The following is a 103,308-nucleotide window of genomic DNA, read 5'->3' as shown; positions in this document are numbered from 1 at the left end:
TCCCCCCCCCAAAAAAGTTCCAGGAGTACCTTGTGATCATCCTCACTGAAAATGCAGAGCTTCTGAATCTCTCCCCCATGAAAACACTGTTTTGTAATTGACTGTAGTGTATTTTTTTTAAATGCGGCACTAGTCCCCCTGCCAGCCCCGCAGCGGGATTCTTTCATTTGATCTGAACCAAGAGGGCATTTTACAGCCAAAACAGAGAAGGGCCTGGACAACCCCCACCCCAACCAATTTGTTTCTGACTATCTCAACTCTCCCAATGTTCGCAGGGATTGCCAGGCAAGGGCTAGCAGGCAAATTAAACCAAATCCTTTACCCTGCTTGGCCAATTAGTACAGGCAAACAGGTAAAGAGACCAAGCTCAAAACTGCCCCCTCTAATATCCTACATAAAATCTCCCTCCTCTATCATGCTGTTATGAAATCTTAGAATAGCTGTGCTAGAGGGTTACAGTAACACTGACACCATCTCCTGAGCTGCTCCCTGTATTCTTTTTTGTATTACGTATGAATTTTACATAATTACATCTCACTTGTGCTTCCTGCATTTCATGGGAGAAGGATTGCCAACTCCAGGTTGGGAAATTCCTGGAGATTTGGGGGCAGACCCTGGGAAGGGCAGAGATTGTCAAGGGGAGGGAGATTAGCAGGGATGTGATGCCTAGGGTTGCCATTTCCAGGTTGGGAAATACCTGGAGATCTTGGGGGTGGAGCCTGAGAAGGACAAGGTTTGGGGAGGGGAGGGACTAAAATGGTATAATGCCATAAAGTCCGCCTTCTAAAGCGGCCATTTTCTCCAGGTGAACTCTCCAGATCTCTGTCACTTGGAGATTAGTTGTAATCTCAGGTACTCTCTTGGAGGTTGGCGACCCTATATGATGCCATAGATTCTATGGCATAAAGTCTAACTTCTGAAGGGCAACAGATCTCTGTAGTCTGGAGATCAGTTGTAATTCCGGGAGAGCTCCAGACCCCAGTTGAAGATTGGCAACTCTATGGAGGCACAGGGGGTAGGAGACCTGGTGACTGGCATTGTGCCAATGCTGCAACATCCCTTCTGGCACAAAACCAGAGGTGACATCACCAGGGGCAACATTCTAGGATTAATCCAAAACTCTGTGGTTTTAACCATAGAGTTTCTGTTGAATCTTAGACTGTCATCCTGACATGGTGATTTCACTTACAAGTTCACACCAGAAGTGATATGGGGGTGTTGGCACAACACCAACTCCCCCCAATTTTGTTCCCACTGCACGATTGAGAGGGAACAATGAGGCCTGGGGTGGAAGGTCTCCAACTCTAACTCTAGTCTGAAAAAGCTTTCATTAGAATAATTATTTAGTTTTAAGGGGCCACACGACTCCTTATTTTTACTGTTTTTGTAATCGTACTGTTAAACAAACACAACTATCTGACAATCTCAGAAAAATGCATATTCCCTCCAGGTTCCAGCACGTTAGAGCGCTTTGGTATGAAGCCATTACCGAAAAACTAACACCCCAATTAACACCAACTAGGGTCCAGTCAAACCAGATACATTTCAAATAAAATGGTATCCTTTCATTACCGGCATGAACAGGGATTTGAGTGTCTCGAGGTCTCCCCAGAGCCCAAACTCCTTTTGGTTAGACTAGATTACCAGACGATTATATGACTGGCGGTTTTCTTTTGTGCGTCACCTTGTAATGATAAACTCTGGAACAACTTTGCATGACTCTCTCTTTCTCTCTCTCTGTCTTTCTGCAGCTATGGTTTTGCTTCCATATGCCATGTTTCAATGCCACCTTTATTTTCTGGCTGTTGCTCAGAAAATCCAAAGGAAAAATACACACAGAAAGAAAGGAAGTCAAGATATTGTTCAGATTTGCAAAATCCTCCAGCACCCAAATCATAATGTTAGTGCCTAGGGTTGCCAACTCTGGGTTGGCAAATTCCTGGAGATTTGGGAGTGGAGTTTGGGGAGAGGAGGGTCCTCAGCAGGGATGTGATCCCACAGAGTCCACCCTACAAAGCTGCCATTTCCTCCAGGGGAACTGATCTCTATCGTCCGGTTGTAATTTGGGGAGAACTCCAGTGTATGTGTGTTAAGTGCCGTCAAGTCGCTTCCGACTCATGGTGACCCTATGCATCAGTGTCCTCCAAAACGTCCTATCTTTAACACCCTTGCTCAGGCCTTGCAAACTGAGGGCCGTGGCTTCCTTTATTGAGTCAATCCATCTCTTGTTGGGTCTTCCTCTTTTCCTGCTGCCCTCAACTTTTCCTAGCATGACTGTCTTTTCCTAGCATGACTGACTTTTCTAGTGACTGTCTTTTCTAGTGTCTTCTCATAATGTGACCAAGATACAATAGCCTCAGTTTAGTCATTTTAACTTCTAGGATCAGTTCAGGCTTGATTTGATCTAGAACCCATTGATTTGGGTTTTTTTTGGCAGTCCACGGTATCCGTAACACTCTCCTCCAACACCACATTTCAAAGGAGTCTACTTTCTTCATTGTCCAGCTTTCACGGCCATACACAGTAATAGGGAATATGATGGCATGAATTAACTTGATCTTGGTGGCCAGTGACACATCCTTACACTTCAGAATCTTTTCTAACTCCTTCATAGCTGCCCTTCCCAGTCTCAATCTCCTTCTGATTTCCAGACCTCACCTGAAGGTTGGCAACCCTTGTGCCTTGAGCTTTCGTGAGCCACAGCTCACCTCTTCAGAAAGCTCATACCCTGCCAGAAATCTTTAAGGTGCTACTGGACTCTTGCTCTTTTCCACCTTTCTGCAAGAAAGAGAGGCGATATTGTCTCCTTAGTGCTTCTCATTCTGCAGTACAGCCGAACCGCTAAGAATTAGAAGCAGTCACCGTCTGCCTCTCATCAAAGCAATCACCTTGGCCTGCTTGGTCTCTGCTGATCTCTGCTGGATGCTAGGGGAGGGAGAGAGAGGTATTGAGGGGCAGGCTGCCAAACACAGTAACAAACCAGGGGCAAAGAGGACCACCCCCCTCCATCAAGCACACGATGAAGGCACCTGTCAGGTAGGCTGATGTTCCCTTTCGTCCGAGCAAATACATTAAGGCCCTTCCCACAAACTCTGGCAAAGGCCTTTCTGTCTTGTCATGCCAAAGAAAGTGTCTTTGAATGTAGCTGAAAACTGAGAACCATGGAGGAAATGGGGCGGAGGATCCGGAGCTGCGGAGCCGACTCCAGGGGGACCGCGTCTCGGCGGCCTTTCGAGGAGACAGCATTGGCTCTTCAAAGCAGCGGGCCCTGATAAGGGAGAGTGGGAAAGTTCGGCCTCTGAGGGGAGGGGATCACCTGTCCGAAAGGTAGCTTTGAGGATCCTCGGCGTCCACTTTCAGCCCACGTGGGAGATAGCGGCAGGGTGGTTTGGCTAACAATGGCATGGCTTGACATAAGCGACTCTGTTCCTCAGCAGGGTTTGTAGTGACCTGGTTACATTTCAATGAGATAATTTTGGCTTTTCCTGTTTTGTTTCAGAGTTTCCCTGCTCCCTGCGTTCCACCAAACCATCGGCCTTATCTTGGGCCGTCCAGAATGAGTAGCCACGAAATGTAGAACAGCAGCGAACGCAAGGGAGCAACACAATGCTGGCCCTCATCCGTCGGCTGCTACTCTGCTGCTCTTTCAAAATGGCTGCCCAGTCTCCCTGTCGGTCCAGCCTTCCAGGCAAATCTGTCTTTCTACTTCCTTGCCATGTTGTTTTCTGAGAAGAGGGAACTGTAAGAGGCCGAGATTCTTGCATTGCAAAAGGAGAAGAAAAAGAAGGAGGAGGAGAAGAAGAAGAGGAGTTGGTTTTTATATGCCAACTTTCTCTACCACTTAAGAGAGAATCAAACCGGCTTACAATCACCTTCCATTCCCCTCCCCACAACAGACACATTGTGAAGTAGGTGGGGCTGAGAGAGTTCAAAGAGGGCTGTGACTAGCCCAAGGTCACCCAGCTGGCTTCATGTGTAGCAGTGGGGAAACAAACCCAGTTCACCCGATTAGCCTCCGCCGTTCATGTGGAGGAGTGGGGAATCAAACCTGGTTCTCCAGATCAGACTCCACCGCTCCAAACCACTACACCATGGTGGCTCTCAAACCCATCATGGCTCAACAGCCCACAGTTTACCTGGGATTATTATTATCATTATTAATGATAATAATAACAATAACAATAAATTTTATTTATACCCCGCCCTCCCCCAGCAAACCAGGCTCAGGGTGGCTAACATGCATAGTAAGTACAGTTAAAACCATCTAAAAGCAACATAAACATACTAAATTTGCAATAGACTAATGTCTTTTATGCATGGTTGTGTCACTCGCCTTACCCCTCTGAGGACTTAGGGTCTTTATTTGGATTATGCATGTCGTTTCCAACCATCAGAGGTCAACTTGCTTCCCCCCCCACCCCGCGTTTTGAGGGCAAGTTTTCTCTAGATTTTGAAAACGCGGGGAATTGCTGGGGGAGAGCGAGGTGACCTCTGACGGTCCGAAATGGCATGCGTAATCCAAACAAAGACCCAAAGTCGGGGGGGGGGAGGAGGGGGTTGATGGCAAGTGAAACAGCCATGCATAAAAAAACAAAAACCCTACTTACAAAATGCTGGGGTTTCCTACCCTCCCAAAAAAGAGGATATGTGTTTCAGAAGATTAAAGCCAAAGGTTTTCCAAGTTGCACTGGATGGAACAGACTCTAGTCTGACGGTCTGACACAGTAAATGTGACAGAACAGACAAAAAGTCTCCCGGTCCCTTGAAGACAAGCACTTTATTTACAACATCGCTCAGCCGCTATTCTTGTGGGAATGCTCACAAGCCAGGCACGATAGTTCTAGCTTCCCCTTTTTGTTTTTCACCAGCATCTGGTCATCGGAGGTAGACCAAAGATCTGTCTTCTTGCCTAGCGTCTGCTCTGGGCTGAACGAGCTGTGACATTTGTCAAGTGTTCTCCACTGGGACTGGCAGCCATATGCTAGCTTCCAGTCCCTGTGAAGATCTCCTTCTAAAAGAGCCATAGGATAGGGCCCTGATTTTGGCTGTGACAAGAGGAGAGGAGAAGGACTCCAGCCCCCCCTGTACTATTTTGCCAACCCAAAATGGCATTGGGGAGGCGTTTTTTTGTCCCACTGGGCAGCTGCATGTACACTGATGCTTGTATGTGCGGCTGCCCAGTGGGGAAAATAATGCACTCTATTCTGTTTTGGGTTGGGAAAATGGGGAACAGGAGCCCCTCCTCCCCCCATGCCATGGTACCAAACACAATTGGAGCCCCAAGGTACTATTTTTAGCAAGAGTTCTCCTTGGGGACCAGCAACCCGCATGTGGCTGCCCGTTAGGGTGGCCAACCTGGAGATCTCCTGCTATTTCAACTGATCTCCAGCCGATCGAGATCAGCTCCCCTGGAGAAAAATGGCCACTTTGGCCATTGGACTCTATGGCATTGAAGTCCCTCCCCAACCCCACCCTCCTCAGGCTCCGCCCCCAAAACCTCCTGCCGGTGGGGAAGAGGGACCTGGCCAACCCTACTGCCAGTCCCTGTGGAGAAGATGCGACAAACGTCATGTCTAGTTCAGCCCTTAGCTTTGAGGAGTGTGGAGGAGGGAGCCACAGGTCTGTACCAAAGGGAGCCAAGCTGGTGAAACTGGAAAATGAGACTTCATTGTGCCCTAACGACAAAAGCAGTCAGGGATGAGTATCTCCGTCCCCCAATGCCAGAAGACAACGCATGCTGGCTTCCATGAGATTAGGAGTGGCCCAGAATTAGGCAGGGTTATATATTTAAAATGTTTGTATCCTGCACTCTCAGTTTTTTACTAAAAGCAAACCAACCTCACGGCTAATTCCAGCTTCTTGTCAAGCACTCTTAACTTGCTCCAGTACCTGGCCAGCAATATTCAATCATTTTCAGAAATTAGCCCCACTCGCAGTCCCACTGAAGTTCTTGGGGGATGAGTAGGGCAGTATTTATTTTACTTATTATTTTGTTCAATTTATACCCCAGCCCTCACCACATAAATCCAGAAGCTGCCATGAAGAAGAAGAGGAAGAGTTGGTTTTCATACCCCGCTTTTCTCTACCGAAAGGCGTCTCAAAGCAGCTTACAATCACCTTCCCCCGCCCCCCCAGGGCTGCCAACCTTCAGGTACTCACAAGAAAAAACAGAAAGTAGCCCAAATCTCAAAGTGGCCATTTTCTCCAGGTGAACTGATCTCTGTCGGCTGAAGATCAGTTCTAATAGCAGGAGATCTTTTGCTATTACCTGGAGGTTGGCAACCCTATCCCTTATAAAGTCCAAAAGAAATTGCAAGCCAATTTTAGCTGCACTAAAGGAGCACAGTCCTCAATAACAAGGTGAGAAAATATCTTCTGCTATTACAACTGATCTCCGGCCAACAGAGATCAGTGCACCTGGAGAAAATGGCCGCTTTGGCAATTGGACTCTATGGCATTGAAGCCCCTCCCCTCCCCAAACCCCGCCCTCCTCAGGCTCCGCCCCAAAAACCTCCCACCAGTGGCAAAGAGGGACCAAGCAACCCTACATCCCCCCCAACAAGCCCCTTGTGAGGTAGGTGGGGCTGAGAGAGTTCTGAGAGAACTGTGACTGGCTCAAGGTCACCCAGAAGGTTTCATGTGGAGGGGTGAGGAACCAAACCCAGTTCTCCAGATTAGAGTCTGTCGCTCTTAACCAGGTAAGGAAATGCCAGCCCCAGGTAAGGAAATACCTGGAGATTTTGGGGGTGGAGCCTGAGGAGGGTGGGGTTTGGAGAGGGGAGGGACTTCAATGCCATAGAGGCCAATTGCCAAAGCAGCCATTTTCTCCAGGGGAACTTATCTCTGTTACCTGGAGATCAGTTGTAATAGCAGGAGATCTCCAGCCACCACCTGGAGGTTGGCAACCCTATAGTAGATTGTGACCACTGAGGAAGGCCTCCTTGGCCAAAATGCATTTGATCCATGTATATTATGTTACTGGATTAATTTGTGTTCCATACAGGAACCGCAATAGGTGTAAATTGTACTACACAGTTTGTGACTTGTATGACCTAGAAGCCTGCTTTGGTTTTAATGTAATTTTTAGTGCATCGCTGGATTAAAGATATATTTTGTTTAATTCCTTTTTATAGTGTTACCCTTAACCTCTTAGGTTTCCAGTTCAGTTTTGAGTTGGGTTTGCCCCCTTTTTCGCTAACAAGTGCCAGATAGCACAGCCACAACTTTCCCCAGGTCTTCTGCTAGACTTGCAGATTCAAGATTTCTGCATTTCCCATCTCTGAGAGTAAAAGATCCTGCCCATAGATAAACCAATGCAAAAGTCTCGCGTTAAAAATCACTCAAGAGAGTGATTTACGCAAGTTCTGCTCTGTGTTGCCGTTCTTCTAACACACTGAAATCCCACGTCAGGGGAACACGGATTGCAGGAGACAAACCTGATCTGTTCTCACAGTGGGAGAGAAAATGGAGCGACAAAGGCAGCCCTCTGGGGGACTGGACTGGCATGCATCTGAGCAAAAAGGACGGCTTTCTTTTTGGGTTGCTGTTGATCATTTCCCCCGGTGGCAGATACAAACTGTGAGGAAGTGAACACAGCGTCATACAGCTTTGACAGTGCTCCATTTTGCAGAACACAGAAAATAATTGACAGCACTGCAGAAGGGAGATTGATTTCCCTTCTGGCCTTTTTCTGCCCGATGGAGTTTTTCACAAAGTTTTGAGCTGCCGCTCTTCAGCCCTTTGTTCCCCAAACCTATAGAACAGAGGGGTCCTAATGTGTAACTCTGCCTCACAACCAAGCTACAGGGGAGATGAGAAAATACTTCCAGGGGAGATGGGAAGGGCTGAATGCCATTAGTGGGCATTTCACAACCTGCAATTTCCTTGGCTGCAAGTCTGTTAGGTATCCCATCCTCCTGCCGACCCCTCTGTGTCAGTACGAGGCAGACATCCAAACTCCTTGAAAGCATCTCAGAAGCAACGATTGATTCCAAAAAATTTATAAGCACCCATGGTGCGACAAACAAAAAGATCCAATGAATCTGGGCCTCTTCAACTTCTCGCACAGGGTCCTCAGTTGATAGCAAATTCACCTTTTAGGGCGAGGATCCCCATGGTACCCATCTTGATGCCAACCAAATGTTTTAGAAAGTGGACAGGGTTGCCTGGATATCAGTTATAGTAGCAGGAGATCTCCAGCTAGTACCTTAGGGTTGCCAACCTCCAGGTACTAGCCGGAAATCTCCTGCTATTACAACTGATCTCCAGCGGATAGAGATCAGTCCACCTGGAGAAAATGGCTGCTTTGGCCATTGGACTCTATGGCATTGAAGTCCCACCCCGCCCTTCTCAAGCTCCGCCCCAAAAACCTCCCACCGGTGGCGAAGAGGGACCTGGCAGCCCTATAGTACCTGGAGGTTGGCAACCCTAGGGCAGGGCCATGTGGAGCACATGCCCAGCGCAGCTTCTGATTGGCCACTGGAGACCCAATTGGCTGGGCACATTAAAAGAACGTTGTTCCTCTTTCCCAGTATATTTTTAAATATCATCCCTCTTCTCCCCTGCACTTAGTCTCCCTCGGAGGGTGTGGCCTGTGCCTCCTGCAGCAGTCCTTTTTTGGTTGTTCCCACCACCGTTTCAGATGTCCAAAGGTACCCTCAGGCTCAAAGTGATTGGGGACCCTCCCCTCTCCAAACCCCGCCCTCCTCAGGCTCCGCCCCCAAAATCTCCAGGTATTTCCCAACCCGGAGCTGGCAACCCTATGGAAGGCAGAACACTTGTTTTGGAGTGTAGAGTAGGGTGGCCAGGTCCCTCTTTGCCACCGGTGGGAGGTTTTGGGAGCGGAGCCTGGGGAGGGTGGGGTTTGGGGAGGGGAGGGACTTCAATCCCATAGAGTCCAATTGCCAAAGCGGCCATTTTCTCCAGGGGAACTGATCTCTACTGGCTGGAGATCAGTTGTAATAGCAGGAGATCTCCAGCTAGTATCTGGAGGCTGGCCACCCTTGTGTAGAGGTGTCCTTTGAATGTTTATGGGCTCTTTATTGAACAAGAAACTGGGAACCAGGAGAAACCAGCTTCAGTTTCCTCTGGGAGAAAGCCAAGTGGGTGGCAAGCTTTGGGGCCAGCTCAGGAGCCAATTCAAGTGTTTCCAGTCGAACGAAAACAAAACAGACGAACCCCTTAGGAGGCCTACAACCACACCAGAAAAAAACACAGCTACCTATTTTGTGGGGTTTTGTAAGAACAAAAACAAAGCACCCCACAGAACCGCTTAAATGAAAAATTCAAGATTTGTGTGCAACATTGTCCTCCCTGCATTTATTCTAATGCTAGTTACATTACTGGTGCATTCAATGAGCGCTTCCCATCTTCCTTCTCAGGAAGAAACACTAGAGACCCAATTTCCTGAGGATAATATGAAGTCAAGCACAGCAAACATGTATTTTCTGGGTGGGCGAGGGGGCTGACATTGAAATCTTGGACTCGCACAATCCCTCTCCCCCAGAACTAAACCCTCCGGACCTAAAACTACCAAACGAAAACCCTGCAATCCTAATTTTGAACGTCAGAGGATTTTGGAGATGGAGGAGAAGCCGGCACAAAATCGGAGAATGTGAAACCCTGAATAATTTGGCTTCGATTTTGCTTTCTTAAGCTCTCTCTCTCTCTGCGTGGAGGGGACTGTGGGCACATTTTGCAGGGAAAATCTATTCTTGTTTGTTATGAAGTCGCGTTGGCAAATGCCCCTGTTTGAGGGCGCTCTTCGCAAGGCCAAGTTGTGCTCCAGAGTAATTTGGCACATTGAGAGGCAGGCGGGATGGGAATCACCTCCCCAGAGGTCTCTGTCATCCCCCTGACTCGCAACAGAAGGTTCTCCTCCTGCCATCCCCACCAGGGACTCACCTGTCCACTCCACGGAAGCACTGCCTGCGTCTTTTAGAAAAGCCCTTTCATGGCACTCCGGAGAGTACCCATCGGCTCCCCTCCGGGACTGCGCTCAGCTATGAGAGCGGAGGGAATGTTTTGTTGAGCTGAGAGGGTGGGAGGAGGCATGGAGGGAAGCTTAAAGGCACAGGGAGGCAGGGCAAAACGCACCTGGAAAAAGCTCCGACATCTATCCAGGAAGAAACCGCAGCAAGTGGGATCAGGGGGGGGAGGCCTGAGAACAGGGGGGCAGCCTGTTCTGGAGAAACCAGTACCTTTGGCATGCAATGGCTAGGCCAGACAATGGGGTTGCCAACCTCCAGGTACTGAGAAACACTAGCACAAGGCTCAAAGATTGCGAATTCTATATTACAAAATTAACTATACAAAAGACATAGTGAATAATGTGTCCATACACCAAAGGTGACAGTGCCATGATGACAATACAAACAAATAACAGTCACACTCAATATGATTTCTATGTACAATGACAATTCACGTGCGCAAAGCAGCGCTAGATGACAAAAGTTCTGATTTACTTATACCAGCCACGAAGGCTATATACACAGAAATAAAGCTTCAAAAGAAGTCTCTGCAGCCAGAGGGGGAAGTTGGAACGCTTCCCAGGTTGTTGTTCGCGTTTTCGCCACTAGGGGCTTCATCAGCGTCTTTTCGGCACAATAGGCTCCTTGAAGCCCCGTAGGGCTTATCTTTTTTGCTCTGCCTCCCTGGGCTGATAAGATTCACAAGTCAAGATATTACAACTGATCTCCAACCAACAGAGATCAGTTCCCCTGGAGAAAATGGCCGCTTTAGCCATTGGACTCTATGGCATTGAAGTCCCTCCTCAGGCTCCACCCAAAAACCTCCCGCCGGTGGCGAAGAGGGACCTGGCAACCCTACCAGGCAAAGTTTTTCCAGCAAGCCGTTTGGGTCTACCTTTGAAACAAACCTAACACACATGTTCTCCCACGCTCACTTCTGTGGATAGGCCCAAATGTGGCCCAGAAACACCCGTGGCATGCTGGACCTCTGGGGACCAGGATGCTTCTACCGCTCCATCTGGAATCGTCTCGGACGTACCCAGATTGCTGCCCCTCCTCCTCCCGGCTCTGTTGGGAAGAGGCCCGATTCTTCTGGCGCTCCTACCAAAAGAGCAAAGGAGGGAGGAAAATCTCCCAGGCATCAGCTGGAATCCTGTGCATGCTTACTTGGGAGTAAGCCCCATCAAATGGGATGCGGTTTACTTTGAATAAACATGCACGGGATTAGGTGGCATGCTGCTCTTCTTTCTCTGGGCAACCAAATTCTCCAAACTGTGGTCCAGGGAATTTGGGTTTACCTGCCGACATTTCGCAGTCAGAAAAACCTGGGGGTGGGCCTGATGCTAATCCAGCTCTGACTACTCGTGTCAAAAGCAGGATCCAAACCAAACCCATATCTATGTGTGAGATTTATTTAACTAGTTACACCCTGATTTTCTCCTCAGTGGAGACCAAAAGTACCACTCCCCTCCTCTCTTTTATCATTACAATTACCCTGTGAGGTAACATTCGAATCCAGTAGCACCTTAAGGCCAACAAGATTTCCAGGGTATTCACTTTCACATGAACACATGAAGCTGCCTTATACTGAATCAGACCCTTGGTCCATCCAAGTCAGTATTGTCCACTCAGACCGGCAGCAGTTCTCCAGGGTCTCAGGCAGAGGTCTTTCACGTCACCTATGTGCCTAGTCCCTTTAACTGGAGATGCTAGGGATTGAACCTGGGACCTTCTGTATGCCAAGCAGATGCTCTAAGAAGAGTTGATTTTGATATGCCCACTTTCTCTACCACTTAAGGGAGAATCAAACTGGCTTACAATCATCTTCCCTTTCCCTCCCCAGAACAGACACCCTGTGAGGTAGGTGGGGCTGAGAGAGCTCTAAGAGAGCATGTGACTTGCCCAAGGTCACCCAGCTGGCTTTGTGTGGAGGAGTAGGGAAACCAACCCAGTTCACCAGATTAGCGTCCAACGCTCATGTGGAGGAGTGGGGGAATCAAACTCGGTTCTCCAGATTAGAGTCCATCGCTACAAACCACCGCTCATAACCACTACACCACGCTGGCTCTACCACTGAGCCACAGCCCCTTCACAAAAGTCAAAGCTCCCTTGGTCAGGTACAAAGTACGAAGGTAAGTAAGCAGGGTTGCCAGCCTCCAAGTGGTGGTTGGAGATCTCCCGCTATTACAACGGATCTCCAGCTAATAGAGATCAGTTCACCTAGAGAAAAGGGATGCTTTGGCAATTGGACTCTATGGCATTGAAGTCCCTCCCCTCTCCAAACCCCACCCTCCTCAGGCTCTGCCCCCAATATTTCCAGGTATTTCCCAACCTGGAGGTGGCAACCCTAGTGGGCCCTCAGGCACCTTAGCGGTCTCCTCCCATATGTACAAGCTCAAGGAAGTTTCACATCGCAAAACAAAGCAGGCTTCGCTGCTGTTGTATTTTTTAGCAAGAGCTCCAAGCAAGGCTGCCCAACAGAGCCATTCCCGGTCTGGCAGCAGCACAAATATGTAATGGGAATGCAGATGTTGCATTCACCAGGGGTAGAGTTGCCTGCTTCAGGTTGGGAAACACCTGGAGATTTTTAAGGCGGAGCCTGAGGAGGGCGGGATTTGGAGAAGGGAAGGACTTCAATGCCATAGAGTCCAATTGCCAAAGCAGCCATTTTCTCCAGGTGCACGGATCTCTATTGGCTGGAGATCAGTTGTAATAGCAGGAGATCTCCATCTAGTACCTGGAGGTTGGCAACACTAACTATCCAAGAGGGCCTAAAGGAACCTCCATGTTCAGAAGCATGCTATCAGTACTGGTTGCCGGAAGAAGAGAATGGCAGGAATGCTGACATTTCTCTATGAAAACATCTACTTGAAGAATCTGGCTCTTACAAGGTCAAATTAATATTTAGAGCTTGTCAGGCTTCGGTGCTAAACATACATCAAGATCCTATCATTGCTTTTGGCAGCAATTTTGCAATACTAAATCATTCAACGGAGAATGCAAACTAGGATACACTCCAACTGTCCTTATTTACTAGCTCCTGTCCCTCTTTAGCACTTACGATGGGGGGGGGGGTTAGAAAATGCCTGTTCAAAGCTAGTTTGCATGAGAATGCCTGCGGCTCCAGACATTCTGCAAACTTTAGCTCCCTCCTCAGAGCCTCTTAAATTTAACTCTCCGATTTGCGTCGATGCCGGATGCATCTTGCCTTTCGATGCATATATGGGAATATACATGCATGCCCATAAACAACTACTACTACTACTACTTAGGTTGCCAACCTCCAGGTAATAGCTGGAGATCTCCTGCTATTACAACTGATCTCCCGCCAATAGAGATCAGTTCCCCTGGAGAAAATGGCCTCCTCAGGCTCCACCCCAAAAACCTCCCGCTGGTGGCGGAGAGGGATTCTGCAACTCTACTACTACTACTACTGCTGCTGCTGCTGTTGTGCCTAGAAAAACATTACCCCAGGTAGATCTGATCAAGGATAACGCACTGGAGATCAGGAATTACTTTTTACAGCTTTTACTATTTAAAGGTACCAGTTTAACAGTACAAGCTGGGTTCAAATTTCTCCAGCCGAGACCAAAAGACAGTCACACTGCAGAAAGAATCACATTGCTGTTCAGCATTCATCAAACCTTTATACACTTTCTCTTCAATACCTTCAATAATGATACGTTTCTGTTTTTCCCATGGTGTCATTCTTGGCTATCAAAATTAACAACTCAGCAACTTTGGCAGCGAGCGATTCTCTAATTGCGCATGCGTTAGGTCCGAACAGAAAGTTTCTTACAGGGAACATCAGAGTCCCTTTAACTAGATAACAACTAGCGAAGCCCAAGGAAGCCGGCAATGTTCTGAGGGGGTATACCAGGAGAGGCGGTCCATGCATAGGATTGCCAACCTCCAGGTGGAAGCTGGAGATCTCCCGCTATTACAACTGATCTCCAGGCGGCAGGGATTGGTTCCCCTGGAGAAAATGGCCGCTTTGACCAATGGACTCTATTGCATTGAAGTCCCGCCCTTCTCCAAACCCTGCCCTCCTCAGGCTCCACCCCCAAAATCTCCAGGTATTTCCTAACCTGGAACTGGCAACCCTATCCATGCACCAAGCAGCTCCCCCTCACTGGCAGTCTTCAAGCAGCAGCTGGACGAACGAACATTTGTCAGAGATGCTCTCTAGGCTGATCCTGCATTGAGCAGGGGGATGGACTAGATGGCCCCTATGGCCCCTTCCAACTCGATGATTCTATGACCACCTACCATTTTAATACACTGCAAGGGCACATCAGGTCTGGAGCATCATCGTAACATGGGGCATGTATGCAGTGCTTAGTATTTCACATACGTTATGTTGTAAGCCTCACAACAACCCTGTGAGGAAGGTCAGAGAGAGACTGGCCTAAGGCCACACATCAAGTTTTATGGCGAAGTGGGGCTTTGAACTAGGCTTTCAAATGCTAACCTGGCGTTCTCACCACTAAACTATACTACTACTAAACTATACATTTTAACCACGAAACTACATGACGTTTCCAGTTTGCTAAAGGTAAGCATTTCTGGGTCCAGTCGATGTCTTTGTCTAGGAGAAAAACACTTTTGGATTTTCAAACATATCTGTAACCGAAAGACGAACCCCGATCTTTTAAATCAACAGAGGACAGTTGGATGAAGAGGATAAAAATTCAGCATACAGCAGAGAGCAGTGCTTTTTTTTTTTAAGTATATTTTGAAAATTAATATTACCTTGCCCTTGGCTGGTACAGGCTCACAAGGTGACTTACAAAACATCATCTGCAATAAAATATATATAAAATGCCTACAAATAATTCAACGGCTATTTTTAAAAAATCAGTAATACTCCACAGCTAAGCACAAATTAAAAAGTCTCTGAAGAGTACTAAAAAACCAGGAGCAGCAATAAAACACTATGAAACCATATAAACCTCAGCAAACTAATTAAAAACAGCAACCGTAGCCAGATGGTATGAGACCTTGTTATGAGAACAGGAGGGTTGTGAGCATGTCCCGATTGTCACCGGTGAAATGTTAGATGGTGCGCAACACTGCTCTAGCCTTACAGAAGGGGGGGCACTGGTTCTAGGAACAGAGGAGCAGAAAAAGCATGAACCAAAGAGAGGAAGTTGAGGAAACAGAACAAGTGGGAAGAATGAAGGGAAACGGGAGAGACCGGAGGCCTGGGACAGTTCTCCAGTTAAGCCACATGAGCATCTGCTTGGGGCAGCAATATGAAGATGGTTCTGATGCACTGCGGAGGCTGAGATTGCTCCCAGTGGTCAGCGGACGGAAGGGGACCAGAATCACGGAATCATAGAATCATAGAGTTGGAAGGGTCATCTAGTCCAACCCCCTGCACAATGCAGGAAATTCACAACTACCTCCCCCACCACACTCCCAGTGCCCAGAAGATGGCCAAGATGCCTTCCCTCTCATCATCTCCTTAAGGTCTAGGGTTGCTAACCTGATCTGTATCGGCTAGAGATCAGTTGAAATAGCAGGAGATCTCCAGCTAGTACCTGGAGGTTGGCAACCCTACCTAGAGATCAATTGTAATTCCAGGAAATACCCGGGCCCCACCTGGAGGTGAAGTCTGCCTGATAACTCCTTCTGACTGGCATAAGGAAAATTTATCCTCGCGTCATTGTTTCTAGCCCACCTGACTCCTGAGGCTTAGGCTGGGCGCAGCTCTAAGAACAGTTAATATGCACCAAACCTTTGCCGATCGATTTCCGTTTTAAAAGATTAGCATTGACAGCAGGTGCCGCTGGGAGCGGAGAGGGGCCAGGGAGGCTGCTGCCGCCAAAGGCCAGACAGAGCCGGGCTGTGTTACGCGGCCCCTCTTATCATTCGGGATGAGCACAACAGATCATTGTAATTATCCCAGCTTTTGATTCCCTTCTGCGATGAATCATAATCAGGTTACCCAAGTGGAGCCTTTGAAATGACTGGGAAACGGAGACCTGGCCGGCTGTTCTCAGCCAGAGGGCATCTGGCCAGCCCGGCTATTACCCACCTGTCCATCTGTATTTCACTACCTGTGCCCTGAGAAGCCCCCTCAGAGAAGAAGCCCCCTCAGTAGAGTTGCCAACCTCCAGGTACTAGCTGGAGATCTCCTATTACAACTGATCTCCAGCCGATAGAAATCAGTTCACCTGGAGACAATGGCCGCTTTGGCAATTGGACCCTATGGCATTGAAGTCCCTCCCCTCCCCAAACCCCGCCCTCCTCAGGCTCTACCCCAAAAACCTCCCGGCGGTGGTGAAGCGGGACATGGCAACCCTACCCCTCCGGTCTGCTAAGGAGTCTTCCAAATGAATGTTTCCCTAAGGAGGTTGAAGTTGGTTCCCAGTCCCCAATTCGTTCCCAGATCCCAGTTCGCATTTTATGATATGTGGTGGTCCAGCCTTTGTTTTGGGGTGCAGAGCTTTTAAATTGTCCTCAATATCATTCAGGAACTAGGAAATGCGAATAAGGAATTGGGAACGAACTGGGAACCGGGAACCAACTTCAGCCTCCTGTTTCCCTAGCAAGGGGAGAGCCAGAAAATAGCAGATGGCTTCCCTTCCTCCTTTCCCGCCAGAGGATATTGGTGCAACTGCAGTAACAAAGGGGATGACCACTTTGGCCCCTAACAGAAGTCAGCTACAGCTCACCAAAAAAGACAAGAGCCTTAAAACAAAAGACAAAAAAATGGACAAAAGGTAGGGTTGCCAGGAGCCCCGGGAAGCAGAGTGGCAAGCTGAAGTACTGCAGTCCAAGCTCTGCTCACGACCCGAGTTCGATCCCGACGGGAGTCGGTTTCAGGTAGCTCAAGGTCGACTCAGCCTTCCATCCTTCCAAGGTCGGTAAAATAAGTACCCAGCTTGCTGGGGGTAAAGTGTAAATGGCTGGGGAAGGCACTGGCAAACCACCCCGTAAACATAGTCTGCCTAGGAAACGTCGGGATGTGACGTCACCCCATGGGTCAAGAATGACCCGGTGCTTGCACAGGGGACTACCTTTACCTTTAGGGTTGCCAACCTCCAGATGGTGGCTGGCAATCTCCTGCTATTACAACTGATCTCCAGGCAATAGAAATCAGTTCCCCTGGAGAAAATGGCTGCTTTGGCAATCGGACTCTATGGCATTGAAGTCCCTCCCCTCTCTAAACCCCACCCTCCTCAGGCTCCAACCCTCAGAATCTCCAGGTATTTCCTACCCTGGAGCTGGCAACCCTAACAAAAGGACAAAAAAAAAAGGAACAAAATGTGCGACATGCGTGCACTAATGGTTAGGGTGTTGGGCTGGCATCTTGGAGACTGAGGTTCAAATCCCCACTCGTCCAGGGAAGCTTGCCTGGGTGACCCGGGGTCTGTCACATCTTCTCAGCCTAACCTACCTGGCAGGGTTTTGTTGTTCATAGGGTTGCCAGCTCTGGGTTGGGAAATTCCTGGAGAATTTGGGGATGGAGCCTGGGGAAGGTGGGATTTGGGGAGGGGAGGGACCGCAGCAGGGGATAATGCCACAGAGTTCATCTAGTTTTCTCCAGGAGAACTGATCTCTGTGGTCTGGAGATCAGTTGTAATTCCAGGAGATCTTCTGGCATCAGCTGGAGGTTGGCAACCCTATGTTGCAGTGAGGAGAAACTAGAGGAGAGAATGATATTGACATCGGAAGCTGCTTTGGGTCCCCATTGGGCAGAAATGGGGGTATAAATGTCTGAAATAAAATAGTAACTTATATTCAGAGATGCAAATGGACACAATTCCCATCGTTTAAAGAGAAATACAAATCGGCCTCTAGCACCAGCTCCACCGGCTTGCTATCCAGGTGCTGAGTGGGAATGGGGAATTTTCCAAGACCCCTCCTCCTTCTCCGGAATTCAGCCTGGTTACCTTCTGGAATCTTTGCCAACCGCGGGGAGTTCTTCTCAGGCTTCTGTATCCAGCCTCCATTGTAGGTTTGCCAGCTTCCGGTTGGAAAATACCTGGAGATTTTGGGGGTGGAGCCTGAGGAGAGTGGGGTTTGAGGAGGGGAGGGGACTTCAATGCCATAGAATCCAATTGCCAAAGTGGCCATTTTCTCCAGGGGAACTGATCTCTGTCAGCTGGAGATCAGTTGTAACAGCAGGAGATCTCCAGCTAGCAAAAAATAGTTAGGCTCTGGTGGAAATTACAGGCAAGATGGATGCTGCTTTGACAGAGGATGAGATACGTGTAGCTGATGAAGCCATGTGCGAAACGTGTGCATGATCTAGACGACACGTCCGGGCACCTCTTCTTGGCACCTTCTCGCTGTGGTCCTTGGTTTTGACATCTTGTGTCCAGCTACTGAGAAGCACAGGAAAGTCTTTTTTATGGACAGCTATAGTATTTTTATGTGATTCAATGGACAATTTCCCTTGCTATATTGCATATTTTGCTGGACTATTCATGCTAATTGTATAGAAAAACTTTGTGTTTTCCCTTAATTCTTGTATATATGTTCACTTCTTGCCCTTACCTGCACTTTTATAAATTTATCCTTTGTTAATATTACCTTGTAGTGCTGTTTGGATCTTTTCCATTATCTATACAGCACTGAGCCTTTATTCTTTCCAGGAGTGCCTGGAGGTTGGCAACCTTAATGGAGAGACAAGGCCCAACCTCCCGAGCAGGAGCGCCTTTGCCCCGCTGCAGGCAAATCAGTTTCCTCCAGTCCGCCCTCAGGGCACCGTTATTTTCACACATTGCTCTCCTTTGCACACCCACGTGGGCCTTTCTGGTTCCCAGCACCCTCTTCCCCTCGGTGGGAGAAGCGTCCTTTCTGTATCCCCCATAGCAACAGGCTCCGCAAAGCCTCCTTTTCTAAAGCTCGTAACCCAAGAACATTCCTCAGTGGCAGAGCGGCTGCCTTTTTTTTGCGCGGCCTTTGTGAAGCGAAAGCACAGAGTGTACCGGCGCGCCAAAGGGGAGAGTGGGAGCACGTAAAAAGCCACTCCCAAAATGGTCGCACAATAGGGTTGCCAACCTCCAGGTTAGGGTTGCCAGGTCCTCCTTTGCCACCGGCGGGAGGTTTTTGGGGCAGAGCTGAGGAGGGCGGGGTTTGGGGAGGAGAGGGACTTCAATGCCATAGAGCCCAAATGCCAAAGGGGCCATTTTCTCCAGGGGAACTGAACTCTATCGGCTGGAGAAAGGGTTGCCAGGTTCCCCCTCTCCTCCGGCAGGAGGCTTTTGGGGCAGAGCTCAAAGGGTCATGTGCGCACAACAACGCGCACGCTAGGGTTGCCAGGTCCCTCTTTGCCACCAGTGGGAGGTTTGGATGGAGGAAAAAATAACTGCAGCAAAAACAAAATTAGCATTTTGTCAAGACTGTTTTTGGGTATGGCTGATGTAGACACTTCCAAGACTCTTGGGGGCGGGGTAAATTTCCCCAAAACATTAGGAAAATTCATGGGGGAAGGAGAAACCCAGGGACGGAACCGTGACCCTAAAGAAATAGTAGTTGAAAGGAGGCTTAGCTGTTGCAAATGTAATTTTGAACTATTAGCCAGTCAGCTGTCCTGAGGCTAATAAGAACATAAGAAAAGCCCTGCTGGATCAGACCAAGGCCCGTCAAGTCCAGCAGTCTGTTCACACAGTGGCCAACTAGGGGCCTCTAGGAAGCCCACAGACAACTGCAGCAGCACCATCCTGCCTGTGTTCCACAGCACCTAATATATTCGGGATGCTCCTCTGATCCTGGAGAGAATAGGTTTGCATCACGACTAGTATCCATTTTAACTAGTAGCCACAAATACCCCCTCTCCTCCATGAACACGTCCACTCCCCTCTTAAAGCCTTCCAAGTTGGCAGCCATCACCACATCCTGGGGCAGGGAGTTCCACAATTTAACTATGCGTTGTGTGAAGAAATACTTCCTTTTATCAGTTTTTAATCTCTCACCCTCCAGCTTCAGCAGACGACCCCACGTTCTAGTATTATGAGAAAGGGAGAAAAGCTTCACCCTATCCACTCTCTCCAAACCATGCATAATTTTATAGACTTCTATCATGTCTCCTTTGAAATGTGGTGTTGGAGTACTCCTTTGAAATGTGGTGTTGAAGGAGTGTTACAGATACCGTGGATTGCCAAAAAAACAAATCAGTGGGTTATAGATCAAATCAAGCCTGAACTGACCCTAGAAGCTAAAATGACTAAACTGAGGCTATCGTATTTTGGTCACATTATGAGAAGGCAAGTCACCAGAAAAGACAGTAATGCTAGGAAAAGTTGAGGGCAGCAGGAAAAAAGGAAGACCCAACAAGAGATGGATGGACTCAATAAAGGAAGTCACAGCCCTCAATTTGCAAGACCTGAGCAAGGCTGTCAAAGATAGGACATTTTGGAGGACATTGATTCATAGGGTCGCCATGAGTTGGAAGCGACTTGATGGCACAACACACACACACAGAGGCACCTGGTTAGCCACTGTGTGAATAGACAGCTGGACTTGATGGACCTTGGTCTGATCCTGCATGGCCATTCTTATCTTCCTGAGTCAGAGGCAGCTGTTTCAGAATGAGTGCTCCTTGCAGAAACAAAGGTGCCACATCTCCTGGTCTCTTCTGAAATACCGCCTGGTGCTGTGAGGCAGAAGAAAACCAGTACTGGCTCTTTGTTTCGAGGAAGAAGCAAACAGGCATCTCATTTGGGGTTCATGGGCCTAGCCTATTTGACAGAGCTTGTGCAAGGATCAATGGAGAGAGGGCATGTGGAAGCGGAAAACATGCAGTAGGAACAATGTGTTGAATTTGGGCCAACCTTCCAATGTAGCCAGTTATGTCAAAATCCATGCAACATCTGATTTGGCTCTTGGCAACCTTGCCAGACTGAAGTTTCTTGGTTGCGAACATTTGGCTTCCTCGCTGGCAGGAAACCCACGGTGACCTTGGGAACATAAAAGGAGATTGCTCTCAAAAGGTAAGGATAGGTCAATACTGGTGTCGGGGACATAGAACCAACCTTCAAATGCCACACAAATCACAGTGTTGGGATTTCTGAAACATATGGTACAAGAACTGTATTTTCTGTCCTTTGGGTCACTGTAGAAAAGCCCAAAGTACACAGCCCAAGATAGTTAAGTTATTCAACAGTAGAGTTAGCATTTTATATAACTACTGAAAAGACTTGAGATTGGTGGTGCCTCATCTATTTTTCCCTCCCCACATGTGATGGTTTGTAGCCAGATTGGGAAAAAAGAAGAATGAAACCCACAACAGACTTTGATTAGCAGTGCTCCCTTATTCTGGGATGCCCAAACGCACACCTTCAGCTGCGTAGAACAACTCTTCATGAACCCCCCTCCCCCAGAAGTCTGAGATTTGAGCCCCCAGATAGAAAGAGGTTCCAGGAGAAACAGAACGAAGACAAAAAGACCAATTTCAAAACCACAATGTCAGCCTCAAAGTCTGAACAACCTGGATTTTGTCAAGTTTATTGTTTAACCTATTTTTGTAAAATGAAAGTTTCATATACAGTATTTATAAAATGGCTTAAATTAAGGCATAAATCCTGTAGTGTCTACGACAAGTGTCCGTCATTCTGCTCAAGCGACAGCTGGTTCCATTTACCATCCACCGTGTCCCACCCAGGAGCAAGGCCGTGCCCCCCCTCAAAGGGTTTGCTTTTCTTCCGGGCCAAAGCCTGGGAAAAACACCTCCCCAGACAAGCCCCCCACCCCCCAGTTCGGCTCAAAGCCAAGGCGACCCGGCAGACGGGAGTTGGTAGCGTCACCAGAAAAAGTCGGAAGCTGGTGAACCTTTATACATAGATTACAGTGCTACAGTCTGGAAAACAAAATACGAGAGTACGTGGACACACAACACAATAATGAAGAGGGACGCACAAAGACCCATGGTGGTGGCAGCCTCGGGACAAGTTCTACAGAGATCTGGGAGAACTTGCACCCCCCGCCACCCTGATCTATCTTGAGGGGGGATCCCTCACTTCCCTGACGTTGAAGGCCAAACTAGACGTGAGAACAATCCACGGGTTGGACCCACGGGTGCCTGCATGTCGTAAAGCAATTTAAAAATGCCGCTAGGGCCCAGATGGGCCGGCGGTGCGGCAGGCCGAGGCATCCTCATGCCCCGCCTTTTCAAGTCCGGAAACAGCCGCCGGGGCGGCATTAGCCCTGCTGCTCTTTTCAGAAAAAGTATTAACTGAGCAGGAAAGCCCTTCCCTGCCTCCACCCCACCCACCCCTGCTCGCAACATTCAAGATCAGCCCATTTTTCATAAATTGCTGAAGCACCTTGTCAAAATACGCATTTCAAGGTCGCAAACTGCTGTTTGGTTTCTTTTTCAAGTGACTGGGGGGGGGGGGACTCAAACCAAAACGTCCTGAATTTCAGTAGACTTCAACGCAAGGCATTTGGTCCAGGCTTACCAAGGAACCAGGAAAGAGGGTTTAAAGTCAAAGCAACTTGCTTCTTGGTGGGACGGACATGGACGCACAGGAAGAACCCAGGTGGTGGAGATGCGGCACAAAAAAAAAAGCCCTTCCCCTCCCATCACTCAAGTTATGAGTGGCTCCTCCAAGAAAGGCTTGGTCGAGAACTCAAGAGCTTGCCGGGGTTTCGGGGGCTCCTGAGCGACAGCCCCTCGGCTTTTAATCCGCAGGGGCTGCGAGCGCCACTTCATTCACAGTGGCATCCGTCATCGTCCCTCCCACCTTCCTCGCTTGCCAAAGAGAAGATGTCAGGCGCACCAGCTCACTGAAACGGGCCGGGCAAAGGAAACAAACCTCTCTTTTGCTCTCTCCTATTGCCCAGTTCAAAAAGGAGAGGGTCCCCTAACACGCCATCTTGAGAAAGGGTTCCTAAGAACTTTACCATCGTCCACTTTCTGACTCAGTAGAGGGGAGGGGAGGGAAGCCGGCCTTCTAAAGCAGAACAGATCGCTCTGCTAAATGCCATGATCACAAGGGGGCCTTCTGACACCACCCCTCGTGTATCTCCACCTCCCAATCCAAACACCGAGACGACAGGGCACGGAGCCCCCTCGCCTCGATCAAATTCTTTCCAGAAGCCGGCTCATGCCCCAGTTCGTTTGTGCTTAATCCGGGGAAAGGGGGACACGCAGACACATTAAACTAAACCTCCCCCGAAGAAGAGGGGGGAAAGAGTTATTTTTAAAGAACAGGAAACACCTACGGGTCAGAGACACATGACACTTTCTTCCTGCACGGCCCTAACCTATGCTAAAGCAATATCACAGCCACGCAAGCGCAAAATACTGTCTACATTTTTTTAAAGTATGTTATAATACTACCCCAGCATTATGAAATGGGGAAAGGAAAAACAAAGGCATCTGTTAATCGCTGTGCTCTAAGCGACTGCTGAAATTCTACCAGAACCTTTCTTCATTAAGCACCATATTCAGGGGGAGGAGCAGGGGCAGGCGGTTGCAGAATTAGTGTGAGAGATTATCTGTGTCCTGAACTCTGAAACAGAGAATTCCTGGCGCTGGATGATCAGATGGGGGGGGGGGTGATGTGCTCCTGTGCCAAATGCCAATGCGACCAAACCAATCCTTGGTTTTAGTCCAAGTTAGTCTGTGATGGAGGGAAGAGGGGGAAACGAGTGGAAGAGAACGGGCGGGGAGGACGAGACATTCCTAGTCGGACTGACTCTGTTCTGCCGAGAGGTCCTTGCTTTTGGGAGTACCGTCTTTCTGAGGAGTCTGTTCTTCTATACACGGCGTGGGGGGGACCGGCTGGCCCGCCTGTCCGCTGGACTCAGTCTGCTCCTCTGTCCCCGGGGAGGAGGCCGGCAGCTCCCCGCTGCATGATGGGGCACTGTCTGGTTCTTCGGTGTGGAGGGTGGGGTTGGTCGTTTTCTCGTCTGCTTCGGGCCGAGACACCAGTGGGCTCACCTCCTTCGGGGGCTTGGGGCAGCTGACAGGGGAGATCACCAAGGGAGGATGAGGTAGCTCTTTCTGCATGTGTAAGAACAAACCGCATTAGGATGGAGGCAGCTGCAGTCGCTTCGAACTCACGCTACTTTTTAGGATCCCCCGGTTCTACCTTGGGAGGGGCGTAAAACCCAAATCGGCCTTGGAGCGGGAAGGGGACAGAGGGAGGGAGGGTGTTTTCTCTGTGGTATCCACATAACCAATTGAGCTGTGCAATTTCAATAGTCAGTGGATTGCTGCCCACACCCTGCTCCTAGATGCTGCACCCCCTTCCCCTAGAGCAGGGGCCCCAATGTGGCGCCCGTGGGTGCAATGGCTGACACCTTTTCTGGTGCCCATCAAATGTTTTTGGGAAGTGGGTAGGGCCAGGTAGGGCTTTTGCCCAGCAAGGCTTCTGATTGGCTGTACAGATCAAATCTCCAATAGTCTATGTTGCTTTAGCAGCAGCTGCCACCACAACACAAGGAGCTACACCGTGTTACTGAACACATGAACACGTGAAGCTGCCTTATACTGAATCAGACCCTTGGTCCATCAAAGTCAGTATTGTCTGCTCAGACTGGCAGCGGCTCTCCAGGGTCTCAGGTAGGGGTCTTTCACGTCACCTACTCGCCTAGTCCTTTTAACTGGAGATGCCGGGGATTGAACTTGGGACCTTCTGCATGCCAAGCAAATGCTCTACCACTGAACCACGGCCCCTCCCCAGCTGTGGCAATCCTTTTGTGGCTGGCTGCGCCTCCTGTGGCAGCCGCTTTGTGGCAGCAAACCAAAAAAAAGGGGGGGGGAGATGCCAGGTGACTGGTAACAGCTTTATTGTCATGTACATCCCCTATGCACTTCGCTGTTTAAGCTTCACCAGGGGATTAGAGGTGTTGCTTCATGTCACCCTAGTTTCCCTCTCTTTTGGCCATTTTGCGGCAGCCATCTTGTCACTGACACATGCCGTGTCGCAGAATCCCAAATGAGCCCGCGGGCTCAACGAGGTCGGGGACCCCAGCCCTAGAGAAACGCCAGACCTCCCCTGCTGGGCGCGGCCTGCCTCTCTGCTCACTCTCCACCCTGGCACAAGGCCTGAAGAACCTTCTGCGGCAGCCAACGCAGTGCTGCTGCTGCTGTCCCTGGGTTAGGGAAATACAGCACGGTGTATTACTTACTTTAATGATACTGTTCATATGGCCAATTCGGCCCTCAACAATGTCACGCTGAGACCAAAATAAAAGGGAGGGGGAAGAACTATCGAAATAACCCATAAGGAAATTAGTATTTTTTTAATCTTAATTGACTGGGAAAGAAATTTGGCGACTGCCAATGTAGTATTAAAATCCACCCCCGCTAAGAGAACCCTCAGATTATCCAGTTTAGAGACAGATTCCCCAATATAAGGCTTTATCCATCTGTCTCTAGCCTCGTTGAGCAAGTCACAGCTAAACAAGGAATGCTGAAGAGTGTCTATTTGGCCAGAACCACACTGACATTCTCACACTACAGTACCCTATTCAAACGACCCATTAACTCCCCTGATGGAGCACTGTATATTAAGGGCAACTGGCAGATAACACACACCTTTCAGCCCCTCGACAACCCAGGAGAGAAAGGCGGGGAAAAGTGCTCTGTATTCGCCTAGGCCAGGAAACACTCACCGGAGTACAGCGGCTACAGAATGTGTCCCTAAGACGCATGCCGCAGCTGCTGTTCTACTCTGGTGAATGCCGGGTAGACCAAGTATCTATTCTCCCCCTCCCCAAACAATTTCAGCTATTTGTGGGGCGAGGTAACTATTTCATTCCCTCCAGTACATTTTTCATATTTAAGAGAGCAGCGATTCGTTGTTGCGATTCATATGCCAGGGAGCCTCAAAGGTTGAGCTGGAAATTATAAAGTCTTATAAAAGAATTGTATTTATTAAGCGTGCCCAATAGATATGATAAAAACTCTTGGCCTGGAACACAGGCTACATATAAAATCACCAGTGTAAACTGTTACAGAAATATTCAACACAGTTGATGATACAGGTTGAGTATCCCTTACCCGGACAACCGCTATCCGGATTGATCTGAAAACCAGAGCTTTTGAGTCGGCACGCAGGCATTAGAGGCCCTCAGCAGCGCTGATGATGGTTCAATGCACACAAAATTATTAAAAATATTTTTAAAAATCATATTCAGGCTATGTGTATAAAGTATATATAAAACATAAATGAATTCTGTGTTTAGACTTGGGTCCCATCCCCAAAATATCTCATTATGTATATGCAAAAATTCAAAATACGGAAAGATCCCAGATACGGACCACCTCTGGTCCAAAGCAGTCCGGATAAGGGATACTTTTCATAACCTAGTCTTTTAAGAATAGGTTATCGCTCAGCTGTTATTAAGGTTGTTAATATACGGTTCCCTTTGGAAGGCTAGATACACTGTATGTATGGGTTTGTAAGTATGGATATTTTTTCTTTTAATAAAAATTTATGGGAGGGGGGAATTTGGTGCGATACATACCCAGAAACAATGATAATTTTACAACAGATGCTTGTGTGAGCAAGTTACCATGCTTAAAGGCCTATGACTGGCGCTACTACTTTTAATAATTTCCAGCTCAACCTTTGAGGCTCCCTGTACTTTTATGGTTGAGTCCCCCCCCCCCCGCTTTTTTCTTGTTGGCAATTCATATGCAGTAAATGCAAAACTCCAAGGGGAGAGGAGATTGATTTCCCCAAAGATTAGGAAAATGAGCACTTCGGGGCGGGGCGCTAAGGAACGAGCAGCACAGACGTTTCCTTTTTTTAAAAAACAAAGAATTGCTGACAATAGTATTTACTCAACTGTGATTCTAGTTACGGGTTTCTAACATTAGCATTTTCTCGAAGACACTCATAGCAAACTGGTATTCACCGCAAAGCCACTGCCCGTCCAGAACATGCCCAGCTCCTTGCGCCACAGGGCCACGACGAAGCTGGTGAGCAGCGTGCACGGCACGAGGTAGAGGAGCGCCGGCTGGCCTTTCTGCATCAGCGCCAGGGCCACGAAGGTCACCAGGAGGCCGATACCGTAGGCTGCCGCAAAGGAAAAGGAGACACACTGAGCTGAGGAAGCTCGGGGCCTTCTCTAGATTGGGGAAGGGCATCAACCCACCACCCGACCCTGTCCATAAACCAGGCTTCTTCCGGACGGCTGGCCGAGGACAGTTTTTGCGCATTGGGGCACTGGCGGTTATCCCGATTTCTGGGCGTTGGCAGGAGCGTGCTAGAGCAGAAGCGGCAAAATACTACTGCCCTGTCTTATTCTCGGGCAGCAGATGCTCACGCCAGAGCTCTGCTTCTCCAGGCTTTCCTGCTTGTCTCTGTATTTTGTTATATTTTGGGACTCTTTGGCTATACTGTATGATATATTTGTTATTTCAATATATTTGAATTGATGCCATCAGTGTTTGTTCTTTGTTTGTAAACCACCTGGAGACTGGCAACCCTACCAATGGGGAAGACGACAGAGGAGGGGCACACCTCTGCATTACCCTCAGCTGCAAGACAGCAGACTGGGAAATGCAGCCAGGGATTAGCCAGACGGCATCGGGTGCTCCCAAGCAATTTTGCAGTTTTATCATCGTGCTCCTCTTTCATGTTTTGTCTTAATTATCAACCACAACTTTAATCAGCAAGGTTATCAGTTTTGAGGCCTCCTATGATTGTCAAGGGCTTTGAGAGCCGTTATTGTCCAAAAAAGGTTTACTGTAAAACAAATGAAAAGCCCACTTTATGCCCAAAACAACCACAGAAAGCAGTGAAGTGGGGAGGTGGTACACGACAGGATTATTGCAAAGCAAAATCCAACTGAGCGACTCAGAGCATTACTGCTAAAATCTCAACCCTATATAATCACTGAATCATAGAGTTGGATTGGACCACCAGGGTCATCTAGTCCAACACAATGCAGGAAATTCACAACTACCTCTCCCCCACACCCCCAGTGACCCCTACTCCATGCCCAGAAGATGGCCAAGATGCCCTCCCTCTCATCATCTGCTTAAGGTCATAGAATCAGCATTGCTGACAGATGGCCATCTAACTTCTTCTTAAAAACCTCCAGGGAAGGAGAGCTTACCACCTCCCGAGGAAGCCTGCTCCACTGAGGAACCACTGTTAGAAAATTCTTCCTGATGTCTAGACAGAATGTCAGGACGGAACCTCTCCTAACTTTTTGGGCCCAAGGTGCAACCTCTGCATTTTTCAGACTGCGGAGGGATGGAATTATTCAGATCGCGTTTGGGGGCAACCTTAAAATGGGACGTGACCTTGGGATGGGACGCGAGGAGGGGACACGTGTTTTACAGGTTTTCATGCCACTTCCTAATGCAACCGCTCACAAAAATGGTCCCTGCAAAACTGTGAAAAATATGTGAAAACCCACCACCAGAAGCAGTTTTTAAAAAACAATAAAAGGAAGGCTCAGGACTCTTTTCTTTGTTAGTGCAGCCCCTTCTTCCAGGTTTCTCTGACTGCAAAAATTTCTCTGCTCTGAAAAGAAGTAGGAAACTTTCTAAGACATCACGTGCCCACAAACTTTTGCAAGTCTGTCTACTGCTTGTTGAATGCTAAAGCCGGGATTTGTGGGGGTTTAAAAAAAGAATTTTCCTGTATGGTTTGAGTCTGAATATTTGATTCTTGGGGGAGGGGGTTGCTATCTTTTCTGCATTGGGGAAGGTAGGGGTGTCATTTATACTATGGTGCAATGTTTATGAAATATTGTGCCTTATGGGGTTTTTTTTAGAGGGAGGTAAGCATACTTAAAGGCAGTACATGTTTTTAAAATGCTGCCTCTTGCTGTGATTTGTAACTGACACAAATGACATTTTGTCAGCTTGTCACAGTGCAGACCCAGGTATATCATAAAATTTCATATATCATAAAATTTATTGTGGTCTTTGACCAGTATAACAAAAGGTGCAGACCCAGGTATTGTTAGGTGGACCTTGCTTGGGTCAACATAATAACTTGAACCAGAGGTTTTACCAGGCCTGTCACACTCCATCGTATATAAACACACAAGTGAAGGACCTGCAAGGACTCACGGGGGAATGGGAATCTCATTTCCCCATTCCCTCTCCCCTTCCCCCTAGCAATGCCTGCGGCCCCTCCGCTTCCTTCTCTTCCACCCATGAACTTTTTCTTTTTCTGTTTTTTCTACTGCCCCTCTTACTCACCCACCTTTTCCAGTTCCCCTCCCTCAAGCTTTCCTTTTTTTAACCTTTCTTTGCTCCTCTCTCTGTCAGATTTACCTTCCTTTCCTCATATCCTTTACCTTTTTAAATCTGTCTCTTCCCCCGCCCTGCTTCCCCTGTGCTGATACTGAGGCTTGGAATCTCCCCCAATGTTGATTTCATCCCCCTAAATGGTTGCTGAGATCTCACAATGCAAGTTCTCAGTAGCACACTTTTCTTAAAAGAAACAGGCATTGCTTCTATAATCTGGGTTTTTTTCTAATGCCCAACACATTATTGTATTGTACATTTTCCTGCGAACTATGGTTTTCCCCTAGGCTTGTAGAAACATCCCCCCCCCCGCCTGTCTTTGGCCCCACTATGTGGATTTTTTAATCTACGTTATAGAGGCCCATTCAGAATTAAATATGACATTAATAAGGAAGGGCCCACGCACCTATTACTGCACCAATACAAGTTCGCTGTAATTCAATCTGTGTTCAAAGAGCTCTCATTTTTTGGCTCAGAGAAGCAAGGAGCTTGCTAAGCAAGATACAATTAGGGAAAGTGGGAGGGAGAGAAACTGCTTTTCATTGCATGATGGTTGAAAAGGCACTAAGAGCCAAAAGGGAACTGATGTGATAGGATTGGATCTTTTTCAGAGAGCTGGACAACGTGCCAGAAGGAACAAAACATACCTGTGGTGCAGGCAACAAAGTACACTCTGGATGACTGGACTTGGATGTCGAACCGGTGGCAGTATGCTACCAAGAGTCCTAAGGGAGGAGAGCAACCAGAGACGAAATTGTTAAACACACACACACCCCACGCCATCCCAAGTTCTCCCTGATAGTAAGGTGGTGAAACGGGGGGGGGGGGGGAAAGACCCAACCTCAAAACGAAGTCGGGTACCCAAAAGGTTGGGTGAAACAAGACCTAAATAAAACAATGACATATATTTATTACAAAGCGCTTATGCATATGTTAAAAACAAGCCCATGTGGCAACAGATACAGCGTTTATAGTCTAAAACCACACGCCAAATGTGTTTCGGCCCTCAGGCCTTCTTCAGTGATCTAATACAATATAATTCAGAGGAGATCGATCCTTTGGATTGTTTACTGCTCCCACACCTACCTGCCCGTCTGGTTGAGTTCCTTGCTGGAGTTCTTCCACGGAACATATTGCATCTGGTGGACTTTTCTCTGTTTTTCCTCACTGTGAGGTTAGGTTTTTGTATGGTGTTTCTATATAATTACTCTGGGAAACCTTGCCGCTTAACATTGTTTATGTTTATTCTTCCGGATGGTTCCCAGTTAACATTCCTATAAATCGTCTTATCTCTTTAGCCTGGTGTTGTTTCTTTTGTAGTGCATTGCTTATACAACACCACTGTTTTTTTCCCCTAAAAGCAGAGGAACATCACTGCAAATGTTTGCATATACGAAGCTGTTCGATGCAGAGTCAAGGGCTTTGGTCCATTCTGTGTAGTGTTGCCTCATCTCCTCTGACCAGCAGTGGCTCTTCAGTTTCTCAGGCACGGAAAACCCTTCTTCCAAAACCTGCTACTGGAGAGCATTTGAATGGAGACTGTACGTGAAGGACTGTATGGGGAAGGGCTGTAGCTCAGGGGTATGCAGAAGGTCCCTGGTTCAATCCCTGGCATCTCCAGTTAAAGGGACTAGGCAAGCAGGTGATGTGAAAGACCTCTACCTGAGACCCTGGAGAGCCGCTGCCGTTCTAAGTAGATAATACTGACTTTGAGGGACCAAGGGTCTGGTTCAGTATAAGGCAGCTTCATGTGTTTATGTGACCTGCTCCACCAGCAAGCTATAGCACTACTGGTGAAAAGCAGAAGACCACAGCTGTAGATTTTTGCCTTGACCTCAGCCACACCACTGGTCTCTGCAACTAGTATCCCCCAGACAGACAGGCTTTCCCCAGCCCTGCCACGAGAGGTCCTTTTTATAATTTTCAAAATTACAACAAAAGAGATCAGATTCTTAACATCTGAGATTTCCAAATTTAAAGGGGAAAAGCCCTTAGTTGTAAACCTCAATCTGCAAGTTAAGAACAGATTCCCAAAGCTGTATGAAAGGTCCCCAAGCAAACAGCAGATTTAGACTACTTTCCATCCTTTAAATGTACATATACTGTTAATTTAGCCAACGTCACCAAACTAGTTAAATCCACTCCTTTAATAGAAAGATTTCTGGCAACATGCCCGTTTTTACCTATGACAGTTTTGTGGCTGTTAATAAGTCAGCAATCCTAGGAGGTCTTAGTTTAGAAGGGACCTTTTGAGCCAGCTGGTGTAGAGGTTAAGAGCAGTGGACTCTAATCTGGAGAAGCGGGTTTGAATCCCCACTCCTCCACATGAGCGGCGGACTCTAGTCTGGTGAACAGGGTTGGCTTCCCCACTCCTCCACATGAAGCCAGCTGGGTGACTTTGGGCTAGTTGCAGTTCTCTTAGAGCTCTCTCAGCCCCACCTGCCTCACAAGGTGCCTGTTGTGGGGAGGGGAAGGTGACTGTAAGCTGCTTTGACTCCTTAAAGGTAGAGAAGAGAGGGGTATAAAAACCAATTCCTCTTCTTCTAAGTCCCAACAACACCTTTTTGAGATTTTTAGGTATTGATATTCCGATCAGTCCTTCAATTTTACTTAGAACTCTTGTCCAGAAGATAGAAAAAAAACTGGACATGACAGCCACATGTGTAGGTAATCTGCTGACTTCTGCCCACATTTTCAACACAGATGCATTTTACAGATTTTGTCTAACTTGTGTGGTGTTAGGTACCACACAAGTACAGAACTTTATAAAAATTCTCTTTAGATCAGTACAACTTACACTGGCAGAATGCGAGTCAGAGACAGATTTCCATTCATTATCTATCATGTTTATCATTTTAGAATTTTACTCCAGTTGAGGGGGAAAAAAGGCGGAATGTGGCTTTTTTAAAAGGTGTTTTGACAAATGGCACAGAGCAAGCCTCTAGTATTAGTTTTCCTAAATCGTTCCTTTCTAAGTGGAGATACTGAAAACTGACCCCGGGACCTTCTGCAAGCACAGCAGTTACCCCCTACAACTGAGTGATTGCCCCTTTCCTTCTCAGATGGCACCAGGATGACCTTTGCAGCCAGAAGGGTTAATAAGTGTAAAATACTTGCAGCTCTGAGAAACAGCAGGAAATAAAAGCCAAGAGCAGGTGCCAGATGTGAGAAACCAGAGATGAGGCACGAATCCCAACAGCGGTTAAGTCCTGAAGCAAGGTCAGAAGAAGAGAATGTACCTGGAACTAGAATGTCCCCGAATCCGAGAAGCGAGAACGGCCTGTCGCAGAGCGCCAGTGGCGAGAAATTGAGCCTCGGGACCTTCAACACCATGGGGAGCTTGGAAAGATAAAAGATAAAATAAGTATTCCTTAGGGAAGTTACATGCCTTGGCAGTTATTTTTATTTACTGTTATTTCCCATAGTGGAGGGTCAGCTGTCTTCAGGAAATCACATGAACACATGAAGCTGCCTTCTACTGAATCAGACCCTTGGTCCATCAAAGTCAGTACTGTCTACTCAGACCGGAAGCGGCTCTCCAGGGTCTCAGGCAAGGGTCTTTCACATCACCTACTTGCCTGGTGCCTTTAACTGGAGATGCCAGGGACTGAACCAGGGACCTTCTGCATGCCAAGCAGATGCTCCACCACTGAGCCACGGCCCCTCCCAATCCACAAGCAGGGCCCGAAGATAATGGGTTGGACCCATGGGATCCACCATAAAAGCACTCTCTGGTTTACCCTGTCTCCTTGGCTAATGGCATTCAGAGAGAGGTTGCTCCTGAACTTGGAGATTCCACTGAGCTACTAGGCAGCTGGGATGGCCCTGGCTAACCCAATCTCATCAGAAGCTTAGAAGGGTTGGCCCTGGTTAGTACTTGGATGGAAGACTGCCAAGGAAGTCCAGGGTCTCTACGTAGAGGCAGACAATGGCTAACCATCTCTGTTCGCCTCCAGCTCTGAAAACGCTAAAGGGTTGCCGTAAGCCAGCTGCAATTTGACAGCATTTTCTACCACCACTATGTAGAGCCAGCATGGTGTAGTGGTTAAGAGCAGTGGTTTGGAGGGCTGGACTCTGATCTGGAGAACAGGGTTTGACTCCCCACTCCTCCACATGAGCGGCGGAGGCTAATCTGATGAACTGGATTTGTTTCCCAACTCCTACACTTGAAGCCAGCTGGGTGACCTTGGGCCAGTCACAGCTCTTATAGAGCTCTCTCAGCCCCAGCTACCTCACCGGGTGTCTGTTGCGGGGAGGGGAAGGGAAGGCGATTGTAAGCCGGTTTGATTCTCCCTTCAGTGGTAGAGAAAGCTGGCATATAAAAACCAACTCTTCTTCACTTCAAGAATGAGTCTGATCTCATTTTAACCAGAATGTAACAGCCCTACTAGATCAGACCCTGGGGTAAGGGGTCCAGCTGTTCCCACATTCTGTTACCTACAGATGTCTCCAGGAAGCCCCCAAGCACTTCCCAGAAGTCACCTGATAAAGCAGACCTCCCCCTCCACCACTGCCTGCAGCGGCACTGCCCGAGAGAGCCAGTCTGGTTTTTGGTTACAGTATCAGACGGAAACCTGGGAGATCCAGGTTCGAATCCCCTCTCGGTCACGGAAGCTCAACCGGGCAACCGCGAGCAAGTTCCACGTTCTCGGCCTAACCTACCACATGGGTTTGCTGTGAGGATAAAACGGAGGAGAGGAGAAAGGCAGAGGGCCATGTTGGGTCCTCACTGGGGAGAACGGTGTGTGTGTGTGGGTGAAATAAAAAGGGAGGTTCACTGTACAAGTGAGACCGGAGGAGGAGGAGGAGGAGGAGGAGGAGGAGGAAGAGAAAAGAAGAGTTGGTTTTTATATGCCGACTTTCTCTACCACTTAAAGGAGACTCAAACCGGCTTACAATCACCTTCCCTTCCCCTCCTCACCAGACACCCTGTGAGGTAGGTGGGGCTAAGAGACTGTGACTAGCCCAAGGTCACCCAGCTGGCTTTGTGTGCAGGAGTGGGGAATCAAACCCGGTTCTCCAGATCAGACTCCACTACTCTAAACCACCGCTCTTAACCACTACACCATGCTGGCTCTCAAGACCTGGCTCTTCAATGGAAGGTGCTGTAAAGAAGTAAAAGGGATTGCTTTGGACTCCCAATAGAGACCGGTAACCTGCCCCACCCACACACCCATCAGTCCTTGGGGCCCCTCTTCAAAACCTCCAAGCCCCCAGCCTCACCTTTTCGTGAGTGGCTGAATCAGTTGGACCGGCAGCCACCTCCACCATGATGCTCTCCCCGGTCTGAAAGAAAAGAAGGGGAAAGAGTCCGGTCAGTTCATTAAAAAAATATATATTTTTTTCAGCCTCCCACCCTTTAGAGCAGAGTTTCCCAAACTTTTTGAGTCACGGAGCGCTTTTCAGGAGAGAAATTCACGGCATGCTAATTTTCACCTTGCACCTATATACTAAACCGAATGACGGTAGTATTTTTCTTTCCAATCTCTTCACGGAGCACTAGGAGATGTTCCACAGAGCACCATGTGCTCCGTGGAGCACAGTTTGGGAACCGCTGGTTTAGAGGACCAGGGACAAACGGTAGGATGATGAGGCAAGAAGGAGCGCTCCTTTCCCAGAAGCTTTGGAAGTTAAATCAATAAGAGAGCTTTGGGGGAAGAGAGGAGATGCTCAGACCATCAGCCCTGGAAATAAAACTCAGGCATTCCATGTGAACACATGAAGCTGCCTTATCCTGAATCAGATCCTTGGTCCATCAAGGTCAGTATTGTCTACTTGGTCTGGGAGGGGCTCTCCCAAGTCTACAGGTGAAGTTCTTTCACATCACCGACTACCTGATCATTTTAACTGGAGATGCCAGGGATTGAACTGGGGTAGAGCAGATGCTGTACCAAGCAGGTGCCTTATACCGAATCAGACGTTTGGTCCATCAAAGTCAGTATTGTCTAGTCACACTGGCAGCGGCTCTCCAGGGTCTCAGGCAGAGGTCGTTCACATCACCTACTTGCCTAGTCCCTTTAACTGGAGATGCGGGGGATTGATCCTGGGACCTTCTGCATGTCAAGCAGAGGCTCTCCCACTGAGCCACAGCTCCCTTGCATGCAATGCTCCACAGTGCCGAGAACTCCTCCTGCCTTGGGATTCTAACCCCCCCTCCCCAACTTTTTCATTCCACCCCCTAAGTTACCCTCCTTTTCTTCCCTGGAGGACAAGTACAGCAGCCTCTACTTCCCTAGCGATTGAGTGGGCTACCAGGAAAAGAAGACTCAGCTCGTCTGCAATGAAGCACCCTTCCCCCCTTCTCTTACACAGCGCATTCCACCCTGCAACGTCCTTACATTAATAAAGATCACTTTGGGCAAAGTGAGCGTAATTGAAACTGTCATCAAGGGATCAAGGATAATGGGATAAAATGTGCGTCTGGGCACGCACAAGGTATTTTTGGGGCCTGCCACAATTCAGGTCAACAAAGGGAGTATCGTTCAAAGGCTGAGGGAGCCGCGAGGCCAGATCTCAAAGGGGGGGGGGAGAATCAAAGTGTGACATTTCCTTTCCTTTGAGTCTGACCTGCTGCCCTCCTGCCTGCGTTATGTTGCCCGAAGGCACTTGCAAAGTACGTCACGGTAACATTTGGACATTGATATAGAGTTTATGGAGACAGCAAAATCATCTGGGCCTCGTGATGCTTTTGGGATCATCATCCTGCCCCAGCTCTCCCCTCCGACAGCTATGAATACAGAAACCTGCCCATTTTCTCACACTTGGCCGGACTGCGCAACTGGCAGTCCCATCTTTCTCCCATTTGCAAGAAAGGAATCGGACACACTGCCAACCCTTGTGCACACAGGAAGGAAAAGAGAAACCCTTCCCTCATTTGGACACAAACAACCACGCTCGGAATGAAGACTGGTAACGCAAGGACGTGGAACTGGTACACCTTGCACAGTCCAGAGCATACATCCCAAAAGCCAAGGGACTCCCAGGGCAAACACCACATACCTCGGTGAAATATGGCGTAATGAACACAAAGAAGACATCGTACACAAACAGGACTAAGAGGAGCAGAGTACAGCCCTAGAGGGAGAGAGAAAAGAATTACTTTGCGTTTCTTAATCACCAGATCTCCAGAAATTATAGGACACCCAGAAGCCATACATCTATACCACTGCCCCATGCCTGACTGTGAATGAGTGTTAGAAAGTGATAAATTTTAGACCGGCACCATTTAGAAACATAGAGCTGGAAGGTACCTCAAAGATCATCTAGACTTGAACAACTCAGGAAATTAGCAACTACCTTCCACCCCCACTCCCCAGTGATCCTTGCTCTATGTCCAGAGGAAGGCAAAATACCTCCAGGATCCCTGACTAATCTGGCCTGGAGGAAAATTTCTTCCTGACTCCAAAGGGGCGATCGGGGCATTACCCTGGGCCACGAGAGCTGAGAATGGACTCATCAATTGAAAAAACTTCTGATCAACTGGGGAAAAAGCACCCCCAATTAATCAGGCAGTGGACATTTTAAAAAGAGTTAAGTGTTTTTAACTCAGGCACTTGTTAAAAAAAGCCTGCAAGTGGCAAATGCCAGCTTCAGAGAACCACAAACACAAGAGGGAATACCTCTAATGATAGCCCTGACCTCCAGGGGAGATACCTTTCCCTTCTCTCTCTCTCATACCAGAGGGAATGCTTCTTCCAAGAAGCAGCCTGCTGCCCAAGGAAGAGGCATTCTTCCGGCTCACACACCTGAAAGTTTTTTCTAATACCGCTGAGCGGTACAATTTGCAGACAGAATGCCTCCTCCTGAACTATTGTTTTTATGCAGGAAAATATTTATATTGGTCTCGCCAACCCAAAAATAAAAATAAGGCCAAGGCCAATGGTGCAAAATACGCAAAAAGATTTTTATTACATTATTAGTGCAGTAGTGCTTATGAGCATAAATTCACATAAGGCTCAGAGTTGAAAGGGACCACCGGGGTCATCTAGTCCAACCCCCTGCACAATGCAGGAAATTCATAACTACCCCCTACACCCCCAGTGACCCCTACGCCATGCCCAGAAGATAGCCAAGATGCCCTCCCTCTCATGATCTGCCTAAGGTCATAGAATCAGCATTGCTGACAGATGGCCATCGAACCTCTGCTTAAAAATCTCCAGGGAAGGAACGCTTACCACCTCCCGAGAAGCCTGTTCCACTGAGGAACCGCTCTAATTGTTAGAAAATTCTTCCTAATGTCTAGAGGGAAACTCTTTTGATTTAATTTCAACCCATTGGTTCTGGTCCGACTTGTTGGTTCTGGACTACTGCAATAACAACAGATTCCCCTGAAGAAGCCCTGGCCGAAACGCGCTGGGAATTTTACTCCAACAGGAGTGCCACTTGATTTATGCCTTTCAAACCTTGATCCCTAAAGGTCTGAACAATGAACTCAATCTGTCTTGTTTCATATAAGTGCCGCCCAATTCAGCCTATCTCTTTAAAACTTCTGACGTTCCCTTTACTATCTCCTAAATGCTGATTGGTTGGTTACATTATAAAACCCTCCCCCCATCCCCCCTTTCCCTCACCGCAGACATGAAAGATTATGCGCTACAGAATTTCTTTAAGATGCATTTATTCTTGGTGAGCATGTTATATTCCTGGCACAGTTAGCCTTTTTGTAATAGTTGTATTGTTGTGATATGTATATACATTGTTTATGTTTTTTTCCACAGCTGACGGTCAAATGAACAACCGGCTTTCCTCCAATGCGACATAAAAGCTTCGGTTGTCTTTTTATTTGGAGCTGATGAAAGCCCTTGAAACGTGCATCAAAGACTAGCCACACGTTCTCCTTTTCCTTTCCTTTTTTGTTTGTCAAGGACACCCTGGACCGTGGTTGATTATTGCAACGAATTGGACTACTATTACTTTGAGACTGTTGATTTGCAATTTCGGGATGGGAGTCTCCTGCCCCTTTTCGGAGCGATTTTGGATTTATATTTTGACTTGTATGATAGTCGGGATTGACTATATGCTGATTTATACTTGGAGAATTGCATGAATGAATGCTTATATATTATTATATGGTTTATTGTTGAATTCCAGTGTGGTTTGATATTTTTGAGCCTTCGTGCCGTCACTTACCTTGAATGTCGGCAAGCGGATGGTTTTCAGCATGTAAAGGCAGAAGGCGATCCCCAGGGCATCTTGGAGGACCCAGGCCCACCTGGAGCGAGAAGAGCGACGTTGGAGGGGAGGGCAGGGCGGTGGCCGCACAGAAGCCCCAGAGCCTCAGTCTGAGAACCGATCCCTGGCCCGGAGAATCTCCCCCCACCCACCCTGCATTGCGGTGACCTCAAAGGGTGACCCATTGAACCTTTGCAGGTCTTGCTCTCTGGCCCAGAGGGCATCTCAGTCCACGCCTCCCCTCTGCCCTCTTTGGTTCTCCTCTCCATGGTCACCTGGGTGCTCCCTTTGTTGGTCAAGGTCCTTTCTGCCTGTGTGACGCCTGCCTGTCCACCCGCTGTCATTGTTCCTTAAACTTTTCAAGGACAGAACCACCTCTTCCTGTCCCCCATCTGTTCAGTCGACATAATTCTAACCTACTGCTAAGCACTTGGGTAGTGCTTTCGCTGATTTAACACCCCTGCGAGGCAGGCCAGTCTTATCACTACTGTTCTTCAGAGGGGGGTGGGAAGAATGCCAAAGGTCCAGGAAGCTGTTCTTGCCTTAGAGGCAGCTGATTGACAGCTAAAAGGAAGTATGGGAGTGGCTAGCAAAAGTGTGACATTCGGCTCTCAGAGAGAGAGAGAGAGAGAGAGAGTCAGTTCAGCCCCAGAGTTCAGGATGGACAGAGCTCTGAGAAGCTAGTGGCAGCTGAGTGCTGTGTGAGGATTAGTCCTCAGGAGTGAAACATAAAAGAACACAATTTTAAGTCATTTGATTAGTACCGAATCAGCAACTGGGTCATAAGGATGTTAACTCTGAGTGAACAGAGTGTGTCATAGTCATGGGATGACTAAACTTCATAGTCATGGGATAGAGGACAAGTCCTCTTATGGATTGAGAGCTGGCTAAAAAATAGGAAGCAGAGAGTAGGAATCAATAGTCAGTTCTCCCAATGGAGGGATGTGAGCAGTGGGGTCCCTCAGGGATCTGTGTTGGGACCGGTGCTTTTCAACCTGTTCATCAATGACCAGGAGTTGGGATTGAACAGCGAAGTAGCCAAGTTTGCAGATGACACCAAATTATTTAGAGTGGTTAAAACAAAATTGGACTGTGAAGAGCTCCAAAAGGATCTCTACAAACTGGAAGAATGGGCATTAAAATGGCAATCAATGTGAACTGTAAAGTGATGCATATTGGGGCAAAAAATCCCAACTTCACATATGCACTGATGGGATCTGTGCTGGCAGCGACAGACCAAGAAAGGGATCTTGGGGTGGTAGTGGATAGCTCAATGAAGATGTCAACCCAGTGTGCGGCTGCTGTAAAAAAGGCAAATTCCATGCTGGCCATAATTAGATGAGGAATAGAGAATAAAACTGCTGATATCATACTGCCCTTGTACAAATCTATGGTGAGACCACACTTGGAATACTGTGTACAGTTCTGGTCACCGCACCTAAAAAAGGATATTACAGAGCTTGTGAAGGTGCAGAAAAGAGCAACCAAAATGATTAGGGGACTAGAGCAACTGCCCTATGAGGAGCGGTTAAAACGCTTAGGGCTGTTTAGCTTGGAAAGAAGGCGGCTGAGGGGAGACATGATAGAAGTCTATAAAATTATGCATGGTTTGGAGAGAGTGGACAGGGAGAAGTTTTTCTCCCTCTCCCATAATACTAGAACGTGGGGTCGTCTGCTGAAGCTGGAGGGTGAGAGATTCAAAACAGATAAAAGGAAGTATTTTTTCACACGATGCATAGTTAAATTATGGAACTCCCTGCCCCAAAATGTGGTGATGGCTGCCAACTTGGAGGGCTTTCAGAGGGGAATGGACATGTTCATGGAGGAAAGGGGTATTCATGACTACTAGTTAAAATGGATGCTAGTCATGATGCATCCCTATTCTCTCTAGGATTAGAGGAGCATGCCTATTATATCAGGTGCTGGGGAACACAGGCAGGATGCTGCCATAGTCGTCTTGTTTGTGGGCTTCCTAGAGGCACTTGGTCGGCCACTGTGTGAACAGACTGCTGGACTTGATGGGCCTTGGTTTGATCCAGCAGAGTTTTTCTTATGTTCTTATGTCTGGGTTTTGGACATTGGGATTTAACTCTGAGGAAAAAAGAGAGTTCTCAAAAACCAGGGAGAGGAAAGTCATCTCAGGTATATCGAGTGATCCCTAAGTAAGGTTGAGGAGAATGAGTCTCTACAGTCCTGAGTTATCCCAGTCCAGTTTAGATGTTAAACTGGTGAAGAGTGCTGTGTAGTTTCTTACTCCAGAAACTGGAGTGTGTTTTAAAGTCAACTCATGTGAAATCTAAACCAGAAACTGACAAACAAAAACAAACCTTTCAGTGAAACAAAGATCTAGCATCCTGAAGTGAATTTAACCACACCATCTAGAAAACCAAACCTCTCTTGTGTGTGTGTGTGTGTGTGTGTGTGTGTGTGTGTATTATTGTGAAGGGCCTACTCTCTGTTTGTTTTTGGAATATCTGAATAATACATTTCTGAAATCCAAGCTTAGCTGCCTAAACCCTCATCCCACCTTTCTGTTCTAAATAAATTCCTGTTGAACTTTTACCACAAGCCTCTGTGTGCCATCCAATTTCTGACAGTCCTAATTTTCCCGAGAGAGTTCCCTTTGATCCGTCACGGGGGGAACCATGGCTGAGAAAGGAACCTTGCCCTAAGGAAGCCAGTGCGGCAGCGTGGTCAGGCTAGGGCCAAGGAAGCCTGGGTTCTAGTCCCTACACGGCCACAAAGCTCTGCACATGACCTTGGGCCGGTCTCACCCTTTCTCAGCCTAACCTACCTTATAGGGTTGTTGTGAAGATACAATCGAGGAGAGAACTATGCGTGTCAACCCCTGAGCTCTTTGGAAGAAGGGTAGGATAAAAACGGGGTTAGACAGAAAGACAGATTAGAATCATGAGACAGATGACAGAGAAGGTCTGTCCATGCGAACTTGGAGAAGTCGAGACTAGGGAGCATATTTTCTTTAAATGTCCTATTTATAATCAGCTTCGACTTGCCATATTATCCCCACTATTGGAAAATCTAACTGGTTATTCTAACAAATATAAACTTGGAAAACTATTGGTGGACGAAAACCTTTCGACCACAAGACAGGTTGCCAAATTTTGCACTGCGGAGATTAACATACGTAGTAAATTAAAAAGCAAAGATGCAGATAAAATTGAGCTTAAACTACTGGATTTCAAAAATGGAGAAACCTGATGGTTATTTTGTTTATAGGAAAGAGATAATTGTCAGATTACTATGCAGCAATCTGATTTACCATGGGGTAATCTGATTTTAATTTTGATAAGTTTTTATATCCTATTTTATTTGAAATGCTGTAAGATTAATACATATAAAAAGGTAAAAGGTAAAGGTCCCCTGTGCAAGCACCGGGTCATTCCTGACCCATGGGGTGACGTCACATCCCGACGTTTTCTAGGCAGACTTTGTTTGCGGGGTGGTTTGCCAGTGCCTTCCCCAGTCATCTTCCCTTTATCCCCAGCAAGCTGGGTACTCATTTTACTGACCTTGGAAGGATGGAACGCTGAGTCAACCTCGAGCCGGCTACCTGAAACCAACTTCCACTGGGATCGAACTCAGGTTGTGAGCAGAGTTTTGGACTGCAGTACTGCAGCTTACCACTCTGCGCCACGGGGGTCTTACATGTTACATATAGTGTGTATTTATTGGTCTTTGACTGCAAATAAAATTCAATTTAATTCTAACAGAGAAGGTCACCAAGCGAGTTTGCGGCCAAGATGAGGCTCGGACGGCAGCTATCTCCCAGATAAGCTAGCTCATCTGCTTTGCCACTAACCTACACCAGCTCGCTGTGATATATGGTGTAAATCCTATCCCCTCTTACCTGGGAGATAAGGCTCATTGAATACCCAGCCTTCTAGAAACCACAGCCCTGGTAATCGATAACATTTATTGGTATCCCACTCTTTACGATATCGTTTGCTCAGATCGGCCAGTGACAAAGCCAAACTTCAAAATAACTGCTTAGGCTCCTGTGGAACCGCCCTTTTGGAGGCAGTGCTTCCCACAAAGCTCCTTGCAACCGAGGAAAGTGCCCCCAAGTGCCCCCGGCTCATCAAACAGCTCTATGGGGATCCAACCCCTAACATAATATCAGCATAATAAAAACCCATGCCGAAACCTCCTTACCACAGCAGTCAATACTAATGAAACAAAGAAAAAGAACACAGCGGGCAAAAGAATCAATGAAAGCCAGGTTGGAATAAGAAGATCTTTGGGCAGCACCTAAAGCCATCATGGCGCAGTGTTTAGAGTGTTGGAGGAGACCCAGGTTTGAATCCTTATTCTACTATAGAGGTTTGCTGAATGCCCTTGGGTCTCACACATTCCACCTAACCTACCTCGCAGGGTTTTTGTGAGAATTAAATGGAGATGAGAACGATGTACACTTCTTTGTGTCCCCGTTGGGGAGAAAAGCACAGTACACATGAAGTAAATAAATACAGGTTGATTATCCCTTATCTGGACTGCTTAGGACCAGAAGTGGTCCATATTTCGGATCTTTCCATATTTTGGAATACTTTGGAATTTTTGGATATACATAATATCTTGGGGATGGGACCCAAGTCTAAACACGAAATTCATGTTTGCTTTATATAATCTTTATACACATAACCTGAATGTAATTAAAACACTATTTTAAATAATTTTGTGTACATTGAACCATCAACGGCGCTGCTGAGGGCCTGTGAGTAATGCCTGCGTGACGGCTCAAAATGTCCGGTTTTCAGATCAGTCAGGATATTGGATGTCCAGATAAGGGATATTCAACCTGTAATAAGTAAGTGCCAAAAAGGCACCAGGTGAAACTCACCGGGGAGGGGGTTTTCCATATTACCACACCTCAAAAGTTCTTTGTGTACAACAGCAGCAGTAATGTGTATATACACACATTCCATCACTCATAGATCTTCCTTGTTTCAGGAAATGGTCTTGAGTACCAACTCCAGGGTCACCAATGGAGAGAGAAGCCCAGGGGCATGGGGAATGCTGGAAGGCCTGCCAGCAAGCACAGCTAGCTTAAATAAACAAGTGAATAGTGAGCCATGCTTTGGAGAATGTGTAATAAGCAGCAGACTCCTCCTTCCAGGATCCATCAGTTTCTCAGTCTGGACTTAATAATAATTCATAGAATCAAAGAGCTGGAAGGGGCCAAACAGGCCATCTAGTCCAACCCCCTGCTTCATGCAGGATCAGCCTAAAGCATCTCTGACAAGTGCTTGTCCAGCCTCAGCTTAAAGACTGCCAGTGAGGGGGAGCTCACCACCTCCCTAGGTAGCTGATTCCACTGTTGAACAACTCTTATTGTAAAAAATGTTTTCCTAATATCCAGCCAGTACCTTTCCGCCTGCAATTTGAACCCATTACTGGGAATCCTATCCTCTGCTGCCAACAGGAACAGCTCCCTGCCCTCCTCTAAGTGACAGCCCTTCAAAGACTTAAAGAGAGCAATCATGTCCCCCCTCAACCTCCTTTTCCCTAGACAAAACATTCCCAACTCCTTCAGCCTTTCCTTGTAGGGCTTGGTTTCCAGGCCCCTGTTAATTAAGTGCCTTTAAGTTGCAACCGACTCGTGGCGACGCTTCATGGGGTTTTCAAGGCGGGAGACGAACAGAGGTGGTTTGTCATTGCCTGCCTCTGCGTAGCAACCCTGGACTTCCTTGGTGGTCTCCCATCTGAATACAAACCATTGCTGGCCCTGCTTAGCTACCAACTTCGGACGAGCTCGCGCTAGCCTGGGCTATTCAGGCTGCTAGCGTTAACTTAGCCTCCTTTAAAAAAAAAAAAAAGGCCGCTTCCCCCAATCAGCTGCAAGTCAGCTCCAAGTTTGATTCTCCACTGAAATTTTCCTGCAAGGCTAGGACACAGGGAGGTGCTCAAATATCAGAACCTGACTCCCAGACGTTCCCCCAATCAGCTGAGAGTCAACTTCTGACCAGCAGAGCAGCTTCTAAAGGGATACAGGCAAAAACTGGAGCGTCAAAAGTTTGAGGACTGAGTGGAAAATGCGTCTCGGACTTACTGGTCCTCGTTTCGGAAGACGACCCAGACCACGCTGACGCCGATGCAGAAGAGGGCCAAGAGCAGCATTCGGACCTGCGGGCGCTTGTGAAAGTATGGCAGGTTGTTATCGGGAATCCTGAAAAACGAGATGGGCAGAATCAGGGGGTGCACAAATCGCTATTGCCTTGTGCGCATGGAGGGGGAGAGGCACACGACAACAAAGTAACTGGAACAGCCACATACCTGCATTTCCCCCAAGGGAACCGCCGGACAAATGGACAGAGGCAGCTGTAGAGGCCGACTGAAGCGGCCAGGCAGAAGATTCCGATAATGCCATAAACTGAAAGGGGAAGTAGAAACGACAGCTCAGAAGACAGGTGGGAGAAGGAAAGTCGTCTCCCGGCCCCCACTGCCTTAGGCAATGAAGGCCAACAACGCTCTAAAGCGGAGGAGGAGAAGGAGAAGAGTTGATTTTTACATGCTGACTACCTCTACCACTTAAGGAGGAATCAAACCGGCTTATAATTGCCTCCCCTTCCTCTCTCCACAACAGACACCATGTGAGGTGGGGAGAGGAAGGGCAAGAGATTGTAAGCCGGTTTGATTCTCCTTAAAAGGTAGAGAAAGTTGGCATATAAAAACAAACTCTTCTTCTAAAGCCCCCCCCCCCCGAGTGCTAGTCTTATAGGAGAGAGGGAGATGTTAATTTCTGAACAGAAAAAAATCCAAAAAGAGTGGAGGGGAGGAAAATGAGGGGTTTTGATATCTACTCATGTAAGACAACAGAAACTGAACATGCAGATTTGGATGTTCACCACAAGGGGTCAGTGCTTGTCTGCAATCCTCTCGATAGAGTCGACCCTTTTGATAGAGGCAACCGAGGTTTCACTGCTCAGACGCTAGCCTCTGCTAAATGCTGAAAAAAGAGACGGGCGTATTGACCGAACAAAGGACTCCTGGCAAAAAACACCCCCTGTTATACAGTTTCCTGGAATAGCATTAGGGATGCTCGAACACCCCCTGGCTCAGCTCACCTCCCCGATCATTTGAAGGGCTGTTTGATTGTTTGTGCAACAGAGAGGAGGGAGAGAACATAAACATTCAGCTTCTCCCCACTAGGGGTGAGCAGATGACAAGCTGATTGCTTTTGGCCCTCCCCTCCCAAAGCTCAGTAGGGAACAGAATGGATTGGCCTCTTATCTTCCTGCTTGCAAGCAGGGAGTTAAGATGCTGATTGAGGGATCGCTTCTCTCTGCCTCTGCTTCAAGCTGTGTGGGGGGGGTGAGTTTCTGATTCTCCGCTGAAATTTTCCTGCAAGGTTAGTACACAGGGAAGTGCTCAAATATCAGAACCTGAATCCCAGACATTCCCCCAATCAGCTGAGAGTCGGCTCCAAGTTTGATTCTCCACTGAAATTTTCCTGCAAGGCTAGGACACAGGGGTGTGGCTCAAATATCAGAACCTGACTCCCAGATGGTCCCCCAATCAGCTGAGAGTCGGCTCCGAATTTGATTCTCCGCTGATATTTTCCTGCAAGGCTAGGACACGGGGGTGGCTCAAATATCAGAACCTGACTCCCAGACGTTACCCCAATCAGCTGAGAGTCAGCTCCAAGTTTGATTCTCCACTGAAATTTTCCTGCAAGGCTAGGACACAGGGGGGTGGCTCAAATATCAGAACCTGACTCCCAGACGTTACCCCAATCAGCTGAGCGTCGACTTCTGACCAGCAGAGCAGCCGCAAATCCATTCAGCAGCTGTTATATTGTTTTCTGCAAGACTAATGCAACCTTGATCGGCTCACGGTCTGAGCGCAAGTGCCGAACGGGGGGGCGTTCAACTGCAGAACAGGTTAGCTGGGAAATTCACAGCATTATAGCCTGTTTGTGAGCGGTAAAATTTCCTAATGCTGAGGTTCAGGGATGCTCTAAGCTGATCCTACACTGAGCAGGGGTTTGGACTAGATCAGGGGTGTCAAACTCATTTGTTGCATTATATGACATAAATGTCACCTGTTCGGGATGGGCCATGCCTCGCCAGCCAAGATCGAGAGTAAGGGGGGTGGCTGCCTTGTGGGCCTGATCCAGCCTACAGGCCGTATGTTTGACACCCCTAGACCAGATGGCCTGTATGGCCCCTTCCAACTCTATGGTTCTGTTCTATGGTTCCAGGTTTGTTATTTTTGATATGCTGCAAACTCAGCTCTTAGCCTGCAAATAAGTTTGAAATATAGCTTGTGGAAATACCTTGGCCTGGATCTTGTGGGTCTATTCGTCTGGCAGTGGGACTTGCCTCCAGTTTTGGAAGCTTTCCCCTGATGGTAGAGGCCCGTATGTTCGGGAAAGCCTTCTTACACCAGAGGAAAGTGCTATCATGAATGGGATCTGACCCCCACAACCTCTAAGCCAGTATCCACATGAAGGGCCAGGTTGCAGGACCACCAATCCGGGCAACCCGCCTTCCTTCCACTTGGCTTGATAACCCACCTGGGTGGCGTGACACCCTCAATCTACTCAGATGTCAGGCAGCACAGAGCATTACCATAGTTCTCTCTTGAATGACGACCCCTTTGTTAGCTCTTACGATGTGAAACTCCTGTTTACCTAATCTAGGGAAACTGGGTAGGGGTCTGAGTTCAGTTACCCATTTGCCATACCCGTGCTTTAATGTGTATCATTTATATGGGATGAACGAAAAAGAAGAAGGGACTTTTATCCTCCCCACCGTACAATTCCAGTGCAGGACTGCCATTTCAGCTTGATTTTGTAAATGCAAATGGCAGAAAGCACATCTGCGCTTGCATTGGTTGCACAAGCCCCTTAAAAGGGGATCCTTACTTACTTTAATTGTACTGTTCATATGGCCGATTTGGCCCTGAACAGTGTCACACTAAGATACAAATTAAGGAAAAAGTACTAATTTTCTTATTGGTTATCTTAATCTTGGTTAGGGGGAAAAACTTGGCAACTGCCAATGTAGTATTAAAATCCACCCCTGCTAAAAGAAACCTCAAATTATCCAATTCACAGGCAGATTCCCAGATAAAAGGCTTTATCCATCTGTCTCTAGCTTCGTTTGAGCAGGTCGCAGCTAAACAAGAAATGCTGAAGAGTGTCTATTTGGCCAGAACCACATTGGCATACTCTTGCACAATACGGTACCTTATTTAAATGACCCATTCACTCCCCTGATGGAATGGCATTCAGTCTAGCCAACATAAATAGTCGTCAGTATCATGGGATTGTCAGACAGAAAGGCAAAATACATCGGGAGAGATTGCGGCTAGTTTAGACGTAGGTATAGAGGTGAACATACTCTAGGTCAGTGGTTCTCAATCTTTTTTGCTCCATTCCCCCCTTTCACCATTGTTCAGAATATAATTCCCCCCTTCCCACTCTAACTCAAAATTAAAAACAAACTACAATTTTACAGATCGTACATAATCTACAGGACATCACACTTTGCTGAATAGTGGTCCCAATTCCCCTGGCCAGAACCCTAAAATTCCCCCTCCCAGGGGGGAATTCCCCCCTTGTTGAGAACCCCTGCTCTAGGTGATCCATTACTTTCAGCTCCACAAGCCAGTATGGGCAGGCTAAGGGAGACCTGGATAAATCCGTCCTGCAAGATTTTGGCTTACCCAGATACAGAATGCTGGGTTTACACTTGCTGGCATTCAAGCCGCTGGCCCTGGCGACCACCACTAAATACCTAGATCATCGTAGAAGTAATACAGGAGGACGAGCATCGAGCAACACATGACCACGAACACGCAGATCATGACCGGGCTGACGTCCACCGTCTCGTCTTCATGCTTCTCAGCCCCGTCATCTCGTTTGTGCTTCATGTACCGCCTGGTAGAGAAGAAGCAACAGCCGTCAAGCCTTTACCATGACAGACACATGAGCACATGAAGCTGCCTTCTACTGAATCAGACCCTTAGTCCATCAAAGTCAGTATTGTCTACTCAGACTGGCCGTGGCTCTCCAGGGTGTCAAGGCAAGGTCTTTCACATCACCTACTTGCCTAATTCCTTTAACTGGAGATGCCGGGGATTGAACCTGGGATTTTCTGCATGCCAAGAAGATGCTCTACCACTGAGCCACAGCCCCACTCCAGTGTGGGCTGCTAATTGGAGTTGTGGATTCTGATTTGGAGAACCGGGTTTGATTCTCCACTCCTCCACATGAGCGGCGGAGGCGAATCTGGTGAACTGGATTTGTTTCCCCACTCCTACACACAAAGCCAGCTGGGTGACCTTGGGCAAGTTACAGCTCTGTTAGAGCTCTCTCAGCCCCACCTACCTCACAGGGTGTCTGTTGTGGGGAGGGGAAGGGAAGGTGATTGTAAGCCAGTTTGAGTCTCCCTTAAGTGGTAGAGAAAGTCAGCATATAAAAACCAACTCTTCTTCTTCTTAATTCCAAACCACTGGTCCACAGGCCCACAGCAAAAAGCTCAAGGGACCCATAGCCAGGGGCGTATCAAGACAACCTCTGGAGCTGCTGGAGAGTTGACAGCAAAGTGGCTGGTAGGCACACAACTAGAGGATCCGTCTGCAATTGCCTAGCAATCACAAAACAATGCCGGTTCCCTCAGCTGACCGAGGACATGGCCGCAACTCAGCAGCAGAACAGAATGCTGACGGTCCCTTGAGCCAGTTCAAGGCAGCAGAAGGCTTCTCTCTGCCTGAGACTCTGGAAAGTCGCTGCCTGGAGACAAAATACTGAACTAGTCTACAGCACTGACTCAACATGAGGCAGCTTCATACCTTCATGAGCAAAAAATCTACAGCTCCGAGAAGCCGTAATTCACTGGCCGAGCTTACTCTCTTCATACAGTGCATAGTTAAATTGTGGAACTCCCCGACCCAGGATGTGGTGATGGCTGCCAACTTGGAAGGCTTGAAGAGGGGAGTGGACATGTTCATGGAGGAGAGGGCTATTCATGGCTACTAGAAAAAATGAATGCTAGTCATGATGCATCTCCAGGATCAGAGGAGCATGCCTAATATATGAGGTGCTGTGGAACACAGGCAACGTGGCTTTTCTCATGTTCTGATCCAGCATGGCTTTTCTTATGTTCTTAACACTGATAATCCCTTGAGCCAGTTCAAGGCAGTAGAAGCTTTTTCTCTGCCCAAGACTCTGGAGTGTCACTGCCTGGAGGCAAAATACTGAACTAGACAGTCTACAGCACTGAACATAAGAACATAACACAGGAACATAAGAAAGGCCTTGCTGGATCAGACCAAAGCCCATCAAGTCCAGCAGTATGTTCACATAGTGGCTAAACAGGTGCTTCTAGGAAGCCCCCAAACAAGACGACTCCAGCAGCACCATCCTGCCTGTGTTCCAAAGCACCTAATATAATATGTATGCTCACCTGATCCTGGAGAGGATAGGTATGCATCATGACTAGTATCCATTTTGACTAGTAGCCATGAATAGCCCTCTCCTCCATGAACATGCCCACTCCCCGCTTAAAACCTTCCAAGTTGGCAGCCATCATCACATCCTGGGGCAGGGAATTCCACAATTTAACTATGTGTTGTGTGAAGAAATACTTCCTTTTATCTGTTTTGAATCTCTCACTCTCCAGCATCAGCAGACGACCCCACGTTCTGGTATTGTGAGAGAGGGAGAAAAGCTTCTCCATGTCCACTCTCTCCATACCACTCTCTCCATACTGACTCAACACGAGGCAGCTTCATACCCTCGTGAGCAAAAAATCTACAGCTCTAAGAGGCCGTAACTCACTGGCTGAGCTTACTCTCTGCAAACAGAAGCCCCCCATGTTCACTCACTGGAAGCTTCTTCAGTTAAAGGCTATCAGTAAACAGTTACTGGAAAGTCTGCTGGGAGTGTTGGGAGAGCTGATGCCAGGGAGAGGAGAGGGTACCGGGGCTTAAACGGACCAGGGGGTCTGGCTCAGATTGAGGCAGCCTTGCACATTCGCCCACCTCCAAGCCATGCCAGCCAGCCAGCCGGGGCTAAACCACCACCACAGAGAACCGGCCCAACCACAAATGCAACATGCTGTGACACAGATGAGCAGGGAAAGCATTTGTAATCAGATTGCCCAGCCTCAGAAGCGAGGTGGTGCAGGTCACAGAAAAAGCACAGGTGTCATCAGAGGCGCAAAAGGAGGGAGAACGGCAGAGCGTTCCGCAGGACGGGCAGGATCCTGGAGAAACCGATGCACAGAGCTGACGAAGGAGGCAGAGATTTGAGCGATCGACGGATCAGCGGCCTCCTGGCTGGATCAGCAACCAGCCAGGTCCGATCGCGCTTTACAAAATGGAAGCTCTGACGTGTCAGGCATCCAGAGGGCAGTGATTTCGCTAAGGAGGGTGCACTGTTAACGGCCGGAGTGTCCCCCCACCCCCACCACTCACTTCTTCACATCTCTGCTTCCGGCCCAGTAGCCACCAACCGCCACCGTGCCCACGGCCATGATGAAGATGATCACCATGTTGTAATCCAAGACGGGCTCGCTGGGAGCGTACATGGCCACCTTCACGGAGAGGCCAAAACTCTGCAGCGGCAGAGAGAAGAGGAAAGGAAGGAGACAAGATTTGTTGACCAGCAACAGCAGGCTGTCCTTTGCTCACGGCTCCCGTCATTGCTGGGACCCGTACGGAGCTCCAGCAAACTCTCCCAGGCTCAAAAAGCATCTTATCCAGGGAAGGAGATGTCATCCATAGCCTGCAATTCTGTCAGTACTTATAACAGAGGTCCCCAACGTGGTGGCCATGACAACTGCTGACACCTTTTCTGGTACCCGCTAAGCAGGGTGAATAAAAATCAAGGATTTTTTAAAAATCAAAAATATCAGATTTTTAAAATCAAGGATTTTTTAAAATAAAAAACTTGATTTTTAAAATTTAAATCAGAATTTTTTTTATTTAAATTGAATTTAAAAAAAATAAAATGCTTTTTGAGGAAAATTCTGTCTAAAGATAGTTTTCTATTTAAGATACATTATTGCCCAAAGGTTATCCATCATGCAAATAAAGGATTACTTTTTAATTATGTAGCATGAGGCTGGATATTCATGCAATGTTTACATTTTTTGGTAAATGAATTCCATTAATCCATTCACAATGTCATGTTCTTTCAGAGGTTTCTCTAAGATTATTTTGAGCAATTTTTCTACCTAGAAAGACATTATCACAGATGCTTGATTTTGCAGTTAATAAGTGAATAAATAAAAACTAGTTACTGGCCAGAGATATACATGTCAAGGGAGTTCTCTATGGCCAGGAGAGCCCATGACGGAAGCATGTTCTACCCCTCTCCCCACCCCACGGTTAGGCACAACGACTTTCCAGATCCCCTGAAGGCTTGCTGCTGACGCAATGTGCAGCTAACTATTCCAAAGCAACAGTAACATGGACCGTGGAATGGACTGAGCACTTACCCTACCAATATCCAGCATGTCAGTGTAGCTCAAAAGCGCCACCGGAATGTCGATCTCTTCATACTGACTCCGGTTGCCAGCAGGGGGGACCTGGAGGAAGCAGAACAGAAAGGGGTGAGGGGGCAGACCGGGAGGAAAGAGCTGAATGGCTGCACAGACACAACACGGCTGTTCACAGACCGCTCCAGATCCATGCTCCAGGCCAAAAACCTAAAATTGAATGGGGGAAAGTGTGCAACTCAGAACCAATGATTCAAATAGCCTCTCTTCTCTACCAGCAGCTGGCTACATTTACTCCATCCTGAGGAGGAGAGTTGGTTTTTATATGCCGACTTTCTCTACCACTTAGGAAGAATCAAACTGGCTTACAATCTCCTTCTCTTCCCCTCCCCACAACAGACACCCTGTGAGGTTGGTGGGGCTGAGAGAGCTCTAAGAGAGCTGTGACTAGCCCAAGGTCATCCAGCTGGCTTCATGTGGAGGAGTGGGGAAACCACCAGATTAAAGTCCACCGCTTCAAACCACTGCTTTTAACCACTACACCAAGCCGGCGTATTTCCAACTGTTCCAGAATGATCACCAGGTTGGAGCACGTTCCCTGCAAGGAAAAGCGAAAGAGTTTGGGGCTTTTTAAGTCAGGGAAAAAATTGAAGGAGGGGGGAGAGGCTTGGAGTGAGAAAAATTGGCCCCTACTTGAATTAGAGGCTGCTGATGGGCAGTAGATTCAAGACTGACAAAAGAAAGCGCTTCTTTAGACAATGTTGAACTAACTTGCGGAGCTCACTTAGCTGGCTCTTAAAAGGAGAATAAGTTTGGGAGGATGGGACTATCAATGGCTGTTAGAGCCTTCATGCTCAGAAGCAGTGTGCTGAAGAGGCCACAGCAGAGGAAGGCCTTCATGCCTTAGACTTGCATGCTTCATCTGGCTGGCCACGAAGGGAAACAGAATGCTGGACTGGAGGGATGCTGGGCCTGATCCAGCGGGGCTGCTCGTCACATCCTTGCAAGAGAAGAGAGTTGGATGAGCAAGGAGCTGGCTGGAGGCCCAGAGGGAGGGGGGCAGGCGGCTAAGCAAGAGCGTACACGTCCCAGCCTCAGAGCAAACAGTGGGGCTTTTTGGCAGGCTGCTGGCACGCATCCAGAAGGAAAAGCGATATCCCGTAGGGGACCCTGGAAGCAGGGCAGAATCACAGAAGATTAATAACTTCCAAAGAATTTCAATAACTCAGAAAGGGGCTAGGGAAAGGAACGTTAGCAACTTGGGAAGAGAAGTCATGCAGAAAGTAACGCGCGTCCAGGAGGCAGCAGGTTAAAAAGAGATGTTACAGAAGTGGAGAGCGGTAGCTTCACGTCCTAGATAAAACCAGCCCGAGGGATTTGAAGCCCCATTAAAAATGAGCTCCCCTCGCCACAGATGATACAGACCCTGCACAGAAGATGGTTTTCATTAGATTTGGGAAGAGGGTCAGATAAGCAGTAAGGACAGACTGGAGAATCATCACCATCGAGTTTGGGAATCAGAGGGATGGATTATGTTCAATGCAGAAACGGGAAGCAGAAAGGGAGGGAAATTGGTTTATTTAACCCAGGGATCCCCAACTCATCGGCTCATGGGTGCCATGGCACCCACCAACACCTTTCCTGGTGCCCACCAAGTGTGGGTGGGGCTTTTAAGAATGGGTGGGGCTTTTGTCCAGAAGGCTTCTGATAAGCTGCGTGTATGCAAGAAAATATTTTAAAAACAGTACGTTCATTTCAAAAGGCATCCTGTTAAGCAGAGCATCTGCCTGAATTATTGAACAGTCACTCTTAGAGGTACGCATCACCTCACTCCCTGGAATTTTGTAGTTGACTCCGCCTCCTGCAGCAGCCATTTTGTGGCTGCGCCCACCGCCCTGTGTCAGAATTTTAAAAATGCAGCCTGGAAAAGCTTGGGGAACCCCTGATATAAACATTTATATCTCATCTTTCCACAGTGCCCAAGGCGGTTAAAAGCCCCCTCCCCAACCCTTCTGAAGCCTGATTTTGAAAACTTGGAAATTTTAGGAAGAATAGCACTTGATGGAAGAAAAGTATCTTATATAATGCAGAAAGACTGGGTGTGTTTGTGTGTGTGTGTGTCACACCTCGGTCCAAGAGTGCAATCTACGAAGCTGGTGAGCAGATCGCTCCACAAGGAAACGCAAAGCTTAGCTCCCCAAATCCTCTCGCTTCCGATCTGTTTCATGCGGAAGGAGCAGCTCAAAGTCTGCACATAGACAGGCCCAAAACCAAGACTCCTACTGCAATTTGCAAACACCACAAACACCAATTTATGGCGACCTCGAGGGATCTTCAAGGCAAGAGACGAACAGAGGTAGTTTGCCATTGCATTTCTCTGCAAAGAAATCCTGGCATTCCCTGGGGGGCTCCCACCCAAATATTAACCAGGGCCAACCCTGCTTAGCTTTTGAGATCTGACAAGATCTAGCTAACCAGGGTGTATGTGCAGAAGACTCTGAACTTTCTCCTAGGCTAATCTGCATCATAGTAAACTGATAAGAGCTACAGGAACCATAGTCTGAACTCCTGATCCTGAACTGGGATAAGGTATCCTGTGCTGTAGCCCTATATTCTTCAAGAGGGTCTCAGAAGTCCAGGGGCTTTAATGCCAAACATTCACCTTGGATCACCAGTTTGTGCTGGTGTTGTGGTTAAAAGCAGTGGTTTGGAGCGGTGGAGTCTGATCTGGAGAACTGGGTTTGATTCCCCACTCCTCCACGTGAGTGGCGGAGGCTAATTGGGTGAACCGAGTTGGTTTCCCCGCTCCTACACACGAAGCCAGCTGGGTGACCTTGGGCTAGTCACAGTTCTATTAGAGCTCTCTCAGCCCCACCTACCTCACAGGGTGTCTGTTGTCGGGAAGGGAACGTGATTGTAAGCTAGTATAATTCTTCCTTAAGTGGTAGAGAAAGTCGGCATATAAAAAACCAACTCTTCTTCTTCTTCTCTCCCTGCATACCAAGGCAGCAAACCACAAAATATATAGGACTCTGGCATGCAGGGAAAACATAGGCCACCCGAGCTGGCTAGGAAGCAAAAGTAAACAATGTGTCCTGAAAATGCAAGTCACACCGTCTGCAAGGAGAAGGGATCACATAAGCCAGCTTCCCGTGGTCTCAAATTCCAGGTGGGTGGACATGCTAATCTCCTGCAGAAGGCCCCCCCCAAAGGAATCTTTCAACACCGGAATGCCAATCCATTGTCAATCTTTAAAGAGCCAAATGACTCATTTCGTTATGTACAGGGTTGGGAGGCAGCCCTCCCCTTGGCTGAGTCCCTGTATTAACAGCCTCTCTTCCCAATCCAACCTAACAAGGAGAATGTTATTTTAATCTGAGGTTTTTAGCTAATTTATTTATCTATTTAAGAATTATATAGCTCATAGTTTTAGATACTGCATCTTTTAATTCTATCTTGTAATCGATATATTTTAATGGTTTGGCCATATCTATTGGTTTGTTGTTACCCGCCCTGAGCCCGGCTGGGAATTGAGGGAGGGATGCAAGTCCAAATAAACAAACAAACAAACACATAATGATCTTGCCAATAGGAAAGCTCGTTTGAACTTATGAATTTGTAACCAGTGGAAATAGTCTGGCAAGGAGAAAGTCCTGTAGAAGGGTATCTGGAAGAAGCGAGGTGAACAATTATGATTTGCGTCCTTAAACATTAAGGACCAATCCTCATTTAAGATCTTATTTTGCAATTGTTTACAGCTTGCTTTCCGAGTACTATTCCTTGCAGCTTTCAGTTGCTTTTATCTAACCTACTAGTCCAGGTAGACACAGAGATATTTGAAATTAACAACTGAAACATGTCAGGAGCTGTTGATGGCTCAAAGAAGGAGTACCAAAATTTAATGATAGGTTTGGGAGCCCCAGGTCTAACCGTATAGTGGAGGAGATACATCGTGGAATAATGATATTATAATCAACATTTCTTTTATTTTATAAAGACGCAAAACCACCAGCTTGCGGGAGAGCCGCTTAGCACCCATCGTCCATGATGCATTCCAAAGCAGCGGCCAAAGCACAGATTACACACACATTTGCTTCCCGCCAAATTCCTGCCCGATTCTAAAAACAACACGAGACTTTTTAATTGCTTCAAAACATTTGCAAACAGGGGATCTTAAAGAGGGGGTGTCAGGAAAGGCAACATGGAAGACGGAGAGATCGTGGGGAGCTGCCGTGCTCCTGCAGACGCACACCTCCTGCCACCCATGACAGTTCGAGAACGTTCCTCCACAACTCACCAGCCTCTCTCTGCTGACTATCAGCAGCCCCCGAGCGCCATTGATCTGCGCCAGCCTCACTTTCTCGTAGAAGGTGCAGTTGCCCCGCATGACCATGGGGATCGTGTTGCTGAACCCTCCTTCGGGCACGTCGGAAGGTGAGCATAAGACTGACACCGTCTGGTTCTGCAGCTGCAGGAGAGACTGGGGGTGGGGGGGAGAAGCGCAAGGAGAAAAGACATTTTACTAACGCGTTATGGCCAGGACGAGCCCGCCAGAGGGGCCCGCCCGTGGGTAGGGTAAAATACGTGGCGGTTGGAAGAAACTCACGGCTTTGCCCAAGTCGTGGGGTAGGGGAGCCCACAGGGAATTGAAGAGGATGCAGTAATCCTTGCCTTTGGCGCTCCCCTTCTCCGAGAAGGCATGGACCATGCCATATTCACAGGATACCTGGGGGCGGGGGGAGATGCCATGTAATGAGGTTGAAGAAGTTCAGTGCATCCGTTCCCACGTGCTTGCAAAACCAAAACAATCCCTCCCCCCCTTATCCTCCTGGTTAATATGCCTTAAGCAACAGAGATCTGCGGAACAGCAAGGTTTTAAGTATTGAAATTATAAATAAGAGAAAGTTTAACATGTGCTAAAAATATTTTCATACTCCGATAACATACATAAAAGGTGCGCTTGCTATATTTTATATTATTCTCTATTACAGTGGCTCTCAACCTTTTTTGCTCCATTCCCCCCTTTCACCATTGTTCAGAATATAATTCCCCCCTTCCCAAGATAGTCTAACTAAAAAAAAAAAACTACAATTTTACAGATTGTACATAATCTACAGGACATCACACTTTGCTGAATAGTGGTTCCAATTCCCCCTCTGTAACCCTAAAATCCCCCCGGGGGGAGAATTCCCCCCTTGTTGAGAACCCATGCTCTATTATATATTTTATATTATCCTCTATTATATTATATTTCTTTCTCCTCTGAAATGTCTTGCTATTTGAACTAGTCAAATAATCACTCTAGCGGTAGAATTCTACTTCAGTGTGTACAGGTGTTATATAATGTTAAAGTCCCATCAGGCTCCTGAGGAGCAAATTGCAGAGGCCCCGTTATTGTTCCCCAGTTATCTACTACTAAAAGACAGCTTGCTGGGGGTAAAAGGAAGATGACTGGGGAAGGCACTGGCAAACCACCCCGTAAACAAAAGCCTGCCTAGTAAACGTCGGGATGTGACGTCATCCCATGGGTGACCTGGTGCTTGCACAGGGGACCTTTACCTTTACCTTAAAAGACACTTGGAAATGAAGTGCAAACCTAGCATGAAAGAAATTATCTTCATCTTAGATGGAGGTCTTGAAGCACTTTGTAGTTCTCTATTGCCAACAAATTTAAACGTTTTAGGCGTTGCCAACTCTTGCAGCTGTGGTACTAAAGTGTGCCAGTGGTTGCAAATCTTTTTTTAAAAAAGATGCCATTCCCTTGACAACCAGGACGAAGGAAAATACAGGTGGGGCAATCTGAATGGGAGTGGAAGAGGGCCATGGAAAGAAGAAGAGTTGGTTTTTATATGCCGACTTTCTCTACCGCTTAAGGGAGACTCAAACCGGCTTACAACCACCTTCCCTTCCCCACAGCAGACACCCTGTGCGGCAGGTGGTCCCCCATCCAAGTACCAGCCAGGACCAACCCTGCTTCCTTCTGAGATCTGATGAGATCAAGATAGCCTGGGCCATCCCCGTCAGGGCATGGTTCAAATTTAGGTTCATTAAAACAAAAACAAAAAGTAACTACTGTTCTCTCAAAATGTTTCAAATGCTTATCGTTCTTCGTTGTTGCAACAGGCATACGCTTGAAAACTATGGCTGCAAGAGAGCCTGCTCTTTAGAGGGCTGCTTCGGTCCCACGTTTGGACCCCGCCCAAGCACAGTACTACTGTGAAGCAAAAGCCACAAGAGAGAGAGAAATGAATCCCGCCGGCACTTAGGAGGCCAGCCAGAAAACTGCAAACTGTGCCAGACACGTCTTTAATGCTTTGCCAATAGAGAGGAATGTGTGATACGCAGAGGAGCAGATACACACTGAGTTTTCTCTACAGGGCACGTCTACCCCCATCCTAAAGGCATGGGACTGGTTCAAATGGCTTAAAACAACAATGGCAAAATTGGGGATGGGGTTAGGGTTGCCAACCACCAGGTACCAGCTGGAGATCTCCTGCTATTACAACTGATCTCCAGCTGATAGAGACCAGTTCACCTGGAGAAAATGGCTGCTTTTACAATTAGACTCTATAGAAAGACTTTACAAAGATAGCAGCCCGGGGTGGGAGATTTACATGCGATTTATGAGTTGTATTTTCAAGCCTTTATGGTAAGAATTTCTATAACATTATAATATACATTGTTTATAGTCCTTTTATTGAGGTTAAATACTTTTATTGTAATCACACTTATAATCAGGTTGATGAAGCTACTTATTAGTAGCAAAAACGCTGGAGAATATCCGGAGCCGCGTTTCCATCGTCTTCTCCACCTGAAATGAAATTGACCAGCAACAAGCCAAGCTTATTATATGAACAGTTTGCTCTCTAAAACTTGTGAATTATAGCATTTCTGGCTGTTAGCTGTGTATCACATTTGTACTTGTTCAACTTCTCAGTTGTTCCTTGTCGCTTTGTAACCCTTGTTACTTAGCTTTGTTTTGCAACTTTATGTCCTTGTTACAGTTGCAATACATTTATAGTCCCTTGACTTGTGTATCATTACATTTTTGTTGCATATGTTTTTTGTACCCTACTACTATTTGTTTGGTTGTAACCTCCAGGTACTAGCTGGAGATCTCCTGATAGTACAACTGATCTCCAGCCGATCGAGTTCCCCTGGAGAAAATGGTCGCTTTGGCAATTGGGCTCTATGGCATTTGTCCTCTCCCAAATCCCGCCCTCCTCAGACTCCGCCCCAAAAACCTCCCACCGGTGGTGAAGAGGGACCTGGCAACCCTACTCACAGGGTGTCTGTTGGGGGTAGGGGAAGGGAAGGTGATTGTAAGCCGGTTCGATTCTCCCTTAAGTGGTAGAGAAAGTCGGCATATAAAAAACCAACTCTTCTTCTCTATTTCCCGCCCAAACAAGATGGCAGACATCCAATTAAACGGATACATTCCCCCAGAGGATTTGGACCCGGGCTTACTCGTGGCTATGTCACAACCCCCAAGACAAGCCCTCCTGCGGCGGAGCAAGGAAGGGGGAACTGGTGCCACTAAAAGAAAGAGAGCCAGCTGGACTCATTAAAAAGTCAGGAAAAAGGGGCAACAGCCTCCAGCCACTTCTCGGACCCTTCCATCCACCAGCTCCTCCTCAGAGCAAGAATACTGCTTCTTTGGGCCTAACCGGCACCAGGCTCGAGCCTGCTTACCCCCCCCCCCCCCACCGCCAATATGTAATGAGAGGAAGCCAAGCTGCCTTCTACTGAATCAGACCCTCGGTCCATCAAAGTCAGTATTGTCTACTCAGACCGGCAGCGCCTCTCAGGGGTCTCAGGCAGGGGTCTTTCACATCACCTACTTGCCCAGTCCCTTTAACTGGAGGTGCCGGGGATTGAACCTGGGACCTTCTGCACGCCAAACAGATGATCTACCACTGAGCCACGGCCCCTCCCCAAGCCTGGGGCAGATCCTCCCCAGCCCACATGAAGGGTAAGGCAGGCTGTGGCTCAGTGGTAGAACATCTGCCTGGCAGGCCCCCAGGTTCGATCCCTAGCATTTCCAGTTAAAGAGGATCAGGTAGCAGGTGACGTGAAAGACCTCTGCCTGAGACCCTGGAAAGCTGCTGCCAGTCTGAGTAGGCAATACTGATGTAGATGGTCTCAGTACAAGAAGAAGAAGAGTTGGTTTTTATATGCCAACTTTCTCTACCCAACAAGAGATGGATTGACTCTATAAAGGAAGCCACGGCCCTCAGTTTGCAAGATCCGAGCAAGGCTGTTAAGGATAGGACTTTTTGGAGGACATTGATTCATAGGGTCACTGTAAGTCAGGTCAGAGAGAGAGAGAGAGTGAACAACCCAAGGTCAGCCAGTGAGCTCACACAGGAAGTGAGGATTCAAACCTCCCCAATCCTAGCCTGGCACTCTAACCACTACACCACGCTGCCTCTAGCATCAGGTTTAGGGCGTCAGCTCCAACACTATCCTGCAAGGAGCTGACCACTTGTGGGACAAAGAAATGCATGCCGGTGGCACCTGTGCAGATGGCTGGATGGCAGTGAAGAGCTGGAGCTATGAGCCATGCAGCCCTGCCCCAGCTACAAAGGGATGCAGGCTTGCCTGTAGAGATTACCGAGCTGCCATGCATGAAGGACTTTGATCACTTAAGATAAACACCACATACCCACTTGGCAGCCACCCCAGCAGCTATTAAGATAAAATTAAAAGGGTGACCAAGGTAGGCCGCCGATGACGCAGAACTGCTGGGATCTGGGTATGCACCATTTCCCGTTCTTTGTATGCAGTTTCTTTTTCTGTTATACACAAAACAAATGTTACAATCCGCAGGATTCCTTCCCCAGCAATCAGCTTCCTGTGGATGATCCAGAGGGGCCACAGCTCAATGGCTAAGTGCTTGTTTTGCACATGGAAGGTCCCGGGTTCATCCTCAAGTTAGAGGATTTTGGATAGGAGGTGTTGGGGGATCTCCTTTTTCTGTTGAAGAGCAGGCAGGGACGCCACTAATCAGAGGAGGTACAAGGCCGAATGGACCAAACGGTCCGACTCAGTATAAGACAGCTTCATGCATTCATGAACAAAAGACACAGCTCTGCTCTTCTGCTTCTTGCCAGAAGGCCCCTAGCTCAGAGAGCAAGCACCCGCTTTGTTTGCCCAGCTCAGCTTCAATCCCTGGCATCTCCAGCTGATGGCTGCTAGGCTCAGAAAGACCTCTCTCTTCCCAAAACCCAGCTGCCCATCAGCACTAAATAAACCAGGGTGGATAATTTTTTAAAAAAAAAATCAGATTTTTTTGGATTTAAATCATTTTTTTAATAAAATGTTTTGAGGAAAAATCGACCTAAAGATAGTTTTCCATTTAAGATACATTATAGTCATCATGAAATAAGCATTCGTTTTTAATTATGTAGCATGAGGCTGCATATTCTTGCAATGTTTAATTTTTTTGGAAAATGAATTCCATTCATCCATTCACAATGTCATGCTCTTCCAGAGGTTTCTGTAAGATTATTTTGGGCAATTTTCCTATCTCTTCTTTCCTATCACAGATGCTTGGTTATGCAGATCTTAAAACTGTGAATTTGTGTCTGCAGAGATAACATCTCTTCTTCATGGCAAAAATGTTACAAAAACATCATGGCAAAAATGTTACAAAAACAACATACAGAGTTGAGAAAAATACCTTAACTCCATTGTTCCTTTGCAAATATAGGTACACAGAATCAACCCCTTACCTCTTAAGTGCTATGTTTCAAGCAGCTCAATGAATAGAAGATTTTGGAGTGGAATAGATCTGCACAAGGAGCTAAGTGTAAGGAAGGAGGGGAAAGCAGTGACAATGAAAGCAAAACCTTTTGAGCAGAATACTCCACAAGCCTTTATGTAGAAAACGATGGTTTAAATCTAGTCTTAATGACTAGTAATTTAAATCATTATTTAAATCGATTCGATTTAAATCAAATCCACCCTGAAATAAACCCAACGTTTGGCTCAATGCAAGGCAGCTTCCCATGTTCGTGGCAGTGTCCGTAAAATGGGGACTGTTCATCTTTGTAGACTGAGAAACTGAGTATGCGGTACCAGGAGGAGCCAGGAACAGTAATTTTTTTCAGCTGCTCCCCTGTAGCTGGGCCTGTTAACAGGTGAGCTTCAGCCTGACGCAGCAGAAAAGTATGATGGCATCAGCACGTGAAGTGGCTCTTTTAAGAAGAAGAAGAGTTGGTTTTTATATGCCAATTTTTTCCACCACTTAAGGAAGAATCAAACTGGCTTACAATCATTTTCCCTTCCCCTCCCAACATCAGACACCCTGTGAAGTAGGTGGGGCTGAGAGAGTTCAGAGAGAACAGTGGAGGAGTGGGGAAACCAAGCCAGTTCACCAGATTAGCCTCCGCGGCTCATGTGGAGGAGTGGGGAATCAAACCCTGTTCTCCAGACTAGAGTTCACCACTCCAAAACACTGCTCTTAACCACTCCACCACTCTGGCTCTCTCGCTTTTAAGGCACAGAAGACTTGGCAGGACAGGTTTTTCTCCCCCCAGATCAAGAACAAATCTACCAGAGAAGGGGCTTGAGCTGAGAAGTGTGCAGCACTCCTGTGAAATGCAATAGACAGCTAACAGGTATACCCGTTCGATGGAGCCTGGGGAAGAGCAGTACGAAAGCTGGTGTGGAGATGCCTCAAAGGAACCAGAACCCAGACCAGAAGACAGCTGCCCAGAAACAAGAATGGACACAAATCTGTTTCTTGCACCTGACGTATCTGACGAAGAGAGCTTTGACTCGTGAAAGTTCATGCCCCGAAAATCTTGTCGGCCTTTAAGGTGCTACCAGACTCGAATTTAGCTGTTAAATGCCTTTCTATTTAATTGGAGGGAGGGGAGAGATTCAGGATTTGATTAGGCGTGCCTGGCCCGTTTCATTTCAGTTTTTTTCTAGGGTCCCTTTTCACATGAACACATGAAGCTGCCTTCTACTGAATCAGACCCTTGGTCCATCAAAGTCAGTATTGTCTACTCAGACCGGCAGCAGCTCTCCAGGGTCTCAGGCAGAGGTCTTTCACATCACCTACTTGTCTAGTCCCTTTAACTGGAGATGACATGGATTGAACCTGGGACTTTCTGCATGCCAAGCAGAGGCTCTTCCACTGAGCCACATCCCTAGTGATTGATTAGGTTTTCATTTATTTAAAGCCAAGTCTGCTCCCAAAGAAAGCACTGCAAGCAACAGAAAATGCCAACCAGAGTTCAAATGCAACAATGATGCAGGTTCTCCAGCGTTCCTCAGAGAACAGATGAGAGTGGCCCAGCTGTGTCAAACCCATTTTACAGACAGGGAAAATGAAGCAGTGTCTCCAAGGAGAACCGGAGGAGCAGAGGCCAGAGACAGGAAATGTTTGGCAACCCAGCCCAACGCTCAGCTCTGCACTACATGAGCACTGTGTACATTGAGGGTGGGGTTAAGTAAAGATAGCACATCCTTAACCGGTTCAGTAAGAGAGCCAGACACTCCCCCCTGAAGGAAGACAGAAATTGGACACCTTCCTCATTTTCTGCAGAGGGAGGGACGTAGATCCAGGTTGTTTCCCCAATAGCTTCCCCCCACCCCTGCAATGGGCATCCAAAGATAAGCTGCCTCTGAATACTGAGGTCCTATTTCACAACAGTTACTTCCAGAAGCCTCCTCTTCCAGGAATTTCTCAAATGGTTTTCCAACACAACCATGTAAACAGCTCTGCCAGATCAGACCAAAGGTCCCCATCCTGTGCTCAACAGCAATTATAGCAGCAGCAGTCTTCTAAGCACATTACACCCGTGGTTACTAGCCAGGAGAACTAAATGGAGCCTCCAGGTTTAGAGGCAATCTACCCCCAAATACCAAGGAGACAAATGGGGTGTGTGTTGCATTCGTGCTCTGCTTGAAGGCTTCCCAATGGGGGTGCATGGCTTGTTGTCATGGGGAAAGGGACATCGGTTTGGACAGAGTTGAGCCCTTAGGGCTCCTCTTTGGATCTCCTGGTACTCACCCCACACTCTGAGAACCCTGGAGGCTCCACTGACCTTCTGCAGAGGGGCCATGGCTCAGTGGTAGAGCCTCTGCCTGGCATGCAAAAGGTCCCAGGTTCAATCCCCGGCATCTCCAGTTAAAAGGACTAGGCGAGGAGGTGATGCCAAAGACCTCTGCCTGAGACCCGGGAGAGCCGCTGCTGGTCTGAGTAGGCAATACTGACTTTGATGGACCAAGGGTCTGATTCAGTATAAGGCAGCTTCATGTGTACCTGTCGTACGACCTTGAATGAACTTCCCTGCCGGCATCTAGTGCAGCATCCTGTTTCCAACATTGGGCAGACACCAAGTGTAAAACTAATAGGCAAAGTATGCAAAGACCTTGATATTCAGCAGAGACACGCTGTCTCTGAACCAGAAAGGTCTACTGGCTTTTCGTGGCTAATACCTATCGATAATGCCTTTCCTGCCATGAACCTGCCATGCAGGATCAGATCAAAGTGGGACCAGTCAAACCCAGCTTTGTCCTACCTGCAGCAGCCAGAACTGTTTCCATCATTCCTAAGCTGCATCTGAAGAAGTGAGCTGTGGCTCCCAAAAGCTCACACTCTGCCAGAAATTTTGTCCGTCTTTAAGGTGGTGCGGGACTCTTGCTCTTTCCTACTGCTAGTGACAGACTAACAGGGCCACCCGTGTGATCTATCATCCTTCCACTGTATGCATTGGGGTAGACTGCTTGTGGACCTGGGAGCTCCACGTAGCTCTTTCGCCAGGCCTTCCACCCCCTCCGCATCTCTCTGGTCGAGGGGGGGGGCGAAGAGGGAGCCGGACACTTCCCACCCCGACCCGAAAGAGAACCGCAGCTGCCCCGCCGGCCTTCACCGGGCGCGTGGGGGGGGGGCAGAGGCTCACTCTCACCTGGTCGCCCCAGAGCAGCAGAAAGAGCAGCCATAACCCGATCAGAGCCGGGCCCCTCGGAGCCATCATCGCCTCCTATTGTCTTGGCTGGTATTGCGGAGGGAAGCGGGGCGGGGGAGAAGGCGGGCGCCCCACTTCCGCTCCCAGCCGGAAGTCGAGGGGACGGTTACCCGAGCAACCTAACCCAGAAAAGCCGCTCCCTCGTCGTCTATGCTCTTGGGAGACAGAAGGGCTTTTCATCCCTTTCCCCCCCCCCCCGCCCGGGTAAAACCGGAAGCGGAGGCTGCGCGCGCGCGTTCGGAGGAAGAGGCGGGGCTGGCGGCTGCAGTCCGGGGCGGTGATTGGAGGGAAGTGGGGGCGGGCGGGGACGGAAGGGACGCGCGGTGAGCGGGATGCCGGTGGAAAGCAAGATGGCGGTGAGTGGCCGGGGAACAGGGAAAGAAATACAGAAAGGAGATGTAGCGTCGATTTATTTAAATGGAGGGGGACGTGCCCCTGTTAGGTATGAGCTTTTCTTCCTCGCTCATAATACTAGAACGCGGGGAAGCCGGAGGGTGAGAGATCCAAAACAAATAAAAGGAGGTATTTCTTCACACAACGCATAGTTAAATTGTGGAACTCCCTGCCCCAGGATGTGGTGATGGCTGTCAACTTGGAAGGCTTTAAGAGGGGAGTGGGCATGTTCATGGAAGAGAGGGCTATTCATGGCTACTAGTCAAAATGGATACTAGTCATGATGCACACCTATTCTCTCCAGTACCAGAGCAGCATGCCTATCGTATTAGGTGCTTTGGAACACAGGCAGGATGGTGCTGCTGGAGTCGTCTTGTTTATGGGCTTCCTAGAGGTACCTGGTTGGCCACTGTGTGAATAGACTGCTGGACCTGATGAGCCATGGTCTTATCCTGGCCTTTCTTATGTTTTTACAAATACGTTTAACTCAATGTTGGCTTCCCACTTGGGGTTCCTGTATAGCCAATGCTGGAAACAGGGTGCTGGGACAGGTGGGCCCACTTTGGACCCATCCAGCAGGACTGCTCTGGTGCCCTCATTAAAAAGGATTTAAGACATTCACAGAGCTTCCATGTTCAAGGGAAGTTTATCTCTAAGCACCAGGTGGTGATCATTAACAGGGGGAAGCATTTGGTTCTTGTGGGCTTCGTAGAATATGCAGACCACAAATGCCCCAGAAGGAGCAGGGCTTGTAGACCACTTAACTTCTCTCCAGCATCTGACAATCATTCTTCCTCTGAACCCTGGAAACTTTGTTTGGCTACTATGACTCATAACCAATGATAGACCATAAATCTGACGGATCCCCTTTTAAATCTTTCTCTGCCAGTGGCCAGCGCCATTTGTGGCAGTGAGTTCCATAAGTCAGCCATTTGTGTTAAGTTGTACTTCATTGTTTAAGTCTTTATTCTGAAGCCAGTTGGTTTCGTAGGATAACCCTGAGGTCTAGTACTGGAAAGGCTAGTATTGGCTGCTGTTGGGAACTGGCTGAGGTGGATCCCGAGTGGAATCCAGCAGAGCTCCACTTATAAAATATTAGACAAGTTAATAGGGGAGAACCACTTTATGCTGTTTCAATGGAACCTCCATGTACAGAGACACTGTATTTCTGAGTACTGTCTGCCAGAAGCCTAACAGCAGGGTTGATCTGTTTTCTTCTAGAGGAGAGCCAGTGTGGTGTAGTGGTTAAGCATGGTGGACTCTAATCTGGAGAACTGGGTTTGATTCCCCACCCCTCCACATGAAGCCTGCTGGGTGACCTTGGGCTAGTCACAGTTCTCTCTGAACTCTCTCAGCCCCATCTACCTCACAAGGTGTCTGTTGTGGGGAGAGGAAGGGAAGGCGATTGTAAGCCGGTTTGATTCTCCTTAAAAAGGTTGAGAAACTCGGCATATAAAAACAAACTCTTCTTGCTTTGCTTGTGGGCTTTATAGAGGCATCTGGCTGATCACTGTTGGGAATAGGATGCTAGAGGAGATGGGTCTACACTGGTCTGATCCTGCATGGTATGTCTCATACTGTTTCTCACATCTCCTCTTTGTTTCCCCTTCTGACTTTAGGACAAAGAAAAGAAGAAGAAGGAGAGCATCCTGGACCTTTCCAAGTACATTGACAAAACCATCCGTGTCAAATTCCAAGGTGGCCGGGAAGGTAAGCTCCATTCTTGAACTTGTTATGCACAAAATTTCTAGTGTTGTGAAACTGTGTGCGTCACATCTCGTCAGATCCAGATCTTGGGATGTATCTATGGCTCAGTGGAAGAAGACCTGGTTTGCATGCAGAAAGTTCCCAAGTTTCCTGAAAATCCCCAGCTAAAAGAGCTCTCAGGGGGCAATTGGCGGGAAAGGCATTTTTGTCCTGGAGAATCACTGCTAGTCAGAGGAGTGAAAACACTTTAAGAAAACACTTTGTCTCTGTATAAAACAGCTTTATATGCACGTAAGCAAAGTACACACTTCTGCTCTTAGTCAAGAGACCATAATTCCATGGTCAAACACATCCTCTGTATGAGTCCAGGTTCAGTCTCTGGAATTTGCTGTTAAAGGAACTCAGGTGATGAGAAAGGGCTTTCTCCGAGTGAAGCCTTGGAGAGTTGTCATCAGGTAGAAGAAAGTACTGAACTTGAGAAATCATGGGTCTGACTCTAAGGCTACTCCATGTGATTTTGTGGAACTCGAAACACTGTGAAGTAACCGAGCCCTAACTGGACCTGTGTGTGTGTGTGCTGCCACCCTCTGAGGTGTAGTGAGCAAACATGGAAAATGGACTTATATGGACATATGAGACCCAGTGTGGTGTAGTGGTTAGAGCGTCTGACTAGGATCTGAGGGACCCGGGTTCCAATACTGCTTCACTTACTCAGACTTGATGACATCTTTATGACTGGTATACTTTGATCAGTGCATCATAGTAGGCAAGAGAGGCAAGAAATCCAACATCTTCCAATTCAAGAGGGTTTTATAAAAATAAATTTTCAGATTTATTGAAGCCTAACTTTCAAAAGGAAAACCTGGATGGTGTTTATATAAGTAAACTTTACATTTTATAAACACCACTTTTACTCAGTCATAAAGATTGTTATACTGACATATATTTGTACATCTTCGCCTCAACGTTCCCTAATCTGTGGAAGTGTAAAATTGGATGATTGCTAATTTTGTTGGCCTTGGTTGTAAACATCTACTCTGTATGGTCAGTTTCTGTTTTATCTGGCATATTAGCCACAAATAAAATTTATTTATTTATATTTGTATATCTGTTTAATGGTAGTATTACATTCTGGGTGTTAATGGATTTACACCACTGAAGAAGGCTACATGGCCGAAATGCTTTTAGTCTTAGTTTTGGTCTAATTGTTTGGTTGTAATTTTGTGTCTTATTGTGTTTTATGGTCATATATAGAGGCTATAATAGGGCAGTATACAAAGTTGTTGATTTCTGTCTGTAATGAATTCATTATATATAACTACAAAAGATCATGTGCACTTAGTAGTAGTTAGACCATCAGACTAGGACCTGGGAGACCCAGGTTCCAATCCCCCAGACTAGGACCTGGGGGACCCAGGTTCCAATCCCCATTCTGCCATGGAAGCTCAGTGGGTGACTTTGAGCCAGCCTTATCTACTTTGCAGGACTGCTTGGATAAAATGGAGTACAGGAGGAGAACAACATAAACCATTTTGGGTTCTTAATGAGAAGGACCGCAGGGTATAAATGAAATAAATAAATATGATACTGCCTCATAATGTGTCAGACTGTTGGCATAATCCCACCGACAGCAGCTCTCCAGGGGGTCATGCCTTTCTCAACACTTTCTGCCTGAGATGCTTCTGTTTACAATGTAGGTGTTCCCATTGGGCCACGGCCTCTTCCTCTAAATGACATTAAGCTCTGGACCGTTACTGAAGGTTTCAGATCTTTTCTTTCTCCTTCTCCAACAGCTAGCGGTGTCTTGAAGGGATTTGACCCCCTTCTCAACCTTGTGTTGGATGGTACCATTGAGTACATGAGAGGTAAGTACAAGACCATATGAAGTGGAACGTAGTTGTGGCAGTGGGGGGCAGTGGTCTCCGAGTTGCTGCTTCCAAACATGGAGGATTTCACTTTGTTGTAATGGCTAACAGCCAGTGGTAAGCTTACCCAAGCGTTAGTCATTTTCTCCACCCACCAGAGACGATCCTATTATGTATCCTGGAAGACCCTCCTCCGGCTGGGTGTTTTTGAGTGTTCTTGAGTCTGAAGTTAAGTGTGCTTGTAACTAGGACCCAGTCTTACAACGGTTTCTGGGCTTCTGGGTGTTCTTGACCCCAAACTCCTTTTTTTTTTTTAAATGAGCAGATGAAGGGAGTAGATTGATCGTCATGAATGATCCTCCTTTAGGCGGGTAGTCAGAATCTGAATGCTTTCTGGTTTCTCTTGATTCTGAAGTTAAGCGTGCCTATAGTGTAGTGGTTAGGAGCAGTGGACTCTAATCTGGAGAACCAGGTTTGATTCCCCACTCCTCCATATGAGCTGCGGACTCTAATCTGGTGAACTGGGTTTGATCTGGGTACCCAAGGTTGGGTGGGATGAAAATATATAATTTATTAGAAGCGCGATGTCAAAATTAAAATTATTTTTAAACGTTAAAGCAGCACAATGGCATTTTCTAAGGTTGATATCTATAACCACATGCCAAACGCGTTTCGGCCTATATGACTTTCCTCAGTGGTCTGTTTGAAACCCATGTAAAACAGGCACCCATTTACAGATATATATATACATATACAGATAATATAAGACAGACCAGGCATGTAAAACGTTGTATAATATATTACCAGTTATACCAACATCTGGTAAAATTGTCTCAAGTTGTTATGCTGGGCTGTGTATGTCTCCCATATAAGACGTGTGCAAGTATCAACCCAGTAAAACAATGTGACCTTGAGTCAGTCACAGCTCTCCGAGCTCTCTCAGCCCCACCTACCTCACAAGGTGCCTGTTGGTGGGGGAGGGAAGGAGATTGTAAGATGTTTTGGTTCTTAAAAGGTAGAGAAAGTCAGCATATAAAAACCAACTCTTCTTCTGCAGAGAGCCAGTGTGGTGTAGTGGTTAAGAGCGATGGTTTGGAGCGGTGGAGTCTGATCTGAAGAACCGGGTTCGATTCCCCCACTCCTCCACATGAGCGGCGGAGGCTAATCTGGTGAATTGGGTTTGTTTCCCCACTCCTACACACGAAGCCAGCTGGGTGACCTTGGGCTAGTCACAGCTCTCTCAGTCTCACCCACCTCACAGGGTGTCTGTTGTGGGGAGGGGAAAGGAAGGTGATTGTAAGCCGGTTTGGTTCTCTCTTAAGTGGTAGAGAAAGTTGGCACATAAAAACCAACTCTTCTTCTTCTTCTAACTAGGACCCAGTCTTATAATTGTCTTTGGGCTTCCCTTTCAGATCCAGATGACCAATACAAGCTCACAGAGGACACCCGTCAGCTGGGACTGGTGGTCTGCCGAGGAACATCCGTGGTCCTTATCTGTCCTCAGGATGGGATGGAGGCCATCCCAAACCCGTTTATCCAGCAGCAGGATGGCTAGCCTCGAACCCTTGAGAGGACTGCCAAAGCTAACTCCCCCACCCCAAGCCTCGTTGAAAGGAGAAATATTTGTATTTTTTTATACAGGAGAAGGACCTTACATTTGTGGTTTATTTTTTATTTTTTAACTTTCTGGTTTGGCACTGACTAATGCTCATAAAAAGTCCTCTGTTCGCCTGGGAGGAGTTCAACTCCCGTACGAAAAAATGACCCCTCTCGTTGCTTCAAGCCAGCACCCCAAACTCCAGTCCTGAGCGCAGTAACTCTTCAGAGTTAGCTTCACAGCAGGAGGAGACTCATTGTGATACTGCAGCAGGAGATGTCTGAGCATTTTTCTTTCATTCTCTCCCGGGCTGAGGGGAGAGATCCTAAGCCAGCGCTGTTAACCTCATGTTCATTTAGGAACTGTCGGCGTTTGTGAATTCCTTTTTTCCCCACAAGAGGGCAAGGCCTAGGAGAATGGAGCAGAAGTCCTAAGTGCTTTCTTTGAGCTCCAAATAAAGGGGCAGGGATAATTTTTGCATCATGTGTTCAAGCAAACAGTCCCTCGGTGGAATTTTTTTGGAGGTTTTTTTGTTTGTTATTGTTTTGGTTTGGAGGGGAATTCCTGGATTCATAAATAAAAGTTAATTTCTGAACATGTTTTGCTTCCTAGATTGTTGCTTTGATATTTGAAAGCTGTTGGGTGGTTCCCGTCAAACTGGAGAAGTTATTTAGGATAACAAAATTATTTCTTCAACTGTCTGTTGTATATACTTACATCCAGACATCTTTGGATACTTACACAATTAATTCTAGATTCTCTGGTACAGCTGTAATTCAGATTTGAAAGTGAGATTCTCTTAAAAAAAAACCAACACCATAATTTAAGGGAAGAACTTTGTACTCATTTTGCTTGGATCTACATGGTTTGCATTCAGGTTGTGTTGCGAGGGACTAGGTCTGGTCCTCAAAGAAAATATTTTTAAAAAGGTCAGAGTAGTGTCCAGCAGTTCCCATTAAAGAAGGACTTTGTTTTTGTACCCCTCTTTTCTCTGCTTTTAGGAAATCTCAAAGTGGCTTATAATCACCTTCCCCTTGCCACAACAGGCACCTCTGAGAGTTCTGAGAGAACTGTGACTGGCCCAAAGTATACCAGCAGGCTTCATGTGCAGGTTTGGGGAATCAAACCTGGTTCACCAGATTAGAGCGCCACTCATATGGAGGAGTGGGTAATCAAACCTGGTTCTACAGATTAGAGTCCACTTCTCATGTGGAGGAGCGGGGAATCAAACCTGGTTCACTAGATTAGAGCCTGCCGCTCCTAACCGCTACGCCATGCTGGCATCTGAAATAGCCAGTGTTGAGCAAAACCTTTCTTTGCCTGAGATCCTGTGCTGGTAAACAATTCTGGGGTAGATGGGCCAGTTATTTGAAGCGGTAGAAGGGCCGTTTACATGATCTAGTGTGTAATCTAGACTGCAAGCACAGACCAGGTACAGAGGAAGCGCCTGCAGAACAAATTGGTTCTGGGTGGCTCGTGTGAGCAAACCTGTGCCTACCCTCAATCAGAACAGCTGCCCTCCTTGCTAAGGTATTGTTTCCTGGTGTAAGGTCTGGCTTCACCTGTGGATTCCCAATCACCAAACGTCCAGACAGAGTATTCTAAGAAACTGGTTTATTTAGGAAGCAGGAGGTGAGTAGCAGGAACTTAAGGGGAAAGGTACGAGGACTCTAATGGGCGGGGGGGAAAGGGCTGGTTAGAACATATACAGAAAACCAAAGGCACAGTTAGATCCCAGGCCAAGCCTGGTTCTCATGGTAGATTAGTTATCACGCAAACAGCGAGCAGACATAACCTGACACAACCTTGGAAGCCAGCTGCGCTCACAGGGCTGGAGCTCACATTCTGCCCCCCTAGGGCCCCCCCCCCGACGGTGCGGGCTTGTCCAGGTATTCTGCCCCCCTAGGGCCCCCCCCCCGACGGTGCGGGCTTGTCCAGGTATGAGGCGTGGAATTGATGAAATAGGCGAGGGGCGGAGACATGATGCTTAACCCATTCGTCGTGGGAGGGGCTGAAATGCTTCCAATGGACTAGGTGCTCTAGCCCCCCCCCCCCAATATACACGGGAATCAAGAATCTTGGACACCTCGCAGTATTCCTCCCCCCACACACACACCATTTCAGGAACCTCTGGGGGATCTGTTGGATGCCACTGAGGAGCCGGCACATACTGTTTTGGTAAACTAACATGAAATACTGGATGGACTCTTCAACTTTTTGGGAAGCTGCAATTCCACTGTTACTTCGTTAATGATTCGAGCAATAGGAAATGGCCCAATGTACTTCTCATTCAATTTTCTAGAGGGTCGCAGAGACCGCAGATTCTTGGTAGAAAGATACACTAGATCACCCACCCTGAAGGTCCAACCAGGAGCCCGATGTTTGTCTGCCTGGGCTTTGTACTGTCTTTTGGCCCTTTCTAAGTTTTTAGTCAACCAAGGCCATGTAGACTGTATGGTCTGAATCCAGTCCGATATCTCACCGCCCCCCTCCTCCCCTGACACATCCACCTGACCGACAGGTCCAAACTCCTTGCCATGGACACGCATGAACCTCAAAGTCAGCACGCGCATCTAACTAGCCATTCACATTCACATAGAAGAACAAAGCAATCTATAGAGGCCAGAGAGTTCCTTGTGAGCTGGAACGGGGGAAGGGAAGCCTCTGTCCTTGGGTAGAGACAGTCTAATCGCGCTGTGTGTGTGTGTGTGTCTGTGATGCTTCTGCTTCCAGACAATGGAATGTGTGTGCATGTTTGTCAGGACACCACACCGGCTCCCTGAAACCAACTTCCATCGGGATCGAACTCAGGTCGTGAGCAGAGCTTGGACTGCAGAACTGCAGCTTACCGCTCTGCGCCACGGGGCTCCTCTATTAACCAGACAAGAAAACGTTTGCTTGAAGTGACCAAGTTTAAAGAGCATTCCTCCCCTGCTCCCTCCCAAATTTCTTCTTACCAGCCAAGCAAACTGTTACACTAGGCCTGGATAAGCATGTGGATAATCAGAGCAGCCACAGAGACAAAGAGGGTCTAATTTTAGGGTGAACACATCATTTCTATTTCCGTCCCAGGCAGGCAGCCGCAGTCTCGAGGCCTCGACGTGGGCCAAGAAACTTGAGGAGGGAGGGCTTAAGGGGAGAAAGGCAGCGAACATGGACGGTGAAGAGGAGGCTGAGGAGCTGGCCGACCAGCCTGAGCCAGAAAATGACACTGTCCTGGAGGTTGGCGCCGAGCTCTTCCCTGTCAACAGGTGGACCCTGGCCCGCCACAGCCGGTACTTCGAGGCCATGTTCTATGGGGGCACCCGAGAGCGCACCGAGAGGCACATCACGATCAGGGGGGTCGAGACAGAGCCCTTCCGGGCCCTCCTCAACTTCGCCCGGACGGGCACGATCGCCATCGACCGCCACAACGTGGCCAGCCTGGTGGAGGCGGCCGACTTCCTCCAGTTCGAGAGCATGAAGAGACGCTGCGAGAGGTTTCTGGAAAGGGAGCTGCACATTTCCAACTGCCTCAGCTTGCTGGCCTATGCCGAGCATTTTGCTTGCAGCGGTCTCCGCGAGGCGGCCCTGGCCGTCGCGCTCAGCCACTGGGCAGACGTGGCCGCCCACGAGGAGTTCGAGGACCTCCCCAAGGCCTCGCTGGTGGAGCTGCTGCAGAGCGACGACCTCTTCGTGGCCCGGGAGGACATGGTCTTTGACACCGTGATGCGATGGGTGGCGGCAGAACCGGCGGGACGGGAACAGGACTTCCTGGAGCTCGTGGGCCTGGTCAGGGTCCCTTTCCTGAGCCTCTCCTTCTTGGACCTCCTGGTGAAGCGCAGCAAGAGGTCCGGGCAGGACTTGGCTGCCAAGCTGGTGAAGAAGCTGGACAGCTGCCCGCCCGCCAGCTGGAAGGATGTGGCCCGGTTGCCCTGCGTCGGCCGGAGCTACGAGACCCTCTACGTCCTGGCTGGGAAACACGACAAAGAACAGCAGGAGCTTTTCCAGTTTCACCCGAAGAGTGGTGCGTGGCAGGCCTGTGCTCCGCTCCAGCGCAAGAACCTCACCCAGTATGCCCTGGCTGCAGTAGGTAACTGCCTGCATGTGAGATTGGCTGGGGGTGTAGGGATGCCAACCTCCAGATGAGGCCTGGAGGTCACCTGGAATCACATCTGACCTCCCAATCACAGAGATCAACTCCCCCAGAGAAAATGGCTGTTCTGGAGGGTGGACTCTCTGGCCTCATACCCTGCTGAGGGCCCTCTCCAAACCCCACCCTCCTCATGCATCATCCTCAAATCTCTGGGAATTTCCCAGCCTGGAGTTGGCAACCCTGCTGGGGAGGTAGGGTTGCCAGTTTTGGATTGGGAAATACCTGGAGATTTGGGGGACGGAGTCTATGGTTGCCAGGTCCCTCTTTGCCACTGGCAGGAGTTTTTTTGGGCGGAGCCTGAGGAGGGCAGGGTTTGAAGAGAGGGACTTCAATGCCATAAAGTCCAATGGCCAAAGTGGCCATTTTCTCCAGGAGAACTGATACCTAATAGCAGATCTCCAGCTAGTACCTGCAGGTTGGCAGCCCTACCAGCCAGGAAGGTAGGGTTGCCAGCTTCGGGTTGGGAAATACCTGGAGATTTGGGAGGTGGAGTCTGAGGAAGGCGGGGTTTGGAGAGGGGAGGGACTTCAGTGCCATAGGGGAGTATTTTTGGGCGGAGCCTGAGGAGGGCAGGGTTTGGAGAAGAGAGGGACTTCAATGCCATAGAGTCCAATGGCCAAAGTGGCCATTTTATCCAGGAGAACTGATACCTAATAGCAGATCTCCAGCTAGTACCTGCAGGTTGGCAGCCCTACCAGCCAGGAAGGTAGGGTTGCCAGCTTCGGGTTGGGAAATACCTGGAGATTTGGGAGGTGGAGTTTGAGGAAGGCGGGGTTTGGAGAGGGGAGGGACTTCAGTGCCATAGGGGAGTATTTTTGGGTGGAGCCTGAGGAGGGCAGGGTTTGGAGAAGAGAGGGACTTCAATGCCATAGAGTCCAATGGCCAAAGTGGCCATTTTATCCAGGAGAACTGATACCTAATAGCAGGAGATCTCCAGCTAGTATCTGCAGGTTGGCAGCCCTACCAGCCAGGAAGGTAGGGTTGCCAGCTTCGGGTTGGGAAATACCTGGAGATTTGGGAGGTGGAGTCTGAGGAAGGCGGGGTTTGGAGAGGGGAGGGACCTCAAAGCCATTTGCTCCAGGTGAACTGATCTCTATCCGCTGGAGATCAGTTGCAATAGCAGGAGATCTCCAGCCACAACCTGGAGGTTGGCAACCCTACAGGGAGGCCTGGTGGGGGCAAGCATGCCAACGCGGTTCATAGCCGAAGAGGCATGTGTACCATGCTCTGCAGCTTGCCCACTAATCATGGGATGCATATTTGGGAGTAGCGAGCCAACTATGTGTGTTCTAAAGCACCCATGTTGCAGCTCTAAGCCCTGGGCCACAAGAGGAAAGAGCTAGTCAAATTCCTTTCCTTGCTCGCAAACGACTCTCCTAGGGGGTGTCAGTCTCTCTGCAGTGTATTCTTGAAGCAAAGAGGTTTCGTTGTTATCATTCCCCTGCTCTCAATTCCTCCTGGCCAGCCTTGGAATAGACAAAGACAAGCTCTTGCAACACCTGGTAGGCAGCGGTTTAAGGTTCCCAAAGGCTAGGTAACAGATTTTCCCCAAGCCACTGAATGCAATTGACAGGCAGTATATTGAGTAGAGACGATACACAGTTAACATGTGGAACTCTCTGCCACATGAGGGACGCTGGGTAAAATGGCTTTAAAAGGAAATTAGGCACATTTATGAAAGAGGTCTGTCAGCCACAGCGGCTAAAATAGTATCTCTGTCCAAGAAGTGCCTTCTGGAATACAAGCTGGGGGGTCCGGGGAACGACAACAGAAAGCTGGTTCCCCCCGCCCCGTTTATGGGTTTTCCTTTGGGGGCACCTGGCTGGCCCCTGTTGGAAGCAGGATGCTGTATTAGCCCTTCAGTCACATTAAAAGGTACGCTGCTTTTGGACATGGAGGCTCCCCTTTTAATTCTGTGTGTTTGCCTAACGCCATCTAAGCTGGTGGGCGTCTCCATATTAGCATCCACTGCTAATCACGAGAGCCAGCGTGTAGTGGTTAAGAGTGGTGGTTTGGAGCGGTAGACTCTAATCTGGAGAACCGGGTTTGATTCCCCTCTCCTCCACATGAGCGGCGAAGCTAATCTGGTGATCTGGATTTGTTTCCCCACTCCTGCACACGAAGCCAGCTGGGTGACCTTGGGCAAGTCACAGCTCTGTTAGAGCTCTCTCAGCCCCACCTACCTCACAAGATGTCTGTTGTGGGGAGGGGAAGGGAAGGTGATTGTAAGCTGGTTTGAGTCTCCCTTAACTGATAGAGGAAGTTGGCATATAAAAACCAACTCTCCTTCATGTGGAGGAGTGGGGAATCACACCCAGTTCTCCAGATCAGAGTCCACCGCTCCAAACCACCGCTCTTAACCACTACACCACGCTGGTTATATCGGCTACTTCATGCCAGTGCCAAACTTAGTGACAGGTTGTGTTTTTTTGTGTCTTCTTCCACCAGGGAATTTCCTTTTTGTAACAGGGGGGTTCTTCCGAGAGGAGTTCGTATGGTACAATGTGGACTGGGTGCTGATCTACAACAGCTGGGACAACAGCTGGCTGGAGGGACCAGCCATGAAGAAGGCCCGAAACAGCCACTGTGCCGTGGGGGTCGGCCTCCACCTTTACGTCATGGGGGGGAGCACCGAAGAGGGCATCACCCCAGACGTCGAGCGCCTGGCCCCAGCTGACTCCGCCTGGGTGAGCACGAGCCAGCTGGTGCACCCCGTGGAGCGCGCGGGGGCCGTCAGCGTGGGGACCCACATTTATGTGATCTGTGGCCTGGGTGAGAACGGAGATGTGTGCAGCGCCGTGCAGAGGCTGGACGTGGAGACTGACATTTGGGACGTCGTCTCATTCTCTCCGCTTCCAAGGTGAGTTGATCTGACTGGATCTCGGCTGGAAGTGGTGCTGGTGGAAAGCGCCTTCAAGTCGCGGCCGACTCATGGCGACCCCGTAGGATTTTCAAGACAAGTGATGTTCAGAGGTGGTTTGCCATTGCCTGCCTCTGCAGAGCGATTCTTCCTTAAGTGGTAGAGAAAACCGGCATATAAAAACCAACTCTTCTTCTTCTTCCTGCTGTCAGGTATGACCTGTGTGTCACGGCCTTGAACGGGGCTGTCTACACCATTGGAGGGGGCGCATTTCGCTTTGATATGGACACCGGCGAGTGGACCCTAGTGGACGAAGAATGCTTGACCCAGAAGTTCTTTAAAGGCTGCAGTACGGTGAACGGACGCATTTACCTCCTAGGGCAAAGGCAAGGGAACGCCGACATACCAAACATGGTAGTCTTGGACCCATATCTGGACAAGTGCCAGGAGGTGGACAATAAGCTCCCTTGCCCTCTTCCCATTCACGGAACCGTCTCCATACGGAGATTTGACACTTGGGCATAAAAGCACAACCGCCCACCTACGGATTCACCTTCCGCACAACTGTGCTCAAAAGATGAGTAAATGGGGCAGCGTCTCACTTTTGTCTGTATCACGGAACAGCAGCAGTGTTCACACACAGGCGTTCTACACCCTTTTCGCACACCAGCTTACACGTTTTCACACAAAAAACATGCAAAGAAAACACTCCTCTAGGGCCCGACTTGATTTGGGGCCTCTTGCCCTCTCCAGCAAGTCATAGAATCATAGAGTTGGAAGGGACCACCAGGGTCATCTAATCCAACCCCCTGCACAATGCAGGACATTCACAACTACCTCCCCCCCACACCCCCAGTGACCCCTACTCCATGCCCAGAAGATGCCCAAGATGCCCTCCCTCTCATGATCTGCCTAAGGTCATAGAATCAGAATTGCTGACAGATGACCATCTAGGCTCTGCTTAAAAACCTTCAGGGAAGAAGAGCCCGCCACCTCCCGAGGAAGCCTGTTCCACTGAGGAACCGCTCTAACTGTTGGAAACTCTTTTGATTTAATTTCAACCTGTTGGTTCTGGTCCGACCTTCTGGGGTGACAGAAAACAACTCGGCACTCTCCTCTATGTGACAGCCCTTCAAGTACTTGAAGATGGTTATCATATCCTCTCTCAGTCTTCTCTTCAAGCTAAACATACCCAGCTCCTTCAACCTTTCCTCACAGGATTTGATCTCCAGACCCCTCACCATCTCTGTTGCCCTCTTCTGGACAAGTTCCAGCTTGTCTACATCCTTCTTAAATTGCGGTGCCCAAAACTGAACACAGTACTCTAGGTGAGGTCTAACCAGAGCAGAGAAAAGCGATACCATCACTTCACGTGATCTGGACGGTATCGCTTTACTCTGCTCTGGTTAGACCTCACATTTTGATCCTTTTGCAAAACTGGCTCAAACTGAAAGCTGACTTGCAAACTGCTGTGGAGTAACTGCTGGCATGGCAACGGGACACGTGCAGCGCGGCACAGCTTCCCAGCTGCTTTGTCAGGAACCTTTTAAGCTGGTTATCGGGACAGTGTCTCCGATTGGTTCACCACGTAAGGGGACTGGAGTTGCAGACCGCCACTCTCCCCAAAAGAAGAAGTAGATTCAAAGACAGGAACAGACACTGGGCTTTTGGGGAGTGAGTAGGAGAAAATAAAGTTTTATTTGTCATCTATAAAATGGTTTGTGCAATTACGAAAGAATAGGGCACAGTTCAGAAAACACTGTGCAGCCTTTACACAGGAAATTCACCTTAGGGTGTCCTTAAAACAAGCCAGGGGAGAAAAACTCCCCAATACCAAGCTAGGACTTACATGTAGGAGGACTCTTTCCCCTCCAAACACAAAGCTGGGGTGCATTTATCACCCTGTCAAAAATGAATTTGGAACAACCATTTCTTCTCTGCCCAAAGCAACCCCATTCTGTAAGATCGGAGTTCCTGTCACTCCCCCGAGTTCATGGCAAAGCTTACAAAGTCGCCAAACTGTCAAGTCTTGTGATCTCCACCAAACTCAAGTCAATGGAAGCCAAAATTCACCAGGGCCACAGGCTAAAAGATCTCCCCCAGACCCTGATTTAACTTCTAGGGCTTTTGACTGCACCAAACCAAACTCGGTATGGGAATGGAGGGCGGTTGTGTCCGAAGAGGATGTCTAGCCTCCTACGTTGGTGTGCCATGACGTTTCCTCTCTATTTCAGCACGAACGTCATCCTGCAGAAGAAGAATCACAACTTTTGATCGAGGTAGGTGGAGATGAAAGCCAATTCCTCTTAACTAGGATGGTATCCAGAAATGGGGCAGGATCTAATGAATGGAGGGAGGAGGGAAGAGAGCAAGTTGTATACCAGAAAGAGTGGTACTTTTCCCTGCTCCGGCCATGAGGACTGGAAATTTGATTTAAAACAGTACTTTGCCTGCTCCGGCCATGAGGACTGGAAACTTGATTTAAAAGAGTCCTTCTCCTGCTCTGGATATGAGCACTGGAAACTTGACTCATTAAAAAAGAGTAGACACCTAGAATTTCTCGTTGTTTTTGTGTGCTTATCTAGGCTCTCTGATAGTTCCTTTTATTTAGAATCCGTATCCCCACAGACTTACCACCTGGCTTAGATGTTTCAGCACTGGGATGAGTCGTAGCAATTCCTTGTCCCGCAGACTTCCCAGCCACTTGGGGATCAGTATCACGTTGGAAGTCTTAGCAGAATGGAAGAGAAACAGGGAGGGCTCTACATTTGTTCACCACTACAGAGCAGAGTCCCACTTGAAGATTTTTGGCAGTTTCTGAAGGTCTCAGGCTTGAAATGTAAGACCAGAGCTGGACCAGGAGGTTCAACTAGCCCAAGAGCAAGCTGAGCAGTGCTGCAGGGCCCACTCAGCTCACACCTGGGACAATGCGGACAGGTGTAGGGCAAGAGTCCGAGCCAGCCCCACACAAGCCACTCGGCTCGCCTTCCTTCTTGCAGTCGGTAGCTGCAAACTTAGAACATAAGAAGAGCCATGCTGGATCAGACCAAGGTCCATCAAGTCCAGCAGTCTGTTCACACAGTGGCCAGCCAGGTGCTACTAGGAAGCCCACAAACAAGACAAGTACAGCAGCATTATTCTGCCTGTGTTCCACAGCACCTAATATAATAGGCATGTTCCTCTGATCCTGGAGAGAACAGGCATGCATCATGACTAGTATTCATAAGAACATAAGAAAAGTCCTGCTGGATCAGACCAAGGTCCATCAAGTCCAGGTGTCTGTTTAGACAGTGGCCAACCAGGTGCTTCTAGGAAGCCCACAAGCAAGATGACTGCAGTGGCATTATCCTGCCTGTGTTCCACAGCACCTAATATACAGGCATGCTCCTCTGATCCTGCAGAGAATAGGTGTGCATCATGACTAGTATCCATTTTGACTAGTAGCCATGAATAGCCCTCTCTTCCATGAACATGCCCACTCCCCTCTTAAAGCCTTCCAAGTTGGCAGCCATCCCCACATCCTGGGGCAGGGAGTTCCACAATTTAGCTATGCGTCATGTGAAGAAATACTTCCTTTTATCTGTTTGAATCACTTTCTACAATCATCCCCACTGCACATAATATGGTCCAGTCTGGTGGATATGCTTCCTTAAGCTTCAGAGCGCTGGGAGAGAGAGGGGTGAAAACCAAGCCAAACACTTACCTGGCAAGGAAATGCTTCCGGGTTATTTGCAACAGCCACGGTCCTGGCCAGGTCTCTCTCTAGTACAGAAAGATCCTTTACGTAGTAGCCCTGGCGACACAGACAGTCCTCTTGATAAAGCATGTGTCTAGCAAGGTGAGAGAAGAGAGGAAGGGGCGACAAGCTGATTTGTTCGTCAATGGGAAATCTTGATCAAGTAAAAAGGTTCTTTTTGAATAATCAGGAATTTTTAATAATAATGTTATAATGACTGTAAGACCACCATCTAAAACTGCAGGTAGCTAGGAGTACTTCAGGAGAGGCATTCCCCCTCCTCTCTCACACAGGAAGGAATGCCTCTTTTCAGGGAAGGATCTGTATTCTCAGCTACTTTCAGCTTGGCATTTCTGATGTCATCTCAGACAAAAGTTGAAGTATTAGACATGGGCCATTTATGCAGGACTGTTTCCCTCGTGGTCACCCCTGCCGACTGCTCCGGTGCTTTGTTTAGATCAGTGGTTCCCCAACTTTTTGAGCCATGGAGCACTTTTCAAGAGAGAAATTCATCACCGAGCAGTAATTTTCACCTAGCTAAATATATACTATATACTAAACCGAATGACAGTAGTATTTTTCTTTCCAATCTCTTCACGGAGTACTAGGAGATGTTTTGCGGAGCACCAAGTGCTCCGTGGAGCACAGTTTGAGAACCACTGATTTAGATTATGCATGCATTTCCCATCCGTCAGAGGTCGCCTTGCTCTCCCCGTGCGTTTCTGGGCATTTTGCCAGTGTTTTCAACATGCTGTTTTAGCGAGAATCTGGAGAACATGGGCAAAACGTGCAAAATCGTGCAGGGAGAGGAAGGCGACCCCTGATGGCCGGGAAATGCATGCATAATCTGAACGAAGCACCAGAGCAGTCAGCAGGGGTGACCGCAGGGAAACAGCCCTGCATAAATGGCCACGATGTTGCATTAACTGCGCTAAATGCATGGATTCTGTCCTCCCCTCTCCGCCCAACCCCTCTTGGCCTAGGGTTACCAACCTCCGGGTGGGGTCTGGAGTTTTCCTGGAATTACAACTGATCTCCGGACTACAGAGATTGGTTGCCCTGGAGAAAACGGCTGCTTTGGAGAGTGAACTGTATGGCAGCTCCCTCCCCTCCCAAGGTACTGCACCCCAAATATCCAGGAACTTTCCAAAGCTGGAATTGGCAACCCTATGCTGGCCTGGAGTTCCCCAAGAACCTTGTCACCTGATCAGCTTTCTCTGTGGTCCAAAGGCCTCCAGAATTTTATCCGCATAGTCCTGCTTGGCAGTCGTGAAAACAAAGACCTGAAGAGAGACAAGGAGAGAGGCCTGAACTTCGTTTCCAGCCAGTTATGGAATAACTTCAACCAAAAATCACAGCGACTCAGGCTAACCACAAAAAATAACCAATGTATACAGACTATAAGCCATAAATGACTATACTGTGAGATATAATACAATAACAATATAGCAGCAGTGTGCCATGCTCATGCAGTTACAACAACATTTTGCTGCAAAGTTAAACTCCAGACGTTATGACTAATATAAAACCAAAGTCCAAAAAACATAGGTACTTCTTCCACTGATCCCTCGGTAGAAATTCTTGACGGGTACGGATTGGGATCCTGTATTAATCAGGATTGCAGTTCACTATTCATAACGTGTCCATCATCATTTTAGGGATCTGGTAGTCACCTGTTTTACCATTCCTTCTTCAGAGAATTCACCGACAGACCATATAATCGGACCACACTATATTGGTTCCCACTTCCAGACTGAACTCATATGTTCGTGTTCATAGAATAACCCCTGAATAATGCCCCCACCCCACAAACCCTATCCAAGGCTGAAGGCACACTGGAACATTGCCAGAATGGTGGAGGTGGCAGGAGAGCACCATCTAATGCAATAAGTACATAAAAAAGGCCATGCTGGATGAGACCAAGGTCCATCAAGTCCAGCAGTCCGTTCACACAGTGGCCAACCAGGCGCCTCTAGGAAGCCCCCAAACAAGACGACGGCAGCAGCACCATCCTGCCTGTGTTCCACAGCACCCTAATATAATAGGCATAAGAACATAAGAAAGGCCACGCTGGATCAGATCAAGGCCGATCAAGTCCAGCAGTCTGTCCACACAGCAGCCAACCACGTGCCTCTAGGAAGCCCGCAAACAAGACCAAACATCTTTCCTCTCTGTTGCTAGAAGTTCTGCTTTCGATGCACTTCAAAGCCCTGTTCATCCTCCAAGAAAGGAGACACAGATCCCTTAATGCATGCACAACTGCTGTGTGGAGGAGGGACTATTGGCCAGCAACTGTAATGTCACTGGAGCCAAGTAACATCCCGCACCCCAGCCTCCAGAGCACTTTTGTGCCTGCTTTAATGTTTTTCTTTTTAAAAAGATATAAGACGGGTTTTTTTTATAACTGCACCCCCATCCACCCCATTTAGGCCACAGTGCCAATGTTAACATACCTCATAGATTTTGGCAAGTTCTTCCAGGAACTCTTCCAGGTGGGGCCTCAGCTTAAAGGAAACCTTACAGAAACACAAAATCCAAATCAATGGGTGAATCAAGTAGGCCATTAACCGGTTATGCCTAAGAAGGCACTGAAGGAATACCATCTATATCTGTGGTTCCCAAACTTTTCGGGCCACCGCCCCCTTGGTTCCACAAACTCAACCCCAGCGCACCGCCCCCTACCCGGTCCTATGAAAAGCATTGTTCAAAATAGGGGTTTGCATGACACAATAAAGAAGATAATGACAATAAAATTTCAGCACAGTAACAATTAATTGCACATCTATTCAAAATCAAATTAAAACTTTTTAGTTACAATTTATTCAACAAAACTGATGAACTAGTTTGATCCAGTGGTACCAGCTCTTCAAAGTCCGGAAAACAATTCCGATAGTTTTCACCAAATTTGCCAGCATGGGGCCATAGTTTGATCTATGGTAAATTAGTGAACAACACAGTTGAAGGGGCCCACCTCTAGCGCCCCCCTGCTGCCCCCTTGACTCTTAGTGCCCCCCTAGGCAATCCCACCGCCCCCCAAGGGGGTACTGCCCACTTTGGTAACCAGTGATCTATATTGTTAAACAGCATGACTCTGGCAATAATATATTGGATGTAATACAAGGTAAGTTTGTGGGATAGGTATGGTTGCCAACCTCCAGGTGATGGCTGGAGCTCTACCACTATTACAACTGATCTCCTGCCGATAGAGATCAGTTCACCTGGAGAAAATGGCCGCTTTGCCAATTGGACTCTATGGCATTGAATTCCCTCCCCAAACCCTGCCCTCCTCAGGCTCTGCCCCTAAAACCTCCCACCGGTGGCAAAGAGGGACCTGGCAACCCTTGGGATAGAATACATTCACTTACTTTTTGTAGTGTAAACACTTATGAGCCCTTCAAGGATGAGCTTGTAAACATAAAAGCAGCCCTGTTGAATTAGACCTGGGTGGGAACAGTTAGCCCACTATCCTGTTTCCAACAGTGGACAGTCTGATTATTTGGGGAAGCCTACAAACAGGGTAGGGAGGCAACAGTTCTCCCTTGTTTATTGCCCAACAAGCAGAGATATACTGTCACAGGACATGGAGGATCCATTTAGCCATCAAGGCTCTCACTGAACCTCTCTTCCATGTAGAGTTGCCAGCTCTGGGTTGGGAAATACCTGTAGATTTTTGGGGGGTGGAGACTGAGGAGAGCAGGATTTGGTGAGGGTAGGGGCTTCAATGGGGTATAATGCCATAGAGTCCACCCTCCAAAGTGGCCATTTTCTCCAGGGGAACTAAGCTCTGTCACCTGGAGATCAGTTGTAATAGCAGGAGATCTCCAGCCATCACCTGGAGATTAGTACAGGAGCGAATATTATTGGAAATCAACAAGTTCTTATTGTGACTACACACATATATATTACAAAAATAGCCATGTTGACCATCAACATACAAAACGCAACATGCATCAGACACAAAAGGTGGGTAATAAATAGGGTGAGTACACTTCAGTCAATCTTTCTGTTTCTTTTTCCACAGGAGCAGGTTTGTATGGACGAAAGGCTGTCCATGGACACAAGTTCATCAAGAGGATACGATCGTTTCGAAGTCTCAAAATTCAAATCTTCATCAGTCCTTTTTCTGACCTTACCCTTAGAGGAAGGAACTTTGAATTTTACCCTGCTTGGGATATTTTGATATTGCAATACTTTGGCAACCTTACCCTAAGGGGATTGTGCAACATGGATGATAACATAGGAATTTATGAGACTTCTGTTATGAAGGACTGATGAAGATTTGAGTTTTGAGACTTCAAAATGATCGTATCCTCTTGATGAACTTGTGTCCATTGACATCCTTTCGTCCATACAAACCTGCTCCTGTGGAAAAAGAAACATAGAAAGATTATTGACTGAAGTGTACTCACCCTATTTATTACCCACCTTTTGTGTCTGATGCATGTTGCGTTTTGTATGTTGATGGTCAACGTGACTATTTTTGTAATATATATGTGTGTAGTCACAATAAGAATTTGTTGATTTCCAATAATATTCGCTCCTGTACTGATTTTCTTATCCCCTGGATATTTGTACAGAGGTGTCTTTTTTCCTCCTCCAATCACCTGGAGATTGGCAACCCTACTTCCATTAATGTGATCTGGTCCCTAGACACATAACCATTATATTGCAGGAACAATTTGGTGGTGAACAGCGAAGAACGGCTTTAGTTGTTTGCATCAATAAGCCGTCATTGTGGCATTTTGTATATTTGGTTCTAGATTTTTTTGTAGCAGAAGCTTCCCTTAAGGGCTGTGTATTCATTTTCATTATGAGCATCATCAGTTTGTGTTCAGTTTTGGACACCACAATTTAAAAAGGATGTAGACATGCTGGAACATGCCCAGAGGAGGGCAACAAAGATGGTTTGGGGTCTGGAGACTAGGTCCTATGAGGAAAGGTTGAAGGAGCTGGGTATGTTTAGCCTGAAGAGGAGAAGACTGAGAGGGGATATGATAACCGTCTTCAAGTACTTGAAGGGCTGTTATATAGAGGATGGTGCCGAGTTGTTTTCTGTTGCCCCAGAAGGTCGGGTCAGAACCATCGGGTTGAAATTAAATCAAAAGAGTTTCCGTCTAGACATTAAGAAGAATTTTCTAACAGTTAGAGCGGTTCCTCAGTGGAACAGGCTTCCTCGGGAGGTGGTAAGCTCTCCTTCCCTGGAGGTTTTTAAGCAGAGGTTATATGGCCATCTGTCAGCAATGCTGATTCTATGAACTTAGGCAGATCATGAGAGGGAGGGCATCTTGGCCATCTTCTGGGCATGAAATAGGGGTCACTGGGTGTGTGTGGGGGGGAGGTACTTGTGAATTTCCTGCATTGTGCAAGGGCTGGACTAGATGACCCTGGTGGTCCCTTCCAACTCTATGATTCTATCAGCCTGAGCATGGGCGGGGGAAAGAATTCCAAGGAGATTCCCACCATGTCCATTTGGGGGCTCAGCCAAAAACAAAGCGCACTAACCTGATAGTGCCGGCCCTGGAAATGCACGGTGAACATGGAGGCATCGTTCCAGTGAGCTGTCAAGGAAGACACAGCTAAAGTTTCTTCCTGCAAAGCAAACAAGGCTGAAGAGAAAAGGCAAGCGCTGCCCATCACGGATCTGATGCATTATTTAGTTAGTTCGTTTTTATCCCACCCTCACTCCCTGGCCAAGGCCAGGCTCAGGGCAGCTCACAACATGTTAATAAATATAGAAAATACAATAAAATTACAACAAAAAATCATAAAAATAAAATAATTTACAAAATCTACACACTTTACAGCCCCATAAACATTTACAATAAAAGCAGATAGATAGTATAGTACAGAACAAGGTGGGCGAATGTAGGGTAGGAAGTAGGATTGCCAGGTCCCTCTTTGCAACCGGTGGGAGGTTTTTGTGGCGGAGCCTGGGGACTCAGTGGTAGAGTATCTGCTTGGCATGCAGAAGGTCCCACGTTCAATCCCAGGCATCTCCAGTTAAAGGGACTAGGCAAATAGGTGATGTGAAAGAGCTCAGCCTGAGACCATGGAGAGCTGCTGCTGGTCTGAGTAGACAATACTGACTTTAATGGACCCAGGGTCTGATTCAGTACAAGGCAGCTTCATGTGTTCCTGACTCCAATGCCACAGAGTCCAATTGCCAAAGCGACCATTTTCTCCAGGTGAACTGCTCTCTATCTGCTGGAGATCAGTTGTAATAGCAGAAGATCTCCAGCTTTTTGAGTCACGGAGCACTTTTCAGGGGAGAAATTCATCACGGAACATTAATTTTCACCTAGCATCTATATACTAAACCGAATGACAGTATATTTTTCTTTCCGGTCTCCTCATGGAGCACTAGAAGATGTCTCGCGGAGCACCAAGTGCTACACGGAGCACAGTTGGGGAACCTCTGACATAGCTGTCCTCAGCCATAGGCCTGGTGGAATAAATCCGTCTTGCGGGCCCCGTGGAATTCTTTGAGATCTCACAGGGCCCTGGTCTCATTAGAAAGGGACTTCCACCAGGCCGAAAAAGCCCTACCCCTGGTCAAGGACAGCCGGACAGTCTTTGGGCCAGGTACCCCCAGGAGGTTGTTATTTGCAGAACGTAATGTTCTCTGTGGTGTGTGTGTGTGTGGGGGGCATACCAGGAGAGGCGGTCCAGCAGACATGAAGGTCCCATAATGTGCAGCCGCCACCAGGTGGCACCAGGCACATCGAAACCGGGAAGGAGATGAAGAGCATCACTTTATTATGTTTCTAGAGTTGAAATTCAGGCCCCTTTACCCACTTCGTGTCTCCATAACTGTCTGCACTCTAGCTAGGGTTGCCAACCTCCACTTTGGATATCCGGTGTGGGCTTGCATCTCGTTTAGGGTTGCCAACCTCCAGGTGGTGGCTGGAGATCCCCTGCGATTACAACTGATCTCCAGCCAATAGGGATCAGTTCCCCTGGAGAAAATGGCTGCTTTGGCAATTGGCATTTTAGTCCCTCCCCTCCCCAAACACCACCCTCCTCAGGCTCTGCCCACAAAATCTCCAGGTATTTCCCAACCCAGAGTTGGCAACCCTAACTCTCTTGTCTCTTGCATACGTCCTCCCCAAGCAAGGCTTCCCCATGGAGTAACTTTCACCCCTGTCCACAGCTTCCTGCCTCTTCCATTTCATTTCTGCTCAGTTCCTTCTCAGCTCTCTCCCCATGTCCCTCTCCCCTCCTTTCTCAGTTCTCGTTTCTGCCCACAGTACATCTCGCAGATTTGTCTTTCCCCTCCCCATAAGCAGAACTGCCTCGTCAACTTGCCTCCGAGCCCCTGTACTGTTTGTCAACATTCCCTTTCTGATAATTTCTCTTGGATCCACTAGAAAGGTGTGAGAACATCGCTGCAGTTTAGGGTTGCCAACCTCCAGGTACTAGCTGGAGATCTCCTGCTATTACAACTGATCTCCAGCCGATAGAGATCAGTTCCCCTGGAGAAAATGGCCGCTTTGGCCATTGGACTCTATGGCATTGAAGTCCCTCCCCTCCTCAAACCCCACTCTCCTCAGGCTCCACCCCAAAAATCTCCAGGTATTTCCCATCCTGGAGCTGGCAACCCAATGGGGCCTCCACGAGACACCCAAACAATAGGGACTCCGCCTTGACATGTATCCCCCTTGGCTGCCAGTTTCTTAGAGCTCTGAGCTGTATTGTGGTTCGGAAGGGGCGGGGGACAGCCAGGAGAGAGGGCCGCATACATACTTGGATCAGGTCCAGAGAGGCACATGTCTCGGCTCGCCCCTGTTAAACCAGACATTTTAAGGCTCTAGCCAGGATCATCCCAAAAAAAGTCTTACCAGTTCCAAGACCAGTGTACTCTTTGGGGTTTGGCGAGTCTTCATGGGGATTTTCTTCTTCCTTTGGGATTTCTGGATGATTTCCGGGTGGGTGAATCTAAGTGGGGAAGGAGATGGGATTGCAGAACTCTTGTTTATTTATCTAGTATATTCTTTGCTTTTATTCCTTCCCACCAACCCAAGTTTTAAAGTTCTCTTTTGAGTGTACCTTGTTGGAACCAGTATCATTTCTAGCCTGGTATCAAGTGTAAGGATGTGTCACTGGCCACCAAGCTGGAGTCCAGCTTAGCCAAATGCGACTGAAGAAAGAAAATTTCATGAAATAGGAAATACCGGATTCCTGTGTCGCAGTGTATTGGATTATAATTTTTGGTCTTTTTTGACCACATGGTGGGATTAAGATGTATCTGCAGCAATGAACTGTAACAACACTATATATTTAAAAGCACTATAATAGACGTTTGACTATAATTATAATTGATCACCTAGTATAATATATTTTTGGAAATAATTGTATATAGAAAAAGGAGGAGGAGGAGGAGGAGTTGGTTTTTATATGCCCACTTTCTCTACCACTTAAGGGAGACTCAAACCAGCTTACAATCACCTTCCCCTCCCCACAACAGACACCCTGTGTGGTGGGTGGGGCTGAGAGAACTGTGACTAGCCCAAGGTCACCCAGCTGGCTTCATGTGTAGGAGTGGGGAAACAAATCCAGTTCACCAGCTTAGCCTCTGCTGCTCATGTGGAGGAGTGGGGAATCAAACCCGGTTCTCCAGATCAGACTCCACCACTCCAAACCACCGCTCTTAATAACTACACCATTTGGTCATAGTTGCTGGGTTTTTTTTTTATTACCACCTGGAGGCTGGCAACCCTACACGCAGGTAACATTGACGGTGACAGAGCCTAAAGCTGAAAAACAGGAGTGTGGAAGGTTGGCCCTGCAACTTACTCATTCAAAGCATAGACTTTGGGAGGCACGTCTGGCTGGACTCCTCTCAGGTTTGGAGATTCGCCCCTCAGCTTCCCTTTGGGCAACCGGAGCCTCTCGGTGTCTGCGGGAAGCATATTCTGGATTCAGAACAAGCCCCTGTGTGTCTTGCTACAGGAAGTTCTCAGCGCAACATCAACGTACAGTGACAGAACGTTGGACACATGCGGAGAGCCCAGGTTCCAATCCCCACTCAACTATCCATGCGCTCTCCTTCAGCCTGACATTCCTCACAGGGGTGTTGGGAGGCTAAAATGGAGGAAGAGAGAACCACAGCTGCTGCCCTGAGCTTCTGCAATAGAAAATTACCGCGGCGTTGGCCACTCGTAGAGGAGTGGGGAATCAAGCCCTGTTCTCCAGATCAGACTCCACCACTCAAAACCACTGCTCTTAACCCCTACACCACACTGGCTCTCCATCTTTTTGGCATGCAGAAGGTCCCAGGTTCAATCCCCGGCATCTCCAGTTAAAGGGACTAGGCAAGTAGGTGATGTGAGAGACCTCCACCTGAGACCCTGGAGAGCCGCTGCTGGTCTGAGTGGACAATACTGACTTTGATGGGCCAAGGGTCTGATTCAGTATAAGGGAGCTTCATGTGGTTTCACCACCACATCTGAAATTAAATGCACCTAGGAGCCACTTTCCATTCATGTATAGACTGGATTTGGTAGTAGTTTGGTCACTGGTTCCCAAACAGTCTGCAAGCACTTATGTTTCAAACCAGACCCTTGGTGCTGCAGAGGATAACAACCAGGATAACCTCCCTTCCCACTACTTCTAAGGCCCCACCCTCATCTTTTATTCTGTCTAGGCACTAAGCGTCTTAGTTATAACCTGCATTCATGTTTGCACACAAAATTTGCAGGCACTCAAAGCCACCCACTGTTAGAACATTCCCTGCTTTGGCTCCCAGGACAGTCTCTAGTTTACAGGCCTGGCAACATTACCTGCGGTTTTGTGGACATGGTTGCTGTTTTTAAAAGATCTATAATTTATTGCGCGCAGGGTCTCTTTAAGATCCCCACTTCCAACACAGCTGACTTTGGCCTTTCTAGAGTTTTATTTCCACAGATATCTGGACCTAAATAGCTATAATGGGCTAAGAATAGACAGTGATAATCCAGGGATCAGCCGGGCTCCATCAGCTCTGACAGGCCCATTGTTTTCTTGTTAAAACAGGTACTCTAAACCCACATAAGCAGCTATAAACGGTGTCCTGCTTTAACTGTCTTTTTTGGGGGGTATTATCATATTTTCTGCAATGTGTCATGCTTTTTAGTTTCTGCATGCTTGTTTCTTACTTTTTTTATCCTGCCCTTCATCAGGCTACCAACATGGCTCACTCCTCCTTACATTTTATCCCCACAACAGCCCTGCGAGGTACCAAGTTGCCATCCTCCTGCCAGGCCTGGAGTCCTCCCAGAATGACAACTGATCTCTAGATTACAGAGATCAGTTCCCCTGTACAAAATGGCTGCTTTGGAGGGCAGAATCCGGCATCAAAGCCCTGATAAGCTCTCACCACACCCCAAACTATGCCCTCCCCAGGCTCTGCCCCTAAATCTCCAGGAATTTCCCAACCCAGAGTTGGCAAATGTAGAAGTAGGTTAGGATGAGCGATAGGGTTGCCAACCTCCAGGTGGTGGCAGGAGATCTGCTATTACAACTGATCTTCAGCCGATAGAGGTCAGTTCACCTGGAGAAAATGGCCACTTTGCCAATTGGACTCTATGGCATAGAAGTCTCTGCCCTCCTCAGGCTCCGCCCCAAAAACCTCCCGCCAGTGGCGAAGAGGGACCTCTTTTGGGGGCAGAGCATGAGGAGGTCGGGGTTTAGGGAGGGGAGGGACTTCAATGCCATAGAGTCCAATTGCCAAAGTAGCCAAAGTCTCCAGGGGAACTGATCTCTATCAGATGGAGATCAGTTGTAATAGCAGGAGATCTCCAGCTAGTACCTGGAGGTTGGTAACCCCATCAGAGTGGAGGGACACTGGCCTACTAAGATTGAGGCCACCAAGTTGTGTTTTTTCTCCACCTACACGCTCTACAGTTGTGTTTTTAGGACTTACTTTTTTCCCTGGAGAAAGAAAAGTAGCTGGCAATTGGGAAGGAGGCCTCCTCACAGGATCTCCAGGAGTGCATGGCAAAAGGCAATTTCAGCAAAACACCTGCTGGAGAGGATGAGAGATGGTTAGTGGTCACCAGCGTGGCATAGTGGTTAAGAGAGGTGGACTCTAATCTGGAAAGCCGGGTTTGATTCCACGCTTCTCCACATGAGCGGCGGACTCTAATCTGGTGAACTGGGTTGGGTTTCCCTGCTCCTCCACATGAAGCCAGCTGGGTGATCTTGGGCTAGTCACGGTTCTCTCCGAACTCTCCCAGGCCCACCTACCTCACAAAGTGAGGAGAGGAAAGGGAAGGAGATTGTAAGCCGGTTTGATTCTCCTTTTTAAAAAGGTAAAGAAAGTCAACATATAAAAACCAACTCTTCTTCTTCTTGGGAAGTGGCTGTTTGCCCACTGGAGAGTGGGAGAGTGCTTTTCAGTAGCCACAAAAGTCAGCGGGTCAGTAGCCACAAAAGTAACCTACAGAAACTGCTGACGGGTACATAGCTTCTGAGACTCATCATCAGGATGACCCACAAAACCTGCAGACAGTGACCCTTGGGTGATGTGAAGAACAGAGCATCTCTGAACATGCGCCGAGGGCCTCTCTCAACCAAATAGTCACAACCAGCACACTCATTCACTTAGATCTTCACCCTCTGCATCCTCACCGTCTGAAGCGAGGTGTCTACCTTCCAGGAGCCAGCCTGAGGCGTTGAAACTTCCTGCCACTTGATGTTTACTTATGTCCACTGCTTGGCAAAAACCGTATCACTCCACAGGAGCTTTGGAAGAACAGTTTACCACTCTTGTTTACCAGTCTAAAGCCTTCGACAATATTTTAGTCTAATGTCTCTTCGGCTAGTTTTACTTCTGCTCTCTCTCTCTCTCTTTTATATTTAAGATATTTATTTTAAGATATTGTTTTTAGCTGTCTCAGGTGCCCCAATGCACAAAGTCAGTATAGGTCAAGACACTAATAATTCTCCATGTAAATATAATTAAACCTATCACACTTAGTCAAATATTGACATATATAATTGGTGAAAATCCAAAGAAATTGACAAGTTCACAAGGTTGGAACCCACAAGGTTGGAACCCACAAGGGCCATCCAGTCCAGCCCCCTGCCATGCAGGATCCCACAATCAAAGCGCTCCCGACAGATGGCCATCCAGCCTCTGCTTACAGACCTCCAAAGACGGGGACTCCACGCCCGCCCACCCCACCCCCAGGCAGGGCATCGAACCGCCCTCACCGTCACAAAGTTCTTCCTAATGTTTAGGTGGAATCGTTTTTCTCTTAGTTTAAATCCATTACTAGTCTCTGAAGCAACAGAGAACAAGCTAGTTCCCTCATTAACATGGCATCCCTTCAAATATTTAAACATGGCTATCATGTCACCCTTTAACCTTTTCTTCTCCAGACGGAACAAACCCAGCTCCTTAAGTCTCTCCTCATAGGGCCGTGTTGGCGAACCTATGGCACGGGTGCCACTTCCGGCACGCGTAGCCCTCTCTGCCGGCACGCGTGGTTCCTCCAGGCTGCTGGCCATTCCAGCTCTGCCCTGCCCCAGATGGGGGAAAATGTGCATCTGGAGAGTGGCAAATCCAAGGCAAAACTTCTCATACTTGAGTGGCCTCTTTCTTTCTCCGTCTCCCTCCGTCCTTTTCTTTCCCTATTTTTCTTTCTCTCCCTCGCTCCATTTCTTTCTCCCTTTCTCTTTTTCTTTCTTTCTTTCTCTCCCTCCCTTTCTTCCCTTTCCCCCTCCCTTCCCTTTCTTCCTTCTTTCCTTCCTTCCGTCTTTCCCTCCAGAGGCTTCTCCGGCGCCCTCTGGGTCGGTGCGGGCTGAGGGGCGTGCAGTCCTTTTCCACCTTTGAAGTGGCCACAAGCCATCCTCCAAACACCTTTCCATTTGTCTTGATATGTAGAGAGAAAACACTAAGGAACTAGTTCCCAATCTCCAGGTACTAGCTGGAGATCTCCTGCTATTACAAGTGATCTCCAACCAATAGAGATCAGTTCCCCTGGAAAAAATTGCCACTTTGGCAATTGGACTCTATGGCACTGAAGTCCTTCCCCAAACCCCGCCCTTCTCAGGCGCCACCCCAAAAACCTCCCACTCATGACAAAGAGGAACTTGGCAACCCTAGCCTCTCCCTCTGGGCCCCCTCTGGGGGTGGTATTCAGGTTAAATTGCCGCATTGGCACTCGGCGATAAATAAGTGGGTTTTGGGTTGCAGTTTGGACACTCGGTCTCTGAAAGGTTCGCCATCACTGTCATAGGGCATGTGTAATGTATGGATATTTACCCGGGGGAGTAAGCAGGAGGAACCCTGCAGAGCTTGAGGTTTTCCCCAAGGCTCCTAAACCTTCATGCACCATTGGTTACAGGAGAGAGTCCCACCCCCATCACGGACCTGGGGGGGAGTGGCCACTGGTGGCCGGGGGGCATATAAGCAGGGTTTGGGTCACTGAGTTCTCCAGTTCTGTTCTCGTTCTCAATAAAGTGTTGTTGTTGGAACTTCGTCTCTGACCTCATGTGTCCACCGCTATGCAGACATAACAGTGGCGACGAAGGCTGGTAGGCAGTCCGGCCATTCTGCTGAAATCTCTCATGCCTCCGCTGAACTCTCGGTGCCCGGTAGGCAGTCCGGCATGCCTTGCTGATTCACTCGACACACGTAGGAGACACAACACTTCGCGTGATGGCCACCAAAGGCTCAATGGAAGCGTTTGACACTGCCCACCCCAGCAAGTAGGAAAACTACGGCAACCACCTTGCATTCTTCCTGGACGCGAATGATGTCACGGGCGCTGGCAAGAAGCGGTCACTTTTCTTCAGCGTGTGTGGCCCCCGGACCTTCCAGCTCGCACAGTCCCTGATGGTCCCCGCTAAGCTGAGTGAGACGCATTCGACGCCATCATGATGGCGCTGGGGAACCACTTCGCCCCCCAACCCACGCTGCTCTCCCGCCGCCTGGATTTCCACTTGCAAGGTCAGGAGCCCGGCAAGTCCGTCGCTGCGTACCTCGCGGCACTCTGCCAGACCGCCCGTTTCTGCGCCTTTCCGGACCTCGACGGCATGCTTCGGGACCACCTCGTCTTTGGCCTCCGCAACGAGAAAGTGTGTCGCCGCCTCATTGAAAGAAGGATGTTTCCCTGATGGCAGCCGTCGAGGAAGCCACGGCGGCCGAATCGTCGGTGGGGGCTGATTGCCTGGGCGACCGGTGCGCCGCGATCTCAGGCACCGGCCCCCATCCATTACGAGAGTGCCAGCGACGGGGATGTTGAGGACGAGTCCCACAAGACGGCCGCCCGGTTGCCCAGGTCACGGGGCCCAGCGTCCCGCCTGTGCACCAGCTGCGGAGAGCCACACGAAAGCAGTTTTATTGGTTATCATCGACAGGTTTCAGAAGCCTTATTCAAAAGGACACTAGTAAGGGGCAAAGGCAAGGTGGAGCCGGCCTCCACGGGGCCGGAGGAGAAGCGGGCTTGGGAGGGTTTCTCTGGGTTCCCCCCTCCCTGGCCTGCCGTCGGGCAAGGGAAATAAATTGGCTGCTGTAGCGGAGGCTGCTGACCGGGGAGTTGTTGGCCCGGGATCGGTGCCTTCACAGGCGCCACTTGAGCTTGCTGTAGGCGACCGTATTCACGCATCAACACGTCCATTTGGTCCTGCATATGGGTCATACGATCCAACCGTTCTCGGTTTTGAAAACGCAAGGCATGGATCTCCTCCTCAGCCCCCCATTCCGGCGGGCTTGGCTGACTCGGTAGTTCGTGTTCCAGTCGCCCTCCTCTGCATACAAGTCCTCCTCATCTGAATATTCCTGTATATCAGGAGCAAAAGTGAGTCATTGCCTGCGTGCCACTTCCCGGGGCAGACCAAGTTCCGGGGAGCCCAAAGAAAATGGGGGCAACGACCAGTCCATTCCCCCGCTAACTTTAGATCATGCTCCAGTTCCTGCCACCGCCCACACCCAAGTAGTGGCCGCATCTGCCAACAGTTGCTCCTGCGCCCGCCTCTGGTCAGCGAGTGCTCAGTCTGCCTTGAGTTTGGCGACTGCGCCGGCTGTCACAATTGGTTCGGCCGCTTGTTCCAAGAGCGTTAGGATCTCCTTGTGTTGGCCCAACAGCGGTTGGACCTGTTGAGCAAGATCCACGGAGGAAGGACCAAACTCAGAGTTTAGTACCTTCTCGACATCAGCTGCCGTTGCCGTGGTTGGCAGTAAGTCCATGAGTGCCAGGACTATCCAGGAGGCAACACTCTGTGCTTCCCGGTGGCATAAGATGGGATCCGGAACAGTTTGCGGAACGTCTCCCTCCCAAGCCCCTGCCATTGGGGAACGGGGCTCGAGCCCCTGGATTGGGGCCGCCGACTCCTGTTGCACCCCACGGAGCGTAAGCTCAGCCAATAACCGAGTTAGCAGAGTAAAGTCCTCTTGCGCCAACCGGGTCTCCTCCAGACAAATATCCAGTCCCCAAAGGTCGTCGCGGGCACGTAGATCAGCATCCTGGGTCCTCCAGGGGGTCGGCGCTGCCAGGCGATGCCACTGATCAATCACCAGGCCAAGCAGCCGGGTGGCCTCCACGTCAGTTCACAGAGTCTCCTCCAAGACGGCATGCAGTAAGTCGGGGTCCTCGGGGAGCTCGTCCTGCGCCCCAAGCCAAGGAGACAAGTGTCCAGGCGAACCCTCCAGGGCTCCAGCCAAGGGCAATAAGTAAGGACGACTAGTGTCCTAATGTAAGCTCTAGCCCTGCGGCAAACCATAAACAGATTCCAGCAGATGGCAAATCCATGAAAGCAGTTTTATTGGTTATCATTGACAGGTTTCAGAAGCCATATTCAAAAGGACACTAGTAAGGGGCGAAGGCAAGGTACATGGCATATATGGAAAAGCCAAAGGAGATAACTGGTAACCCAGGCAACCCCCCTTCCAGAGGCAGGAAGGAGTACTTGACGATTCCCACAGTATGGGAATCTATGAAGACTAAACACGGGGCATGGACTGGCCTTGGACAGAATAGCAAAACAACACCTGGAAGCACAACCACGAACCGTCTTCATGGCCTGCTCCTGACAGGCCCAGGGAAGAAAGATGGTGCCTCTCCGCCCATCCATGAGCCGACCGGGGATGACCCCACCCCGCTCTGCCACTGCCGCCACAACGTCTGGAGCATCGAGCTGCATAAGGTCCACGCCGTGGACAAAGTCTCCATCACCGTCCAGATTGAGGGGGCTCCGAGCTGGATCGCCTGGTCGCACAGGGCGTCCTAGAACCCATTCCCAACGCTCGCTGGGAGACTCCGATAGTGACTCCGCTGAAGGCCAACGGGAACATCCGGATCTGTGCAGACTACAAATGCACTTTGAACAAGGCGCTGCAGTCATGCTTACCCGCCACCCGTGGTCAGGCACCTGCTGGCCTCCCTCGCGGGGGGCCAGATCTTCGCTAAACTCGACCTGGCCCAGGTGTACCAGCAGCTGCCAGTCGATGCCAACTCCGCGAACGCCCAGACGATCGTCACGCACCGGGGCGCGTTCCGGGTGACTCGCCTGCAGTTCAGGGTCAGCACGGCGCCTGGCATCTTCCAAAACCTTATGGAAGACCTGCTCAAGGGCTTGCCGGGTGTCGTCCCCTACTTTGACGATGTCCTGATTGCCGCCGGGTCGGAGGGAGAGCTCCTGGAGCATCCACCAAGTTCTCGCCCGTTTCTGAGACGCCGGCCTCACGGTGAAGCATGACAAGTGTCAGCTGGACCTGCCGCAAGTGGAGTTCCTGGGCTACCTGATCGACGCCGACGGGATCCACCCAACGCCCGCCAAGGTCGCGGCCGTCCACTGTGTCCCCCCGCCCCTGTGCAAGCAGGAGCTCCAGCCGTTCTTGGGGCTGTTGAACTTTTACCACGCCTTCCTGCCCAACAAGGCGTCAATCGCGGAGCCCCTTCACTGCCTGCTCAACAAGTCCGCCCCGTGGTGTTGGGGCCCACAGCAGCAGCGCGCTTTCCAGGCTGCCAAGGGCCTGTTGTCTTCCTCCAGCCTGCTCGTGCATTTTGTCGAGAGGCTCCCTGTGGTGTTGACCTGCAACGCCTCCCCTATGGCATCGGCGCTGTCCTCAATCATCAGCTGCCGGACGGTCAGGAGGCCCTGATCGCGTTCTACTCCCGGACTCTCTCACCGGCTGAGCAGAACTACGCCCAGATTGACCTAGAGGCGCTGGCCGTCGTGGCCGGCATCAAGAAGTTTCACGACTTTGTGTACAGCCGGCCCTTCGCCGTAGTCACAGACCACAAATCTTTCCTGGGGTTGTTTGTGCCGGATCGCCAGAAGCCGCAGATCCTGTCCCCCCGCATGCTTCGGTGGTCGATCTTCATGAACGCCTACGACTTCCGGCTGCTGCATCGGCCAGGGAAGCACATCACCAACACTGATGCCCTAAGCCGTTTGCCGCTCGAGGGACCCGAGCCCGACCCCTTCCTGGCCCATAATGTCCTGCTGCTGGAGACCCTGCCAGAGCCGCCCCTACACGCAGCAGACATCGCCGCCCACACCGCAAAGGACCGCACCCTTGCCCGCATTCTCAACTGGGTGGGGAAGGGGTGGCCAGCAACCCGGCCAGCCGGGGAATTCAAGCCGTTCGCCATCCGCAAACACAAGCTGTCCTTACACAAGGGCTGCCTGCTCTGGGGAAGCCATGTTGTGATACCAGCCAAGCTATGCAAGAGGGTCTTAGAGGCTCTGCACACCTGCCACCCTGGGATCGTACTCATGAAGGCGCTAGCAAGGAGCTACGTCTGGTGGCTGGGCATCGACGCCACAGTTGAGGAGTGGGTCAAGCATTGCCAACCCTGCCAGGAGTCACGACCAGAGATACCACACGCACCGACCCAACACTGGGAGTCGACACACACCTGTTTGCTATTTACTGTGCCCTGTTGTGGGAGACATGGCTGCTACAGTTTGTATCCTGTTTGGTAACATGGTAACTTGTTATTTGATGATGTGAGAAAATTGCTGAACAACTGATTGCAGTAAAGGATGGACATCCGGATTTGAGATTACTGAACAACTGGAATATTGTAGCGGTTGCAGCCATTATCCTCCGTGGGGAACTTTCTTGTGAAAAACTAAATAAGCTGAATTTGAACAAGTGTGTGCACTGTTGATGATATGTAAGTAGAAAAATCTTTTTGATATCTTTAAAATTGTTAGTTATAATTTTTAATAGAAAAATATGGTACAATATATGTATATATATTTTATACACAGAAGTGGGACTGAGGAAGACTCCGAAACGATCGTATCCCATCTTACTCTTCAGTTTCAAGAAGCCAACTTTGGATGTTATGATACCTTGATACCTTATATGGACATTAGAAACTATATTGTACATACTTAGTTTCAGTCACTTTTTGTATATATTTTCACTTGTTGTGTGCAGCACATCATTACAACTTTGTTATGCTATGTCAGTGTCAGCATTTTCCTGTACTAATTTCCTATCCATTGGTACCAGTACATTGGTACCAGTACAGAGGTGTTCTTTTTGCAATTACCTGGAGGTTGGCAACCCTACTTGAAGCCCAAATACATCCAGCTGCTAATACTTGGGGCCGGCTCAACTCTCCACAGGTTATATTCATTTGATTGGATCTTATGTTCATTATACTTCAGAGAGCTCAGATGCATCTACTAATCTCACTTACACAGCTTGGTTTTTTCTCCCTACTCACTGAGGTGACCCCTTTAGCTCACTTGACGAAGGCTCAGCAAAGTGGATTGCTCAGTAAAATGGGATTTTTGTAAGGTGCTGCAGGACTCAGTGCTGGGTTCCCGCTTCCCACACCAGGCCACACTCTGCCCTTCCTTAAGTCCGCTTCCAGCCAGCGTAGTGTAGTCATTAAGAGCGACGGACTCTAATCTGGCGAACCGGGTTTGATTCCCCAGTCCTCCACATGAAGCCTGCTGGGTAACCTTGGGCTAGTCACAGTTCTCTCTGAACTCTCTCAGCCCCCCCTATAGGGTTGCCAACTGCCAGGTAGATCTCCTGCCAATAGAGATCAGACCACCTGGAGAAAAATCGCCACTTTGGCAATTAAACTCTATGGCATTGATGTCCCCTCCCCAAACCCCGCCCTCCTCAGGCTCCGCCCCAAAAATCTCCTGTTGATAGCAAAGAGGGACCTGGCAACCCTAGCTTCAAGGGTTAAGAGCCATGTGTGCGTGTTAAGTTCCATCAAATCACTTCTGACTCATGGCGACCCTATGAATAGGGTTGCCAACCTCCAGGTAGTAGCTGGAGATCTGCTATTACAACTGACCTCCAGCTGATAGAAATAAGTCCACCTGGAGAAAATGGCTGTTTTGGCAATTGGACTGTGGCGAAGAGGGACCTGGCAACCCTATCCCCCTACCTCACAAGGTGCCTGCTGTGGGGAGAGGAAGGGAAGAAGATTGTAAGCCCGTTTGAGACTCCTTAAAGGTAGAGAGAATCAGGTATAAAAACCAACTCTTCTTCTTCCTCAGCTCCCCCACCTCAATTACACCCAACCTCACCCCATCATTCATTCCCCCCCCCTTATGAACCCTATAGATGGAGATGCACAGGCCCTTTTGGGGAAAGAAGAGCCCAGTTTAACAGCAGCAGTTCTGCTGTCCCTGTCTGCCAAACATGTGTTAGGCGCTGTACGCCAAAACCCCACCCACTCACCTGTCTGCAAGCAAAGCAAGAGCTCACTTGAACCTCCCAGGGCAACCAGGACAGTCCATAGAAGCAGAGGAGGTGGTATGAATTAATACCTCTGCTAGGCTGAAAGGCTTCTGCCCCATTTAAAAGGGCGGGATCCCTTTTTATCGCAAAATGAAAACCAGCTGACCATTATAAATAGGGTTGCCAGCTCTGGGTTGGGACATACCTAGCGATTTGGGGGGCAGAGCCTGAGGAGAGTGGGATTTGGGGAGGGGCTGGGAGGGGCTTCAATGCCATAGAGCCTAATTGCCAAAGCTACCATTTTCTCCAGGGGAGCTGATCCCTATCGGCTGGAGATCAGTTGTAATAGCAGGAGATCTCCATGAGTACCAGTTGGGGGGGGGGCAACAAAAGAGGGAGGCTTTAGCCTCTGTGCCCCCACTTGTGGGTACTCCCGGGCATCTGGCTGGCCATTGCAGGAAACTGGATGCTGGACTGGATGCCATAGAATCCAATGGCCCAAGCAGCCATTTTCTCCAGGTGAACTGATGTCTAGAGGCTGGAGATCAGTTGTAATAGCAGGAGATCTCCAGCCACCACCTGGAGGCTGGCAAACCTGATTATAAAACACAAAACAGCCCTCCCCTTTTAGGGAGGACATGCAACATGGGGCTTGCTTGGTGGTCAACCCCACTGAATTTACTTCTTAGGAAGCATGTCTTCTAGGTAAACTAAATAAATAGGGTTGCCAGCTCCAGGACGGGAAATACCTGGAGAGTTTGGGGGTGGAGCCTGAGGAGGGTGGGGTTTGGGGAGGGACTTCAGTGCCATAGAGTCCAGTTGCCAAAGCAGCCATTTTCTCCAGGGGAACTGACCTCTGTCACCCTCTGCTGCCTCTGTTTCATTTCACCTTAACCAAAACAATCGCACACAGTTTCTCCCTGGTAGATAACAGAGGTTATTAGGGATGCCAGGTCCCTCCTTGCCACCGGTAGGAGGTTTTTGGGGCGGAGCCTGAGGAGGGTGGGGTTTGGGAAGGGGAGGGACTTCAATGCCATAGACTCCAATGGCCAAAGCGGCCATTTTCTCCAGCTGAACTGATCTCTATCGGCTGGAGATCAGTTGTAATAGCAGGCGATCGCCAGCTAGTACCTGGAGGTTGGCAACCCTAGAGGGTATAAAGGTGGACCAAAAATGATTCCAGTTGGGTACCTTGGGCTTAGGGTTGCCATCCTTCAAGTGGGGTCTGGAGATCTCCTGGAATAACTACTGATCTCCAGATGACGGAGATTTGTTCACCTGGAGAAAAGGGCTACTTTGGAGGGTAGACTGCATTATACCCTGCAGAGGTCCCTCCTCTCCACAGACCCCCACCCTCCCCAGATTCCACCTCCAAAATATTCCAGTATTTCCCAACCCGGGGTTGTCAAACCTGTCTGCGCAACAGTACAGGGCATATATGAACCTAGGGTTACCAGTAGGGTTGCCAAATGCCAGGTACTAGCTGGAGATCTCCTGCTATTACAACTGATCTCCAGCCGATAGAGATGAGTTCCCCTGGAGAAAATGGCCGCTTTGGCAATTGGACTCTATAGCATTGAAGTCCCTCCCCTCCCCAAACCCCACCTTCCTCAGGCTCTGTCCCAAAAACCTTCCGCCGGTGGCGAAGAAGGACCTGGCAACCCTAGTTACCAGCTCTGGGTTGGGAAATCCCTGGAGATTTTGAGGGTGGCGCCTGAGGAGGGCAAGGTTTGAAGAGGGCAGGGACTTCAATGCTACAGAGTCCAATTGCCAAAGTGGCCATTTTCTCCAAGGGAACTGATCTCTATTGGCTGGAGATCAGTGGTAATAACAGGAGAGCTCCCACTAGTACCTGGAGGTTGGCAACCCTAAACCCTACATATATGACACTAGGGGTTGCCAGCTCTGGGCTGACAAATACCTGGAGATTTTGAGAGGGGAGCCTGGGGAGGGCAGGGTTTGGGGAAGGGAGGGACTTCAGCGGGGCAGAAAGCCATAGAGTTCACCTTTCAAAAGTGGCCGTTTTCTCCAGGGGAGCCGATCTCTGTTGCCTGGGAATCAGCTGCAATAGTGGGAGATCTCCAGCCACCACCTGGAGGTTGGCAACCCTAGACGATGCACAGCTGAGGCGCCCATCCCCCAGTCCTGCTGACAGACCCGCTCTGGGACTTCCATGCGGAGAACTTGATCCCCAGGAGCGGAACCACGTCCTGAGCAGGGACCTCTTGGATCGCGTCTGTCGGCAGGACCTGGGAAGAGGGCCTCGCATCGTTGGGTCCAGAGATGTCCCCATTTGCTGGCACGGTGGATCCGGAAGAGGGTGTGCACGTCCCTGGATCCCGACCAGCTTCTTTGGACGCTGCGGGGCCCTTTCCCACTCCTGGGGGTCACATCTTTCCTTCAAAGGCCGACACCCTGCCGGCATTTGAGCACTGTGGGAAGAGAGCTTCCCCCCCTCCCCACAATTGCGAATTGTCACGAAAAGCACCTCTGCTCCGCTCTTTTGTGAAGATAAAGGCGCTTCTTTCTTTTTTTGGTTCCAGATCACGCCTCTGCGGAAGCTGCCAACAGTTTCCCTCTCAGGTCCCTCCCTGGTTTACTT

The 103,308-nt window shown here is 48.5% G+C and overlaps 3 protein-coding genes across 4 annotated transcripts; 2 read left to right on the top strand and 1 right to left on the bottom strand.

The window, feature by feature from the left end:
* Window positions 1-23,610: 23,610 nt before the first annotated feature.
* SPPL2B (signal peptide peptidase like 2B) lies at window positions 23,611-64,819 on the bottom strand. 2 transcript variants are annotated; one of them, XM_056845272.1, is made up of 15 exons: window positions 64,709-64,819; window positions 56,392-56,511; window positions 56,083-56,265; window positions 51,786-51,875; window positions 50,761-50,900; window positions 48,078-48,220; window positions 44,611-44,707; window positions 44,387-44,503; window positions 38,278-38,359; window positions 36,148-36,222; window positions 34,372-34,434; window positions 32,388-32,487; window positions 29,796-29,873; window positions 26,796-26,956; window positions 23,611-23,931 (listed from the first exon to the last, which is right to left on the bottom strand). In XM_056845272.1, exons 1-15 carry the CDS (start codon window positions 64,775-64,777, stop codon window positions 23,611-23,613), a joined length of 1,839 nt encoding a protein of 612 aa, XP_056701250.1. In that variant the 5' UTR covers window positions 64,778-64,819. The 2 variants fall into 2 exon arrangements, with proteins under 2 accessions (XP_056701250.1, XP_056701251.1); XM_056845273.1 differs by having other exon boundaries at window positions 23,798-23,931; window positions 26,727-26,956.
* A 275-nt stretch (window positions 64,820-65,094) lies between these two features.
* LSM7 (LSM7 homolog, U6 small nuclear RNA and mRNA degradation associated) lies at window positions 65,095-70,362 on the top strand. The gene is made up of 4 exons (XM_056845279.1): window positions 65,095-65,124; window positions 66,781-66,871; window positions 68,662-68,733; window positions 70,146-70,362. Exons 1-4 carry the CDS (start codon window positions 65,101-65,103, stop codon window positions 70,286-70,288), a joined length of 330 nt encoding a protein of 109 aa, XP_056701257.1. The 5' UTR covers window positions 65,095-65,100; the 3' UTR covers window positions 70,289-70,362.
* A 3,121-nt stretch (window positions 70,363-73,483) lies between these two features.
* Window positions 73,484-77,858, top strand: LOC130473833 (kelch-like protein 21). Its single transcript, XM_056845445.1, has 3 exons — window positions 73,484-74,402; window positions 76,914-77,325; window positions 77,538-77,858. Exons 1-3 carry the CDS (start codon window positions 73,484-73,486, stop codon window positions 77,848-77,850), a joined length of 1,644 nt encoding a protein of 547 aa, XP_056701423.1. The 3' UTR covers window positions 77,851-77,858.
* Window positions 77,859-103,308: the final 25,450 nt, after the last annotated feature.

This window comes from Euleptes europaea, chromosome 2 (assembly GCF_029931775.1).
Source record: "Euleptes europaea isolate rEulEur1 chromosome 2, rEulEur1.hap1, whole genome shotgun sequence".
NCBI lineage: Eukaryota > Metazoa > Chordata > Lepidosauria > Squamata > Sphaerodactylidae > Euleptes > Euleptes europaea.
The sequence above is the reverse complement of the archived record's forward strand: the minus strand, read 5'-3'. Positions and strand labels throughout refer to the sequence as shown.

What these genes read in the sequence shown, in the direction of transcription:
- SPPL2B (XM_056845272.1), bottom strand. Translation starts at nt 64,777, where the DNA reads ATGATGGCTCCGAGGGGCCCGGCTCTGATCGGGTTATGGCTGCTCTTT. An exon ending in TAGTCAGCAGAGAGAGGCTG is followed by an intron (nt 51,876 to 56,082) that starts GTGAGTTGTGGA and finishes TGCTTCCTCCAG; the next exon opens with GTCCCCCCTGCTGGCAACCG. An exon ending in TCCGCTTGCCGACATTCAAG is followed by an intron (nt 36,223 to 38,277) that starts GTAAGTGACGGC and finishes CTCTCCCTCTAG; the next exon opens with GGCTGTACTCTGCTCCTCTT.
- LSM7 (XM_056845279.1), top strand. Translation starts at nt 65,101, where the DNA reads ATGCCGGTGGAAAGCAAGATGGCG. An exon ending in ATTCCAAGGTGGCCGGGAAG is followed by an intron (nt 66,872 to 68,661) that starts GTAAGCTCCATT and finishes CTTCTCCAACAG; the next exon opens with CTAGCGGTGTCTTGAAGGGA. An exon ending in TACCATTGAGTACATGAGAG is followed by an intron (nt 68,734 to 70,145) that starts GTAAGTACAAGA and finishes CTTCCCTTTCAG; the next exon opens with ATCCAGATGACCAATACAAG.
- LOC130473833 (XM_056845445.1), top strand. Translation starts at nt 73,484, where the DNA reads ATGGACGGTGAAGAGGAGGCTGAGGAGCTGGCCGACCAGCCTGAGCCA. An exon ending in GTATGCCCTGGCTGCAGTAG is followed by an intron (nt 74,403 to 76,913) that starts GTAACTGCCTGC and finishes TTCTTCCACCAG; the next exon opens with GGAATTTCCTTTTTGTAACA. An exon ending in TCATTCTCTCCGCTTCCAAG is followed by an intron (nt 77,326 to 77,537) that starts GTGAGTTGATCT and finishes TCCTGCTGTCAG; the next exon opens with GTATGACCTGTGTGTCACGG.